At 33.3% G+C, this 144,179-nt stretch overlaps 2 protein-coding genes across 4 annotated transcripts; one reads left to right on the plus strand and one right to left on the minus strand.

Annotated features, from left to right (window-relative positions):
* Positions 1-46,375: 46,375 nt before the first annotated feature.
* LOC130447914 (early growth response protein 1-B) lies at positions 46,376-98,951 on the plus strand. Of its 3 annotated transcripts, none has more exons than XM_056784970.1 (4): positions 46,376-46,778; positions 51,977-52,411; positions 85,723-86,870; positions 88,636-90,639. In XM_056784970.1, exons 2-4 carry the CDS (start codon positions 52,069-52,071, stop codon positions 88,840-88,842), a joined length of 1,698 nt encoding a protein of 565 aa, XP_056640948.1. In that variant the 5' UTR covers positions 46,376-46,778; positions 51,977-52,068; the 3' UTR covers positions 88,843-90,639. The 3 variants fall into 3 exon arrangements, 2 of the variants coding, with proteins under 2 accessions (XP_056640948.1, XP_056640949.1); XR_008910285.1 differs by lacking the exons at positions 46,376-46,778; positions 51,977-52,411 and adding an exon at positions 77,098-77,615 and having other exon boundaries at positions 88,636-89,633; positions 89,991-98,951; XM_056784971.1 differs by lacking the exons at positions 46,376-46,778; positions 51,977-52,411 and adding an exon at positions 77,098-77,615 and having other exon boundaries at positions 88,636-98,951.
* LOC130447915 (uncharacterized) lies at positions 95,514-96,914 on the minus strand. Its single transcript, XM_056784972.1, has one exon. The coding sequence runs from the start codon at positions 96,912-96,914 to the stop codon at positions 95,514-95,516; it is 1,401 nt and encodes a 466-aa protein (XP_056640950.1).
* Positions 98,952-144,179: the final 45,228 nt, after the last annotated feature.

Here is a 144,179-nt window from a genome sequence, read left to right on the forward strand (position 1 = left end):
CTTGTTGCATCTTTTAGACTCATATTTATCGACAGATCAATTGGTTTGAGTAAACTATCGACAATGCCAAATTTTCTGATGATACAAAGGCTTGAATATATATTTTGATTGACCAATATTGATGATCTGATGCTTTAGTATTGAAAGAAAACTTTAATCGGTAATTATAGTTAGTTTCAGCATCTTGTTGCATCTTTTAGACTCATATTTATCGACAAATCAATTGGTTTGAGTAAACTATCGACAATGTCAAATTTTCTGATGATACAAAGGCTTGAATATATATTTTGATTGACCAATATTGATGATCTAATACTTTAGTATTGAAAGAAAACTTTAATCGGTAATTATAGTTAGTTTCAGCATCTTGTTGCATCTTTTAGACTCATATTTATCGACAGATCAATTGATTTGAGTAAACTATCGACAATGCCAAATTTTCTGATGATACAAAGGCTTGAATATATATTTTGATTGACCAATATTGATGATCTAATACTTTAGTATTGAAAGAAATCTTTAATCGGTAATTATAGTTAGTTTCAGCATCTTGTTGCATCTTTTAGACTCATATTTATCGACAGATCAATTGGTTTGAGTAAACTATCGACAATGTCAAATTTTCTGATGATACGAAGGCTTGAATATATATTTTGATTGACCAATATTGATGATCTAATGCTTTAGTATTGAAAGAAAACTTTAATCGGTAATTATAGTTAGTTTCAGCATCTTGTTGCATCTTTTAGACTCATATTTATCGACAGATCAATTGATTTGAGTAAACTATCGACAATGCCAAATTTTCTGATGATACAAAGGCTTGAATATATATTTTGATTGACCAATATTGATGATCTGATGCTTTAGTATTGAAAGAAAACTTTAATCGGTAATTATAGTTAGTTTCAGCATCTTGTTGCATCTTTTAGACTCATATTTATCGACAGATCAATTGGTTTGAGTAAACTATCGACAATGTCAAATTTTCTGATGATACAAAGGCTTGAATATATATTTTGATTGACCAATATTGATGATCTAATACTTTAGTATTGAAAGAAATCTTTAATCGGTAATTATAGTTAGTTTCAGCATCTTGTTGCATCTTTTAGACTCATATTTATCGACAGATCAATTGATTTGAGTAAACTATCGACAATGCCAAATTTTCTGATGATACAAAGGCTTGAATATATATTTTGATTGACCAATATTGATGATCTAATGCTTTAGTATTGAAAGAAAACTTTAATCGGTAATTATAGTTAGTTTCAGCATCTTGTTGCATCTTTTAGACTCATATTTATCGACAGATCAATTGGTTTGAGTAAACTATCGACAATGTCAAATTTTCTGATAATACAAAGGCTTGAATATATATTTTGATTGACCAATATTGATGATCTATTGCTTTAGTATTGAAAGAAAACTTTAATCGGTAATTATAGTTAGTTTCAGCATCTTGTTGCATCTTTTAGACTCATATTTATCGACAGATCAATTGGTTTGAGTAAACTATCGACAATGTCAAATTTTCTGATGATACAAAGGCTTGAATATATATTTTGATTGACCAATATTGATGATCTAATGCTTTAGTATTGAAAGAAAACTTTAATCGGTAATTATAGTTAGTTTCAGCATCTTGTTGCATCTTTTAGACTCATATTTATCGACAGATCAATTGGTTTGAGTAAACTATCGACAATGCCAAATTTTCTGATGATACAAAGGCTTGAATATATATTTTGATTGACCAATATTGATGATCTGATGCTTTAGTATTGAAAGAAAACTTTAATCGGTAATTATAGTTAGTTTCAGCATCTTGTTGCATCTTTTAGACTCATATTTATCGACAAATCAATTGGTTTGAGTAAACTATCGACAATGTCAAATTTTCTGATGATACAAAGGCTTGAATATATATTTTGATTGACCAATATTGATGATCTAATACTTTAGTATTGAAAGAAAACTTTAATCGGTAATTATAGTTAGTTTCAGCATCTTGTTGCATCTTTTAGACTCATATTTATCGACAGATCAATTGATTTGAGTAAACTATCGACAATGCCAAATTTTCTGATGATACAAAGGCTTGAATATATATTTTGATTGACCAATATTGATGATCTAATACTTTAGTATTGAAAGAAATCTTTAATCGGTAATTATAGTTAGTTTCAGCATCTTGTTGCATCTTTTAGACTCATATTTATCGACAGATCAATTGGTTTGAGTAAACTATCGACAATGTCAAATTTTCTGATGATACAAAGGCTTGAATATATATTTTGATTGACCAATATTGATGATCTAATACTTTAGTATTGAAAGAAATCTTTAATCGGTAATTATAGTTAGTTTCAGCATCTTGTTGCATCTTTTAGACTCATATTTATCGACAGATCAATTGATTTGAGTAAACTATCGACAATGCCAAATTTTCTGATGATACAAAGGCTTGAATATATATTTTGATTGACCAATATTGATGATCTAATGCTTTAGTATTGAAAGAAAACTTTAATCGGTAATTATAGTTAGTTTCAGCATCTTGTTGCATCTTTTAGACTCATATTTATCGACAGATCAATTGGTTTGAGTAAACTATCGACAATGTCAAATTTTCTGATAATACAAAGGCTTGAATATATATTTTGATTGACCAATATTGATGATCTATTGCTTTAGTATTGAAAGAAAACTTTAATCGGTAATTATAGTTAGTTTCAGCATCTTGTTGCATCTTTTAGACTCATATTTATCGACAGATCAATTGGTTTGAGTAAACTATCGACAATGTCAAATTTTCTGATGATACAAAGGCTTGAATATATATTTTGATTGACCAATATTGATGATCTAATGCTTTAGTATTGAAAGAAAACTTTAATCGGTAATTATAGTTAGTTTCAGCATCTTGTTGCATCTTTTAGACTCATATTTATCGACAGATCAATTGGTTTGAGTAAACTATCGACAATGCCAAATTTTCTGATGATACAAAGGCTTGAATATATATTTTGATTGACCAATATTGATGATCTAATGCTTTAGTATTGAAAGAAAACTTTAATCGGTAATTATAGTTAGTTTCAGCATCTTGTTGCATCTTTTAGACTCATATTTATCGACAGATCAATTGGTTTGAGTAAACTATCGACAATGTCAAATTTTCTGATAATACAAAGGCTTGAATATATATTTTGATTGACCAATATTGATGATCTATTGCTTTAGTATTGAAAGAAAACTTTAATCGGTAATTATAGTTAGTTTCAGCATCTTGTTGCATCTTTTAGACTCATATTTATCGACAGATCAATTGGTTTGAGTAAACTATCGACAATGTCAAATTTTCTGATGATACAAAGGCTTGAATATATATTTTGATTGACCAATATTGATGATCTAATACTTTAGTATTGAAAGAAAACTTTAATCGGTAATTATAGTTAGTTTCAGCATCTTGTTGCATCTTTTAGACTCATATTTATCGACAGATCAATTGATTTGAGTAAACTATCGACAATGCCAAATTTTCTGATGATACAAAGGCTTGAATATATATTTTGATTGACCAATATTGATGATCTAATACTTTAGTATTGAAAGAAATCTTTAATCGGTAATTATAGTTAGTTTCAGCATCTTGTTGCATCTTTTAGACTCTTATCTATCGACCGATTGATTGGTTTGAGTAAACTATCGACAATGCCAAATTTTCTGATGATACAAAGGCTTGAATATATATTTTGATTGACCAATATTGATGATCTAATGCTTTAGTATTGAAAGAAAACTTTAATCGGTAATTATAGTTAGTTTCAGCATCTTGTTGCATCTTTTAGACTCATATTTATCGACAGATCAATTGGTTTGAGTAAACTATCGACAATGTCAAATTTTCTGATGATACAAAGGCTTGAATATATATTTTGATTGACCAATATTGATGATCTAATACTTTAGTATTGAAAGAAATCTTTAATCGGTAATTATAGTTAGTTTCAGCATCTTGTTGCATCTTTTAGACTCATATTTATCGACAGATCAATTGATTTGAGTAAACTATCGACAATGCCAAATTTTCTGATGATACAAAGGCTTGAATATATATTTTGATTGACCAATATTGATGATCTAATGCTTTAGTATTGGAAGAAAACTTTAATCGGTAATTATAGTTAGTTTCAGCACCTTGTTGCATCTTTTAGACTCTTATCTATCGACCGATTGATTGGTTTGAGTAAACTATCGACAATGTCAAATTTTCTGATGATACAAAGGCTTGAATATATATTTTGATTGACCAATATTGATGATCTAATGCTTTAGTATTGGAAGAAAACTTTAATCGGTAATTATAGTTAGTTTCAGCATCTTGTTGCATCTTTTAGACTCTTATCTATCGACCGATTGATTGGTTTGAGTAAACTATCGACAATGTCAAATTTTCTGATGATACAAAGGCTTGAATATATATTTTGATTGACCAATATTGATGATCTGATGCTTTAGTATTAAAAGAAAACTTTAATCGGTAATTATAGTTAGTTTCAGCATCTTGTTGCATCTTTTAGACTCATATTTATCGACAGATCAATTGATTTGAGTAAACTATCGACAATGCCAAATTTTCTGATGATACAAAGGCTTGAATATATATTTTGATTGACCAATATTGATGATCTAATACTTTAGTATTGAAAGAAATCTTTAATCGGTAATTATAGTTAGTTTCAGCATCTTGTTGCATCTTTTAGACTCATATTTATCGACAGATCAATTGATTTGAGTAAACTATCGACAATGCCAAATTTTCTGATGATACAAAGGCTTGAATATATATTTTGATTGACCAATATTGATGATCTGATGCTTTAGTATTAAAAGAAAACTTTAATCGGTAATTATAGTTAGTTTCAGCATCTTGTTGCATCTTTTAGACTCATATTTATCGACAGATCAATTGATTTGAGTAAACTATCGACAATGCCAAATTTTCTGATGATACAAAGGCTTGAATATATATTTTGATTGACCAATATTGATGATCTAATACTTTAGTATTGAAAGAAATCTTTAATCGGTAATTATAGTTAGTTTCAGCATCTTGTTGCATCTTTTAGACTCATATTTATCGACAGATCAATTGGTTTGAGTAAACTATCGACAATGTCAAATTTTCTGATGATACAAAGGCTTGAATATATATTTTGATTGACCAATATTGATGATCTAATACTTTAGTATTGAAAGAAATCTTTAATCGGTAATTATAGTTAGTTTCAGCATCTTGTTGCATCTTTTAGACTCTTATCTATCGACCGATTGATTGGTTTGAGTAAACTATCGACAATGTCAAATTTTCTGATGATACGAAGGCTTGAATATATATTTTGATTGACCAATATTGATGATCTAATGCTTTAGTATTGAAAGAAAACTTTAATCGGTAATTATAGTTAGTTTCAGCATCTTGTTGCATCTTTTAGACTCATATTTATCGACAGATCAATTGATTTGAGTAAACTATCGACAATGCCAAATTTTCTGATGATACAAAGGCTTGAATATATATTTTGATTGACCAATATTGATGATCTGATGCTTTAGTATTGAAAGAAAACTTTAATCGGTAATTATAGTTAGTTTCAGCATCTTGTTGCATCTTTTAGACTCATATTTATCGACAGATCAATTGGTTTGAGTAAACTATCGACAATGTCAAATTTTCTGATGATACAAAGGCTTGAATATATATTTTGATTGACCAATATTGATGATCTAATACTTTAGTATTGAAAGAAATCTTTAATCGGTAATTATAGTTAGTTTCAGCATCTTGTTGCATCTTTTAGACTCATATTTATCGACAGATCAATTGATTTGAGTAAACTATCGACAATGCCAAATTTTCTGATGATACAAAGGCTTGAATATATATTTTGATTGACCAATATTGATGATCTAATGCTTTAGTATTGAAAGAAAACTTTAATCGGTAATTATAGTTAGTTTCAGCATCTTGTTGCATCTTTTAGACTCATATTTATCGACAGATCAATTGGTTTGAGTAAACTATCGACAATGTCAAATTTTCTGATAATACAAAGGCTTGAATATATATTTTGATTGACCAATATTGATGATCTATTGCTTTAGTATTGAAAGAAAACTTTAATCGGTAATTATAGTTAGTTTCAGCATCTTGTTGCATCTTTTAGACTCATATTTATCGACAGATCAATTGGTTTGAGTAAACTATCGACAATGTCAAATTTTCTGATGATACAAAGGCTTGAATATATATTTTGATTGACCAATATTGATGATCTAATGCTTTAGTATTGAAAGAAAACTTTAATCGGTAATTATAGTTAGTTTCAGCATCTTGTTGCATCTTTTAGACTCATATTTATCGACAGATCAATTGGTTTGAGTAAACTATCGACAATGCCAAATTTTCTGATGATACAAAGGCTTGAATATATATTTTGATTGACCAATATTGATGATCTATTGCTTTAGTATTGAAAGAAAACTTTAATCGGTAATTATAGTTAGTTCCAGCATCTTGTAACGTTTTTCATACAAAAATTTATTGGAAGATCTATTTTTTTTTAATAAGCTGTCGACAATGTCACATTTATTGTTGTTTATGTATATTATGTTTTCCACAAAAGATGCTTTAATGCTTCACAATTAAGATACAGCTTTGCTTGATAATTGAATGCTTGATAGTGTAGCATTGACAATGTTAAATTTCATATTGTATATTTTACTTGTTCAAAGTTCCTACTTTAATGCTTCAGAATATTGAACAAAAGATTTGCTTAGCAATTCGAGTTAGTTTCAGCATATTTAAGACTCGTATCTACTAGCATACTCATTTTTTCGTGACTCTCGACAATGTCGAGTTTTTTGATGATTTAAATAGATAAATTTTCACATTTTTATTGTCGAAAATTGATAATCTGATGCTATAGAATTAGAAGAAAGCTTTGCTTGTTGATTATAGTCAGTTTGAACATCTTCTAATTATTCTTTGGTAGATTTTTTGGGTATACTGTAATCAATGTCAAGTTTTGTGTTATCAGAGGCCTGAATTTATATTTTAAGATCCCCAGCATGCAAAATTATGTCAAATTTCACATTAAATAAGTCAGTTTTAACATGTATTCATTACTTGATACGATAGGTACAAAATTTCCGGAAATTTTTCGGGATTAGTCCTCTTCTATCGCGATCCGAAGCAACTGGACTATTGTAGATTTTTTTCCACCGGCTTTCACTGCGAGGCAACTAGAAATACGCTTCATTAAATTTGAAACAAGTATTTTAATGATATTTATTTACGAAAACTGGTTCTTATAAATACAATAGTTTATCTGATTCATAATATACGGTATTGGAAAGTTTAAGTACCCTATTAATTAGAATCTAAATCGAACAAAATTAAAACAAGAGCGGAGAGATGTGAAAATAAATATCTAGATATCAGTATGGACCACAATTAAATTAAAACTATTACAAACAGGACCTATAATAATATAATAAGTTGTCACATCAATAGCGGAATAATTTTCTGAAAAAACTACACCCAATTATGATAAAATAAGTACCTAGTTTTAACACTCATGATACATATACTTAACACCTGAGCTAAATTGCAGGTACTGTAGACCACAAAACATGAGTTTAAATAAAAAAAATGACACGTTAAGAATATCTGAAGACCCTTAGATGGATAAATGTGTATCCATGTTAATGATAATGGGTTCATGTTGAGATATGTTCGCTTCGGGCATGGTATTATTTAAACCAAACGTGATATTAGAGAAAATCATCTCGATAATTTGAAACTAGATAATGTTTTGTACTCGGGGGGAAGCTGAGAAACATATTGTCGTTTGTAATTTATATTTAATCATAATATATATGTTTTGTTAAGTGTATATGCACAAAATACAATAATGAGTGCGAATTGTCTTCAAAGAAGCAAACAATTTTCCAACAACTATCGTTTTTTCTTAGTCATGAGTATATGAATACGTTGATCCACCACGTCAAATTTTTTAACGTCCCTCTGTATAACAAAACTATAAATCCCTAGCCTTATATTATAATATTGAATATTCCGACTTGCCCCCAACGATCGAGTACGCATACAATTTTTTTGAATGTTATTGAAAAGATTCTGTCAAACAAACAGATGATGTCGGTAAAATAGGTACCTACAAGTGTTGATAGATGAGATCGGTAAAATAGGTGTTGATATAATTATGTTCTTATGTTATATGAGGCAATAAATAATTTTTTTCATATGTGTTATTATTGTTAATTGGATTTTTTTAACAATAGAGAATCGCTGAAGATAAACTGTAAATATTGTAATCGCTTCAAGCACATCTTCTTCTGTATCATTACTATTAATGTCTTTGTTAGACTGAAATTTCAGTCCAATGCGTTATGTACTAACGTCTTTTTAACTATTATATTGTAAATGTACATGTTTTGAAAGAAAATGCTAATTTTTTTGTTGTTTCACACTTCCTCAGCAATTTGCTGGGAAACATTCACCACCTCTGCGGAGTCCTGCTTTGCAGAGAGGCTCGGACGGTTGGAGTGTCCTTCTAGTCGTCTACGGCCCCTTTTGTCACTTATGGCATCGTTCCTGGAACATACTTCATGAGCGACGGGCTATCAGTGGTTTCCTTTTACCCTACGTCTCCCTTCCCCTCTCGGGATTAGGAGTTCGGGTTCCTTTCTCTCTGCTGTCTTTGTCTTTCATCTTTTTCCTTGTTGCTGAGAATACTCTTAGCCATGTTCTGCACCGATTTCCAGTTCTCTGAGCTGTCAAGCATCTTCTCTACAATGTTGTCTGGAGTGAGCTCGCATTCCAGCTGTCTGCAAGTCCTGTCTCTGACCTCTCTCCACTTGTAGCATACGAAGATGTCTTTTCTGAACCTTTTGGCATAACATCGAAAGACGCCATGTCCTGTTAGGACCTGTGTCAGGTAGTAGTCAACTTGGCGGTGCTCGCACTTAACCCACGGCTTGATGTCTGGTATTAACCTTTTGGTCCATTGGGCCTTTACTGTCTCACATTCCCATCTAGTTTGCCATGTTGTGAGGGAACTTTCTCTAGCGATTCTGTAGCGATTTTTACTTGGATGTTCTTTCCTGGGCTAAGAGATCAATGGGCACCGTAGCCGTAATTACTTGGAGTGCTACCCCAGACACAGTTCGGAAGGCGGAGGCTACACGCAACAGCATGTCTCTTTGTGCTCTATTGACCGTAGTATAGTGTTTTTTTTCTCATAAGCGCTTTTTGCCATATTGGAGCTCCATATAGGACAATATTTTGCATAGCACTACACAACACTGCTCTTTAGATTTGCCTAGGACCTCCTACGTTTGGCATAATCCGAGCAAGTTTGGACACCCTTTCTATTGCTTTCTTTGTTACTGTTTCTACATGTTTGCCAAAATTTCTACTTTCGTCAATGGTTATACCTAGGTATCTCAGGTTCTTTGCTGGCTTTATATTGACTCCGTCTATGCTGAAGCTTATTTGCTCCCTCTTTTGTTTACCCTTTAGTAGGAGTGCCTCAGTTTTGTGGGGGGCAAGAGCAAGCTTGTTGTCTCTCATCCAGGTATTTATTTTTTCCAGGCACATGTTGGTGTTAGTAACCAATGTCTGTTGGCTTTCTGCTCCGACTATCAGCGCCAGATCGTCCCCCTGAGGGAATTTTTCGATTTATTAATGGTCGAAATAATAAACAAAATCAAGAATATCAAAGAAGAATATTTATTCCCATGGCAGAGATCGTTGACTCTTTACAACGACTCTAATACACAAATCAAGTAAGCATGGAAATGACAAGCCAATAAAGCTAGTTTTATATGAAGTGCACTTGGCGACACCTCTTGGAACAAACCCTGTACAAGAGCTGACAACTAAACGACGAGCAACATCCTTCTATCAACCAAAATGAGATTGCTCAGAAACATCTCGAGATGCAATTTAGAAAAAAGAACGAAAACAGAAGGCGCGAAAGTAAGTTGACAGATGGAGAGGTCAACATGTACAAAAGCGATAAACATTTAGATGGATTAGGTGAAGAGAGAATAACCTCTAAATCTCTAAAACGGTGGATTGATTAACACCCTCATAGAGCTAACTATTTAAGTAAACAAGTCAAGTATGAAGTTAAAAGGAAAGCCAGACGAATATCATGGACATGGAGATACTGGAATAACAAAGCAACAACAAAGCAACCCAAGATGAGTTGCAATTCGAAGACAGAAGGAAAGAATGCGACCAGAAAGCACGAAAGTAATCAGAAATAGAAGTAAACATGGAAGAGCAATAACCATGTGGTCAGGATTGCTGGCTCTAAAACAGTGGAGAGTATCATGGAACTCAATATCCTCAGAGAACTTGAAAAATTCAGAATGAACCTCTGCAGAGTCTTCCAAAAGATTCGGGAGTGAGTAAATGGCATGAAAATAATGTTAATTTTGAATGATTATGTATATCCATGTAGTTTTTTTGGCGTAATAAATAGTTCTACAATACTATCTGAAGGCCAGGGGCGGTTCATGTTCTATAGTTCACAATCCGTAACTTTTTAGGGACAACCTGTACAATCGAAAGATAGAAAAAGTGAATTTTTCAATCGATTTCTCAACAAAACTTTGCTTAATTCGATAATATGTATGGTTCAATGGTTCGCCATAAAGAGACATTCTGGAGAAAATTATCATAAATTGTAATTATCCATTGAAATCTTATATATTAAAAAAATTGATAATTTCCATTCCGAGTTCGTTCAGGCGTTCTACCCAACCGATTTGCTTAATTTCTTTTTTTTTTTTTAATGAAAGGTATTGATTCACGGATCAGCCATCAACCATCGGATTTCATCTAATTTTCACCATTCTCAAGTTATACTCAAATGCTATTTCCCCCTGTACATTACTTATGGGAGTTTTTCACATACACACGTTCTATCCTCAATATATCAGGTTATATTCAAGATAGAGACTTCGTTTTGGTTTAAGAACACTCGCTAAAATACTTTCTTTCTTTTGAGTTTTTGAACACTTAAATCGGTTGAGATGGAGATGATCTAAGCGCGGACATTCAATGTGGAGTTATGGATTTTTGTAGGTTTTTGGCAAGTTTTCTATATTCAAAGATTAATATCTCAGGTTCTAATATAGCTACAGAGTTCGTTTTGATTTAAGAACACTCGTTGAAATACCTTCTTTCTTTTGAGTTTTTGAACACTTAAATCGGTTGAGTTGGAGAGGAGCTAAGCGCGGACATTCAATGTGGAGTTATGGATTTTTGTAGGTTTTTGGCAATTTTTCATTATTCAAAGATTAATATCTCAGGTTCTAATATAGCTACAGAGTTCGTTTTGATTTAAGAGCACTCGTTGAAATACCTTCTTTCTTTTGAGTTTTTGAACACTTAAATCGGTTGAGATGGAGATGATCTAAGCGCGGACATTCAATGTGGAGTTATGGATTTTTGTAGGTTTTTGGCAATTTTTCTATATTCAAAGATTAATATCTCAGGTTCTAATATAGCTACAGAGTTCGTTTTGGTTTAAGAACACTCGTTGAAATACCTTATTTCTTTTGAGTTTTTGAACACTTAAATCGGTTGAGATGGAGATGATCTAAGCGCGGACATTCAATGTGGAGTTATGGATTTTTGTAGGTTTTTGGCAATTTTTCTATATTCAAAGATTAATATCTCAGGTTCTAATATAGCTACAGAGTTAGTTTTGATTTAAGAGCACTCGTTGAAATACCTTATTTCTTTTGAGTTTTTGAACACTTAAATCGGTTGAGATGGAGATGATCTAAGCGCGGACATTCAATGTGGAGTTATGGATTTTTGTAGGTTTTTGGCAATTTTTCTATATTCAAAGATCTATATCTCAGGGTCTAATATAGCTACAGAGTTCGTTTTGATTTAAGAGCACTCGTTGAAATACCTTCTTTCTTTTAAGTTTTTGAACACTTAAATCGGTTGAGATGGAGATGATCTAAGCGCGGACATTCAATGTGGAGTTATGGATTTTTGTAGGTTTTTGGCAATTTTTCTATATTCAAAGATCTATATCTCAGGTTCTAATATAGCTACAGAGTTCGTTTTGGTTTAAGAACACTCGTTGAAATACTTTCTTTTGAGTTTTTGAACACTTAAATCGGTTGAGTTGGAGAGGAGCTAAGCGCGGACATTCAATGTGGAGTTATGGATTTTTGTAGGTTTTTGGCAATTTTTCTACATTCAAAGATCTATATCTCAGGTTCTAATATAGCTACAGAGCTCGTTCTTTTCTATTATCATGATTTCTGATACTTATTTAATGGATTCGTAAAAGCTAGTACATATTAAAACACTTCTTGGAGAACTGATGAATAAATAAATAAATATTTTTGCTATATACTATCGAATATCTTAATACTGACATAAGAAAGAGATTTATAATTAAAATATAAACAATTAGATATTTCCTAATAGGTGGATTGGTCGTTGAGGTTCATTTGCATGGCCACCACGTTCCCCTGAATGAAATACAATGTTTTCAATTTTTTGGGGTTATCTTAAAAGCTTGCAACATCGATCAACGAAACGAATGAAATGCTCGATAGAATAAACTTCCATTGTGAAGCTAAAAAGCAAAATCTTGGGATGTGGAAGTAACTGGCATCGACATACCTGTTTATACCTGGTAACCCGGTAGTTCGTCCAGATAAATAACTACGTCTGCACATTCTACATGTTTTATAATACCAGCCAGCAAGTTTGGAATGTCTATTTCTACTAAGTTTATGGTCGCTTTGTATTTTTTTGCTTTTCTTTAAAATTAGCCTTCGCAGTCTTATACTTCTATAAGTAATAATCGTTTGGATGCCAAATTCATTACATCCTTTTGGTTCGAAAGCTAGAAAATAAATAAATAAAACGACGCTTAACCAATTTGAACAGGACAACGCGCGCGACGACATCGCAAAAGCGGCGTCGCTCGACGCTCATCGCTTGAGCGTCGCCAGTGTGAACGCACACTTAGTGCAGTATAAAATTTTCCTATTATCTTGATGAGTAAAAAATATTCTGTTCAGGATTTTTTAAGACAACCCGTTTTTAATATATGTTCTAATATAATAAATTTGTCATAAAATAATTTTTATTGTATTATTTAATTTTTGCACAATTCTATTATTCAGAAGGATTCTGTATATTTAGTTTTGTTGTTGAGGTAATAAATATTTCATTATTATTATTGTGATTATCTTAAATGTTTTCAAAAAACAGAATCTCACTTCCCGGAACTGAAACTTCCACTTTTATCCACTCGTTTCTACTGATACAGAAAGATAAAATTTAATCTCCTTATTAAATGGATGTTAAGTTTGATAATAGAAACAAATCCAAACGTTTTTTTCTTTCAGTTACACAGTCGTTTGAAATATAAAAATCGGTTTATCCAAATCAACTAATTTGACTCATTACGTAAAACTTACAAACCAAAAATTTATCAGAAATTATGTGTATGGTAGGTTAGGTCAGTGGTCGGCAAAGTGCGGCTCGTGAGCCGCATGCGAATCTTTGGTTAGGTTAAGTGTGGTTCTGGCACAAATATCTACGTAAGGTGCAATAATATTTTCACTCAAAAAAACTTGATAAGAACAAAATTACATCTTATTTTGATAAATTAAAATTCCTCTATAAATCGAGAATATACGTAATATTTTCTTCAAATTAAAAGGTAGGTAGGGAAAGGAACCTTAATTTTTTCGATACATTCAAGAAGAAATTATCCATTTTGCTCATTGCATCATTTCACTCTCCGACCATGCTGAAAAATCCCCAAGAAAAGGGGAAGCATTTCCCAGTAAGTTTCAGGAATTTGAAAACAGCAAAGCAACTTCAGTATTTGTCAAAAATACTCTAAATGCTACAATAACCGAGTCAAAATTTTCTTATTTCGAAATTGACAGGTGGATTTTCAAAATAAGGAAATATGGCACTCTAAATACGAATGTCTTTGTGGTGAAGTGGAAACATTGGAGAAGGAAAAATGTTATATTAGTTCACAACACAAGTGATTTGCTTTGAATGACCTGAAAAAGGAGGACATGATTACTTTCAACGCTTGGAATAGTATTCCTAATAGTTACGATAAGCTGAAAAAGCTCGCGTTTTCTATACTCTCCCTTTTTGGTTTTAGATAGACTAGGATAGACTAGGATAGACTAGGATAGACTAGGATAGACTAGGATAGACTAGGATAGACTAGGATAGACTAGGATAGAGACTAGGATAGACTAGGATAGAGACTAGGATAGACTAGGATAGACTAGGATAGACTAGGATAGACTAGGATAGAGACTAGGATAGACTAGGATAGAGACTAGGATAGACTAGGATAGAGACTAGGATAGACTAGGATAGACTAGGATAGACTAGGATAGACTAGGATAGACTAGGATAGACTAGGATAGACTAGGATAGACTAGGATAGACTAGGATAGACTAGGATAGACTAGGATAGAGACTAGGATAGACTAGGATAGAGACTAGGATAGACTAGGATAGACTAGGATAGACTAGGATAGACTAGGATAGACTAGGATAGACTAGGATAGACTAGGATAGACTAGGATAGACTAGGATAGACTAGGATAGACTAGGATAGAGACTAGGATAGACTAGGATAGAGACTAGGATAGACTAGGATAGAGACTAGGATAGACTAGGATAGACTAGGATAGACTAGGATAGACTAGGATAGACTAGGATAGACTAGGATAGACTAGGATAGACTAGGATAGACTAGGATAGAGACTAGGATAGACTAGGATAGAGACTAGGATAGACTAGGATAGAGACTAGGATAGACTAGGATAGACTAGGATAGACTAGGATAGACTAGGATAGACTAGGATAGACTAGGATAGAGACTAGGATAGACTAGGATAGAGACTAGGATAGACTAGGATAGAGACTAGGATAGACTAGGATAGACTAGGATAAACTAGGATAGACTAGGATAGACTAGGATAGACTAGGATAGACTAGGATAGACTAGGATAGACTAGGATAGACTAGGATAGACTAGGATAGACTAGGATAGACTAGGATAGACTAGGATAGACTAGGATAGAGACTAGGATAGACTAGGATAGAGACTAGGATAGACTAGGATAGACTAGGATAAACTAGGATAGACTAGGATAGACTAGGATAGACTAGGATAGACTAGGATAGACTAGGATAGACTAGGATAGACTAGGATAGACTAGGATAGACTAGGATAGACTAGGATAGACTAGGATAGACTAGGATAGACTAGGATAGACTAGGATAGACTAGGATAGACTAGGATAGACTAGGATAGACTAGGATAGACTAGGATACACTAGGATAGACTAGGATAGACTAGGATAGACTAGGATAGACTAGGATAGACTAGGATAGAGACTAGGATAGACTAGGATAGAGACTAGGATAGACTAGGATAGACTAGGATAGACTAGGATAGACTAGGATAGACTAGGATAGACTAGGATAGACTATAGTTTTCCCAAGCTTTTGAAAGTGTTTAGCTCTGGGCCAATACACCCTTATTCCAGTTTTTTCTGTTCGCTATATTAAACCCATCTTTATATCATTCGATGGCATTTTTAATGTGATACACAAATCTCAGTTTGTTCTTGACGACTCCTTCTCTAAACATTCTGAGTGAAATTTTCTCTACTAGGCAATTCTCTCATGACTAGTCTTTGGAGCTTCCAGCCATCGATTCTCGTGGTGTTCAGATCATTTCTAGTACACAAGTCAGTAATAATATAACGATAGCATATTTTGACCATTCTGACTTGACATTCGACCATTTGATTTTAATTAATGAGGGTATATAAAAACCGGTTTGTAAGAAGCAACTGGGTAAGCTCAGATTAAAATGGTTGGACATTAATATTCTCTATTAAGAGTTTTCAAAATACATTTTTCACATAACCTCAATCAGCTTATTTCTCATTCGTTGTAATCTATCGTTTCCTAAACGATTTTCCGAATTATAAAAATTTATCGATTTTATATGTAATGAAAATAAAAGTCAACATATACATGATAAAAAAATTTAAACGTTTCATTCGACATTTGAGCTTCTCTTCATTAAACAGTCGATCTTTCCAAAGATAGACGTTGAAATTGATTATGGCTGTCAAAAATAAGCATCGGTGGTATAGGCTACCCGTTAGGTGTACCTGTTGGTACCCGATGCTCCCGACAATGATAAACTATTAACATAACTCGATTCGTAACAGTGTTCTATAGATATCTGGTAGCAATTAAATATCATTTTGATTGGGATAATCGATGAGGGAATATTTTTATTTAATTGGATTAGGGGCGATTATCGTGTTTCGTAATCGACCCATAATCGATTTTAATTAACTCAGTTATCAAGATATATATAAGTTATGGCAACGCTGTATTATCGAACGTGTAGTCTCCGCATTATGTGAGATTAAAAAAGAAGAAGAATTCTCTATCATCCATAATCTATTTAGAATGCAGATTTACCCTTGAAGAATTTCTTAATACTAAAACTTCTACTAGTTTCGAGGTGTGGTATTTTCTTCAAAATAATTCGATTTTTTTTTTGCGTGAAATCAATAAAATCGTTTCAATTCTCAAGAATGTAAATAGTATACTTATATGTACGAGTCTGTGTACGCAACATGCAACCATAACCATTGAAATGGGTAAATGACGATATTACCGACGTTCTTCTACAATAATGGCAGCCATAAATTCCAGGGTTATTCCAATTTGAATGCGAAATCACGTAAGATAGTGATCAGTTAAAACAAGACTGTTAAAGGACCTCCGGGCTATCCTGAGACTATCTTATTAATCAGAATTTTATTGAAATTAGTGAATTTTTGTTAAAACTTTTTTTTGAATTTATACTGATAGGGAAAAATCTAATGGGAAACTATTAAGAGAAGAAAAGTTGCAGTTGGAAACGATGTCTCATAGTCCATTCGTTTAGCTGCCAAAACAAATTAGTTAACAGTTAAAAGTCTACGGTTAAAGTCAGTATATAAAGCAATAACAAGAATATAGAGAATAATTTATTTGAGCATCACGTTCCTTAAAAACCTGAAAATTCTCATAGACATAAAAATGGACTTACGTGAAGAACTCTTCCAACCCCATCTGTTTCTCTGTTGATTTATATACTTATAAAAAATCTATACCTCGAATCCTTTCGACATTAATACAATTTATACAAGTCACAGTGAATAGAAAACGTGTTCAAACAAGCTCTATGGAAAATATTGGAAGTGCTACAATGTAATAATAATAATAATACTAAGAACCAACCATCTGTTACCTCTCTAGTAGTTATGGATTGTTTTATAATTTCTGAAAATAACTTCACCACATTATTCCCTTCCAGTTTCCATCCAAATCATAAATGTTCTGGCAAGTCGATTGGTCAAAAATAAAGAACTACTGATGAGCGAAGCTGGTATTGGTTTTGTGGACGTCTTCATCTTTCATTTTTTGCGAGACCAAAACCAGCAAAAGGCTTACAAGATCAAGACTAAGGCCTGCAAGACTCTTGCTTTTTTCATTTATTCCACATCCCGTACGGACGTCATTATTGCAGAGAATATATTCTGGTTCTTATATTTTGATATATTTTAAACTGCTTTTATGAGATAGATTTGTATAATTACAATAACAATAACTTTAGGTTCGTTTATGAAATGCAAGACCGGCAAGGTTCTTGCAGCAAGATCAAGACCAAGACCAAGACCAAGGCCAAGGCCAAGACCAAGACCAAGACCAAGACCAAGACCAAGACCAAGACCAAGACCAAGACCAAGACCAAGACCAAGACCAAGACCAAGACCAAGACCAAGACCAAGACCAAGACCAAGACCAAGACCAAGACCAAGACCAAGACCAAGACCAAGACCAAGACCAAGACCAAGACCAAGACCAACACCAAGACCAAGGCGAATTTGTTCTTGGTCTTGAATTTGCTTATCAATATGAACAACAGAATTGGCCATCTCGATCGGCGTCTCAACGTCTCGAGAATCAAGAATATATTAAGGCAATCGCAAAGTAATATCGTTTATGATTGACCACTACTGCCAATCCGGGTTTATACTCTAAAAAAAAAGCGTGTTTGGTGATATTAACGGAATTGCTTAAGTGCTGAAACCTGTACCATCTTATTCCTCGTATTTCCTCTGTCATCTTTATTTCATCCATCCATCCTTCCTTCCTCCGCGGCCTTCTTTTCTGCTTTTTTAAAATTGATGCATCATATATCTGGTATATAAATCTCATTCTCATTACGTGCCCAACTCATCTTAGTTTTTCTTCTTTGGTGTTGTTTTGAATTGGTTTCAAATTCGTAAATTGTTTTATTCTTTGTTTCTCTTAGAAATCCTATTCGTATACTTTGTATTATGTTCTTTTGATGTTATCCATATTTATAATCCGTATGTCAATATCAGTACGACTACTTTCTTTATATATTTCTATTTTTCTTTATTTCGGTAATTCCTTTTCGACTAAAAATTGTGTCTCAAGTACGTTGAATAATCTACTCTCTACTACAGTCCTCTAGCTTTTGTTTTATTCATGTCTTTCATCTTATTTTAGTGTCATGACAAGGTATTTCGACCTTTCGATCTGCTTATTTTCGATTCTTCTAATTTTTTTATGCATCTTCTTCTTTAGGCTTATTATCATCGTCTTAATCTTCTGCTAGTTCATTTTCATCTTCATTATTATTATGTTTAAGTTTAGATTGTCTCATTTTCTACATGGTAATAACGCAGATTTCTATAGTGAGCAATAGGATCGAGAGAACCAATCTTTAATCGAAAATTATTCGGCAATTGGATGATAACAAAAATGCCATATCGAGATATTCCACTCAAAAACCTCACAAGAAGCTGCTTACAGCAAGTGCATAGAAACAAAAATAAGTGTCAGATATGGAATGGAGAAAGGAATAAACTAAGAAACTTACTGCTCCAATTTTCTCTTCGACTTCATTATATCTTCCAACTGGATTCAAGATGCTCAAGACCTAGCAAAATGGTCTAGGTTAAGAGAGGCTCATGTCCAGCAGTGGACGAAACAGGCTGCTAAATTATGATGATGCAGATGAAAAAATAGATACAATAAAGTGGAAATAGTCTTATGTCTATTCCGTCAATTCGTCATCATTGTAATACTCGAGGAATGCCTACCAAGTGCCACTAAAATACGTCTACTGGGTATAAAATCAAACCTGAAAGACATGCTGAGCTGTACAGATCGTAATAACTGAGTTTTATGTTTCTTTAAATGTAATAAAGTTAAATGGTTGTGATCTGAGAAGAAATAGTATGAACATGGTATGGGTATTTCAAATTTCAAAAAAAATAATTCAATAACTGTGGAAGAACGTATAAACCAAACAAAAATTAAGTTGAAAGGATGGAAGCACGAATATTGTATCAAGAAACCAACAAAATATACACAATTACATTTAATTAAATGAGCTTATTCTCTTAAAACAAGTCTTTAACTGCTTAACTGTTTGTATCTGTAACGTTATCCACCTTGTCTGTGACTTAGTCACCTTGAACGACCCCTGGGTGTGAAACATAAACTCTTAACCTATCCGACAACAAGCTTGGTGATGTTGGGTTGGTTAGATACAGTTCACTAGGGCTAAATAGACGATGTCCTTTTCAAATTAACACCTTTTTCCAGTGTGAAATGGAACAAATAAACTTCCATCCAGATACGCTTCTTTTATTCGCTTTTTCTATTATTGTATCGATACTATTATAATCATTAAAACAAAGCCCGCTGCATTTTTTTGAACACACATAGTCCGCGAAGAACATTACATAGAAAGTACGGGTTGGTCCATTAGAAGATAGAACCTTTATAACAATACAATAGGCAAACATATTAAAAATCTTCGTAAGATATTCATCTTAAAACGGATTTAGTTACTGTTCTGCTTTATTACCATATTGTATAGTGAAGTAGAAGTTACACAGGACAGGAATAAGTTTATATATAAACGTATTCAACTCAATAATAAAACAAAATTATTCAAATTGAATTGAAGTATCGATGGAATATGAATTTCTGTATTTTCGTCTTTACATCTTCTTTCTATTATTGTTACTAAAGTTGTCGTTATCTAAAATGATTCTATATCTAGTTGACCAATCGGCTGCTACCCCATAAATCTAAAAACTGGAGCTCAGCTTTCACACACAACTCTACCCGTTAAAAATCTGGTAATTATACACTTTCTCGGTCACCTGGTTTTTTGGCTCTAGAAAATCGAAAAATGGATGGATTTTAATGATCTTGGTCTCAAAATGTTCCATTTTACGGCGGATTTATAAAAAAAATTAGTAGAAATAGCTGGAATAAAAATTTCTCATAGTTTTACTGTTTTAAATCGTAAAAAAAACGGTTTTGCAAAATAATCCTTTACAAAAAATTATGGTAATTATACACTTTCGCGGTCACCTGGTTTTTTTGGCTCTAGAAAATCGAAAAATGGATGGATTTTAATGATCTTGGTCTCAAAATGTTCCATTTTACGGCGGGTTTATAAAAAAAAATACGAAAATTAAAAAAAATAAATATTTTTTACAGTTTCATGACTTTAAATGCCAAAAAAATGACTTTCTACATATAATCCTTCGTAACTGTTTCTGACGTCGTGGAATCAAGTTCGTATATTTTTTTTTCGCAATTTACATAAAAAAATGAATATTTTAAAAAAAAAGTTTTTCTACTATTTAAGGTTTAAAACTATTAAAAACCGCAAATTCAGCCACTACCCCCGTGTTTTTCATAAATTCGTCGTAAAATGGAACATTTTGAGACCAAAATTATAAAATTTATCTATTTTTCGATTTTTAATGGTCCAAAAACTATTAACATTGAATAATATAGTACGAAACTATTCACGAAAATTGATTGTTTTTCATCGATTTCATTTTAAGCTATAAAAACTGAAAAAATCATTCTTTTTGGATTTTTTTTAAATTGTTTATTAAATAAAAAAAATATAAGAACTTTATCTGATAATGAGATAATTTTTTGTAAAGGATTATTTTGCAAAACCGTTTCTTTTTTACGATTTAAAACATTAAAACTATGAGATATTTTCATTCCAGCTATTTCTACTAATTTTTTTTATAAATCCGCCGTAAAATGGAACATTTTGAGACCAAGATCATTAAAATCCATCCATTTTTCTATTTTCTAGAGCCAAAAAACCAGGTGACCGTGAAAGTGTATACTTAATTACCAAAAATCTATCTGGGTTACCACGTCCTGATTTTTTTTATCCAATTTTAACTACGTAATTTGAAGATTCGTAATTTCCAGATCATTTTACGTAAGTTCTTCTAGCACATTGTGTGAAATAACTCGTAGGAGTGAATACAAAAATGTAGTTGTTTAACAATCAACAAATCTTGATAAAATTCCAACTGTATAGTATTCCGACTTATAACTATTTCTATTTGCCATTGCAACTAAAGTTTAGCAGTCATGTGGTGTAAAACTGTATCAAATTTCTTGATGGTGGGCTCACAATTCAGGAAAGATCATTGAGAGATTTGATCTCTCCTTTTTTTACATGTTATACCACAAAATTTCAATTGGCTACTGATCTGGATTACTAAATGCATATCGTGACAACCAGTCTTCAAGTTCTTTAGCCGTAAGACAAAACATCTTGTTTAGAAATAAATTTAAGATTAATCGAAAGCGTGTCTTCAGCTTCTCACTCCACTAGGTGGACTTACTCTCAAACATATCTTGTTTCATTCGTACTATCTTCAACGGATCACTCCAAACAATGGATTTCCTTTGAATGTAGTTCATAATATGTGTAGTTTCCTACGTGTAAGTCTAATTTACATCTGAATTATTCTTTGTAAATTAGAACTTCATAAATAGAGTTCCATAGATTCTGAGATCATAATTTTTAATGTTTACTTCACGTTATTTTAATTTCTTTCGAAATTTTTGTCCAAAAAATACTTATTCAAAAGAAGAATTAAAAGAAAACAATAAACTCAAGTTAGTTCTAAAATCTAGCTTTTTATCCGCTCTATTTACTCATTTATCATTCCGATTTTGCTCAATTATCCTTTTTGCCGATTTGATTTTGAAATAACGCGACTTGTTTCTGGGCCACCGATTTGACTGTGTTATATAATTTAACATTGAGTCGAACGGTATATTTTGACTTATTAACACCTACTGCAATTTGATAAGTAATTTCACCTTTCAAATCAGAAGCAGTTTTACCACGAAACATTTTTAAAACGAGTTATAAACATCAATACATCTAAAAGAAAATAATTCATTTCAAGCAACCAGAAACTCATATTGCTAATAAAATTTTTGGTAATTGGGCCAAGGAACATGGATCAAGCTTGCTTTATATTTTGCTGGTTTGATTTCATTTTCAAGTACTGCGAGTCACTGGGCAGATTCTTCTGTATGGGTCATTTGAAATAGAGATATCTGTAGAGCTTGTAGCCTTAGAACTATTCAAAAATGTCATTTTTTAACTTTAGAGATCTTTTAAAAGAGGTATCACTCAATCCATCTTGCAATTCAAATATCTAATCGCCTTACCAGTTATTTAGAGTTGATACTTTTCATTGGGACAACGTGTATAAGCAAAACTAAGATTAGCTTGATAATCAAAGATGAAATTCTTGACACGCTACCAAAAAGAAACAGATCAATGATTAGATTTTGTAATATGCCGTTCGGCTTGTTACGGTTTTCTTTTGAATATTCTTTTGTTCACGTATTATGGCACAGTAGCCACTTTCGGATTTATTTAGCATTCCATATTTTGAAGAAATTAATTTGTTATCGACCTTCCAAACCTCGAAACTAATCTACAGATCGAATCAAAGTTAATTTGTGGTAATTTCATTTTCTATATTCTGTTCTACAGATGCCAAGTTGCATGTTTGAACCACGAAGTATCCAACCACCAGACTACAAATTCACCTCTTCCAGTATCTGGGAAACCAGTTGAAGGCTGCAACGGTGCCAGATTTCCATAGATAAGTCCTTGCTTTATCTAAAATATATAAATAAATCTGAGTTGTTTATAATTTAAAACTAATTTTGTTCGTTGCGAGAATTTATTATTTTTTATTTGGATAATCGTATCCGAGGATTGTTTTAGATTGTTTAATTTTTATTTTTAATTTAATTCATAAGGTGTTTCCTCCTTTTTTATCAATTGTTAACGTCGTTAAAAAGCTCCAATATTTAACTGAGACCGCTTCCTGAGGAAGAGTCTCCTGCCGTGGAATTTAAGGATAAATCCATTCAAAATTAAAGAGACTTTCTCTCCAAATCCATCCCTGTATATCCGAGTGTAGATCTTATAAAGTAAAAGCAAACTTGAGTAAAAATTTAACTAATTTATTACTGTTTCGTAGGGAAGGTGAACAATGGTACCATAGTACGACAAGTATAGAGAATATTCGTTTATCCTTAATAGGGTACTATTCTTGTACTATTGTATCCTCGATGGTGTGACCAAACAATGTGTCTTTCTTGATATTCTTCTTCTTTGCGTATACCCGATCTTTTACAACGTACACAACAGAGCAACAATGAGTTTTGTTTTATGGTAGTGTGATATTAATAACGAGAAATAATATTGTACAGTTATTTTAAACAAAATAATGAACCAATTATTTAAATATTATATTTTTAGTAGATTTTTAGTGGTGAACATAAACCATCAGTAAAATATATTTAATCCTTTGAATCTTTATGTACGTTTTTAAAAATATACAAACAAAAAATTCTTTTTAAAAATTAGTGATTGTAATTAACGCGTTCTTATTAATTTCCTCTGTATGTTTATATATTTGTAAGTGATTTTTTGGCCTCGATTGTCCTTTACTTTGAAATATCAAATTCAATTTAAATTTGGTACATTTGTCGAAAACGGACGATGTTTAGATTCGCGAAAATTTCTAATTTTGGTTCGTGCCTTTTGAATGAGAGTAAGAAAGATAGAGCTAGCGGTCGCGCAGTCCCAGATTTACAAAATGCAACCATCAACACATCTGTACATTTCAAAGACGGGTTCAAAATAGCAAATTTAAATAAAAAACATAAAATACAAATCTAAAACATTGAGAAACAGACTCTTAGACATCCGTACATAAGTCTCTCAACCTAGACCATTTTCCTCGGTCTTTGGTATCTTGGATGAAGTTGGGAGATATCGTTTTCAAATCCGGTCGTCCCCTGCTTCATCTCTTTTTGCGACATGGCCATCCCAGTTCCATATTAAATGCGTGACTCTTCCAATTGCATCCGGGGAGCTGGCTACATAAAACAGCATCGATAAGGTACACGACGTTTGAGCTTGGAAACGTGGAGCCCGTAAGGGCCGGGAAAACTCATATGGTACACGAGTGAAAACTCTTGGATCGTGGAGTCCGAACCTCAAATAAGAAAACTGTAATAACGCCAGAAGTTCTGGAGGTCGGAAAGGCCTCGCCAGAAGTGACCGAAAGTGCCGGAAAATTCATCCGAAAAACCTCACGTGGTACAACTTTTTTGCAACATAAGAACTGAACTAGATTCTACTCTGGGTACTTCTTCGTTATGAAAAGTTAAATATTGGATAGCAGAGTTTGAACGAGGCCGTATAACCTGCTAGAACCTGCGTCGCAGAGGTCGACCAAATGAGGTGACTGCTCCAGAAATGTTGAAGAAAATCCGTGAAGTGGTACTGGATAATCGTCGACCGAAAGTGCGCGAGCTAGCAGATATAGTAGGCATTTCAATAACTGTGATACATCGCATATAAACTATGAATTTGAACATGAGAAAGCTGTGCCGCGTTTGTTCACAAATTAACAAAAACAACGTCGTGAAGAAGATTCCATCGAGGATTTGACAATGTTTAAACTTAAAGGATGAACTGGCTGAATAGGATAGCGTGTAACCTGCGAGGACCAGCATGGCAGTGGTCGACCAAATGAGGTGAAGACTCCGGAAATGTTGAAGAAACTCCACCCGATAATCGTCGACTGAAAGTGTGCAGGTTAGTAGACATAGTAGTCATTTCAAAAAGGTGCCGCGTTTGCTCACCAAGTAAAAAACAGCCGCATTTTATGAAAATAACTTTTACATTTAATTTGACGTAACGCCTTATTGAAATAACGATCATTCTTCTTATAAATGTTAGTCTTGACAAATAATCCACCTGGTATAAAACTCCTGACGACTATGTTACGCTCTGAAGCCCAGTAGATGACAATTAGGTAGCTTCTTGCAGAATTGACACCAAAGAATCGCCGTTTATCCTTCATCAGCCTCACACCCTGTCTCCGTCTCTGTTATACTATCCGCGTAAGACGAAAACATCCATATAGCGAAGAGAATTGATAGAATGTGATAAGGTGACGTAAGGTATGCAGTGTGTCCAGTATACGTTATAGTTAATTAACTAGTGATCCGTAAGAAGTAAGAAGAATCAAGTAGTCGTGGCTGGTATTTTATTCTGCTTGTCCTTGTGTGTGTACCTACAAACAATCGAATAAAAATATCATCGGGTGGAGGGTACTGAGATAACATGTAAATAAATGGAGTGGAAATTCGTATCGGGTGGCTGGAGAATTGTTTCTAGTTTATTATTTCTTTTTTTTTTTGTATAATAATTAGATCGTTAAATAATTGGAAACCTGTCTTACACAAGTTATCCGAGAGGAAAGAACATTGATAGTTTGAACAAATTACTTTATTTGCTCCTATTGAATTATATATTAATAACTAGCTGACCCGATTCGTTCTGATTGTCTCTGTTGATTATTATTTGACTTACCTTTCACAATAATAAAACGCGTACACGTTTCTGTTTTGATTTAAAACTATTTTCAAAAAAATGTCAAGTACAATATGTACAGGTACGATAATGACCGTTGTTAGGAGCTCACAACACGTGTTTATTTACATGACAGTGAAAACTAACTTATCAGTTAATAATAAATAATTATTGCACTTGAATTTAATGATAAATTTACGATGATAGTTGCACAGAAAAATCAAAATGATACGTATAACAGTCTACAATCAATATAAAAAGGCAATTGAAATTGTAAATAAGAATTTATCGTACTACAATTATTATATTCGATCGTCATCTTGCAATCCTTTCGCGGATCTGGGGATAAAAGTCATGACAAAAAACCAATAAAAATCTGACCAAAAAAATTAAAGTTTATAACTAACAAATAAAAAATATGGGTTGTATGTATTTTAAATGCTGTATCTTAAAAAAATGGAAACAAAAAATTTCTGGTCCTTCGAGCAGGGAAAACTATTACTACATCAGACTAATATACACTTTATGGGTCCATAGGCCGCTGGTTTATACCTATCTTGAAGGGCTATACAGTAGTAGTTACTATGGTTTTCTTAGATACCTGACTATATTTTATATCATTCGATGTACTTTATGGTATTCATTTTAGGGATTGATTCAAGCCCAGAATTCTACAGATACGAGCAGTGATTTTCCTGGTGGACCTCCAGGCGGACCTCTGGTTGGACCACCCGGTGGATAAGGTCCTCCCGGACGTGATTCTTCGCTTGGTGCGGATGGTCCACCGGGACGTGGTCCACCGCCCGGATCACCTCCAACAGAATCATCAAAATAGATACAAGCAAATAGATAAAATGAACAAAATTTGTTTTATTATAATTTGAAATGACAGGACTGATGGTAACTAGATAACCTCAAATAAAGAGTCGACGAGTTTTTATTATTTGACGTATCCAATGATTATTTCATTTTTATCTTTATTTGGTGTTAAATGTTACTGTTGAAACCAATTTTTCGTCTCCAAAACCTTCTCATTTTTTTATTAGAAAATTTGATAACATTCTAAATATCCGTATTGTGAAATCGTATAGACAAAGACCGTCTTATAGGGGAAAGAAGAATAAACTAACCTAACTAACAAATATGAGTTGTATGTATTTTTAAATGCTGTAACATAAAAAAATGAGAACAAAAAATTAATCAACATTTTTGGGGATGAAAAATAGATATTTTTCGATTCTCAGACCTACCCGATATGCACACAAAATTTCATGAGGATAGGTCAAACCGTTCAATTACAAACACAGCGACACCAGAATTTTATATATTAGATTTTACTACTTTTGAAGCAGTACAAGTTAAGTTACTCACTATAATAACTCAGAAGGTATGAAATTTAGATTCATTAATTCAGATGCCACCACCTCTACATTTGTTTGGGGACTTTAGCCTCCTCCTGACTAACCCTAACGTGAATTTTTATACTTAACAACTTGATGCAAAAAATTCGTGAAAATAATGCCGTGACAACTCGCCTTTCTCGTACAACCCTTACCACAATACACATCTTGCTACTACTTTTATTGTCGCTTATAGTATTTTAGAATTAGCTTCGCCATATCAATTGTACTGCTGTTTAAAGTTGTTTGGAGGGTGATTATCAACGTTGTTACCCCGCATATTCAGGAGAGCGATCCAAAGCATACATAGCAACGCTCCAGATTCTCCATCCCTTCTAAAACATACGTGACGGCGATGATCTCTTCATTCTACACAAATTAATGCCTTTGAAGTTTGGAACCAAAAAGAAGTTGACCGTGGCGAAGGCGAAACAACTTTTACGTCCCCATGTTTTTTTCAATTTGATGTCAATTCTGCATAATAATTGGTATTTTCCTGTACTTGCTCTACCCTTAGTCATCGATATAGATTGCACCTTTTTTAGAATACCAGAAATTGGTTTTAGTCTTCTTCGGAATATGTCGAGGGAAATCCATCGTTTCGACTATTCTTTGGTATCCGGTGTCCGTCCGTCTGTCATGAAACAACGAAGAAACTCCCTTTAGGACAATGAACACTGCTCTGGAGTTATCTCACGATTACGATTGTTGTCAAGACACCCACCGCACCAAAATTCCATTCAGAAAATGATCAATGCGATTTTTTGACAAGCCTACTACTACCCTACCTTCAATCCCGTGGAATCTTGTTTCGTAATCCTTCGTATTTGCCGTTTTCAAGGCTCCAACCGACGTGCATCCCTATTGAAACCATGACCAGAAAAAGATTAGCAAAGATCGCACGAGAGGGTAAACCAGGGTGACGACGACCTTTAGGAATACCTCCAAAAAGATGGATGGATTCGTGGACATCAGCATCTCAAGGAGGACAAGTTGGAAACTACAGACCTAATGTCTACAATACGTTGGAAAGAAGAAGCTATCGAAGGACGTAGGGTCACCTTAGATAAAACGCAAACGCTCCTTGATTTCTCTGTGCGAATTCTCTTCCTAGCACAAGAATCAAAATTTTTATAAATACTGTCAAAACAAAACTATTAGTTCCACAGTTGCCGTCTATGAACAAGCTCTTGCGATACTGGTGCTATCGAAGGCTGAAGCAAAATACTTATCGGATGTACCACCCGGTGATATGGATCTGTAAGTAGGAGAGTTGGACTTTTGGACTGTACAACTTATCCCAAAGTATGCTGGAAACCAGATTTAAGTCAGTAAGATGCCAAATTAGCTTTGAATTTAAAAAAAGACCGGGAACGAATAGAGATTAACTCACCCCAGATGTTACCTAGTTCACCAAAACACTGGAGACTTTTGTTCAACACAGCTTCGTTAACCAGTAATAGTCTATCTAACGCGAAAACCGTCGAAAACCGGAGGAAATTGATACTGGGTTTGAATAAGGCTAAAAAATTACCAACCTAACAATTCTATTTTGAAATTTCTCACGAACCGATTGCAGATATATTGCTTTGGTTGTCTACCTCATAGAAAAATGAATAAATGTTATAATTTAAATAGAAATCCAACATCAGATTACCCGAAACAATATGTACTATTCCAAAAAAATAAAGAAAAACTAGTTATATCACCCACTGTATTCAAAATACGAGAAAAAATAAACTCGAAGAATCACATATATTTGTCACCGGGTGACAGGTTGCACCTCTTTTGTCAATTGTCCTGGAATAAACCTTTAAATCAACATATATACGTTAATTGTACATTCAAATTTATTCACATTTGCAATCACAAAACGCGACCGTTCCGTTGTTTTCATTTTTATTTATTTTTCCACCATTATTCAAACCGAGCACTAACAATGAACATAATTGAATCAGGACGTACCCGAAACGTCGTTCCAGTGACAGATCACCAACGGAATATGGAAAACATGAACGTCAAGAAAGGGGGAAAGGTAAAGATATATTCTACATGGCGCGGGTAAATTATTAAACAAATTAATTATTTTTTAAACAATTTACTTTTTACTTTACTCAGTAGGCCCATTTTAAATGCCGGATTTTAAATCTTTTATAAACCTCTTGATTATAAAAAGATATCGAGTTTCTTAGAAAAATATTTTTTACCCCAGTTATCGGCCAATTAAGATAACCTAACCTAAACTAAAGTAAACCAAAGATAATCTAAGCTACATTAAACCTAACCAGTTCATAAGTTCAAAGTAGATAAAAGTTTAATTAACAAGAACATGAATTTAAACGCACGGCGATTCTTACTTACACTAAACCCTACACTAAACACTAAATTATTCGCCAACATTTATTAGTAGACGCTTATTAACTGATAAACAATCGACAATTTATACATAACGGTTTTCTCGATAATTCGAATTCTAGAATATATACAAACAGGACCAATTTTACGTTCCATTCGTTTAATAGGCATGTTTGTGGACAGAAAATAATCCGAAAGGACTAAATCTAGCTAAAAATATGCGGGACGTAGATTTCTATAAGTAGCGCCTTATAAGGGGGTCCAAATTATTGTTGTATTATAAATATTTACAGGAACAGTTATATATTGAATCCGGATGGAAAATCTTGCACGGATATCGACGAATGTAAGGAAAATTCTAGGATTTGCAACGGGGGGAGATGTACGAATACTATAGGCAGTTATATTTGTCATTGTATCGATATTATCCTGGTATCCATTTTAATCTTCAACTAATTTTTATAAAGTTTATCAGAAAACTAGGTTAAATTCAGGACAATTGACAGCTGATGTTTGACGGATGACACAATACGAAATATTGGAGGGAATGAGGTGGACAATTGACAGCTGATGTTTGAAAGATTACACAAAATGAAATGTTGGAGACAATAAGTTAGAAAATTGACATCTATAGTTTAGAAGATGGCACAACACAAACGATTGGAGGAAATGAAGTGGAAATTTCCAATTTTGTTAATTATAAAATCAAGTTACTTTTTATTTTCCTTTGTGGAACCATATATATTTTAAATAATACTTCCCAGTAGTTCTTTTGATATCCTTTTTAAATATATACGGTACGCTCATACAAAAAACAAAATAAAACAGATATTTTCACCAATAAATTGTTTAAAACAAATAAGTCTGTCGTGGTACGCGTCTCAAACCGAAAAATAAGTGTTTGAGGTTTATTAAAAAAAAGGAAAAGAATACTGTGGTCAACTCGTCCGCGAACAAAGCCATTCATGGACTTTTTCTGAAATTTCTTGTATTCTTGAGTCTCTAATTGACTTATCTTGTCCGGTACTTCTTATATGAGAACCACCGTTCGCTTGACAATTAAAAAAATAAACAGAAACATCCGTGACAGGTGAATCTTTAAAACTTTTTATATTGTTTTTGTTGCATACAAACTTTACATTGTACCACTTTGAATTTTTTTCTTCGGGTAAATATTTAGAAGCATTTTTTTATTTAACACATACGGTTCCACTCATTTTGAAAAGAACAATTTTCTAATAATTTGAATTTTGATGTGATTAAACGTAGAATTATTTGGTGTTGACGGTTGCATTTGTAATTTAATAGATTAATAAAAACTGAACATAATTACACCCTGTATACTTATACAGGTAGCCCCAATTATACGACCAAAACCTACCACAAACTGACAGCGTAAAATACCTAGGTATCCATCTAAAGATCTAGACAAAGGACTAATTTACCAAACATTACTGGTTACTAGAATGTCAATCAAAAGATATGGTAAAATAAACTTTCAAAGTCTCTTTCATTTTGAAGTATATCAGTTGATATATACTTCAAAATGGCGGCCGTGGGGTAAATAATAGATGTATTTTGTATTGATAAATTCTAGATCTGCTTCAGTGTAATTAATATAGCTGGAACTGATTATTTATATTATTTTATATATTATTATATAGTTTTTTTATTAAGCTGTAAAGCAATCTACAAAATTTAGAAACACTTGTATTTATTTTATGCATAAATCATGAGATTTTTCAGAACATTAACCTAGTGGCAGCTGAATGTTACAAGGAAAAATTTAAAGCTTTGGATGCATTTAAGCCCTATAGCTGAAAAGAGCTGCAGTCAAAATTCTGCCCATTTTCCATACTGCTTAGTCGAAAAAAATCAACACGCTACGTTTCCGATAGGAAATTTCGGACTTTCAGATGAAACAACTCATTAAGAAGCCCTTTTGCAATAAAACTGGAAATAATAAGGTCTAAAATCCAATAAATAACATAAACTTACGTGAAAGTATTTGTTTACCCCACGGCGGCCATTTTAAAATAAGCATTAGCTGATTTTGACTGATTTTGGATTGAAAATATTGACATTTGATGGCAGCTCTCGTGTCTTATGTTAAAAGTCACGTACAAACTAAATCATAACGCAATATTTTGCAAAAAGTAGGTTGTGGGAGAATGTATTTGGCTTTACAAACATTAATCGTTACATTTTGTGTATTTTGTCAATTTTTATCTTAAATTTTGTTTGTTTTGCGTACACGATGAATACTACAACAGTACAAGACGCATGAACACTTCGGATTAGAGAGCAGTCCGGAAAGTGATTTAGTACGGTACGAGATAGATGTTTATGGACGAGGCGACGAAGGAGCCGAGTCAAGAATATCTAATCGAGTACCAAAATCATTAAGGTAACATTGTAAACAAAGGCAGACATATTGAATTGGAATTTAAGAGTATTGTAAAGTACAAGGATGCCGTAAAGTTCCATTTTCCGGACTCAAATTAATACTGTGAAGTCTACTTTACAGTAAAGTATGAAAAAAGTTTTCTATAACATAATCAACGTGATAAGGATAACCAAAACTTATCAAAATACAAAAATTTCGAAAGAACTAAGTCCAGTTAACTTTTCAGTTTGAGTTAACTGTTTTAAATTAATAATAATTTTCTATTTCATATTTTTATCGGCAGTCCTTTCACAGAATTCTTAGATTCGTATTATTTAAGTAGCAAACAAATTATAAATCTTTATAATGACATGTGCAGTGCATCCCCCACTAACCAGATTTTCTTTCAGATTGTGTAAATAAAACATTGTTGGTTCCACAGTTTCCCAGTTTCCACTAATCATGAGTTTAATGGAAACCTGCTGCACTAACGAGTTACATTCCATTGAAATTAAAGATATAGAAGATGGCAATAAAAGAATCAGATCACCGTGGATATCGATAGGCTCTAGATTCAGCAGAAAATGTTATTTTTACTGTTTAAATCTAATTTTCCAATTTTCCATATTTTAGTTTGTAGTAGATAATTAGTTCAAAGGATAAGAATAAAAAATACTATATTAAAGTAATAAAGTTTTTAGATATTTTATCTCCGTCCATTTTGAATTTAAAACTTGACAAAGCACATATTTTTTGGTTGCTCTTTCTTTCAGAAATCAAATGCAAAGTCTTTGTTTACGATGCCTATAGTTTTGAAATATTCATATAAAGCTAACTCACAAAGTTACATCAAATAGAATGGTTATTTCGAGACTGAATATCCTGTCATATATCATAAACAAATCATGTCTAGAGACCAATTTGGCTCTAGAAATATCGAGGTTTTACTAAACAGTAAATTTAGAGCAGTTCACTTCCAATTTTGGTTGGTTATCCTAGTTTATGACTAGAGGAGTTTGTGACTTTAAAAGTTACGTTTAAATACATTTTTCCTAAATAAAAAAAACCAATTATTGATCGTGATGATTTATTCCACCCAATAAATGAGGCTAATACATTAGTCAAGTTCAAAAACAATTTTTAAATTTAGGTACGGAAATAGATACAATTTTCTAAAATTAGAACCGGAATTGTTGAGCGTACAACACAATTACACAGTTGGATCAAACTAAAATTAGATATTATTGGTTTTAAAACAATTTCGTGTGTATTTTGGAATACTTTTAAACCAGTTCATCGACTAAGAATTGTAGTTTCGTCAATCGATGACGAACGTATGAAATTTATTGTTCTGAAATTACGAACAAAGTAAAAGATTGTGTAGGATTCAACTAATGAGGAAAATCAATTTTTTTTATGCAAAAAGCAAGCACCAGAGTGTAAACCATTTTACACTCAAGTAATTCGTGTGGTGTCTACGATGTAGAAATGCCTGTGGGTATTGATTTTGAACTTCTATAGGTTGTAGTGTTCGGGAAAGACGTGCCTTCGTAGCTAATTCCAGAGACTTGAGCTTCTCCACAGAAATCAGTTGCGATAAACTGAAGTTCAGGTTGTCTGCGGGAGAAATCGATGTTCACGAGCCACGTCTACCTGCTGATTAGGTCTTGTAAAAACTGCTCTAGGTGACATTATGTTGATCAGTTCGAAAGAGCATTTACAGTGGTCAGAGTCAAGACAGTGACCTTTCTTCTACACTCTAAACTTTCCAAGCTTCTGAGTCGAGCATCTTCAGGCATCCAAGCTTCAAATGAGCGGGCAATATTTCAAATATCGACGAATCTGGGCCTTGTAGAGGATTACAAACTGTTGCGGAGTAATAGCTTTTTGGTCTTAAAGAAGGCTCCAAGTTTTTGTGAAGCTGCCTTGACTAAATCGGCCAAGTGACTATGCCAGGATATATTGCTTTCAACCTCAACACCCAAAGAGAGTATGTGACAAGATGCTTCCCTGTGGAATACCAGCGTTGACCTCAAACTTTCCTGAGGTGTGTCCATCGAAAGCGGCTTGGATAAATCGGTCTTTGAGCAAAATACTAAGCAGTTGAATTATGTTCCCTGAGTAAGGAGTTATTTCGTACAGCACTGCACAATCTGATCAAAATTCTCTTCGACTGATAAAATTTACATAAAAAACTGCATGAATCTACCAGAAAACAACTACAGTTGTACACAGTTGTACAGGTATTCCAAAATGAGTCCAATCTATCAAGAGAAGAAGCAAATGGTCGCTTTTGCTAGTTATATAGTGACATTTAGGCAACGAAAAGCGATCAACTGTTTGCTAAAAAAAACATGTAAGTGAAGACGGATCCTTTTTAAGCATGCATCATTGCTAAAGCAATTGAACCAGCAGGTCGAGCTATTCCTCTGTTCCTGATTTAAGGCTAGTGACGTTTTTTGTTTTTAATTATCAAAAATATGTTGCGTAGGTAACAAATTTCAAAAGAGAAGTAGACGTTTTTGGGATAGAAACGAAAATTTTGAATCTAACTTGATAGGATTGGAACAGATGCTTGAAAATAGGTTTAAACATATAAATATTTTGTTTTGCTTCAATAAAGTTAATTGATTATTCACCCATTTTCAATTTAATAAAAATTTACGTACATGTAATAATAACCACTTACGCTTTCATCCATTTGATGTGTTTATTGGATAAATATATATGATTTTTCCACGAAATCACAGTATTTTGTAACAAGATCTGAATCGTAACGCCTTTTAAGTTTTTATAATCGAACAATAGATGGCCTTAATGAGTTGTGGCACTTCTGTATTATGATTTGTCATTGCAAAGTCAGTGACAATTTAGATATTGGTCAAGTGAACGTTTAAAAAAGCAAGTTTGTGCAAAAATCAGCTCGTATTGGATGATTTTCTATTATTTTAAAAAAAGACTTACACAGAATAGCTTCGTGGTACTTTTGGTAATGAAGCACCGTTTTAGAAAACTATTTACGGTTGGTTTGAAGGATTGAAAACGTTCAAAACCATGTTTCTACGATTTCAGCTTCAGAGTGGAAAACATTTTTCCATAATTAGTTTGAACATATGCAAAAATATATAAACCTCAACGGCGAATATTTCGAAAAGCAACAAAACACTTTGTTTGGAACTGTTTTATTTATTGTGAAAACTTAAAAGACAATTCTCATGTTATATTCATCTAAAAATGAACTGTGAATCAATGTATATAAATAATATTCAATTACAATACAGTCTCTTTAAATACAAAAAGAAACACTGAAAAAGAACTAACTCAAACCAAGATAATATGTAAGCTTTGCAGAACTACAAAGCCCCAAAAATATGATTTCCACGATGACCATGTTATAGTCTAGAGAATTAGGTTATTTAACTGGATAAATCGGCAGCATTCAGGCCAAAGCAATAATACGAAGGGTAGAAACTCGACTTTTCGAACTATCTAGCTCCTTAGGACAGTTTAAATTGATTAACAACATACTATAATAGAGAGCGCGATTTCGTGCAGTATGGAAGTTGTTTGAAGCCAAGATATTCTGTGAATATTTATACAAAAAATTATAGAATTGCGAAATATTTCATGAAAATATTTAACAAATAAATGAAAGTTGCCTTTATAAAGAAATAAAAAAAGCCGTGAGCATCAGAGCTCCATCACGAAAGTCGAATTTTTCGTCGAACTAAGAATTTAACTAATACACAAACAAATCTTTCCATAAAATGAATTTCTTGGAAATGATATCAATTCTCAATCTTATTTCTTTAGTAAAAAAAATCACCCTAGCAACGATCATACTCGTATTATTCATTAAATAGGAGGCGGTCCAGTTCAACAATTACAACGATCAAAATGATTTCGGGCGTTTTGTGCTAGAACAACTGAAGAAGAAAACTTTGAACTTGGGAAAGACAATTCTTCAACATCACCCCTACTTGCATGCGAAGTTCGAACCCTCTACTACTTTCCTGGCTAATACCAAGAAGAATAATAAATTACATCTCCTCCGACAATCCACCGAAATTGGCTTCTCTAATTGCTCGCAATTACGAGGAGAGGGTCGTAACCACTGACTAGTTTCGACGTTGTTGCTTCTCTTCAGAATGGCGTAACGACCTGTCGTCCGGAGTCTCTAGTCCGAACTGAGAACACAGTCAGCCGGCGCATCTACTTGATTTATGTATTTAAACATTCCTCAGGAGACGTCTTCTGGCGACATCTTCACGTCCAAAAGCGATCCATTAGTCAAGTAGATTTCTGCCGAAAACGGTGATATGTGCATTAAAAACATAATATCTATTTACACCCATTATTTTGAATTTCTAAGAATTTAACTAATACACAAACAAATCTTTCCATAAAATGAATTTCTTGGAAATGATATCAATTCTCAATCTTATTTCTTTATATGGAAAATTTGCAATTCCTCAATAACTTTTCATTTCACAAGTTTCACAACTCTTTCTCTCAAATGAAAATTCATAATTTCAATAGACCCGGTGGGGTATCGAACCCTCTTGTTCAATTCCAATTGACAACAAAGAAAAAATTGTCTTAATGACAAGAAATTTCGAAAATGGGAATTAAAAAAAATCACCCTAGCAACGATTATATTCGTATTACTCATTAAATAGGAGGCGGTCCAGTTCAACAATTACAACGATCAAAATGATTTCGGGCGTTTTGTGCTAGAAGAACTGAAAAAGAAAACTTTGAACTTGAGAAAGACAATTCTTCAACATCACCCCTACTTGCATGCGAAGTTCGAACTCTCTAGTTAAACTTTTTCTGGCCAAAAAATAAGAAAATATAACAAAAATGAGCATAAAATTGAAAGGGGTGGAGATGGAAAGTTTCGACCTTAGACAGGAAATCATCTCGCAACTAATTGAACCTACATGTGAAATTTCATTTTTCAGTCGCTTTTCGTTTGACCTGCAGAGGTGAGCAAAGGTCAAAGACCACTTTTTTTGCACTGCGACCCCTCTAAATATTCATTTGTTTTCAACCAAATTCTAATTACAGCAATCCGCCGCCAAAAAAGCCATGTATGCTAATTTTGAGCCAAATCGGACCCATAGCAATAGCTCGAGAGACGAAAATAAGAATTGTAGCTTAAACAGATATATAGATATATATATAAACTACAGACATTCGAAAAACCCTCATAATAGTGTTCAGGAGGTCTCAAAACATGGGAAAAATGATGTGCCCCCCATTTTTCTTTTAGTCATGCCTACCGTAATAGCCTAATTTTTCCTTGAAAAATTCGACTAATAAATGGTTCTCCAAAAAAATCTGTCAAGAAGCTGTTTGTCACATCACTATAAAATTTGATTTATTAAGCGATCGTTGCAGCTTCATTTTCGTATTTGCGCTTGCGTATCAATCACCACCTTATACGAAAAAAATTTGACGTCACAAATTATACACTGATCTAAAAAAAAATGGATATATCCAATTTGAAGATTCTAATTTTAAAGATTTAAACACCGCTTACGAATCTTGGCAACTCGCTAAACAAACTTCTAATTCTATCCAAAAACATATGACCGAAATAGTGACATCACACCTGACTTACAGAACCGAAATTAGACTTTCGAGTTTTCTGTATTTCAACTGGCTCCCGACAAATGTTAGCAGCTGTTTCCCAATAGTAGAATTTGATATTCGTTACTAAAAAAGAGGTTAAATATATTCGTGTTTACTGATGTTAGGTTACGCGGGACGATCGATAATTACTACACAGAGTATTATAAATCAGATAAATAATAAATCGTTACAAATGTTCAAATAAATTGAGTACGTTTCTGGAAACTATCGAAACTCCAGATTTGGTCAACATCTAAGTGACGACACGGAAACGGTAGCGGAAGGGTAAAAAGTAAAATCGTACCAATTTCTCGCAGAAATTTTAATCATGGCGGCCATTTTAAATCTCACTTATACTGTCCTTCCCTTTTCTATAATTTAAATTGTCTCATTTAGGTCATACGTTGGACATATTGTCCCCCAAGAAGTCACTTTAAAAGATAAATAGACAACCCCATTCCCCAGGACTTACAAGTCCGATACGTGACTCGCACCATCGAATCCAACAAGTCTTTGGCCAAAGACACCCTTCTTACTCCTCGGCTACTTTTCTCAAAGTACAATACGAAAGTTTCCTTATCCCCCTTTCGGCTGTTAGAGACGGTCTACGAAGATTTCACCTAGACCATTCCCCCATCGCCATCATATGGAACCTTCCCTAAATTCCACCTCGTCGATGTTCAGTGTTGTAGATTTTCCGCGGTTTTCCCGTAACTTGGTCAACTTGTTCATCAAATGGACAACGAAAGGAAATAGGAAAGGAAATCTTCTCTTCTCCTTCCTTTTTAATTCTTCTCACTCTATTACAGTTCATTTCACTCTACCATCCTAAATTGAACGCTTTCCCAGCCTTGCAGAAGAGAGGATTTACTGTATCAGGTCCTAACCTATAAAGTTTGCCATCCCTTAGACAAAAAACCCAACGAACCTCTCTCCATGATACAAACTCCAGATAAAATGTCCTTGAATGTCCTAGATTATATATATAGTTCACATCTACCGATGTTCTCCATCCTTGACTTCAATCTTTTTAAATATTCCTCTTTCATCCGTCATCTTTATCCCACTTGACATCATGTAGACGCCCTCTTCTCTTGTTTTCTCTCAGTTTTTTGGTACTTCTCTCTATTCAATCTTTCCTACCTCATCTATATCTCGCTTGACTTCTTGTAGCCATTTTTTCTTTGGGGGGGCTCTTCTTCTTCTCTCCTTCAGCACCATTCTCGCAATTATCCGCTGTGGCAATCTGGCAATGTTGCTCTTTGTACTGGTACTATTCGATTCTTTTATATCGTTTTCTCCAGTTCATTCTCATGTCTTCAACCATGTTTTCAATGCATATAGAAACTCTGATTCTGATCTCTTTTTTTTTGTTCTGATACCTTTCAGAAATCTTTCTGTCTAAGTCCTAAATTATCAAATTTTTCAAAGATATATCCTTTTCTAGTTGTTATTCATTTCGCAGTTTCGCTTTCATCTGCTTCTGCAGTCAATGATCATTTTCTTGTCTATTTATCATATACAGCACCGATTTTCCTAAAAAATCTACATACCCTTTGAAAAATTGTGATTAATAATGAGTGCTTGAAACGATAAATTGATTCTGAGCAACTTTTGCTTTTGGAACTATTAGCGATTGAAATTGTAGATTTTTGGACTGTTTTCGCAAATAAGTAAGGAAATATGCATTTAATTGGAAAATCTGTAGGAAGCAAGATTATAGCTTATAAAAAATTTAAAAGAATGTGTAAAAATGACATTTGCAGACCCAGTACAAACGAAATTATTACTTGTTAGAAGATGATTGGTATTTTCTTACGCCAAAATTAGAAGTTTCTACGTACAATAACCAAAAACCAATGCATTTTTTGTGGAAAACTCATTCTACCTTTCTCAAAGTACATTTAAAACCCTTTATTTTTATGTTTTACAGGAATTCCTAACATCAAAACAAAGCGAGTTATGAAGAGATTAATGTCGATTCTTATTATTTCGTTGGAAATAATCTCACCCTCTCTTCCACCCTATTTGAAAAAAAATCGTTGTCACTTCACAATTCACTTACTATTTATTTCCTTGTAATATGTTATAAGATTTTTAAGGACTAATTTTTGAACAAAATCATTTTCGTAATTTAGCAGAAAATCACATTTTCTTCAAAACAACGCAAAACTATTAGTGATACGTATAATTTTCCAACATTTTAGGTTTTTCTTTTCTAAAAACTCTGGCGTTTTATTTTTTGTAGGCTAAAATTTGAGTGATATTTGGCCTATTAAAGTTTGCGACAGTTCGCGCATACCTTTTTTGAGCATAAATCTTTTTAAAAATAAGATATGAAAACAAAATTAATTCTAAATCTGATAGCATTAAAAAACCTACGAAATGCTTTTTATAAGAACTTGACAGCTTATAAACTAAGCAAGTTATAGGCGATTTTCAAGATTCGAAATGCTGGCTTGCTATTCTTCAAAGGAGAAAACAACTACTTTCCTGGCTAATACCAAGAAGAATAATAAATTACATCTCCTCCGACAATCCACCGAAATTGGCTTCCCTAATTGCTCGCAATTACGAGGAGAGGGTCGTAACCACTGACTAGTTTCGACGTTGTTGCTTCTCTTCAGAATGGCGTAACGACCTGTCGTCCGGAGTCTCTAGTCCGAACTGAGAACACAGTCAGCCGGCGCATCTACTTGATTTATGTATTTAAACATTCCTCAGGAGACGTCTTCTGGCGACATCTTCACGTCCAAAAGCGATCCATTAGTCAAGTAGATTTCTGCCGAAGACATTAAACCATTATATGAGGCATACTCAGTAATTAAAAAAAATAATATCTATTTACACCTATTATTTCGAATTTCTTTATTCGAAATGTTGGCTTGCTGTTCTTGAAAGGGGAAAACAACTACTTTCCTGGCTAATACCAAGAAGAATATTAAATTACATCTCCTCCGACAATCCACCGAAATTGGCTTCTCTAATTGCTCGCAATTACGAGGAGAGGGTCGTAACCACTGACTAGTTTCGACGTTGTTGCTTCTCTTCAGAATGGCGTAACGACCTGTCGTCCGGAGTCTCTAGTCCGAACTGAGAACACAGTCAGCCGGCGCATCTACTTGATTTATGTATTTAAACATTCCTCAGGAGACGTCTTCTGGCGACATCTTCACGTCCAAAAGCGATCCATTAGTCAAGTAGATTTCTGGCGAAGACATTAAACCATTATATGAGGCATACTCAGTAATTAAAAAAAATAATATCTATTTACACCTATTATTTCGAATTTCTTTATTCGAAATGTTGGCTTGCTGTTCTTGAAAGGGGAAAACAACTACTTTCCTGGCTAATACCAAGAAGAATATTAAATTACATCTCCTCCGACAATCCACCGAAATTGGTTTCCCTAATTGCTCGCAATTACGAGGAGAGGGTCGTAACCACTGACTAGTTTCGACGTTGTTGCTTCTCTTCAGAATGGCGTAACGACCTGTCGTCCGGAGTCTCTAGTCCGAACTGAGAACACAGTCAGCCGGCGCATCTACTTGATTTATGTATTTAAACATTCCTCAGGAGACGTCTTCTGGCGACATCTTCACGTCCAAAAGCGATCCATTAGTCAAGTAGATTTCTGCCGAAGACATTAAACCATTATATGAGGCATACTCAGTAATTAAAAAAAATAATATCTATTTACACCTATTATTTCGAATTTCTTTATTCGAAATGTTGGCTTGCTGTTCTTGAAAGGGGAAAACAACTACTTTCCTGGCTAATACCAAGAAGAATATTAAATTACATCTCCTCCGACAATCCACCTAAATTGTCGTCCCTAATAGGGAATAAACAGAATCAATATTTTTATCAAAAATCAGTTTTTATAAGAATTAACAAAATTTGTTATACATTTATACATATTTTCATATTGTACTTGAACATCATTTCAGTCCCAGACGATGAGTATATATAGTATTGGAAAGCTCGGAATAAATATCAAAGTTTGTCCACTTCGGTGTTTCATTGCCACATTCCCAATAAGAAAACGCTTATAGATCATAAATTATATTAAAAATTGTTATATAAATCGATTTACACTTTTTTACCGTCATTTACTGGACTAAGTGACATCTCTAAGTATTTTGTTTCGTCTTCATTGTTTTATTTGTAAACCATTGACTTAAAATCATTTCTCTCTTCGACTTTTCGACCTTGGAAGGAGGAATTATTGATTAATAATTTAAAATTAGTTTTACAAAAAAGTTTTTCACTCAAGCATATTTTTTAAACTCACTATATAAAGCGATTTTGCTCTAATTCTAAGTATTTTGAAATTTGTTTTCGAAAAGCGTTTTACGCAGCGTTTTATTATCAGGAAGGAAAGGTTTCTGCCATTATATATTCGGAAGAAATATATATTTATAAATACTCGATACACGCGAAAATAAAACCGAAAATCTCGAGTGGGTCGCGAAGTATCGGTATTAGAATTTTACGGAGGAGTCCAACTGACAATCTAGTTATCCAAGGTGGTTGCAAAGTGTTTTGTTTTGTTTTCTAAATATATTTCTATAGGAAGTTTCCGCGTGTAACGCCATAACGCCATAATCATTTCGTTATTAGTCATTTGTACAGTTAAAGTAAGTAGGATGTTAATTAAAAGAGTTTATAGATTCACTTTACGTTTATCATATGCGCGTTATATTATAAATTATTGAAGACTATTCCACCAATAATTTAAATACGAATGGAGTTAAAAATCTAATAGGTTTTTCAATAATTTTATTCTGAATTACTTTATGAATGACAATGTCGTTAAAATATTCATTGAATATGGAAATTTATATACTTCATTTATCCTTACTTGAAGGACCATAAAAAAAAGAGTTCCGGCAGCAAAACAAAAGTTTATGTATACTTAGTAGGTCATAGAAGTGTGGCCAACGTACTCCTCGATTCCATATTCTATATTGCATCAAATAAAATGTCAATGCTTCTAAATCTTCTTGATTTTAGGTCTCTTATATTACAAATCTACTCTTTTTTAATAATTTTTGAAAGATAATTGACGTTTCGACTTTTTCTTTAAGTATTTATCAAAATATGATATTGACACTGAAAATTTGCATATTTATATTAATCAATAGATCATCTACATCATGAACATCAAAATAAGAATAAAATCAAACTAGAACTTTATTCTAATAATAAAAATTAATTTTCCCTTTTCCTTACATCTCAAATATGTAGCAGTAATCAATTAAATTATTTGTAGTTTTATTAGAATTTACAAAATAGAACTACATATAAATTTTACTTAAATTATTTAGGTCGTTTTTTATCATTTATAGCTTTTTCCTTGTGAACCATTTCTAAAAATTCTCTTTGTCGTGTATTAGATTCCGTTTTATTTTTGTTTTTATCAGATTGATGACCTTTTAGTCTATTTTCTAAATACTAAGATGTTTGCCCTATGTAGACAGTGTCATGATATTATTTCTTTTGTTTTTTGATGTTTTAGATTTTAATTTATGCAAATATTTAGATAACGTGTTATGTCAATAAGCATATTGAAAAATTTCCTCTTTGTTTTTGTAAATTCGGCCATGAGTTAGGTTAGGTTTCTGTTCGTAAAATCGGTTGCTTGGTTTTAAGCTTTTTTAATAATTTGTTATGTACTTTACAATGTTTAGTTTTCAGTTAAAATTTCTTCACTATTTTCAAACTTTTTAAATTTTGTTGTATTAACCTGAATTTATACATTTTTGGAAACATAATTTACAAATATCTGACAGTCGTGTACTTGTACAATATTTTCATATCTAATTCAGTTTTTCTGTTTTTAAAGTAGCTCCCCAAAATCTTACCGAATTTATATGTACAAATATTCTATCCCAAATTAATCTTGTGGAAACTACCACACCAAAAAGAGAGTTTGTTGGAGTGGGCCCTGATATAGGAATTGCTCCTCTGCAGGACTGGAGTTGTTGTGGTTGTAAAAACGAAAAGAGAGCTTGCAAATAAAAACGGCACTTCTCGGTTTGGGTTTTTGTTGAATTTTTGAAAAATTTGTTTGTTTATTTGAAATTTAAAAGGGGGCGTTATTCACTATAGCTGAGAAACCGGTTCACCAGGTTGCAAGGAAACCGCAGAAAACCTGCAACACCGACGATTAACGAAGAGTGTGTGGGGTGAGTGTGGGGGATAGGGTTTATGGGAGAATTAGCAAAGAAGTTGAGGTAGATTTCAGAGAGGTCATCATTCGCTGTAGCTAGCAGCCGAAGGGGCGGATAAGGGACTTTCCCTTTGGATTTTGAGTCGAAGGGACGTATATTGTTGACCCAGAAGGGTTTCTTTGGTAGTGGAGTTATTTGATTCGATGGAACGAACTACTTAAGGGACTTAAACGTCATTTAGGCGGCTAGGGATGGTGGTTATGTTATTCTATGACCAAATCGAGTTGTAAGCAAATAAAATAACTTTTTTTTTCAAATTTGTTATATAGAATGCTAAATTTCTATTGGTGACAACTTTAATGAACAATTCGAGGCCCCTTTTCTTCCGTTCCAAAGATCTGAGTGGTGGGATATTATTAAAAAGCATATAGATTTGAGAAAAGATTCTGTTTTATAACTTGAGTGATTTAATTTATTACAAAAGTGATGTTTCTCGGCTATTTGCCTCTAATAAGGATTTATGATTAATTTTTTGTGCTAAATCTGCTAAACTAAATAGTCGAAACATCAGTTTTTACAAGATTTATCGATAAAAACATAAAAAAAGGTCTAAAAAGTGAAAAGTTGAAGTTAAAACAAATATTTCCGTTTCAATAACATATCTTGCAAAATATTATATGCTAGCAACGAATAAGAACATATTAATCATGATATTTTTTGCATAAAATGTAAAATTTGTCAATAAATATTTGGGAATTCATAATGTTGTGCCGCTTTTATTAATTAAGACATAGATTTCAATCTAAATGTTGTGACTGAAAAATATACTTTTTTCTATTATTTTCTACGCCCTTTCAAAATCAGCTTTCATCACTCACTAATGACTTCATCGAATTTTCAATTAAACCAAAAAATAAAATGCTTTGTCTTTAAATAATCTACTTCTAATTTTAACGCTGCTTTAGCAAAGAAAAAGTTGTTTAATTGGGAATCCGATGATCTGTGAGCCGAAAATAGGTTTGTCAAGGAAGATCATTGATATAAATGGATAAAAATTATCTCAACTAATGATTCTCGATTAGACTCCTTGTAATATCTTGATAAACAACTGCAAAAAATCGACTTATTCACGCTATTACAGTATTATTTTCTATCTGGTATACACGAAAGTGCTCTGCATACTCTTTCGATGACGTACGTTATAATCCTAAAACTGCCTAAAACAGTGTAGCGTGAGGTAACTAGGGAAGTTCGTTGCTTTCTGTCCAGCACAGTGGGCTAGGTCCCTCAGAAACAGCTTTTCTCTTTCGCGATTTTTGAACTGAATAACAATATACCATAATAGAGTTTTGATAGATATTTATACGAAGGGAAGATTTAAAAACCAAGAGTAGAGGTCATAACTAAGTATTATTATAGAAAAAACTGTTGTAAGTAAAAAAAAACAAGTAAACAAGGTTACATCTTTTTGTAAACAAAAACCGAAAGTTATTTTTTTATGAAGTACTCAAAACAATCATCTAAAACTAAATCTAATATCACAAAAAACGTAAAAATGGAATACTAGCAGGTTTTTTTCCGAACGAGATCTATGTTGCATTTAATTAGTCCAGACAAACTTGCATTCTACAGGCTCAATTTGGTCGAAACATTCCATCTCACAGTTACAATTATCGCCAAAGTTTTGCTTGGTACAACACCCTCAACTCTTTTTCCTTTTGGTATTGTCTTTTTCCATAACGAATTACGTGAAATTTGTTAATTTCCCCGATGCGGTGTAGCACTGGCTTCTAAATTGAGGTTATGTTCTGAATTTTCAAGTAAATAATCAGTCAACTGTACATGTTGTAAAAGATATACGCTTACCAGCTCAATGTAAGTTCCAGTTCTGTCTTATTCTAGTTTGCAAATTATATTTTTCTAATAGAGATTTGAAAAGCGAAGTGTAAACAGTTTTCGGCGCTCAACCAATGAAGCAACAAGTTGCCATATATAATATTTAGCACGATCACTCATGTTGAAGGGCCTTGATTAAAATATTATTTAAATATAATATTTGTCATGTTGTTTTATATTTACAATTTTTACGGTAAATTTCATTATTCGTTCCATCGTTTTATAAGGCATGAATATTTCGAAATTTTGCAAATGTCATTTCCTCCTATGCAGAATGTGAAGTAACGATGTTGAAATTTGATTTGCAATAATTATAAAAGAATAGAAGCTCCCCTCGTATTTTTGTACCTTTCATCATTGAATGACTAATACAAATGATTATTGGTCTAAATAATAACGTGACGCCTGGCCTAAAATATCGAGAGAGAGAGTTTTAACCATGACGACGCCGTGACGTTGAAAATCGCGAGGGCGGCCCAACGTGGGCTCAAGAAAATCCTACAGCCGACTCACATGTATGTCCGTCGCGAGGATTTCATTCATGTTTTGAACTCAACCGTCACAGTTCATGCCTAGGACGAACTCTCTAACGCGCGAGGTCAGCTGATTAGTTAATATATTTTTTTACCGAACAAAAGTCGCGAGTGGTGGTGGTGGAGTCCGAACCGCATCCCTTAAGACGCAAAAAGAAAGAGAGAGTGTCTCCGATTGCCGGGAGTAAGCGTGAACGTTTCGAAAGTTTTCAAGGACATAACCTAAAAGTTCGTTTATAGTGAAAAGTTCATTAAGTGGTGTGAAGTTGTGTGAAGGAACAACTCAAAAGGGAGTACGGACATGAAGTTTGCTGTAGTTTTAGGGGATATGTGTAAAGAAACGGTATGAAATAATATCGACGTAAATAATTTGTACTCGATGTTTTTTTTGATGTGTGAGTGTTAAGGTTAGTGTCAATTTTATTTTTGTAATGAATATTTCTATTTTAAATTAAAATAATCAATTATTAAATACTTTTATCGAAGTATATTACAGAAATCCAGCACGAAATAAATGACGTTAAACGTTTTTAAGGGAATAGTTCGATTTCCGTGGCGCAGCGGTTTAAAAGATTAAAGGATTTCGCTTAATTAGACCAAAATAAGTCGAAAATGAAGAATGAAATTTTTTGGTATCTCATTTCGTTTTCGAGATATCGATACTTAAAGTTATAATCAAACGTCAGTTCAAATTTCGCTTTATTGAACAGATGGCGTTAAATTTCAAATGAATATTTTATCATTTCAAATTCCAAATGAATCTTCTAATTCAATAAACAAAAGATTTTTTATATAATTCTTATATTATTTACCTCGATATTCCAAAATTATATTGAAAAAACAGATTTTTGATAACTTTCAACACTCTGTGATCAATATAACTTAACATACGATAAATAAATGAATAATTTGATGTTTTTTATAAAGAATTGTCGATTGTTTTTCATTGTTTATAAAATAAAAAGAAATATATAATGACAGTTTGAAGATTTCTTTCGAGCAAAAAGTACGTTCTGAATGCTTTAAAAAGTTATTTATTTTCGTTTATTTTATAATTGAAAAGCCAGACTACTGTAGTATTCCACAATTATCCTGAAGAAGTTCGGGCGAGAGGGCGAAGCCCCCTATAAGAAAAAATAATAATAATAAAACTAAAATAATCCTCACGCGAAGAAAAATTTTGTTTAGACAATTTTGGCTGTAAAAAATTCACGATTTTTATACTTTTTACACTCAAAGTGCACCACGAGAAGGTTAGGTTAGGTTAGGTTAGATTAGGTTAGGTTAGGTTAGGTTAATATATAAAAATATTAAATAAAAATAAATTTTTCCAACATCAAGTATCGATATCTCAAAAACGAAGCGAGATATCGAAAAATTTTATTCCTGATTTTCGACTTATTTTGGATCGATTTACAAAATAGCGCCACGGAAATCATACTCGTGCCCGTTTTTAAAGTAGATATTGAGAATACTAGTTTTTCCATTTCCAATTTCAGAGGCTTAAAAAATCAAACCAGATATAATTGATTTGATTGAATTATTAAAATATTTTAAATGACTACAAGTAAATATTATCCCACAACTTTTAGAAGTTTTATACCAGTAGAAACCTCAGTGATATCAGGAGATGTCAAAGTCAAAATTCGAATAAGAAGAAAAAGAAAAATTTTCGAAAAATTGTTTGCAATTGTAAATAACTATAAACCGAACACACAAACAACTAAATAAATACAAAAATAAAATGAAATCTAATTGTAATGTATAAGCACGAAAAACACAATAAATAACGATAAAATTTTCTGTCTTCAAATACTTGCGAAATGCGGATAAAGATTTGATTTCAATTGGCCAATGATTGTGCACTTTTCTCATATTGCACACTATTGAATCTTTAACTAATTCTGAACGTGGAGTAATTGATGTGCAATGACTAGTTCCAGCAATGATTCTTGCTGTTCAGTCTGAGTAAACAATTCTTTTTTGTAGTTTGAAGATTCCGCCAGATTGAGCACCCGATATATCGAAGATGCGACTCAAAAAAGGCGTAACAAATTGTTATAGAGGTTGATAAGTTCAATTCCTCGGGAAATGATCAGGGTATAAGATAATTTTGCATATAAAGCTTTGATATGTAGCCCCCATTCCAAATAATTGTCTTTTTAAGGCAATTTGGACAAGTGCCACTTTTGATACAAGCTCATCTGTACCAGTCAAGGATTTATGGGCATAAAAAAGAAACTGTCTTAATTCAGATTGGCTTCAGGTAGATATGAAAGCAGATCGTGAGTTTTAACCTAAACGGACAAAGTTATAGATCATAATTAGCGACAAAAATGATCTTGTTTTTTTTTCTAAGAATCATCATCCTTAAGATATCATCAATCAAAAAGTTAGAGGAGCTTCATTATTGTTGAGCTCACCAGAATGATGAACAAATAAACTTTATTTAAAAGTTAAACTTTACCGGGCACATAATTATTATCCTTGTTAAAGCCTTGAGGAACCTTGGTTTCGTAAGTAGTTCACCGAAGTTAAAATCATATCTGTACTACATCGCCTAAATACTTTGACCTATTGACCTATTGTATACTTGTTATTTCGAAATTATAGTACCCATTAAAAAGTATTGATATAGATTTAGCTTCGGTAAACTGCTAATAGTTCCTCAGTACGATCCCAAATGCTACACCATTTAGAATTTAGAGCAGCCGTGGCAGCAAAATAAAATATGTGAAACTGGGAAAGATGACACAGCGAACTGCACAGCTTTAGCTTAATTATTTTTATACTATACATCTGCCTTTTGAAAATCGTCACGTGAAATATTAAAGTTGTCAAAAACTCTATTTTAAAATCATTAGGTTAGATCTAGAAAAACGGATTAACCTAAACAATAACAAAGAAAATCAGTGGTTAGATAAGGGATAATCACCAGAACACGTCGGTGATTCAAGCGGAAAGTCTTGTTATATATCTGGAGGAATTATTAAAGTTTAGTGCATTTCGAAATCATTTCAGAAAGTCGAGCCATTAATGAAGAGGTATATAGTAGCTAGCTGATACGAATACACGTTTTATGAAATAAATATCCAGATTTATTTAATCGGAAGCGGAATCTCTTACAACAAGACAATACTCAACCACATACTACGGAATAATATGGAAGAACTTGGTGGTATTAAAATACTATCACATCCAGCTTTTAGTACGGATCTTGCACCGATAGATTACTACTTAGAGTTGACGATTTATTACCCGTTGATATTTCGCTCGACCAATACACTACGTTCAACCGCTTCAAACACTAAAGATTTCCGTCGAATATTTTGAATGTATACGTGGAGTATACAATTACTTCGCCACGTTTAATTTTGAAAATATATTTTTTTTCCTACTAATATCTACTTAGTCACGTCATACTGGATATAGAGAATTGATATTGATTTTTGACTTCGAATATCTTTAATTAATACGATTAATGTAAGAAAACTTAACATACAAATTGAAGCTATCCCAATATAGAATATCCAAAGTATCCTTTTCCTCCTAAGAATCTATCACTCTCAACCGTTGTGTTTGTTTATAGAAAATTCACCTCGAAACATTCATTTTTTTACGTCAACTACCACACACAATATCTGCTCTTCCATATGTCAAAAATACGTATGTTAAAACGTTTTTGTTCATCCTAATGAAAATAAAAGAAAACACCTACATTTACAAAAAAAAAAAACATTTTTATGTCTGCGAGTTATAGTTAAGCTCGAATGCTTGACATCTTCGACAACTGACAGCTGACACATAAATTGACAATTATTTGCTATAAAATGTTCTATAGAAGAAAACATAATTCGTAAAAATGAAAAGAGGTTAAAGAGGTTATGGTGTATAAGTAATTAAGACTACTTATTTAAAAAGGACCAAAATCTAAATAGTATATTACATAACCAGTTTGGGAAGTGATACATAGTTACTGTTTTTAAACGTAACGAGTATAAAATACACTTTTCAACGAGTAGTATACATCATTTTTCCTACGACCACGTAAAAAATTATTTAAATAGGAAATTCAATTAAACAAGTATTGAAAAGTATATAAATACGTGTGCTGAAAAGTAGTAACATACGAATAACATGTATGATTGGTTATTTTTTAGTATATGTGCGAAATAAGCTACTTTTTTTAGGTAAAAATGAGAAGTGGTCGTAGGAAAAAGTATATTCCAAATTTTTCCCTTCTAGAAATCGATGTTATCCAAGTACAGTCTAGACGGAATTGTAAATGAGAAAACCAGTAATTATGGATAATAAATTCTCTGAATGTACACTAGATTTTAGTTGGGCTACTCCTCAAAGTCTTGAATATTATAAACATTATAAAATGTAAATACGTAAACCCTTGGGGAGTAACTAATAATTTAATGGATCTGTAACGAAGAACACGAAGTTATTTTATGTAAGAATCTATGCAAAAAAATCTTTGTTCTCATTTCTGTTACTGGCAGTGGAAAATAAAATCATCAGATAATGTAGAAAAGCGAATCCAAAGCTTAATACCTTCAAGAAATGTTCTACGGATGTTATGAAATGTTCCACTTTCCCGATAAAAAAACGAAGCTACTTTCCAAAATTGTTCACGTATAACTGTTAACTACAATTTCAACTATAATATACAATATAAAATATGTATTAGGCATTATAGTTCTAAACCTCGTTTTAAAAACAGAAAAACTACGCATCTTTAGGTTCTTTGATAAATTTTCGACCTATCACAAAACTATTTTTCCATAATTATGCTTCAAAATAGTCTACTTCCAAATAATTCCTCTCTTGTAAGTAAAAATTTAGATTAGGAGACGGAGAAAAGTCCCGGGGGCCTAACTACGATCGGTCGTCAATCAATTCGTAAATTATAAATCAGTTTATGTGGTTTCCCCCTTCACCTTATCAAACGTAGTTTTAACTTTTTGAAAATAGCTGATGAACGCAATCCCATGACTATCCCAAAAATCATATTTACCACCGCTGAAACCGTTTTTCGGAGCAGGTTCCCCATTTGCAATCTACTGTTGGTCGATAAATAAACTTTCTGGCCTCAATCTGTGGATCGTCCAGTACTAACCTAACCAAAGTAACTGACATTTTCGTAAGAATATCTCAACGCATGCGTTAATATATTTTTCAGATAACCTACGTTGATTTACGGCTCGTGCTAACAAACTTCCACGCTCGAGACAAATATGTAATTTCTCTCAATAACAAAATTTAGTTCGTTAGCCCACAACTTATCAAAAAAAAAACTATAATAAAGTTCCATCGATCATTTATCGATTATTTTATCGAATTAAACACGGATTTTTTCTTGTTAAAAAAATCGATTGAATCGATTCATAATTTCGAAAATATACTTGAATATAAGTTCTCATTTCGCAACTTTGAAGGCCCACAACTCAGAAACAAGAGGTCGTATGAAAAATGAGGAACATCCTGTATAATGAACCATCCATTTATGAGACACTTCTTCACTTTATAAATTTAATTTTAACGATTTTGTGGAAGCAATTTGAATTCTAGTTATGATAAACAAATATTTTCATTCTAGGTGTTTAGAGTAGACGGAAAAGTGCAATCCATAACAACAAATTTCTCGAGGCATGGCAAACGATCGTTTCGTTTGCCTAGTACTTCGTCAAAATGTTAACCCTAACGATGCGAAGGGAAGATAGAACTAAAGTGCCAGTGACGTCACCAAGCGAAGAATTTGTGGATATATTACAAGTACAACAATTACTTTTAAATGAAACTCGTCGCGAACAACAACAACAACAAGCCGCAAGTCAGGCTTCAACGTCACAACCGTCCACGTCTCAAGCTTCGATGCTGGTACAACAACAACAACAACAACACGGTAGGATCGGGGAACTACATTCTGGATATTATTATGGAACGTACCAACCTACTACAGGACCTTCTACGTCGTCGTCGACAAGTGTAGATGAATTGGTGGCGATGTGGTTCTCAGGATCACAAGGCAGCGGTAAGTAAATAGTAGGATTTGATTGAATGATATCTGAATCAACGGAAATATGAAATCGATTCCAAGGAAATTAAATATGTACTCTAGCAACTTGAAATCAAATGACCTTCCTATATATATTAAAAATATTCACGAGACTTGCAGACTAGAAGAATCCAGACTGTCACAAATTACTGTGACAGCTACTCTGAATTGCATTTGAATTATTTTCCTATCTCATTTAATGTTATTATTCTTTTTTGAGAAGTCCAAAGTTCAAAGTTTACAAAATTCTTGAAATTACAATTGTCGCCATTTCATTTCGCTTGTTCGCTTAGGCGTGAACATATCAAAAAGTGTTTATCGCCTGCCAACTTAACTAAATTAAAAATTAACATCAACACGATTACCAACTTTGACTCTATATAAAACAAAATAGTTTGAGGTAAGGTCGGATCAGCTGTCAATTATTTAATTCTAAGCCAGATGCCAGATTATCGTGAGGTATATGACTATTTGATATCTTTCTATCTTGTATTTGGTCATATGTTATTCCCTTCTTTCACATGTTCAATCCATGTTTTTCTTAAGTCCAACTCATCTCAATTATACTTCACATGTTTTATCTCTAATAGGCTTGTTTCCACTAAGAATAAATGGTTTTGAGTTCCTATTGATTAACCATGATAATTAGTGAATGAAAAAACAACTTTTCTACAAAAATAATAGAAGATTAATAATATTTTTGGAAATTAATCATGTGACATTGAACGTCAATCAGAAAAGCGTGACGTCACACCTCGCGAAACACTAAGTTTGTAGCTGTCATTTTCGTATAGGTTATTTCGAGTTTTCAGCAATTATTGTTAAATTAATAAAGTTCGTTTTTGGTTTAATCTTTAAAGACAGGTGTAATTTTCCATGGAATCAGGATTTAACTAAGCAAACTGCAATAATTTGCCCAAAATTCATGCTGTTAAGCTTGACAAATTTTTTGCAATGAACACCTACTTTTGTTCATCGAAAGTCCGCGGTGTTATTATGTGAAAAACAAACAAAGTCTCATTTAATTAGCAGTTACTAGTCAGAGAGTCGCATTTACCCACTGTGGAATGAAAATTCTCAACTGATTTTGAGGTTAGGGTAATCAAAGTTTAAATAACTTCAACTTAATTAAGTCCTAACATTTTATATGGTATATGTGGTATATTATGGTAGATTTTGTACATTTATAAATAGATACATCAATTTTTGTTTAATACTTACATCAAAATAATCTTCATAGAAACACTTTCTTCGTATTTCTTTATTGTTTGGACCGTATATGAATAATTTGTCGTTTTTATCGTTGTACTTTCACATTGGGGCACTATACAGTATTTATAATAAGAGGAATTCATTATTTATTAAAAAACACGATTGACTGTCATAATCCAGTGGTTCCCAAACTGTGCGCCGCGAGCTAGTGCCAGGGACGCCGCCGTTGTCTACAAGCGCCGTGAACGTTGACCGGCGGCCTGTATTTCGGGTTGCTCTACCAAAATTTACTCCTAGGTATAATGAACTTATGAAAGACAAACAAGCGCAAACAAAAAATTATGGACTTTGTTCATTTCTGTATAATCTTTTTCAAGTTAGCACTTCATTTATATTTTAGATTTTTTTAGAAAATTAATTCTGTTTTCCTAATGTTTATTTCAAATTTAATTTTTATCAGTGAATCGTGTATTATTACAAATCTTGTAAATTAGTTAAATGACCTCTGTAAGAACAAGGTAAACTTTGTCAGAAACTGACGAATCTGTGAGAAATGTTAGAAATCTTGAATTGTGTGTTGTTATAAAAGTAGCAACAATTTTTTTTAATATGTTTGCTATGTAATAATATATTAACAATTAACTGTGAGGTAAATTAAAATTGTAATGTAATGCAATGCAGAATGGGTAAAATATACAAGGGCCATGCCATGTTTGTACTTAAAGGGAGCCATGGGTTAAGAAAGTTTGGGAACTTCTGGTCATAAACAAACACAGCTGTTTCGCGAGGTGTGACGTCATTCAAGACGCCATGACAGTCTTGACCTTTTTCGCGGTAAATTTCAAATTCATTTCTAAAAGCTCAAAATACTAACGTGAAAAACCCATTTTTCTTAAAATAATATATTTTTGTGGTGAAATAGATGCTAAGCTATAGTTTTAAGCTAATTTCCAAATTTCATCAACTAGCCTATCAGTTTTATCTGTTATTTTTCTCGTTATGTGTCATTTCTCTCTGTATCTTTTTTTGTTTTAAAACTTATTTTCTTAAATAATCTCCTGGATAAAAAGCAAGACAAAAAGAAATTCATAAACGTGTTTACGAACTCTGATTTACATCTCAACCTCAGAATAAGATTCACAAAATGCTACGTATGGTCCGTGCTACGGAAGGATGTACAATGAAAGTTAACACTATAAACAAATTGGAGGCATTTGTGAGATATGGATCTACCGAGATTTCGTGGACGACAAGAAAAACCAACGAGGACGAAGGGAATGGGAAAGAACGTGAATTGCTGTGCACGATAAAACGTAGGAAAACAGCATACTGGGGATTTGTGATACGAAGATAGATAGAAGGAAAGATAGAGGGAAGAAGATTGGACAGAAAGAGGAGGCTTCACAATGTCAAAAATTAGACAATAGAATTAATTCATATGATTATGAAATAAAATGATTAATCGATTCTAGAAGAAAAAGAAGGAATCCGATACATACGGACTATCTAGTTTTGATTCAATGCCATTTTTCCATCTGTACAGCATAGTAGGCCTGAAAATTTAATTTGTTTTTTAGTACTTTTCCCAATTCTTTTATTTTGCCTCAGACTGTCATTACATTGCATATAGATGTTTAGTGTTATGTTGTAGATCAGATCTTTTTCCGATTTCATTAATCATCGGCGAATATCAACATTTATGTTGGTTCCATCCTCCAAGTATTTTTGTTGTTTAGCACTTATCTTTGTGCTGAAATCCCCGATTCTTGGTTATTCATTCATTCATTCAATGATTTATGATTCTTCCACTTCAAAAACCACATTGTGAGTCCTTGAATGTTACGTATTCTTTCCTTCATTATTCTGGTCATTATTTTTGCTTGTTAATATTATACCTCGATAGTTTTTACTTCTATATGTAGGTAATATAATTCCCAGCCTGCAATCTAGTTTTCCTGCTGCATTATCGAGTTTAGTAATTCCGTTAGTTTATTCATTTCCTTTTCAACCGTATATTTCATCTTGTATTGTCTTCTCCTGGTGCTTTTCCCATCTTTAATCTTTTAATTGCTTCTACTGCTTCTTCTTTTCTTATCCTCACGAAATCTTTATTAATATTTATTTCCATCGTCTCTGGAGTAATTTTGATTATGAAATTATTAGATTTCAGAAATCGTTCCATTTGGAATACAACGATAGCGATGAATTTTTTATTAATAAACATTTCTGGAATCGTTATCGATATTTATACCGAATACACTGTTTAGAACTACCATTAACCCAAAATTCACACTTTACTGTGACTGACTATAACCAATTTATCGTCTTCGAACGAAGGTAAACTATTAATTTGTCTCCTCTTTCAAGCATTTTCTTTCAAGATAAGTCTTTCCTCGGTTAATTATCGCCAATTCGCAAGTTACGTTATTTTTATTAGGTCACAAATTAGAGCACTCAAGGATTTAGAGCTAGTGTCGTGATATGATTTTTGTAAATTCATACCCGGTGTTATTGGTTTCTGTTATATTGGAAAACAAACTGGTTATGTAAACGGTTTGTTCTTGTGAAAACTAAATCGAATAATAATAATATGACAGTGACAGAATGATTGATACAACAGTTTCATAATGTTGGAGCTACTTATCTCGTACTTGGTAAAATACAAGACAACAATTGACTCAATCAATCAAGCTGGAACCAAAGGTTTGTTCAGTTTATGGAAAATCAAAACACGGTGGCAAGTGTTGCAGATCCCAGTCTTTTCGTCAAGAACTACATCAGTGGCCGATTACTGATAGTTGCCATCTATGTTGATGATGGGATTCTAGTTGGTGATAGACCTGAGATAGACCAGTTTTGTCAAAATGGAGAACTGAATTCAGGATCACAATTGGCTCTTTGGATACGTTTCTTGGAATGCAAATATACGTCTAAACTGATGGTTCCATATTCCAAGAAGCTTACACCAAACGCAAAGGTTCAACATGATAGATTCAAATCCTGTAAAGTAAACTCGTAACAAGAATGGATCACCATTGGAGAAGAGTGTATAGTTTCAGAGGTGCTGGATCGTCCAAAGGATTCCGACTGGGAAGCCGTAAATAAGATCTTTAAATACATGAAGGAGACTTCACATTATGGTCTGTTGTACTGTGGAGGTATAGCCTTGGAGCTAAAGTGCTTCACTGATGCCAACGATCCTGAGACCCGACGGTCAAGATATGGATTTGTTAATACTTATGTTGAAGCTACTGTTACATGAATGAGTCTCGTAAGCAACCAATCGTGGCATTGAGCACAACTGAAGCTGAATATGTTGCCGCAAGTGAAGGAGCGAAGAAAGTCGTGTGGCTGAGTAGGTTGCTGAAGGAAATAACAAACCTAACGTTACTTGTTACAATATGAGTATTATAAGAATAATCTGGAACCCAGAGTTTCATCGTTGGACTAAGCGCATAGATATGCGCTTCCATTTCATACGGGAAAAAGTCATGAATAAGCAAATCAAGCTGGAACACGTTTCAAGTCATCATCAACAATCTATTGGAGTCTTGTGTTTGGGGGAAGGTGTTGGAGCGTACTTGGTCAAACACAAGACAACAACAATTGACGTTTTGATTTCTTTTATTTATTTTTTGAACATTGATTACATATGAGTAGTCGTTTTTCAATTACATTGTCCTTTTTGATTTGATTTTAACGCAAACTATTAACAAAAAACTGTAGAAAATGAATAAAATAAAACACTTGAATTTATCTCATGAAAAAAACTTTGGTCTAATTTCTTATCACGTACCAAGAATAATCTACTTCATCCTGTGTCGAGTTATACAAATTAACCGGATGCTGAATAAAAAAAAATCAAAGTATATGATTTATTTGAAAAAATATCCACATACAATTCAACTTATCGCAAATCATTCCACTTACGGTACGAAATGGAAATAAATAAAGTTTAATGTACATAAAATCGATTATTGTACGAGATATTTCCACTAAGATAATCTTTAAAGAAATATTTCTTTTCTTAATTTCTACGGGACAATAATCAAAAAATCACAGAAGACGCTGTTAAGGAAACAGATACACTAACACATATCCATGGTTTCGTCGAGAAGTTGAAGAAAATAAAAACAAAAACGAGAAGTGTAGAATATAACAAACCAGCAAACAAACCAAACCCATACAAATCATTAGCGGTATCAGACATTGAGATTCGCTTAGTCCCGTCTTATTCATCATAATAATGGATGAAATCATAAAAAATGTACGGCTGGGCTAATGTAATGAAGATGATCTTCAAAGGTTATTAAAGATCTTTAATCTCACAGGAAACCAGTACAATAATATGACTATCTCGACTGAAAAAATGATATAAGCACGAGCCCATTAGAACTAGAAGGTCAAATAATTCAAAAGAGAATGGAATACAATTGACACAACCGGTTATGGAGACGTAGAAGACGAGGATAAGTAGATAAACCAAAAGAAGTCGCGGGGCGTCTTCAGAACGTAGTATGACGGATGAAACACCTCGGACTCATAATGACCCGTACATCAGAAACAAGACCACAAACATCAAAAACGAAATCTCGGGAAAAACAGTATTAGACCGAGAAAGAAGCGAAAACATTAAAATAGCAAGAGATAAATCTCCAATTGGAACATGGAGAAGAAGTTGATCACGAAAGAGGTAGAGTGACAATTTAGAGCCAAGATGAAGAAAGATATCGAAGAAAAAACGAGCTTTAGATCTATTATGGAAGAAACAAGAAGAACCTTTTGAAAATTTGGTATTGGGAACATGCATTATATGCCACTTTCAATAGTACAAACCATCGATTCAATTATAAATAACATCAAAAAATGAATCGATGAAATTTTTAGATATTTCCTAAACATATTCATTTCTTTTTTAGACATTTAGAATTATTTTCATAAACTCTGTTATAAAGTTGAGACGAGTTTACAGTGCTATTTACATTGTTGACAGATTTTTATGTGGGGTATTTCCAGAAAAACTATCAAAACTTCGATATGCACATACCATTATAATATCTACGAGGTCTAGCGAATAAATAACGAGGTATAAGCGCTTTAGTGATGAGGGCCGATAGAGCAAATCAAAATTCAAGGCAATGTTGATCGTTTTTTTTTGACATTAACAGTATCGTGATGCCTGAATGGGTTCCAAAGGATCAGACTATCAACCAGACTTACTATTTGTTAGTTTTGGCTACACTGCGAGAACGAGTTCATAAAAAACGGCTAGATTTTGCACCAGGACAACGGACCTGCCCACAACGCGCTATCTGTGATGCAGTATTTAGCCAGTTAGCGCACTCTAGTGCTCCAACGTCCGCCGTATTCACCAGATTTGGCACCGTGCAACTTTTTTTTGTTTTCGAAGATAAAATCTGCTTTGAAAGGGACTCGATTTGAGTCGATGGAAGTGTTAAAGCAAAAAACGGCAGAGCTCCTTAATGCACTCACCAAAAAAGACTTCCAGGCACTGCTTCGATAAGTGGAATAAACGTGGAATAACTAGGGTGTAATTTAAATGGCTGAAATGAATTTATTGATCAACCTTTGGTCCGTTTTGGTAAACAAAGTGTTAGATAACATGAAATTATAACTCGGAACGGACTTTATTAAATCAAAATACCTACACGTTTATTTGTACGCGTTTTATGAATGGAAAATGACCGTCACAAAAATAAAACTACTGCCTACATTTTGACATTATTACAAGGTTGATTCACCTCTTTTTCATTATCAAAATCCGAGAGGTAAATAAGTTAAATTGAAATATTTATGAATGATATTACAAACCATATACTTTGATAATTGTGGGCGTACGAAATCGCAAAATTGTACGTGAATACGTGCCCTATCAACAAACTATCACTTCAATAAGAAAGTCGACAAAATTTTCGAATGAACTGACACGTGATCGTAGGAAATATCATCCGGGAAACAATAGAACTGGAATTAAGTGACAAAACAATAAATGGCAACAGTTGGAAAATGTATATTATCCATACTTAATCGGTGCACAAAATGAACGCGAACATGACATTTGTTAAACATAACCTTAAAGGTGCATCTATATAAAGAAATTTGAACAGTGATGAACGATTTTCAATTATTTATAATATAAACTTACTTCACTGTATGGAATATGCGACATTTGACAAGACATTGGTGGGTGAGACCCCTTAATTTGATTACAAATATCTGCAGTTACTAATACAACATATTTTAAATAGAACGAATTCTATGATCAACTTTTGAACTTATCGAGACTTAACAAAACATTTAATAAGAAAACCTGATTGTATATTCAACCTAATTTTAGTTTTCTGATATCCATCCGACTGTTTGTTATATGAATACTCATGAGTACAAATTCTATGAATCATAGAAATCAATGTTCGAGGTATTTGCAACTACAAACTACACTAGACAAGTGAGGTTATATTTTTGACATTCAGCGCGCTCTTTGTGTGCGTTATCACAGTTTCTCGACAAGTTGAACTATTTTTGACATTTATGAACGTCTAGAGCCCGCGTTCATTCTGTGTAACGCATTACTGGGTAATATTGAAATAGTTTAACATAAATTTTATCTTCCATTAAAGTCTTAAATTAGCGATTCATTCCTGTCAACCCTTTCATTCGAAATTCCCTTACACGTCATGCGGAATAGGCATCATTAATTCGTCGGGGTGTACGAAATAAACCTGTAAGTGACGTATAGAAAAATAAGCGTGGGTAAGTTGTTGTGTGTAGGTTATGCTTCTAAATAAGATATATAAATATAAGATTATTATGTAAGTACCATATTCCAAAAAGGTGATATTAAGAATAGGTTATAATTATCGTTTGACAGGATTGGATTGAGGGGCAGGTTCACCATATAAGATGAAAATATTTCAATAAAATAGAGAAATAAGATCAATTTTGAAAACAATTCCGCAATAGTCAACGACGTAATATTGAAACTAATATTATTTTTCAAAATTAAATGTAAAATTGATTAAATTAAGAATAAGGGACAGAAAAGCTATTAACTATAACTCTTTTTTTATGTTTAATGGTCACAATAATAGTTTTAGACATAAATTGAAATGAAAAACTGTTTTCGTTTCATTTTATCAAAGTGCCAACCACTTTTTCATATTTGGTAGATAATAAATGAATTATACTAGTTATAAAAGCTGCTGTAAAGCATAACAACTCTATAAACACCTCAATTGATTTCTCAAACTATATTTTATAATCCCGAAAATAATTAATATAATAGTAATATGTACAAATGGGATTGTTGTGGGATTGCAGCAATAAAACACCAAAGTTTACTATTTTTAATATATAATATAAGCTTTCAAATCTACAATTGCGGTATAATCAATTTTTTATGAAATATTCACTCCATTTTAATGCAAGAAAAAACTTTATAATGAAAATAAATTTTGAGATTGTTGATTTTGGTTGCTCAGTCTCACCAGAAACATGTTCATAAACTAGTGGGTAAAAAGAAAATACCTATCCTGACAAAATTATAAAAAACATTATGAAAATACAGATTAAAGGATATAACAATCAATTAATAAACATTTGATTTGATTTGATTTTTTGGTTACCATATCTACGAGAATTTTCTAAACAACTGAAAAATTATTTTGATTAATGCTAATGTTAGAATAAGTCATAAAGGACAAACATATCAACAAAATATTTCACTGAACTGAAATTTATATGAAGATTCTTGTAATAAGCGTGATACGAATTCTGTTTATATAGGACAGACATCACGATATTTGGGAGATAGATTTAAAAGGCATAAATACTATAAAAAGAGAAAACTGCATTAACAAACATTAATATGCATTTATTTGTGTGATACGAATTCTGCTTATATAGGACAGACATCACGATATTTGGGAGATAGATTTAAAAGGCATAAATACTATAAAAAGAGAAAACTGCATTAACAAACATTAATATGCATTTAATTGTGTGATACGAATTCTGTTTATATAGGACAGACATCACGATATTTGGGAGATAGATTTAAAAGGCATAAATACTATAAAAAGAGAAAACTGCATTAACAAACATTAATATGCATTTATTTGTGTGATACGAATTCTGCTTATATAGGACAGACATCACGATATTTGGGAGATAGATTTAAAAGGCATAAATACTATAAAAAGAGAAAACTGCATTAACAAACATTAATATGCATTTAATTGTGTGATACGAATTCTGTTTATATAGGACAGACATCACGATATTTGGGAGATAGATTTAAAAGGCATAAATACTATAAAAAGAGAAAACTGCGTTAACAAACATTAATATGCATTTATTTGTGTGATACGAATTCTGTTTATATAGGACAGACATCACGATATTTGGGAGATAGATTTAAAAGGCATAAATACTATAAAAAGAGAAAACTGCATTAACAAACATTAATATGCATTTAATTGTGTGATACGAATTCTGTTTATATAGGACAGACATCACGATATTTGGGAGATAGATTTAAAAGGCATAAATACTATAAAAAGAGAAAACTGCGTTAACAAACATTAATATGCATTTATTTGTGTGATACGAATTCTGTTTATATAGGACAGACATCACGATATTTGGGAGATAGATTTAAAAGGCATAAATACTATAAAAAGAGAAAACTGCGTTAACAAACATTAATATGCATTTATTTGTGTGATACGAATTCTGTTTATATAGGACAGACATCACGATATTTGGGAGATAGATTTAAAAGGCATAAATACTATAAAAAGAGAAAACTGCATTAACAAACATTAATATACATTTTATTGTGTGATACGAATTCTGCTTATATAGGACAGACATCACGATATTTGGGAGATAGATTTAAAAGGCATAAATACTATAAAAAGAGAAAACTGCATTAACAAACATTAATATGCATTTATTTGTGTGATACGAATTCTGTTTATATAGGACAGACATCACGATATTTGGGAGATAGATTTAAAAGGCATAAATACTATAAAAAGAGAAAACTGCATTAACAAACATTAATATGCATTTAATTGTGTGATACGAATTCTGTTTATATAGGACAGACATCACGATATTTGGGAGATAGATTTAAAAGGCATAAATACTATAAAAAGAGAAAACTGCATTAACAAACATTAATATGCATTTAATTGTGTGATACGAATTCTGTTTATATAGGACAGACATCACGATATTTGGGAGATAGATTTAAAAGGCATAAATACTATAAAAAGAGAAAACTGCATTAACAAACATTAATATGCATTTAATTATAAAAAAAATTATGAAAATAAAAGTCTTTTCAGGAAACGACTCACCACTTATATTAATAAACTTTTCCAATGACTTCAAATTTTGGGACCAGTCATCTTTTAAAAGGCTTTAGAAATCAATGAATTTCTTTATATATCTCATCCTAGGTCCTTAAATTTTTTAGGTTACAAAATAACCAGTAGTCAAACCTTACCATGCGGCACTATAACGCTGAAAGGGGGTTCAATAATGGACAGCATTCTGTTCATTGACTTGGAGCACCATCTTGTAACTGTAACTGTATTCTCCATTAATCTCCCACTTTTACGACTTAAGATATTCTCCTAATGAACTTTCCGTCAAATTTTGATAATTGATATTTGTGTTTCAAGATTTGGATGTATGCAAAACTTGTTATGAAGTAATCTCCTAGTTCTAATTAATAATATAAAATTTATTGACGTAGTTCTAACGCGAGACGACATTTCGTGTACAAATCTAGATAATCATCATCATCATCATCAAGCCTTTGAATCCTTTGGATTATGGCAATCGCTTATAGCGCTTCAAAATCCTTTTTGTGAGGTGGATCACTCCTCGTTTTCTATTTTTGTTTTCTTTATAGTTTAATGTTTGTGTTGAATGCTTTGGTTATTACTTTCCATCCCTTTCGATTTCGGCATTATTCTTTCGACCATTTCAGTTGGTTTCTTTCTTACTATATGTCCTTGCCCAAATCTAGATAATAACAGAGTTAAATTATTCAGTTTTCTTTCATTTTATTCTCTTCTTTAAGATCTTAATTGATCAAATTTAAAAAAAAATGGAAACTCAATGGGAAAAATGTATTAAATCACAAATTTAAGCATTTAATTTATCATTTTTCTAAGCCGATTCTGTATTACTTTTATTTCGATATCTTGGATAAAGGTGATTGTGGGGGCGATTGGAAAAATCCAGGTGTTTTTTGTACTACTAATTAGTTCATTTACTATTCAAATCTGCAACAGGTACTTTAATTCTTTAACTAATACATAATTGAAAATTTCCATTTTAATCTGATCGATTCCTATAAATTCAAATTCAGTGCAGCGAGACTTTAGTACCTAAAAATATATCTGAACCTTTAGACCTTGAAGGGACAAGCTCATCACAAAATGATGCTGATTTTGAAGCTATTTCAAGATGCTTGAATGGGCTTGAAAAAACGCGTTCAAATCAACTGTGTCGCCTAAAATTTATTCTACTACATAACGAAGGGGAACCACACAACACACATTTTTTATGTCCACTCTATCGATCTTTTCTTGGAGGAAGTTGATTGCTTTCTAATGATCCTCCAAAACCAAATGTACGATGTGCCAATGTGATGTTTGTACCAAATATTAAGGATAAACTGTATCTGAAATTTAGCTCACACCCATGCTTACCCAAACTCCCAACGCCCAGTATGCAAGATGGTAGCAAACCAGCAAATCCTCGATTTAGAATCTAAATTTGAGTAAAGGAAAAGAAGTAGATTACAAAATGCTCACACAAACAGTGTTGCGAGCCCAAATCGACCCACGTGGGGACAGCTGGGGTCTGGATTGGCCTTGGGATGGGTTTAATACGCGGCGGGCCTAAAACTCCACTTCCTACATGGTCAACTGGACAGGTTTCCTGGATATGCATCAGGATTTGCGCGTCATGGAAAAGGACTACCTAGGATACGAATATAATGAATATAATTTTTTTAAGGACTCTTAAGACTTTTAAGACACATCCTAGAGGTGATAAAAATCTTTCAGCTTCTAGCTAACATAGATACTGTAAACGAATGATACGATATAAATTGAAATGTGTACGATGAATTAAATTCCGCGTTTGTTATAATTAAGATACAATTGAGTTTTGACGTAACTCATTGTTTTTTTTTTACTATTGATATAACTGACGTACCCGTGACGTCAGAGACAGAAAAGATAAAAATGCCGTAAATAAAAATAATCCCTCGAAATATGGGATTAGGAGGAAACAACGTTTTTTGTAGTGTTTAATTACTCATTAATGTCCGTAAATCAAATTTATCGCTGTAAGTGTGACGTTGAAAATAAAAGTTATCAGAAAATTTGTTAATGAAATATTCCTCTGTATATTTTATAGAAAAGTACTTTTGATAAATTAGGAAAAGTATTGGAGGGAAGTTCAGCCAACAAAATAGTAAACTGACACCTTGATTTAAGTTTTACAACAACAAACAGAAAAAAATCGCAAGAATTGAATAAAAATTATTACAATCCAATAAAAAATGCTTAATTTTCACAATGGGTGTGTCAAGTTACACACCTGAAATTTTTTTATAGTTTTTTTTAGATGGTTTCCCTCATAATTTACACACTTTTGCCATTTTTTTCGTAAAAATCTCTCTGTCTCTCTCTTTCGATAGAACAAATATATAATAGTCGCAAGACATAACAAATCTGGACTATAAGGGTGTTCCACTGTTTCCCAACCCAATTCGTTCAACGTTTCTGGCGTTGTCTTGCAGCTATATCGCACTACCGATGGGAATATCTCGTCTGTAGACAAGTTTCATCGTGTTTTTAAGAAGTTTGCTCCGGTAGGGTGCTAACCTGGTCTGGAGACTCCCTCGTCTTTTTTCCTAGCTTGGGGTCGGCAACAGAGTCTTTGAGCTACTCAATCCACCCAACAACCCTGCAGGCGGAGTTGAACTTTTAAAAAATTGTGGGAAAGCAATATTAAAATACAAAAAAGTACCTGAAGAATGGAAAGCGTTTCCATTGTAAGATCGTCTAGCGATATGGCGTTGTCTTGCAGCTATATCGCACTACCGATGGGAATATCTCGTCTGTAGACAAGTTCTATCGTGTTTTTAAGGAGTTCACTGTTCGTTTTTCAGTGAGAAAATCAACCGCCATCACTCATTTCATGTACCAGAACACGATACAAAACACCTTCCATGCTGACAGTGGAACCTTCGCTTTAACAAGCGTTCCTTCCTCTTGCTTTCTCCACTCCATAGTCGCGCGTTTACTCCCCGGAATATAGTTGTGTCCAATGTCTTCCTTGTGATGAATATCTAGTGCTATCAATTTTCTCCTTCCTCTTCATACAGCTGCAAGAGACGCTTGTGAATTTCTGCTCGAAATTCAGAAGTTTTGGCAACCATCTTGCTGGAAGTTTGAGGTAACCGTGTTCATGAATTAATTTTTAAATAGTACCTACGCTAATCCGAGGCACAACCTAGGTTCTATAAAAGGTAATGTATTTAAAGTCCTCCGGTAGGGTGCTAGCCTGGTCTGAAGACTCCCTCCTCCTTTTTCCTGGCTTGGGGTCGGCAACAGAGTCATTGAGTCAATCTACCCAACAACCCTGAAGAATGGAAAACAAGTATACCAATTCCACTGTCTAAAAAAAGGTTATAAGATGGGAAATAGAGAAATAAAAATTCTCTGCTATGCAGATGATGCTGTACTCATAACAAAAAGTGAAGACGACCTACAAAGAGTGATCCACAAGTTTAACATAGTAGCAAAGAACATGGTAATTTCCTCCCAAAAAACAAAAACACTGCTCATTGACGGTACCAGCACTGAACAGCTGATCAAGTTATGGAGATGCAGAATCAGAAGTAAAGAAACAAATACGGAAAGCCAATAGAGCAGCAGGATGCCTCTATAATACAATATGGAGAAACAAACATACAAGAAACTAAGACTAGTTATAAGACAAATAATAACATACACAGCAGAAACGCGGCCGGACACGTCCAAAACACAAAGAATGCTGGAATCAGCTGAGATGAGAATACTCCACATGTAATGTGGAGAAGATTAACGAGTGGTTATTGAATAAAAAAAAAGAATGGAAAAACCATAGAAGTGTCGGTCGACGTCGGAAAAGATGGAGCGATAATATAACTTGAACGCACAACAAAAGAAAAAAACAGGCAGTATTGCCTGTAGAAAAGATAGAAGAAGAAGAAAAACCTACACTAATGCCCAATTCTTCTTTTACAGTACTTCGTCGTACTGTTCTCTATGTTCCTTAGCTGACCAGTGCAGCCACAGTCTGTCGAAAGCACCCAAACATCGTCTAGAGAAGATATGAAATCGAGTTTCGGGTTTGTTTTGGAAACAAGTTTTTGGTTTTTGTTTTTGAAAACAAAACTAGTCGCAATCGAGTCCGTTTTGGTGGTAATCCGCCTTTAGATAACGCACAGGCTTCTTCATTACCGCGAAGTCTATATAAATTTGTAATCAAGTTTCTTTTGTTTTTCATTGAAAATGAACGTTGTACGTTTTATAAATTTTGTACATTTACCACAACTCTGTTTATATAAAGGTGACAAATGTCGTCACGACGCGACGACCTAATCTACTCTTAATTTACTAATAGGCCAGTCAAATTAGACCAAAAAATGAGAGTGAAGCTACATATATTCCCGTCAAGCTGAAAATCAGTAAAATTGTTTAAAATACAATTGAAAATGAAATTTGAATGTTCCCCATTATTTTCTAGTGTGGAAAAAATTTTATTCAAGGTCAAAGGTCGAAAAAATGAGTTTTTCGCGATTATCAGCAAAACGGTGAGTTTTATCATGAAAATAATTAAGACAAAAATTATAAATCATAAAATTATCTACAAAAAATGTATCAATACTTTTTTCCTTACTAGCCACCGTTTCTGAGATATAACGATTCAAAAATTGCAGAACAGCATCGTCGAAGTTTAGCAACATCTTCGTCAATTGATAATTTGCTTGATGAACTCACGACAGCTCCCACCAGTCAACAAAAATTTCTTATAAATATTCAGAAGAAGTCTCGGTTTATTTCATTGTTGTAAGAAAAATCTACTGGTGAAAATATATTGGTGATACGACTTTTACAACTTTTTGAATCGTTATATCTCAAAAACGGTGACTCGTAGGAAAAAAAGTATCGATACGTTTTTTGTAGATAATTTTATGATCTACAATTTTTGTCTAAGATATTTTTATGATAAAACTCACCTTTTTGCTGAAAATTGTGAAAGACTCATTTTTTTGACCTTTGACATTGAATAAATATTTTTCCATACCTGGAAATGATGGTGAACGTTCAAATTTTATTTTTAATTGTATTTTAAACAATTTTACTGATTTTCAGCTTAATGGGCATTTATGTAAATGTTTAAATTAACCGGATTATAACACTGGAAAAAGATAACGGTCCACAATATGCGAAAATTTCAAGTGAAAATACCTATTTGAGGTGTTAACAATATCGATTTCCACGTTTCCCACCTGGCCCTGACGTCACGTAAGCAAACCATTCATATCTTGTTCACATTGACGCGTTTGGAACAATGAATGAAATGATACAACCAATTTTCATTATATCGTAATATAACTTGGAAGATTTCGTCTTTATCGCATTTACGTAATATTAGGTAACTGTTGCGTAAAATAAATAAATAATTGCGTTTGCATTATATTAGGTTTGTTCCGACAAGTGTTATTGATTGTAATAGGTTCAGCGTGACGTAAAATTCGAATTAAACATGTAATCAAACCAATCGAAAGGTACAGAGTCTTGATAACATCGATACCAATACATTTTTCTAACGTTTTATTGACATAGAAGTCAGATCTAGTGTTTGAAAGACATTAGTTAGAGCCTGTGGAGGCTGGTGAGTTATAACTGTAAGCTTCAGCTTCCTTCAGTTACTCGGAAACAAGAGCAACGTCGAACCCATTCTTGGTATCGCCAAAAGTGTTGATACCACGTCTTTCAACAGTCTGCAGAAATGGACCATGATACCTAAAATGAGACAAACTAAGCCTCATATAAGTGGGCCTTCTAACTCTTTTACCAATCTCTGTACTTGAACATAAGTTAAATTCTGGTGACTGGTGTGTTTAAGACGCCATTTCCGCACTATGGGCATTATGGACGACCTGGAGTACTGCTCGTACATGGATGAAAAGGAATTTATACACCAGGTCATCTATGAGTGCCCGGCACTCATATAAGCTAAGCTCAAGCACTTGGGCACGCCTCCCACTTTGTCTAACAACATCAAAGTGTCTGATCGGTTTTTGAAAGAACGTCAACTTTTGCTCATTTTAAGTAACGATTCTTGGCTGCACACAATCAACTATGAAGTATGTGTGGATTCAATGGCGTCCAAAGATAAAGGAGAAAAAGTAGTTTTCTACCTTGTAAACGTGAAGCGGTTTCGTGGAAGCGCAATATCGTCTTGACACCTCCATACCTAGGGATGTAAACGATACATCGATGCTTCAGTGAAAAAACATCGATATTTTGTCATAAATATAAAACAAAATATGAATTATTTGTGAAGTATACAATTAGACAAAAACATTCTACGCGTAGGATCCTTAGGGAATAAATAAATCGTCATAATGGAGTTCAATGGAGCTAAAGAGCCATAAATTTCGTAAAACTGCAGCGGTACTAGGAAAGCGACCCCCGCACACTTTCTACGCCCCGCCGATGACGTCAATTCATTCATGGAAAACCTCCCCTATACGCTCTTCAAAGACGACGCACCCCGATCGATACACTACTGTCATCCCCTCCACAACGGTGGCGACCGTTCAATGTCGAGTTCATGGAAATCTTATCTTCGAAGCTTTTCCTAGAAAACGCTCGATCTAGGTCTCCATGATATTTATATAGGGATAATACGATAATTTTTTATATTAAAAATTATTAAATTTCCAAACGTTAAAGGCTTAAAACGAAATAGAATTATTCTTCTTCTTTTTCTCTACAACTTTCTCAAGCATTAGAGAATTGGAGCTTTAGTTTTATCTCTCTCCTTTCGTTCGTTTTTCCACTTTTTCGTATCCTTTGCTACTTCATTCATTTGTGTTATTGTTTTTTCCTGTCTTCGTCCTTCCAGTGTTTCTGCTTCTAAGTTTTCTTGGGTCTTTCCCTCTCTTGTTTGTGTTGTTGTTCTCTTTATGTGTCAAACATATTTTCCTTTCATCTCCGCTGCTCTTATTTAATCTTTGTCTTTTTCACCCTCATTTTTTTGTCTTCGCTTATTTAGATGTCAATTTATTCTTTTACTTTGTTTGCTATCTCTATATCTATATATCCATCTAAAACGGAAACTTTATCTATTCTTTATTACATCTTCCTCATGTTCTTTTCTTATACTTTTGATCTTCTGTTGTGTTTTTCATTGTGTCTACTCTTTCTTCCGTTATTTTAAATGTATCTGTTATTATTACTACATCATTTGCATTTACTAATTCGTATATTTTCTCTAATTTTAAGATTCTGTAGCCAATTATTGTCTTCAGTTTACGGTTCTTCTTTTTTATTGTTTTTATCATCTGATCCATAACTAGTATAAGTCATTGATGACTGAAACTGTCTCTTTGCTCTTCCTTCGCCTTGTTCTATCTATCTGGACATTCCTTCTTGCGTTTTTAAACATTCCTTTTGTAATCACTGTTATTTTCCTCACACTCTCATATACAATTTTGAGTCTATTGAGTCGAATACTGTTTTTAAATCGATAAATGTAATGTGTAATTCTAACTACCAAATGGTAAAAGTTTAAATGAGCCGTGACATCAAAGAAAATGTATTAGTCTTAGTTTATGAGCACACAGATTTGACGCTTAAAAATCATTCGTGGAAAAGCCTCGATCCGTAGCAGTGATTGCCGGTCACTGCACAGTAGGCTCTAGACTCAGGAAAATGGGTATCAGAGCCGACGATCTCTGTGCAGAATGCAGTGAAGAGGAAGAGACAATAGAACACCTAATGTATCACTGCACAGCATTAGCGTCGAAACGACTACAATGCATGGGGAGTGAAACATTAGAAGAAGCAGCGGAGCTGGTTGTTAAGGACCTGAATCACTTCATTGCAAACTGGAAAAGCTTGGGAAGGGACATGGCAACGGAAGAGATAGGGAAGGGGAATGAAATGGTGCTGACTGAAAAGTCAGCAAGGGTATTATAATGGGCTTAAGGCTTCCGAGTGGATCTCGGTTGAAAAGTGGAGTTAACCTAATCTAACCTAATCATTCGTGGTCAGGAGGGTATTGAGGTTTCAGAGGAAGCAGTAAAAAACCAACCTACTACCAGCACTTCCGTGGATCTTCTAAAGATACCATACATCGTTATTTAAAATAATTATCCAATAGCGCTAAAGCAATTAACCGAGATTAAAACGAAACGACGTAGAGGTCCATGTCCTGGTCCAGGTTTAGTTAACCGAACATGATAATACTTCGAAAATAATTCCAGAAGCACCTGCTCCAACAAAGGAAACGCAAAAATTCTTAACTTATTCGGTTGGAAACGTGTATGGAGCTAACACGTTTCCAAGCGATGCTCGATAAGTTCTATTTTTTAATAAGAATCGTGAAGCTCCTCAAAATAGCGTTAATTGACGACATCATCTTTTTATTGTTGGGTATTTTTTGACCACCGAGTTATTTTTCGAAGTCTGAGAACAGAAAATAATCCGAGGCGCTAAATCTGGCGAAATTGCATGAGGTATTAATTTGAACTGTAATTCATTAGTTTTGGCTATTGCAATAATGGATGTGTGAGCTGAGGCATTATTTTGATGAAACAACACTTTATCTTTAGCCAAATGCAGCCGTTTTTGCTCAAACGTTCCCATAAGTTCGTCCATCGTACATCCCAAAAAACCGACGCCATGACCTATCCTGCAGATGGAATGATTCGCCCTTTTCAGTCCATTGATTGTTTTATTGTTTTGGATGTGAAGTGATGGACCCACATTTCATCCATTGCCAAATACTCGATGGAAACATCTTCACAACGTTGTTTTTGCTCCTTGTGAGCAAACACGGCACCCATCTTGGGCACAGCTTCCTCATGTCCTAATTTTTTGTTAATTTGCGATGTATCGCACTTTTTGAAATGTCTGCTAGGTCGTGCATTTTCAATCGACGACCATCCATTACCACTTTATGGATTTTCTTCAACATTTCTGGAATCGTCACCTCATTTGGTCGACCACTGGTAGATGCTGATCTTCGCAGGTCGTACGGCCTCGTTTACTTTCTGCTACACAATATTTTAATGTTAAAAACGAAGGAGCAGTCTCGCCTAGAGTAGAATCTAGCTTAGCTGTTGTATTGATTGAGCTAAGGCTTTACAAATAAGTATTGTATCACAAAACGATGACCAATTTTTTCCATGTTCACAAATTTAATGGAAACGTTCATTATTGATGGCTGTCAAACAAATACAAAACTAATACAATGATATTTTTCAAGCAACAGCCTCTGTCTCTAGGTCAGGCCAAGTACTTCTGCATTCTACATCAAACATTTAGTCCTGACATTACAAATTACTATTCGTTCGGATCCACGGCGAAATTCTTGCATAGAAAAATAATTTGGATCTAAAAGATAGCGACAATTTTCATATCTAATACCAAGGTCTCAAAGAGCTTGCTAACCGTTGGCTTTCTTTTTGTATAATCAAATATTATCTATATATATTAATCGGGTTAAAACGTTCTTCGTCGTCTTCCGATTCCCAGTTTCCATTTTTCTCGATCTTCCCAAAGATCTTCTTTCAATCCTCTCTCTCGAATATCCTTCTCGATACCTTCTCTCCAACTTAATCTTGGTCTTCCTCTGTTTCTTCTTCCTTTTGGTGCCCAATTTAAGATTGTTTGGGTATGCGGTCTTCAGGCATTCTTTGGACATGTCCGTACCATCTTAACTGATTCACCCTAATGTCTTCCGTAATCGTGTGTTGCACCTTCATGATCTCCCTGATTCTGTCGTTTCTTATTTTTTCCAGTCTTGATATTCCTGCCGCGCGTCTCCAATAGTCTCCATTTCTGTGGCTTCAAACATTTTGACTGTTCTTTCTTTTAGATGCCAGACTTCGCTACTATATGTTGTTATACATTTTATTATGCTATTGTATATTCGATGTTTGTTTTCCTTGGATATTTGTTTGTCCCACAATACACTATTTAGTTGTCTTATTGCTTGTCTTCCTTGGTTATTTCTTTGTGCTATTGCTTCATCTAATCTTCCATCATTAGTGATGATCATGCCTAGGTATTTGTATTTTGTACAATGACTTATTTTTTGTTGTGTTTCTTCAAGTATTAAATTTTGTTGTTCTCCTCCAATACACATATATTCCGTTTTACTAAAATTTACTTCTAGACCCCATTTCCTGTATTCCTCTACTAGCTTTCTTGTCATATATTCTAAGTCCTCGTAGTCCTGTGCCAAGATTATTTGGTCATCTGCAAAACACAGGGTATATAGTGTGGAATCGATTAGTGGAATGCCCGTGTTCTTACATTTCCTTTTCCAGTGTGCTAATGCGTGTTCCAGGTATATCTTGAAGAGTGTGGGCGACAGACAGCATCCTTGTTTTAACCCCTTATTGCTGGAGAATCCTTTTGAGACCTTGTTTCAAATATTATCTTACTGCGATAATTTCATCCATGATCTTTACCAAAGAATTTTCTGTTTGTGTATTTAACACATAAATATTTTTCGAATTTAGCAAATCTATTGATAGTTTCCTCGACCTATTAGAAACAAATGATGTATCCCGAAGGAATTTCAACAATCCAAATTTATATTATTCGGAGTCTGACTCGACGGCTTATTTTTGGAATTATATAACTTGTGTCAGTTTCTCGACGTCATTTCTGACTCAGATATAACCGTAGAATCTTTGCCAGCTGATCGACGATATTTTTATTTTGGTACATGATGTTGTTATTTTTATAATTGTGTTAACAGATGTTTAAGCATATCGAAACTAAAATTGATTCTCGTTCAATTGCGTAGGTAACTAATTTTACGAAAAAATAAACGACGTTTCAATAATAAGATATCATATTGTTGTTGATTTTCCTTTGAAAACTTCATCGCTAATATAAAACTTTGTAAAGAATCTAATTATATTGATTATGTTGATAAACAACGCTATGAATATCTACATCGATTTAAACGGCTTAAGGCCGGGTCACACTTGTCACAACATCGCACCGGCCCGGCTAATAGCTCCAGCTCTATACATTCGCCACTCTCGCCAGTCTCGATTCAATTGAAATCGCGAAAGTTTCTGTGCGAAAAATGTTCAAAAATTTCGGCCATTGTCGTACTTGGTCTAAAAGAGGAAGATAGAGAAAACCGCAAAAAGAGAATGCAGAGTTATTTTTATTTTTAGCTTTGTTTTAGAGAAAACATTATTTTTCGTGAAACAAAAATAAGAAACGATTTGAAAAGCGCGATTTTTAGCAAGTTTTGTTTAAAATTTTCAAATGTTTGTATTATAAATTCCAAACGACACGCGTTCTGCAGCCGTTAAAGGAATGCACAATCGGATGCATCATCGAACACGTGTCGGAAAGATGTGAACTACGCTTTAGTATCATTTTCCTCTCAGACACTCGTCCGACTGTATGATCGTGGTCGGATCGGAAGGATACATGATAGGTGTATACCGGCCTTTATACGTTCATTACCAAAAACCTGTTGATACATGTATAAGGACGACGACTTTTCAATAAAAGATTTATTTTACTGTTTTTTACCTATTTACCCAAGAAAGAAAACAGTTTTCTTCATAAACGGTGAGCCAATTGAATGAATATTTTAATTTTTTTTATAAACATCAATCACAGCTACGATTTAAAATTATTTCTTATCATACAGGATGTTGTAAAACTACTTAAACACATTATTGATCGATGTTTGATGTACTTTGGTTGTACCGTTTATAAGATATCATATTTTTGTTGGCGTAGAAGTTAAATCCTGACGAATCCATTTAATTTAGATACATGAAGTTTGCAACAGTGATATAAGATATCAAATATTGACCAAATTCAATTGACAAGTACTTCATAACTTCAAATACAACAACCAGTATATTGAATACCATTTCCAACTTCCTCTCGTAGGTAGGACGTGGAAAGATCCTTGATGAAGTGAAAATATCTTGGCCCCATCGTGAGAGGTCCGAAATATGAGTATTGGAAAGCAGATGTCTTGGAAAAGGAACCTGCCAGAGCCATAGTTTCTAAAGTCAACATAACCAAACTCCGGATTAGAGTTGGTACAAGAAGAAAAAGAAGAAGATACCTTTGACTGACATGAAGAAGACGATGGTGGTTGTCGTCGATGGAGACAATTGATTCTTGGTGTTAGGTTCAGTAGTACACACCTACTAGAAAAATTTGCCAGACATACAGGTATGAATTCGCTTCTAGGATTCTTAGAAATCACTTTCACCAACGAATACATTTTTGCTTTTGGTTCCTTCGAAAACATCACCGTTTATACAATAGAAATCATATAAATACATGTACCTCACTCTTTATAATTATTCATCGATGGTTTGTGATGCACGTTTGAGTAGGTACAGATATGGAAAATGATAATAAAGAAAGTTATTAAATCGTGAAAAATCCTTGAAGAAATTGACAAAAAAACTGAAAAACTTGGTCACGAAAAACAAAATTACGTGCTTAAATTACGTAGATGTAGATTAAAACGTGTTAAAACTCTGGAGAAACCCAGATATCGATTCCCATAGTCCGAAAAATGGACAAAAAACTCACAAAATGGTTATATCATTATGTTGAATCACCCTGTAGGAGAAAAAGTCTACAAAAATTAATATATCTGCTATTGTTCCAGCAATTGATTATATTTTTATTGTTTTTTCGTGTTATTATTTGGTATTGTATTAAATATATTTTTTAAATTCGATCCACGTAAATAAAATCATAAAATTATTATATGCAGATGATAAGAATCAATTTTTATCCTTAAATTTAGTACTTACTACCCGTTCAACACCTACAAACCGCCGGTTTCACCGTTTTTACAACTATTTAGTAAGTTGAGAAACGAATCTATCATTTTCATTTAATTTATTTCCACCATAAATTTAAAAATTTAGACATTTATATATAACAGTGCAAAATAACTGGTGATTTACTCGTTTATACCCACTCAAATCTACAAATACGTATAAATAACTGTCAATATAATTTTATCATTTTGTCTATGAGCGTCAGGTAGTACTAGACATATGTTTGTATGTCTGTTGATTTTTTTTATAAACAATTATTATTAATAAACAGTTGCGAATATTGTTGAACATAAAATAAGTTGAAGAGAAGAATTTAACGTATCCAAGCATCAAATACTAACACTAAATATCAATATTGTTTCATATTTGGCAACGTTGTTAAACCTGAATAAAATAAATCTTTATTGAGAAATATACTGCGACATGGGGCATAAGCAAATTACATTTAAAAATTTTTAAATAATAATATATTTTATCTACCAAAAATCATAACCTCAAAGCACAGAACTTATTATAGCAGAAGATTTGTTAATGCAAGTCATAGAGTTGGACGTGTTATTTTATTCAGTTAATTTCAGCAGATTGATATAGGTGACATCTATTTGAAATAGTTCATACGAATTTAGACATAAATTTTTGCGAGAAAAGCAGCCGTTTACGCACTTAACCTTGTATGGTTTTTGAATGAGGAGGGGTTGAAAATATATTGGGCGAGTTGAGCTCGCTACGCCACTGCACATTGGAGATATGAAATATTTCTCTTAATATCTCAATTTTTAGAGTAAATAAATTCAATGACGTATTGGGTAAGTCGCGTATTCCATTAGAATTTTTTTTGAATAAAATCAACATTTCCTTAATTTATTTGAAATTTAATCGTCATTTGGATGCGGCGTTCGGTTATTACAGATAGTAAATTTCAATTAAGAAAATGTCGTCCGTACAATAATACGTATCCATCTGTTCCGAAAAATTGAAATAACATCAAAGCAACATCACCCACGGGAATTTCACTTAGTGTAATGAACCCTTCGCACAAAAATACAACCTGTGGCAGTTCGTCCAGCTGTTCGAACTATTAAAAAACCACCTTAAAACCCCCAATTAGTTACATGCTCCCTGTAGCACTTCTAAGCGCCACTATTACGTCACGTCGACGTCACAAAGTGGGGAGGTGGCCGTTGGAGGGGCGAGCACACTGCCTCTCTCTGTTATTGGCCAGCCCCTTACTGACGACTTCCTAATATGGAACAGTGACTTCATTCATAAAACTAAACTCGTCGCGGTCGCCGATCAGTTCCCGAGATCAGTTCGGTGCGAGTAGGTGCGCGATTCGTAACTAAAACGAAAACAGATAATAGCGTTAATTTGAAAAACGGTTAAGTGCGCGGTTAAACGAGCTTTTCGATTCCGAGTGCCCGGGTGGCGTAAAAAACCAACCAAAAAGTGGCAAAATGATCATGGACACATTAGATACGCTGCCTAATCAGCACCACCACCACCATCATCACCATTCTTCGGCGTTTTTATTGACGGAAAGTGCCGTCGCGGCAGCCGGACATCACTTCAACGTACTTAGCTTCGATACATGTTTATATAAAACCGGAAGTAGTAGTAACAGCGGAGGTAGCCCTATTCCAGCTTCTATTTGCTCACCTTCGGACGATCCTTCTCCTTCGGAAGCCCAACCTGGCGATCTTAATACTCCAGTAACAACGTCCAGCGACGCTCCGACTTTCTTCGGTCCTAGCACCGTCGTCGAACCGCCGCCTATTACAGGTTAGTTTCAAAAGAAAAATTCGTAACCAAAAAAAAAAACTGAGAAGAAAGTAACAGGTGCAAATTATATTTCGCTCTGAGCTAAATATACTGCGGACGCGCGGCCGTGGCTGACAAAAATAACTCTGCCAGTTTCATGTTATGTCTGCGAATAAACCGTGTGTCGGACTCACGATCCGATATTGTATTACGGAATTTCAAAGTTTGACATAATATTCGATTTTGTCGCTATAAATTAAAGGATATCATCTACCCAACAACTGGCGATGTTGCATAAAACAACTAGATATCGATGGACCAAATTCCGCGACGTTTTATTATTATTATTATTATCATTTTGGTCTTTATTTTCTTTTTTCTATATTCAATAATATATTTGTTGGAGGTAATCCAATTAGAAAAATACCTTTTAACCTCCCTATTTCGCCTCTTATCTTTTCGTTTTGATTCAGAATCATAATTGTAGAACCAAGTTGCATCTGTAGTTGTAGAATAATGCAAAAAACGTTTTTTTCTTTGTCGTATATCAAATGTTGTAGAGAAATTCGCTTTTATATGTTTTTGCTTACGTTTCACACATAACTTTAGCTAAAATATTATCCATGCTGCCTGATAAGATGCTTACAACTTTTTTTTTTTGGTTAATTTACGATCTCGCATCGTCGCAATCTTTATTTTTGTCGTTTTCTAACGTTAAACCATTTTTTTGAATACAGAGGTCGTTATGGAACAACAAAACTATTTATCACCAATTATAACTATACAAAGATGGTAGATACTTAAGAAATCTATCTAATCTGTACCTTTTTAACCAATTTCTTATAAAAACGTTGCAGTCTTTTCAATCTTACGCTTTTGGTTTGAACCATGACCTTTCATTGTTTCAACATTTTTCCTAGCGTGTGTCGTCCCATGTTGATGTTGTTCTTTTCCTAGTTACCACCGAGACATTCCCTGGGAATTGTTTTTTACATTTTTATTTTTGTTTGGAGATTGTTTTTTTGTTTATCAGCCCCTCGCTTAATGCATTTTTCGTTCGTTACCTCTATTACATTTCTCAATTCCTCCAGTTTTTTCCAACGTGATCTGCAAGCTACTAGTTGTATAAGTCCCTCGTTAACCTTGATTTGAATTTTTTTCTTTCTTTCTGTTCATTTTCATTCTATTTTCTGTCAATATTTGGTTCCAGTTGTTTGAATTTTTTGTACATATATACAAAATATGTTAAATAAAAACTCGACGTTATAAATCAAAATAATTTGACGGTTATCTTTAGTAAACAGTTGATTTTGTTCTAAAGGAACTTTTTCATAGGTTAGTTTCTTTAAAACACGTCAATTCCATGGGTCTTTATCAATTAAATTATTAGAAAAATTACATTTCTCCATTATTATTAACTAAAAAATATGTTATCAAAATTGCTGTGAGTTGATTCTATCTTTGGATTCAAATCTCCTTCCACTTGGAAACTTGGAAACAAGAAATAATTACCGAGGGTTGAGTCTGGATAATAAGATGGACCAGAATATAAGAATCATCATCAAATCCACCACATTAAGTTAATTAGTTATCCTAAAAATCCGATAGTTCGATATCTTGGTGTATAGTGGTGGATTGACGTTTAGTTCAGATTACAGATTTATTGATCGCCCCTCGTATTATAATGAACTAGTAAAATTGTTCAATGGTTCAATTTAACTCTAGACTAAACACTTTGGTGTTTGTTTTAACAACAAATGATATTTTTTTATACAATTGGAATGAAAAAAAATATATTTCCTCGTCAAATATGGATAGAAATGATTATTTTGAGTTCCAGTGGTACAGAAAATGGTCTTTTTAAATTTAATCTTCTAAATCTAACTTCTCCTAGTCTAATGTGAACAACAAAATTATTCTGAAGTTAGTTCTGTCGAAAAACTCGTGTCCTTGTGTCACTTTTTTGAAAATGTAAATTCCATATGAATGTTTAACAAAAAAATTGGTCATCTAAGTTAAATATCGTCGAAAAATTGAATTAATTTCATTTTTGATCGACCCCTTTACTACATATGCTATTCAATGATGTTTTTGAAACCTTTTTACCCTAAATATTTCTCTGTTTTTCGATTTATTGTGGTGATTTGACGTTTACTTGAAATTGGAGATACTTGTTGATAAAAACGAAGCATGAAATTTTGAAAAACGCAGATTTGTGGCTTGTATTACGCCCAATAGTTCGTTACCTTTTTTTGTATCATATTTCGAAATAATAAGCCCAATTTTCTCTCAATTTATATAAAAAATAATTTTTTTTAATTGAACTTTTCGAAGTTTTATCGTTTTTTTTATTTGAGCAATATTTTTTTCTAAATAATTCAAAAATTCCATTTAAATCAACTACAAAATAAATAAATTTCCAAACATTTTTACATACGTTATCTTTTCATTTGATTTGTCGTAGAAAATCTATGAAAAATGTTGATAAAATTAAAATATTTGAAATTAGAAATAGGCACAACAATATAATTTTCCTAATACGTCTCTGTTAATCAAAACTTGTATTTGCTGATTTTTAATCTTCAGAAGAACTCACGATAAGTGAGGAAGTTCATTAATAAAATTGATTGTTTTTAAAATCGATACAATTTTATAACTTTTCCTTATAATAGCAAAATTTTTCATACTAATAAATATAATAACCGACAAAATACGTCGTAAAATTTATATTTAACGCGTTTCCTTATCGATTATATGTGACAATGAAAATTCATCCGCCATTTCTGTGTTACATCATAGTAAAATTTTGTTGAATGAAAACCTCAGCGCCTCAATTCTCTGAATGGATCGGTTTTGCCGCAGTATTGATTGTCCTCGAAAGCGATGCGCTGCAGTCTCAGAGACCGTCCGTCGCTTAAAAATCCAATAACATTGTGGTTAGGCTAGATCCGCTCGAGCATATGGTAACACTTGTTGCGATATAAATGTTCTTTTCGACTTTAGAATAATCGATATACATAATAAATCGATTATAATATTAATCGGTTCATTTGGAAAACGGTCTTTTACTAGTTAATTATCCAACCAACGAACTAAATCATAATGCAGGTTAGATATCTTCTAATAAATGGCCTTTCACAATTACATTATTTAACCAACCAAATGATTGCAAGTTGATATCATAGGTGAAACTTAAATTGACAAAAGAAGAATTGTTTTTCAATAATTCCTATGGAATTTATGATATCTCAGATCTATAATTAAAATAATAAAAACTCCAATGTTTGGAATTACTTGTTTTGATCACAAATGCAGTCGGGTCAAAAAACGACTTTTTTAATTAGACTGATGACAGAAAAAATGCTTTCTAAATTTAATGTGGACAAAAAATGGCTTCTCTTTAATTAATTTGATGAAATTATGCCAAAAAATGGTTTTTGCACTTTTAATTTGGACAAAATTGGCTTTTTGATGTTTACTGTAGTAAAAAAATGAATTTTCTTAATTGAATTTATTTAAAAAAAATAATTTCTCAAATTTAATTTGGACAAAAAATGGCTCCTCTGGAGTTACTTTCGTCACTAAAGGACTTTTCTTGCTCAATTTTAATAGAAAAAAGTAATTTCCAAGCAACAACAACGGGTTTTCTGCTTTCCAGTTTTTCAAAAAATAGTTTTTTACCAGTTAAACTATTAAAAAAAATTTCCTTCGATCTAATGTGGACAAAAAATGGCTTCTCTGGAATTAATTTGAACAAATTAAGCCGAAAAATGGTTTTCTCAAATTTAATTTGGACAAAAAATGGCTCCTCTGGAGTTACTTTCGTCACGGAAGTTTAATGAAAAAAATTATACCTTCCAAGCAACAACAACGGGTTTTCTGCTTTCCAGTTTTTCAAAAAATAGTTTTTTACCAGTTAAACTATTAAAAAAAATTTCCTTCGATCTAATGTGGACAAAAAATGGCTTCTCTGGAATTAATTTGAACAAATTAAGCCGAAAAATGGTTTTCTCAAATTTAATTTGGACAAAAAATGGCTCCTCTGGAGTTACTTTCGTCACGGAAGTTTAATGAAAAAAATTATACCTTCCAAGCAACAACAACGGGTTTTCTGCTTTCCAGTTTTTCAAAAAATAGTTTTTTACCAGTTAAACTATTAAAAAAAATTTCCTTCGATCTAATGTGGACAAAAAATGGCTTCTCTGGAATTAATTTGATCAAATTAAGCCGAAAAATGGTTTTCGCAATTTTAATTTGGTCAAAATTGGCTTTTTCATATTTATTGTAATGAAAAAATGAATTTTCTGAATTAAATTTATTTAAAAAAATTTCTCAAATTTAATTTGGACAAAAAATGGCTCCTCTGGAGTTACTTTCGTCACGGAAGTTTAATGAAAAAAATTATAACTTCCAAGCAACAACAACCGGTTTTCTGGTTTCCAGTTTTTCAAAAAATAGTTCTTTTCCAGTTAAATTATGGAAAAAATTTCCTTCCATCTAATATGGACAAAAAATGGCTTCTCTGGAATTAATTTGACCAAATTAAGCCGGACAATGGTTTTCGCAATTTTAATTTGGTCGAAATTGACTTTTGGATATTTATTATAGTGAAATAATGAATTTTCTGAATTAAATTTATATAAAAGAAATAATTTCTAAAATTTAATTTGGACAAAAAGTGCCACCTGTAAAATAAATTTTGTCAAAAAAAGCCTTTCTTGTTCAAATTTAGCCAAAAAGTTTGTTGTTAATTCAAAATTTTGTAATATACATGGACAAAAAATGTCTCCTCTAATATAATTTTCTCCAAAAGGGCTTTTTTGTCAAATTTAGGGGCAAAATGATTTTTTCACATTTAATTTTAACTCAATTTATTCCAAAAATTTTGTCATTTTAAACATTTCTCGATTTAATTTAATCAAAATATGATTTTTCTAAATCAAATATGAACAAATAATCGGTTGTATGCGTTTAAATTCAAAAAATGACTTCTGCAAGTTTATTTTATAGAAAAATGGCTTTTGTAATATCAATTTTGTCAGCAAATGGCTTCTCTCAATATAATGTGAACAAAAAATGTATTCTTTGAGCTTCCTCTGTCAAAAAATGATCCAAATGGATTTTCTAAATTTATTGTTAACAAATCACGTCTTCTTTAAGTAAAAAATGGTTTTTATTCTCAAAAATTGTTTTCCTTGGTTCAGTTTGGTCCAAAAATAGCAAATAATAAATATAAAAAAACATTTAACTTTTTTTCCCTTTCAATTTATCCAATTCAATTCAGTTAGAGCACATCTGAGCTAAGTTAAGGTCTAACGAATGGTAAAATTAAGAAAAAACTTGATCTTCTTCTTTCTAAGTTCCATGATGTGGCCTTTTACTAACAAACAACCATTTGAACGTTTTACAAAATCATTAAAATCTAACAACATAAACAATGTTGTGTATTTTGTTTTCTTACATTTATCATTACGCAATTTATTTTTATGTGCATAATTTTCTACGTCCCCTTTAAATAGTCGTAAAAACGTATGTAATAAATCAAACATTTTTTTTTAATACAAAATTACCCGGTGCATTTCGTTAAACAGGATGTCCAGCACCGATATACCCTAAAAATATTATATCCTTATCGGATTTTGAAAAAACGACGGAAATATCCAATCAATCTAAAATAAAAAACTGCATTCGAACTTAAACATAACCTCACTTTTCTTATGTTTACAAACAAGATAAAAAATATAACAGATTCCAATAGAAAAACTTTTTTCAAACGATTTTATAAAGAATACAATCATAGTAATATTCATAACTTGAAAAAATCTTGAGTTTGTGATGGAAGATATTCGATAAAAAGGATTCAATACACAAAGGACAATAATAAATTACAAAGTATATCTTCATCCGGCAATGGTTTTTAATAACCATGAAGTTCAACGTCTTTTCATTATTAAATTTATCACTGGTATTAAAACATCAATAAACAAAAATATCTTGTTGTTTTTTTTTGTATTTTTGAATCAGAACTGGCGTACCTTACATTTACAATGTTACCAAAAAAATGAGAACGGTAAACCCTTTTTTGACACTTTCCGAACAAAGTAGCAATCCTTTTAAGCGGTAAAAATCGTCCTCCAGGATGGATTCTGCTCTACACCACCTTCAAACCGACACGCGAAGGCTTCAAAAAATAAAATAATACGAAAAAACTAATAGCACACATAATTTTTTATTAATATTCCCAACGGAGCTAAAACTATATTCATAATGAAGACTAAAACATATAAATAATAATTGACGGTATTCCTGGAACACAACATCAGCCAAATGGCCGCCACGACTGCCCTTACAGGACCATATCCTTTTCTTGAAATTTTCCGTAACCAAATTGCAAAGCGGCTGCCCTATGTCCTCGATAGCCTCACGAATTCCATCTTTGAGGTCTTGAATCGATGCTGGACTGTTGGCGTAGACCTTATCTTTCACGTGGCCCCAAAGGAAAAAGTCGCAAGGTGTTAAATCACAAGATCTCGGTGGCCAATTGTGATCACCTCTTCGAGAGAAATTTTTCCCGTAAAAGATCGATGGTTTCGTTGCTTGTGTGGCACGTAGCACCGTGTAATTGAAAGTAAACGTTGTCCAAATCAATACCATCCAATTCCGGCCATAAAAAATCATTAATCATCTCTCGATAGCGCAATCCATTCACCGTAACTGTTGCTCCAGCCTCATTTTCGAAAAAGTAAGGTCCAATGACACCTCCAGACCATAAACCGCACCAAATAGTCACGCGTTGAGGATGGAGAGGATTTTCAACAAAAACTCTTGGGTTTTCCGAGCCCCAGATTCGACAATTTTGTTTATTGATGTAGTCACCAAGGTGGAAATGGGCCTCATCAGTTAAGATGATTTTCCGATGAAATTCCGGATCATTTTCATGCATTTCAAGGACCCAATCAGCAAAGACACGACGTTGTTGATGATCGGCCGGCTTGAGTTCTTGTGTTAACTGAACTTTATAGGCCTTAAGACCCAAGTCTTTATGCAAAATACGGTGTAATGACGTTTGTGGAATGGCTAATTCCAAAGAACGACGAGGAATGGACAAACCTGGATTTTCTTCAACACTTTCGGCTACAGCAGCAATATTCTCAGTTGTTCTTGAGCGACGTGCACGGGTTTTATTCTTCACATCACTAACTTGTCCCAACAGCTCAAATTTTTCCACCAATTTCTGTATTGCGGTCCGAAAAGGTGCTTCACGTCTAAATGTTTTAGTTTTACGAACCGTCTCTGCCAAACTTTCACCATTTTTATAGTGAATTTTAATAATTTCAATGCGTTGTTGAAGCGTGTATCGGTCCGTTTTCATTAATGGCGTAGTTTCTACTTGTCAAATGTCAAAAAACGACAGCTTCGAAAGTGACATTTACCGAAATAGCGGGCTGTTCAAAATAACACCTCTTATTGGAAAACCTTTTATATTCTTTCCTAAATGCAAAGTACTTTTGATCAACGATTTAAAATAGTTGGAATTTCCACGGATTTCGCGCTTTCAATAGTCGGTTCACGAAAAGGTTTTATCTGATTCCCGAAGGAAAGAACAACAGCTATGAATGTGCAAGAATGTGTGTTGGTGAATACCATTAATTTCATTAGTTCCCGCGGTGTCTACTGTCACCCGCTTGAAATATTTTCTTATAAATTCTCTTCCTAACACGATATTGTTGATTATTACACAAATGAGATGTGAAAACCCAGAAAAAACCATCCTATCGATTCGTAGTTTTTGATATATTTTTGTGAAACTTCGGATCTACCCTCGTATTAATTATTTTGACTATTCGAATATAACACGTGCCCAATTATATTGTCCAATATATTGTAAATCTACACTTATCAATATACCAATGAATTTGATTATATATACATCTTATAAATATTCAAAGATGATGCGGTTAAAATCTTCATTCTAGCAAACGAGAATAAAAATTCTTTATCTGCTAAAGTATCAAATTTACTATAAAAATCCATTCACAAAAACAAGATATGAATGAAATTCCTTAATCAGCAGCCTGTCTTGAATTACCCAAGTCGCTATATTAAATTATAAAATGATTCGTTTCAGGTTCCTTGGATCCTGAAGAACTGTCTATCGAACAACACGCCAGCCCGCACCATTCGCCCAGCAGTCATATCACAGAAAGAGCCACCCCTCAAGATACCGCTCTTTCGCCTAGTTTAAGAGAAGAAGAAAATACAAATCAGAGCACGTTAAGTATGTACCCTCATTCCAGTAACAACAACATGGCGAAAATACAGCACAGATCGGTTTATACATCAGCCGGCAGTCCGAATTTATCCGGAAGCATACAGATGCAAAGCGGAAGTCCGATCGGTATGTCAACCCAAAACATGCCACATTCACCTTCCGCCGTAAATCAATGGTTGCTATCTTCTGGAGATAAACCAATATATCCAGCTATGTTCGGTTTGCTTCAAGGCTCTTCCCAAAGTCCTCAACAACAATACACATCAGCTACACCAAGTCCGGCAGGTACCCAATACGACGACAGATCTCAAACTGAACAACTAATGCTCACGATGGAATGTAATACTAATTTAGCTCTAAAACAACCGCCTTCCTATCCGAATTGTTCAGGTACAAGTACAAACCTCCAATTAGACATGCAACAAGACATGGTATATTCGCGAGTCGGACAACCGATGGGTACGCCTAAATACCAATGGGATACCAATCAAGATTACGGTTCACCGAACTCTAGTGCTTTAGTGATACCGGGACCGTCTTCTCTAATACCCAAACAAGAACCGTTTAGTGGATCATGTAGTGATCTCGGTCAGAGCTCGAGTTCGGGTTATAACGTACAATTAGCCGAATATAACCCTTCAACCAGCAAAGGACACGAAATACTCAGTCAGGTTTACCAACAAAGTCCGATTCCGTTGAAACTCGTACCGGTTAAACCCCGAAAATACCCGAATAGGCCGAGTAAAACGCCGGTTCACGAACGTCCTTACGCGTGTCCCGTGGAAAATTGTGATCGAAGATTTTCAAGGTCGGACGAACTTACGAGGCATATACGAATTCATACCGGACAAAAACCGTTCCAGTGCAGGATATGCATGAGAAGTTTTTCGCGATCTGATCACCTTACGACGCATATTAGGACGCATACCGGTGAAAAGCCGTTTTCGTGTGATATTTGCGGAAGGAAGTTTGCCAGGAGCGACGAGAAGAAGAGACACGCCAAGGTAAGTTCTCTTATTATCACTTTATACCTTGACATTAACAGCTCAATCATCTGAGACCTTTATAAGCCCACTCGAGTTTATTCTCTTTACAAAGGGTTCTGGTAATTGTCCTTTATCTAATCACTGATTTTCCAGGTTAGGATTATTTAGAAAAATCAATTTTTCATCGCAATTATGAGACACCATCTGTAGGACTACCACCCTAGTATTGATTGTTTTTGATATTGGGAGTTTTTATGTATTCTTCGCTCGGTAATTTTTGTTTCAACCCTTGCACTATGCATTTGGGTGCAGTTTTCGTTTTTCCACGAACTTCTTTATGTCTTCCTTGACATACGATAGACCTGCATCCTAGTGAATGGCTTCATTGGTTATAAACCAAGGGACCAAAACCAACTTTTCCTTTTGGACTGACCGTCTCTGTAAAATTTCAATCTTTATATTTGCATCGTTCCCTATAATTCTTGTCCATAGGTCCAGACTGCTTTCAATATGGTTTGGTAATAAAATTTTTCACCTAGTAGCAAGTACATGGAAAGTTTTTTCCAGTTTAACTTCCTTTCCAGATGCATATCCAGATATTTCACTTCGTCACTTTGAAGGATTTCTTTGGAACTCAGTTTCATAAGCGGACATTTCAAATATTTTATCCTCCATTTTGTCATATATTGTTGTATTTTGGCTAGGCTATTTAGCAGAGTTTCAGACGTTATTTCGGAATTTCTGTCATATGTAATGATGTTATCGTCATCAGCGAATGTGGTCGTGGTAAATAATACGCTTCTTTGTAGTACTTTGAAGGTCTTCGTTGAATGTTTAAACGTAATACAAATCAATTTTTTCGTCGATATTTCATACTATATAAAACATTACTAGAAACAAAAATACAAACGTGTATTTTGCACTATATATAATATTGCGAGTGGGACAAACATCTTAATATTTAGAAAATAGATTTCAGGGACATTAATATGATAAATAGGTTTATCTAGAACAAAATAAGAAATTTGAACATAATATATAATACTGTTCTATAGATTTCACACTATAATTTGATACGAGGGTAGATCAATAAGTTTCTATCCTAAGAAACTTTTACTGTGATAGCTATCTCTTCAGGTTTTTGGATTTAACGGCTCTTTACGATTGAAATTGACAATTACCTTTATTGATCTTAAAAGTAAACGCGATTGTACACATAACACTTTGACAACGTCCATAAAGCTTCTGAAAATTGTCAGATAATACCTCTTTCGGAATTGATTGAGGAACGGATGTCAAATGTCCTTGGAGGTCCAGCACATCCGCAAAACTTGCCCATTTCAGGACTTTCGTCATGTAGAACAACAGAAAGAAGTCCGCAGGTGCTAGGTCAAGTTAGTGTGGTGGCGCACGTGGTGAAACACGATGAATTCGTCTAAAAAATTTCTCGGTAAAATGCTGGATTCACGGATTCATCAATAGGAATGAATACTTGATTAGTGCTATCGGAGTACACCATCAATATTGTATTTGCTTCATCGCATGGTTCACAAAAAGGATGCATCCTGGTCACACATGGTAATTAAATCTTAGGCAACTTGTATCCGTTTTGCTTTCTGATAAATCTCCCTCGTACCCAAATAATCGCGAACGGAACATCACGCAGATCGAGTGGGACGCGTTGATCGCAATATTACTTTCATAGAAAAATTGATTGGTCCAATCAGAAGTAATCAGAACATTTCTGATTGAATGGTTTATAATTAATTATATCTTGTTACAGGTTCATCTGAAACAAAGGATGAAGAAAGAAAATAAATTAGGTAATACGTCTCAATCATCCTCGTCGATCCAACAGCAAACGTCTTCTTCGCAGCAATCCCACCACCATCACCTCCACCCGCACCAACAGTCGCACATGCACCAAAGCCATACGGTGACAAGTGACGAAGCGATGAATCTACCACCGGTCGTCACAACTACTCTTTGAGAACCCGATACCGGGCTAGAGCCCGGTGAGTGTCTGCTACTCATCCAAGACTACTGTGATTTAGATTCCGAACAAGCCAGGATCATTATCGTTCAAATAGATTAGGATCCGGGCTCTGAGATTCATAGAGATCTTCGTGCAAATACGCGTCAAGACTATTGACTAGATACCTGATTATTTTGATCTCTAGTGGCCTATTATATAGGGCCGAAATACGTCTGTGCCATTCTCTCTCGTGAATTAGCTACAGGGTGTTTAGAGGAGTGGGTCTAAAGTGGCCTTAGGAAACGGAGAAATTAGTAATTCTACTAAGAATAGTAAGAAGAGGGGGTTTTTTATTTGATGATGATCATGAAGAATGATGAAGAATTTTTTACAAATTGACTGATAGGAAGTAGCTTTTTACAACATTATCAAAAATTTAAAAAACTTTTTTTTATTTGGGATATTCAGTTTTATGAATATTTTATTAAGAAAGGTCATGTATTAATAGAAATTATGGTTTATCTTTTGGTTTACGGTCTTTTTTATTCTTCGGTTCATTGCCTTTGGTATTATTGAAATTAATAATAATAGTTTTAAACGGTTTTTAAATGCCAGTTAAATATTGTTTCTGTTTGTTTTATCACGTTTGATCTTAATCATTTATTACTTACGAATCTTGAATAATTTAATAGGAACAATAACAAAATAATTTAAAATGACAAATTTTGACATTCTTTTTATAGTTTTTGTGTAAGTTTCTCTTATTATAGACAGAAACCCCCCCATATCTATATAACTTTCTTCAAGTGACGTCGCTAAAACGTCCTCTATCTACATTCTACAATTGAAGTGTAAAGTGAAACTAAATTTAGTAAAATCTTTATATTCACTGGTAAGTTTTTCTAATATATTTTTAACTTTATTTTCGTGCACACAATTCCAATTATCTAAAAATATAACATATTCCCGAAACAAATAGAAAATCCGAATTTAGCCAACTTGAAATGGAAATGTTGATGATTTGAATTTTGTGAACACTATTTATAAAAAGCAAAGTTAAAAATATATTAGAAAAAACTTATATATAATCAATATAAAAAATATCACCACAAATTTCACTAAATTTACTTTGATTTCACACTTCAATTCTAGAATATAGATAGAGGACGTTTTACTAACGACACTTGGGTCTTATTGGACATCAAAATCAAAGCGTCTGCTTTAATGTGTAGTATTTCATTTTTGTCTTATTATTAATTATTTATCGAATGGTTTTTACCTGCTTTTTAGCAAACATAATACATCGTGATTAATTTTGAATTTATATAATGATTGAGTCATAACCAAGGATATTTAGAAGATTAATTTAATGTTGAGATAAAACAGCATCTGTTGTATTAGAAATTTTTAAAGAAATAAATAGTCTGTCTTTGTTCTTGCTCGAACAGAAAATATTTTTCGAAACTTTCAAAACATACCTTAGTTCATTTTGAGCTTTTTTGTTTAAAATATTGTCTTTTAATAATTTTTTGCCGTGAAAATAATCAAGGAAATTACATGAAACCTTACTTCTCGATTGAAAAAACTGAAATTTTATAAACAAAAATGTAATTCAAATAATTGTATTGAGTAGGTATCGAATTTTAGACTGAATATGGATATTTACGAGCTAGGGTACAGTTTTTCCACTTCAGTTTTGCTCAGAAATAAATTTGAAAATCGTATGAAACTCGATTTTAATAACACAAAACAAAATTTCAATTTCCACAAGGATTATAAAGATAAATTTTAAAAAAAAAGGCAAAAAACAAATAGTAAAAATAGTTTGTATTACTTTAAAGATATACGTGATGATATACAGAGTGTTATATTAAAATTAAACGAAAAAAAGTTTAAAATTATCTCACACATGACCTTTCTTAAGAAACTACGAAAATTTTTAGTCGTAGTATGTTAAAATTTCATATTTTAAAAACTTATTTTTGTAATTTCTAATTAAAAAAAAAGTGGTTATTGATATTTTATTTTCATCGGTGTTCTAAACACATTTTTTTAACAAATATAGTAACAAAAGAGCTTTAATTAATAATATAGGTTAAAAATTCACATTTAAAAAAATATATTTGCCAATAACAATTGGAATACATTCCGTAAATATTTTTTATCTTTTTCTTTTTGTTCGTGTTTGTAGAAGGTATTTTATTTATTGTTTTCGTTAGATCTTAAGAGATTAAAAAGTCAATAGAATAAAGCAGTAAGAAAATGTATTTTTCACGCGCAGATTATACAAGCGTACATCAAAAAATTCAACGTTAAATCGATCGTGAAAGATAATTTCAGATATACCTCGTATAATGAAGCGGCAAATGTGAAAATATCAAAATTGCCTTAAGAAGTGTCTTTAATAAAGTAAATTGAAGCAGATCTATTCCTATCACACGTAGTTACCATTAACCAATTACCGCTAAAGTCACTTTCGAACATATTATGATTTTTTCTGTTAATTAATGCAATAATTACTCACTATTGCTTTTTTTAAATAATATACCGGTTTCCTACTAGTCTAAAAATCCATACAAAAGTTAAGGATATTTTGGAGTTGTTTTTTGGGAATCGTTTTATTTGATTTGAAGATCCAAAATACCATTTATGATCGTCACCTAGAACTAACTCGATAAAATCCTCAAAATACCTAACCTAACCTGGGAAGAAGACTTTTCACTGCTAGAGTTCAACAATAAAGAGAAAAATCTGTTATGCAGACGTCTTCTACTGGAAAGTACCATTAACATCTTTCGAAAAGGTGCAATTATAGTCGTATTGTATAGATAAAAGGACACGGGTTTACATGGATCAAGTGGTGGTGTTCATCTGAATCCTGTAGATTCAACAACTTGATTATAATCTTGCCAAAAACGCTTATAATGGACGGGGGAAAACTATTTCAAGTACTAATCCATAAAGCACGAATTGCTTTATACAACTGCTGCAGAATAGTCGGAGGAACCTGATGCTCCAGACCCAAAATGATGAACTGGATGTACAAATCCGTTGTGCGATTTATCAGCTATTATATAGTAACCATTTTAGATTTACTCTCTTTAAAGACCTTTAGAAAAAGTGAAGCAATAAAGTGGGCAATGAAAGGCATACAAGGAACAGAATATGAAGTACGGCGAGCTGGTTGGGTATCTCAGCATGTGTGCTTTATCAACAAGTTGGCAGTCATGGACAAATGCAGAGATTGTATCCCCACGAGGATCATCGGTATCCTACACTGATAGATCGAAAATGGACAAATAGAAGTCCTTGACTCTTATTAAATTGAGTCAAAGGGCCCAGGGGAAGAAAAGCGGGACGAATCCTTTCATACGGCCACAACATTTTATAGGTTTCCGAAAAATCCATCAAGTAATGATCATAAAGAATTGGGAAATAGAGAAACTTCCGTTTCTGCAGGGATCCACCAAACGCCTCATCTGTGAGTGCAAGGCTATTACATAAAGGCTATGGTATTTAAATTCAAGTAATTTAAAGCCAGATAGGTCAAAGTGTTATCGAGGTAGATTCACGAACTTTATACTTTAGCTCTAATCTAATCTAAATGCAAAGATGTGCAAATGGATTTACAAAAAAATATCAGGTGTTGTTTAAACATTTTTTATTACTAAATTTCTTGATAAATTCTGTTATTTTATTATTTTATATTGTTTTTAATTTAATTTTCAATATTGTATGATAATTTTTAATTCGTTATGGCATTCAACAGTTAAAAAAGAATTCGATAGAAATCCTTAACTTTTGAACAACTAATTATTTAAATATTATTAACAACCAGTTACGACAATCAGTTATTTAAGACAAAATTTTTATTCTATTATTTAAACCGAGTGACTTTAGTTGATTGGTGTATTCGTACTTTGAAATATACGTAAGATAAGACATAAGTTTGAAGAGTTCCTCTAAAACTCAATCTTATCATCTGGCATTTTCGAAAAAAATCATTTTGAATACCGTGGTGGGGTCCACTTTAAAAAAACCGAGTTTTCGTTCATATTTTGTATATTTGTAAATAGGAAATTAATTTAAAAAAATAAATTAACAATATTAAGTTTGTATATATTTGAAAAATTATAATTATATTGAACGTTGAGAATCGGCTGTTGTAAAAACTTGTTAAAAAAAGCTCATCGATATCCAGGGAAAACCATTGACCTAATTTTCTATTTGTTGCCAAGTTTTAAACTAAGATATAAAAGAAAGTTTACGCGTATATGTACAATTGTCAATGGCAAACCCTGTATATTGTCCTCTCCCTCTAATTTGCACATAACTTTTTAACACGTAAATCTATTTTTATAAACAAATTATTTAAATTTTCGGCAGAAATGTACAGCTGTGAACATTATCATTACCTAATGTTTGAATAGTTCCTACTAAATGTTTTAAAGTACCAGAAGAATATTATAACGTTTCGTGAGAAAATTCGGTCTGTTATCTACTGTCAATTAATAGTTTATCGTTCTATGTTCAACTGTCAATCACAAAACTAGTAGTTTTACCACGGAATGCATTCTAACCAACTTATTTCCATTCTACTGTAAACTGATTTCCACTGCGCGTATCGATTAAAATCGATTAATTTAAAAACAAGGAAGTGTATGAAAAAAATATTTTTCCTTAAAATCACATTTTTAAACATTCTTTTCTTCCAATATGTATAAACAAAATTACTGTTCAAGGAATGAATTTCTTATCGAAACTAATAATGTGATTACATACAACTTATTTGCGCATTTTATTTAAAAATAGTTGCCTTCAAGGGCAACGGAATAATTATAGCGGTCATACCATTTTTAAAGTAGGATTTGGCGACAAATTTTTGTCCACAAGCACTCTTCTGAGGTCTAAAAAGTCGCTGGGAATTAGATCCAGAAATACTGTGGACACTGAAACAAATCATCAAATTTTTCATCATCTGTATCAATTTGTAGACACGGTGCATTAACTTGATGAAATAGCACAGCTCCAGCTTCCTTCTAACCATACTTTGATCTCAATTCTCAAATCAGTCTCGCCATATTTGGGACACGCATAACTTCTAAAGCCTCATACATCTTTGAGCGCTCTATCGTATCGTAAGTTTGATTATAATCTATGAACAGTTTATGTAGTTCTAGTTTATACTCTTGGTTTTTCCTCTGTATTGTTTCTGTGAGGTTAAAAAGTAGAATGGATAAATAATAGACCCGCTCAGGCGATATTTTTCCTTGAAAACTTCCCGATAACCTACCTTCCAACAATACTTTGATCTTAGTTCTATCCAAAGTCAGCCTCATCAATCTTTTTTTGAAACACGTATAACTTATGAAACCTCATACAACTTTTGTCCTCTTTATAGTAGTTCTAGATTTTGGTTTTTACTCTGTGTTGTTTGTAAAGTAAAAATCTGGTCCATCGTACTTTTCTCTTCCCTAAAACCTCCTTGTATCTATCTACTTCTTGGTTATTGATTGTTTTTTTTTCTTATTACCCTGGCCAAAACTTTGGAGGTTCTTAATCGCGGTTTAGCCTCCTCTACGTCACCATAATGAGTTATAAGAACTGAAAATAAGTTACAGGGGTCTTTGGTGTGAATTTGAAAGATAGTTAATGCTAGGAAAAGATGTGTACGCCAACTCAATCATTATTTTATTAATGAATGTTAAATGATTCATTTCATTTTATTATTTATTGGTAGTAATATTATTTTTTTAAGAATATATGACCATTTCTATTTCCATTATACGAGTATTGGGTCAACTTTCGCATAAAATATATGAAAAAATGTCACGTCATATACCTGTGGGTGTAGGTCAACAATTGACCTTTTGCAATTTTATGCTCTCGGCTGCTAATAGACCATCTTAACGATCTAATAGAAAGCCAAATCATACCTAGAGGTACTTTATATAACGAAGATGATCTACTTCACACAAATAACAAACATATAAAATCCATTGAATATATACAGAGCGGCTCCTCTAAATTGGAAACGCATACTAAAATTTTAAACATTACTCAAGACAAATTTGAGGTTATTATCCACATTTTTAATAGGGAAATAAATGGATAACACTCTTAAACTTTCGAAAATACTTCATCATTCAATAAAAATAAAATCAGGCTCCCCGATAAAGATAAAGAATAAATTTACTTGTTGGAGTCCAACTAAAAACCTCATTTAACCTCAACATAAAAGACAAAGCGTATAATTTGGGAATTGGGATGGAAAACATAAGAATTAAGAATGTCTATGAACCAATAGTTTCTTTCCAACGAAAATTCAACTCTCTGGTTTGGTGCGATGGTTGATATCGGTCTAAACTGTTTGGGCAAAAGCTGTAAAAATTTAGATCTCTACTAGACGTTGCGCTTGATTGGAAAAAGTCGAACCTCTTTTCGACGATCTCGGCAACGTCAGTTTTCAATGACATCGTTCCTAAAATTAGATATATCGTCCTTCATAGTCGAAATCTTCTCATCCATATCGGCAGAATTGGATGAGATCAAGGTGTGAAACTCGTCTTTGAATAGATCAGTTTCTGGATCGGATCCTTCACTTACCAATCTTTCTACTAATTCAATCTTCTTACCGAATGTTTCCAACTCGCGATTTTTCAATTCTGCTTTTAGTCCCGTCACTTCTATACGCTCAGGCGCGTCGAAATCTTTTCGTCCATATCGGCAGAATTGGATGAGATCAAGGTGTGAAACTCGTCTTTGAATAGATCAGTTTCTGGATCGGATCCTTCACTTACCAGTCGCTCTACTAATTCAATCTTCTTACCGAATGTTTCCAACTCGCGATTTTTCAATTCTGCTTTTAGTCCCGTCACTTTTAGGTCGCTCAGGCGCGTCGAAATTTTCTCATCCATATCGGCAGAATTGGATGAGATCAAGGTGTGAAACTCGTCTTTGAATAGATCAGTTTCTGGATCGGATCCTTCACTTACCAGTCTTTCTACTAATTCAATCTTCTTACCGAATGTTTCCAACTCGCGATTTTTCAATTCTGCTTTTAGTCCCGTCACTTTTAGGTCGCTCAGGCGCGTCGAAATTTTCTCATCCATATCGGCAGAATTGGATGAGATCAAGGTGTGAAACTCGTCTTTGAATAGATCAGTTTCTGGATCGGATCCTTCACTTACCAGTCTTTCTAATAATTCAATCTTCTTACCGAATGTTTCCAACTCGCGATTTTTCAATTCTGCTTTTAGTCCCGTCACTTTTAGGTCGCTCAGGCGCGTCGAAATTTTCTCATCCATATCGGCAGAATTGGATGAGATCAAGGTGTGAAACTCGTCTTTGAATAGATCAGTTTCTGGATCGGATCCTTCACTTACCAGTCTTTCTAATAATTCAATCTTCTTACCGAATGTTTCCAACTCGCGATTTTTCAATTCTGCTTTTAGTCCCGTCACTTTTAGGTCGCTCAGGCGCGTCGAAATTTTCTCATCCATATCGGCAGAATTGGATGAGATCAAGGTGTGAAACTCGTCTTTGAATAGATCAGTTTCTGGATCGGATCCTTCACTTACCAGTCTTTCTACTAATTCAATCTTCTTACCGAATGTTTCCAACTCGCGATTTTTCAATTCTGCTTTTAGTCCCGTCACTTTTAGGTCGCTCAGGCGCGTCGAAATTTTCTCATCCATATCGGCAGAATTGGATGAGATCAAGGTGTGAAACTCGTCTTTGAATAGATCAGTTTCTGGATCGGATCCTTCACTTACCAGTCTTTCTAATAATTCAATCTTCTTACCGAATGTTTCCAACTCGCGATTTTTCAATTCTGCTTTTAGTCCCGTCACTTTTAGGTCGCTCAGGCGCGTCGAAATTTTCTCATCCATATCGGCAGAATTGGATGAGATCAAGGTGTGAAACTCGTCTTTGAATAGATCAGTTTCTGGATCGGATCCTTCACTTACCAGTCGCTCTACTAATTCAATCTTCTTACCGAATGTTTCCAACTCGCGATTTTTCAATTCTGCTTTTAGTCCCGTCACTTTTAGGTCGCTCAGGCGCGTCGAAATTTTCTCATCCATATCGGCAGAATTGGATGAGATCAAGGTGTGAAACTCGTCTTTGAATAGATCAGTTTCTAGATCGGATCCTTCACTTACCAATCTTTCTACTAATTCAATCTTCTTACCGAATGTTTCCAACTCGCATTTTTCAATTCTGCTTTTAGTCCCGTCACTTTTAGGTCGCTCAGGCTCGTCGAAATTTTCTCATCCATATCGGCAGAATTGGATGAGATCAAGGTGTGAAACTCGTCTTTGAATAGATCAGTTTCTGGATCGGATCCTTCACTTACCAGTCTTTCTACTAATTCAATCTTCTTACCGAATGTTTCCAACTCGCGTTTTTCAATTCTGCTTTTAGTCCCGTCACTTCTAGGTCGCTCAGGCGCGTCGAAATCTTTTCGTCCATATCGGCAGAATTGGAGGAGATCAAAGTGGGAAACTCGTCTTTGAATAGATCAGTTTCTGGATCGGATCCTTCACTTACCAGTCTTTCTAATAATTCAATCTTCTTACCGAATGTTTCCAACTCGCGATTTTTCAATTCTGCTTTTAGTCCCGTCACTTTTAGGTCGCTCAGGCGCGTCGAAATTTTCTCATCCATATCGGCAGAATTGGATGAGATCAAGGTGTGAAACTCGTCTTTGAATAGATCAGTTTCTGGATCGGATCCTTCACTTACCAATCTTTCTACTAATTCAATCTTCTTACCGAATGTTTCCAACTCGCGATTTTTCAATTCTGCTTTTAGTCCCGTCACTTTTAGGTCGCTCAGGCTCGTCGAAATTTTCTCATCCATATCGGCAGAATTGGATGAGATCAAGGTGTGAAACTCGTCTTTGAATAGATCAGTTTCTAGATCGGATCCTTCACTTACCAATCTTTCTACTAAATCAATCTTCTTACCGAATGTTTCCAACTCGCGTTTTTCAATTCTGCTTTTAGTCCCGTGACTTTTAGGTCGCTCAGGCTGATAGTCATGTTTCTGTCACTATTTATTTACAATACCCCACACCAGATACCAATGTTAAGAATAATTAGTACGATGAAGAAAAAATAATGAATTTAACTATGGCACTGCAAGGACACGCTGTACTCCAGACGACACCTCTCGAAGAAACTGATGACTTCGAGTTGAAGAACATGCGGTATGGTCATGAACATCTAGAATACTTGTACCGAACCGAAGACAGAAGTGTGACGAAACTTTTTACCAGAGAATGTTGGGGCATCCATTTTATATAATAGAAAATATGGCGAATAGTTTATTACAAAAAATTTAAATCTTTAAATTCGGAATGCTGCTTACAAATATGTCAATAGAAAAAGAATAATTCAAATGAGTAAATCTTTGAGTATAAACTGTTTTTTTCTAAGGTGTTATAAACAGAAATAATCACGCGAGAATATTTACAGGTTATACCAACATGTTTGTATGTAAACATTGTGGTGGAATAGTTTATAGAATAATCCCTAATTAACTATGAAAATTCTTTATACCCAAAATAGAAAAATATTCTTCTGGTACATCGTTGAATGCGAAACTTACGTGATATTTTAACAAAAAAGATATTGCGTACTAAAATTTGAATAACTGTTTTTTCACTGTTTGTTCCCTTTTTCGCACTGCTAAATATTTTTGGATTTTCATCAATCAAGGAGGCTGTTGTTTCATTATTAATGTGATATTTGACTACATATTACGATATTAAACTACTGTTGTCCCCCCAATGGAGAAAAAACCCTATTCTAGAGTGACATTAAGGTCCGTCAAAAATTTAATTACGTAAAATTTTATTCCACCGAAAAAAAAATGTAGTTCTTCGTGGATTTCGCTTCTATTCCACCAAAAAAAAACTATCAATGTCGTTAAAGTTGATACAAAGTTATTTTTGATGGATTTTGTCTATTGTCACTCGGAAAATGTATATGTTAATTGTTATAATATATTAAAAAATTTACTAAAATCATAAAAAATGACATTGATGTAATACATGGTTGTGTCAGCTGTTATCGATCTTACAGAATCAAGAAAAATAAAAACTGCTGATTTAAATATTCCCGAGTTTTATTTAAAATTCCCTATACGTAGTTTATAATTAGATGGACGTGAAGAAATAATGTAACTTGAGTAAGCTAAGGCTCGACTATCGAAAATTCTGGTATCATCAAAAGTTTTTTCAAACCTCAACCGTATTTCAAATGATGACAATCTAATCTCGTAAATACTGAAACGTCGGTATACTAAAAAAAGCAAAGTGGGCCGTTAAATTCATAAATAAAAAAGAAATATCCAAAGACACCGAACTAAAAATATTCGCAAAATTGTATAGACCAATTCTAACATCGGATGTCAATCTTGGGAATTGACATATAACGACAAAAAATTAAAATTCTGGCGATAGAGATGATATATTTAATAATAGTGGAAAGAGTCTTCTTCTTCTTCTTCTTCTTCTTCTTCTTACGTTAGGACTAGGTCTAACTAGCATCATAACTACTCCTGAGGACCACCTTTCATACTACCTTATAGGGGGTCGTCCAGGAGGTCGAGCTGTATCTGGTTTTTTTTCGTTTGCAATTTTTGCTAACCGTTCATTTGGCATTCTGTCAACATGGTCTCTCCATTCTCTTCTGCGGCTCCTCGCCCAGTGGAAAGAGTGAGAAATAGAGGAAAGACAATTCTAGGGACACTTACAATAGATGAGAGCAGGTTTTTCTGGAACCAATATCTTCGAAGTCAAAGTTATTTGAATACTTTGTAAGAAAAATTTAGATTTCAAGCTATAGATAATTCCATGGTTATTCCGCAGAGCAGCTATCTCGAATTATGCCAAGCAGCGTTTACCTTTGAAGTTTGCTCTTCAATAAATCACACTCATAATATTCCAAACCTTGTTAGTTCTGAACAATATAACAATGGATAAAGTACATACGACGAAATTCAGTATTTGCGCATCTTCTTCCTAGTTGGTGCTTGCAATATCATGTCTAACCATTTTATAACGACATAAAGGTTGGTCCAACCAAAAGGCACGATGTTAATTGTAAATAAAACAAAAAGTTTTCAGAGAATTAAGTTAATAATTTTTATAATGATAGAAGGATCTCTCTGACAATAATGGTCGAAACAAAATATCGGCCAAATGTTCGCCACTGCTTCGGTGGCATACCTCTACACGATGGTCCATATTTTCAGTGACCCTGAGACATAATTGAGGTTCAATATCGTTAATGTGCCGAATTATCTCTCATCCTTTAGCTCTTGAATTGTTATTGGCTTATTGACGTACACTTTTTCTTTCAAATATTCCCAAAGAAAGAAGTCCAACGGTGTCAAATCACATGATCTTGGCGGTCAATTAACATAGCCACGTCGTGAGATAACACGACCATTGAATTTCTCGCGCAAAAGAGCCTTTGTTTCGTTGGCTGTGTGGCAAGTGGCACCATCCTGTTGGAACCACATATCGTTCAGGTCCATATCCTCAGTTTCTGGCCACAAGAAGTCCGTTATTATCTCGCGATAGCGAACACCATTCACGGTAACTGCTTGGCCGATCTCATTCTCGAAGAAGTACGCCTCCAGCCCATGAACCGCACCAAAGAGTCACTCTTTGTGGAAGCATCGACTTTTCAACAATCACTCGTGGATTCTCATTTGCCCAAATGCGACAATTCTGCTTGTTATCGAATCCACTGAGGTGAAAGTGTGCCTCGTCGCTGAAGATGATTTTCTTTGTAAAGTCACCATTCATTTCTGTCTGTTCCATTCGGCGTTTTGACGACGCTTGAAATGGTCAGTAGGCTTCAGCTCTTGAGTCAATTGAACCTTGTAAACGTGTTAATTCAAATCTTTGTCCAAAATTGTTGAGCACGACGACGAATCGAGGTTGACGACTCTTCTGCCACACTATCGCGAACATCAGCAATGTTATCCGCAGCACGAACGGGGCGAGCATGTACAACTGTTTTCACATTTCCTATAGACCCGATTTGCTGAAATTTGCGCATAATACTCCTGATTGTGGACACATTTGGTCGATTATGCTGACCAAAAAAATCACGAAGTCGCCCATTTTGTTAAAAGACTTTAACAATCCTAACGCGCTGCTCAATTGTGTACCTCTCCATGCTTGAATTTGTCAAACACTGAAACAAAGAAATTGGGCAAAAAACTTGACGTTAAGGTGCGACTCATCATCAACATCGTGCATTATAATTGGACCACCTTTATTAATGACACATTAATGTGAAGTTAGTACCGAAACAGACAAAGAAAGCTGGCCCTGCGGCTCAAGATTTCGTCTTATCTGGACATAAAATATCACCACCATTGAGCTTAGAACCAATATGTCCTGGCATAGTCACGTGGCCGAATTAGCTAAGGCAACTTCACAAAAACTTGGAGCCTTCTTTAAGACCAAAAATCGCCATAGCTTCAAGTCCTCCACAAAGCCCAGCATCGTCCATCTTTGAAGTATTGTTCGCACCAAACACAACCTAAGGATGCCCGACTTAATACAGAAGAGAGTAATTTGACTTATAGGCGATCCAGAGTTGACCAGAAGCTTAAACAATTTGAAGCATAGCAGAAAGTTCGCCGATTTGACTATAATTTCTGATACTACCACGTCAGGTGCTCTTCCGAGCTCTCCAACGTGATCCTACCTAGAGCAGTATCTGCAAGACCTACTTGACAGACAAGTTTCAGTTCAGAACCACAACTTATCGGGACCCTTGCACGTCTCAAGGATTTCAATATCCACAGGTTCTGCTTACATAAAAAAATAAAGTTAAATAATGTGTAACAAGCTCTTTGTAAGCTAATAGTTTGTGGTGAATCACAAATCCTTTGATTTTCAGTCATTTTATCAAAATCTTAGCGCCCCTTTTTTCGATTAGTAACATCCACGGTGAAGTTGGTTGTTAACGCATAAGCTCTAACGCCAATTTTAAATGGTCTGTCATTTGTCTTTCTGTCTGTCATCGTATTCAAATATTTTATAATAAATATCGAAACCTAATAAAAAAGAAGAAGACAAACGCTCGCATACATCACGTCTGTTGGTGTTTAGTTGTCGTTGTTTTTTTTCCGTTCCTAAATTTAAAAATTATCACACGTTGGACGTTTATTAACCTTTTTATGTAAAGGGCAAAGCACGACGGTCATCTGTTATATACAAGTAACAATTCTTTAGGCAACAAAGAGGCCATATATATTCCACGCCCGCCATCCCATACAAAAGAATGAACTAGTGCAGTTCACTTCAGGTGACACAAACACACTCATACACTAAAGTCAAAATCACGAGAGGTAGAGGGAGAGGATCAGACACATCAAGACCATTGACAAACCACAAATACAGAGGCGGGCTGCGGTAATGAGAGAATAGAGAAATTTAAAAATCAGAGGTGGATTTTTTAATTCTTTTGTAATTTATTCAACTAGTTCTTTGCAACGTGTAAATTGTGACACGGAATTAATTTGGTTTTCATTACATTTGTCATAGTTGTCTGCCATTGTTTTATAAAGGATACCTTTGTGATGAATTTCTTAATTACTTTTATCAAATCGCAAATGGATCTGGTAAATATCAAATGAACCGGTCCTGATTCTAATAGGGAGAGATCATCCCACGTACCCCAATACAAAATGACTTGTTTTCTCTGTTCACAGTGTACGACCGTTTAGGAAACTTGTCTTTTCTTCAACACGAAGTCTCCTCTTGCTCGATTATTAAAGGCTTGGTTAAGGAGGGGCGCGTGCTACGAATATTGTGTGTGACGTCACGCGCGTGGCGCACTTAGATCTCAGTGCCCACCTAATAAGTTGATCCTGCGCCGACTGCGACCGTTGTTAACTTGGGGTTAGTTCGAAATGAAATTAGGACAATAGCCAATTCGACATAACTTTTATTAAAACTATTATAATATTTATATATAGTTGATTTATTAACTAGGAGAAGTACGTGATTAGATGAAATAGCACATATGAACGAAAAAAATAAACCATGGACCACCTAAGGTTGTCTCTAACTTTGGAAATGCAAGGCTTCAAATTTGTTAAAATATTGAAAAACTTATGCTCAATTAAAAAATCACTCAAGTTGAAATAATGGATATATTGATCTCTAATTTTGAAGAGCTGTTCTTAAAGGGTCTTTACATAGGGGAAAAAATCTGGACCATGCTTAGGGTCATGGTTTTGGAAATACAAGGTTTCAAATTTGTTAAAATATCTAAAAACTTATGCTCAATTAAAAAATCACTCAGGCTGAAATAATGGATATATTGATCTCTAATTTTGAGGAGGTATTCTCAAAGGGTCTTTACAAGGAGAAAAAAATCTGGATGATGCTTAGGGTCATGGTTTTGGAAATACAAGGCTTCTAATTTGTTAAAATATTGAAAAACATATGCTCAATTAAAAAATCACTCAGGCTGAAATAATGGATATATTGATCTCTAATTTTGAAGAGGTATTCTCAAAGGGCCTTTACATAGGGGAAAAAATCTGGACGACGCTTAGGGTCATGGTTTTGGAAATACAAGGCTTCTAATTTGTTAAAATATTGAAAAACTTATGCTCAATTGAAAAATCACTCAAGTTGAAATAATGGATATATTGATCTCTAATTTTGAAGAGCTGTTCTTAAAGGGTCTTTACATAGGGGAAAAAATCTGGACCATGCTTAGGGTCATGGTTTTGGAAATACAAGGTTTCAAATTTGTTAAAATATCTAAAAACTTATGCTCAATTAAAAAATCACTCAGGCTGAAATAATGGATATATTGATCTCTAATTTTGAAGAGGTATTCTCTAAGGGTCTTTACAAGGAGGAAAAAATCTGGATGATGCTTAGGGTCATGGTTTTGGAAATACAAGGCTTCTAATTTGTTAAAATATTGAAAAACATATGCTCAATTAAAAAATTACTCAGGCTGAAATAATGGATATATTGATCTCTAATTTTGAAGAGCTGTTCTTAAAGGGTTTTTACATAGGGAAAAAAATCTGGACCATGCTTAGGGTCATGGTTTTGGAAATACAAGGTTTCAAATTTGTTAAAATATCTAAAAACTTATGCTCAATTAAAAAATCACTCAGGCTGAAATAATGGATATATTGATCTCTAATTTTGAAGAGGTATTCTCTAAGGGTCTTTACAAGGAGGAAAAAATCTGGATGATGCTTAGGGTCATGGTTTTGGAAATACAAGGCTTCTAATTTGTTAAAATATTGAAAAACATATGCTCAATTAAAAAATTACTCAGGCTGAAATAATGGATATATTGATCTCTAATTTTGAAGAGCTGTTCTTAAAGGGTTTTTACATAGGGGAAAAAATCTGGACCATGCTTAGGGTCATGGTTTTGGAAATACAAGGTTTCAAATTTGTTAAAATATCTAAAAACTTATGCTCAATTAAAAAATCACTCAGGCTGAAATAATGGATATATTGATCTCTAATTTTGAAGAGGTATTCTCTAAGGGTCTTTACAAGGAGGAAAAAATCTGGATGATGCTTAGGGTCATGGTTTTGGAAATACAAGGCTTCTAATTTGTTAAAATATTGAAAAACATATGCTCAATTAAAAAATCACTCAAGTTGAAATAATGGATATATTGATCTCTAATTTTGAAGAGCTGTTCTTAAAGGGTCTTTACATAGGGGAAAAAATCTGGACCATGCTTAGGGTCATGGTTTTGGAAATACAAGGTTTCAAATTTGTTAAAATATCTAAAAACTTATGCTCAATTAAAAAATCACTCAGGCTGAAATAATGGATATATTAATCTCTAATTTTGAAGAGGTATTCTCTAAGGGTCTTTACAAGGAGGAAAAAATCTGGATGATGCTTAGGGTTATGGTTTTGGAAATACAAGGCTTCTAATTTGTTAAAATATTGAAAAACATATGCTCAATTAAAAAATCACTCAAGTTGAAATAATGGATATATTGATCTCTAATTTTGAAGAGCTGTTCTCAAAGGGTCTTTACATAGGGGAAAAAATCTGGACGATGCTTAGGGTTATGGTTTTGGAAATACAAGGCTTCTAATTTGTTAAAATATTGAAAAACATATGCTCAATTAAAAAATCACTCAAGTTGAAATAATGGATATATTGATCTCTAATTTTGAAGAGCTGTTCTCAAAGGGTCTTTACATAGGGGAAAAAATCTGGACGTTGCTTAAGGTTATGGTTTTGGAAATACAAGGCTTCTAATTTGTTAAAATATTGAAAAACATATGCTCAATTAAAAAATCACTCAAGTTGAAATAATGGATATATTGATCTCTAATTTTGAAGAGCTGTTCTCAAAGGGTCTTTACATAGGGGAAAAAATCTGGACGTTGCTTAAGGTTATGGTTTTGGAAATACAAGGCTTCTAATTTGTTAAAATATTGAAAAACATATGCTCAATTAAAAAATCACTCAAGTTGAAATAATAGATATATTGATCTCTAATTTTGAAGAGCTGTTCTTAAAGGGTCTTTACATAGGGGAAAAAATCTGGACCATGCTTAGGGTCATGGTTTTGGAAATACAAGGTTTCAAATTTGTTAAAATATCTAAAAACTTATGCTCAATTAAAAAATCACTCAGGCTGAAATAATGGATATATTAATCTCTAATTTTGAAGAGGTATTCTCTAAGGGTCTTTACAAGGAGGAAAAAATCTGGATGATGCTTAGGGTCATGGTTTTGGAAATACAAGGCTTCTAATTTGTTAAAATATTGAAAAACATATGCTCAATTGAAAAATCACTCAGGCTGAAATAATGGATATATTGATCTCTAATTTTGAAGAGGTATTCTCAAAGGGCCTTTACATAGGGGAAAAAATCTGGACCATGCTTAGGGTCATGGTTTTGGAAATACAAGGTTTCAAATTTGTTAAAATATCTAAAAACTTATGCTCAATTAAAAAATCACTCAGGCTGAAATAATGGATATATTAATCTCTAATTTTGAAGAGGTATTCTCTAAGGGTCTTTACAAGGAGGAAAAAATCTGGATGATGCTTAGGGTCATGGTTTTGGAAATACAAGGCTTCTAATTTGTTAAAATATTGAAAAACATATGCTCAATTGAAAAATCACTCAGGCTGAAATAATGGATATATTGATCTCTAATTTTGAAGAGGTATTCTCAAAGGGCCTTTACATAGGGGAAAAAATCTGGACGACGCTTAGGGTCATGGTTTTGGAAATACAAGGCTTCTAATTTGTTAAAATATTGAAAAACATATGCTCAATTAAAAAATCACTCAAGTTGAAATAATGGATATATTGATCTCTAATTTTGAAGAGCTGTTCTTAAAGGGTCTTTACATAGGGGAAAAAATCTGGACCATGCTTAGGGTCATGGTTTTGGAAATACAAGGTTTCAAATTTGTTAAAATATCTAAAAACTTATGCTCAATTAAAAAATCACTCAGGCTGAAATAATGGATATATTGATCTCTAATTTTGAAGAGGTATTCTCTAAGGGTCTTTACAAGGAGGAAAAAATCTGGATGATGCTTAGGGTCATGGTTTTGGAAATACAAGGCTTCTAATTTGTTAAAATATTGAAAAACATATGCTCAATTAAAAAATCACTCAAGTTGAAATAATGGATATATTGATCTCTAATTTTGAAGAGCTGTTCTTAAAGGGTCTTTACATAGGGGAAAAAATCTGGACCATGCTTAGGGTCATGGTTTTGGAAATACAAGGTTTCAAATTTGTTAAAATATCTAAAAACTTATGCTCAATTAAAAAATCACTCAGGCTGAAATAATGGATATATTAATCTCTAATTTTGAAGAGGTATTCTCTAAGGGTCTTTACAAGGAGGAAAAAATCTGGATGATGCTTAGGGTCATGGTTTTGGAAATACAAGGCTTCTAATTTGTTAAAATATTGAAAAACATGTGCTCAATTGAAAAATCACTCAGGCTGAAATAATGGATATATTGATCTCTAATTTTGAAGAGGTATTCTCAAAGGGCCTTTACATAGGGGAAAAAATCTGGACGACGCTTAGGGTCATGTTTTTGGAAATACAAGGCTTCTAATTTGTTAAAATATTGAAAAACATATGCTCAATTAAAAAATCACTCAAGTTGAAATAATGGATATATTGATCTCTAATTTTGAAGAGCTGTTCTTAAAGGGTCTTTACATAGGGGAAAAAATCTGGACCATGCTTAGGGTCATGGTTTTGGAAATACAAGGTTTCAAATTTGTTAAAATATCTAAAAACTTATGCTCAATTAAAAAATCACTCAGGCTGAAATAATGGATATATTGATCTCTAATTTTGAAGAGGTATTCTCTAAGGGTCTTTACAAGGAGGAAAAAATCTGGATGATGCTTAGGGTCATGGTTTTGGAAATACAAGGCTTCTAATTTGTTAAAATATTGAAAAACATATGCTCAATTAAAAAATCACTCAGGCTGAAATAATGGATATATTGATCTCTAATTTTGAAGAGCTGTTCTTAAAGGGTCTTTACATAGGGGAAAAAATCTGGACGATGCTTAGGGTGATGGTTTTGGAAATACAAGGCTTCTAATTTGTTAAAATATTGAAAAACTTATGCTCAATTAAAAAATCACTCAGGCTGAAATAATGGATATATTAATCTCTAATTTTGAAGAGCTGTTCTTAAAGGGTCTTTACATAGGGGAAAAAATCTGGACGATGCTTAGGGTTATGGTTTTGGAAATACAAGGCTTCCAATTTGTTAAAATATTGAAAAACATATGCTCAATTAAAAAATCACTCAAGTTGAAATAATGGATATATTGATCTCTAATTTTGAAGAGCTGTTCTTAAAGGGTCTTTACATAGGGGAAAAAATCTGGACGATGCTTAGGGTTATGGTTTTGGAAATACAAGGCTTCCAATTTGTTAAAATATTGAAAAACATATGCTCAATTAAAAAATCACTCAAGTTGAAATAATGGATATATTGATCTCTAATTTTGAAGAGGTTTTCTCAAAGGGTCTTTACATAGGGGAAAAAATCTGGACGATGCTTAAGGTTATGGTTTTGGAAATACAAGGCTTCTAATTTGTTAAAATATTGAAAAACATATGCTCAATTGAAAAATCACTCAGGCTGAAATAATGGATATATTGATCTCTAATTTTGAAGAGCTGTTCTTAAAGGGTCTTTACATAGGGGAAAAAATCTGGACGACGCTTAGGGTCATGGTTTTGGAAATACAAGGCTTCTAATTTGTTAAAATATTGAAAAACATATGCTCAATTGAAAAATCACTCAGGCTGAAATAATGGATATATTGATCTCTAATTTTGAAGAGCTGTTCTTAAAGGGTCTTTACATAGGGGAAAAAATCTGGACGACGCTTAGGGTCATGGTTTTGGAAATACAAGGCTTCTAATTTGTTAAAATATTGAAAAACATATGCTCAATTAAAAAATCACTCAAGTTGAAATAATGGATATATTAATCTCTAATTTTGAAGAGGTATTCTCTAAGGGTCTTTACAAGGAGGAAAAAATCTGGATGATGCTTAGGGTCATGGTTTTGGAAATACAAGGCTTCTAATTTGTTAAAATATTGAAAAACATATGCTCAATTAAAAAATCACTCAGGCTGAAATAATGGATATATTGATCTCTAATTTTGAAGAGCTGTTCTTAAAGGGTCTTTACATAGGGGAAAAAATCTGGACCATGCTTAGGGTCATGGTTTTGGAAATACAAGGTTTCAAATTTGTTAAAATATCTAAAAACTTATGCTCAATTAAAAAATCACTCAGGCTGAAATAATGGATATATTGATCTCTAATTTTGAAGAGGTATTCTCTAAGGGTCTTTACAAGGAGGAAAAAATCTGGATGATGCTTAGGGTCATGGTTTTGGAAATACAAGGCTTCTAATTTGTTAAAATATTGAAAAACATATGCTCAATTAAAAAATCACTCAAGTTGAAATAATGGATATATTGATCTCTAATTTTGAAGAGCTGTTCTTAAAGGGTCTTTACATAGGGGAAAAAATCTGGACCATGCTTAGGGTCATGGTTTTGGAAATACAAGGTTTCAAATTTGTTAAAATATCTAAAAACTTATGCTCAATTAAAAAATCACTCAGGCTGAAATAATGGATATATTGATCTCTAATTTTGAAGAGGTATTCTCTAAGGGTCTTTACAAGGAGGAAAAAATCTGGATGATGCTTAGGGTCATGGTTTTGGAAATACAAGGCTTCTAATTTGTTAAAATATTGAAAAACATATGCTCAATTAAAAAATCACTCAGGCTGAAATAATGGATATATTGATCTCTAATTTTGAAGAGCTGTTCTTAAAGGGTTTTTACATAGGGGAAAAAATCTGGACGATGCTTACGGTTATGGTTTTGGAAATACAAGGTTTCAAATTTGTTAGAATATTAAAAAACTTATGCTTAATTAAAAAATCACTCAGGCTGAAATAATGGGTATATTGAGCTCTAATTTTGAAGAGGTATTCTCAATGGGTCTTTATATGGGAGAAAAAATCTGGACGATGTTTAGGATCATGGTTTTGGGAATACAAGGCTTCAAATTTGTTAAAATATTGAAAAACTTATGCTCAATTGAAAAATCACTCAGGCTGAAATAAGAGAAATATGAAATATCGAATTTCAAAAAAAGATTCTAACATATGCGTTGTATGAGAAAAAAAATCAACAAGTTGCTTATGGTAACGGTTTTTGAACGGCGAGGCTTCAAAGTTGTTAAAATATTAGTAAAAAACATATGCTCGTTTAAAAAATTACTCAGGCTGAAATAATGGAAATATTGAGTTTAAATTTTAAACGATTGTTCTCTTAGGGACATTGCATGAGAAAAAAATCAGTATGCTAGTCAGTTATTTTATATTAGCGATAAACTCATGCTTGTTTAAAAAATCGCTCAACGATTATACTGTTAGGCGGAATTGATCGACGTCCGTCAACGGTCCAAGATCTTGATTCTTGAATCTCGTTTCGTACTCGAACATTGACTCAGCAGCATTCTTTTCCTTTCAAACACCTCAAGTGGTGAAGTGAATCTTTTCTACTATTTTGACTAAATCATTCAATATTTCTATCGACAACACAATGACGAATGCATATTGGATGGACAGCCCTTTTGTATTGGTCGTATTTAATTTTGTTTCCATAATAGAAAGGTTAGGTATCTACCTCTAGTGAATACAATTCATTAACTTTGGAAACATATGGTTTTTCACTTATATGAATATTATTTAAATGGTGGATTTTATATTGACACGCGTGGTCGAGTCGCTTCGGAAATTTCCGATGTGCTTTCGGAAATATCGAACGAAATTTTGATCACGAGTGAAATTTCGAGCGCTAGTATTTGTTAGATAACCAATAATTTTTATTGTTTTATTTTTATCGCTTTCACCGCAGTAGAATTATTTACTTTTCTATTTATTTCATCGAAAGTAGTAGTTTTAATATCGTGAACGTTTTTTTATACACAAAAAAAAATATCAACAGATGTTTTAGAAACTTTAAATAACCTCAAAAAATCTCCTGTCAACGAATGATATACAGGTTGGTTTCGAAGTTAATTTACGTTGAAATTTGATTGGAAAATAAATAAACTTAATAATGAAATTGAGAAAACCATTTTAATTGTTACTTATTTGACTTATCAATCCGTTATTAATCTATCAAAACGTTTCCAACAAGCTTTCTATTTATGATAAACTATCCATTTGCATACATGTAATCTTTCAATAAAAGCCACACAATACTCATTAGATATTCATTTAAACATAATAGATGTAATTGAAAAAGTATTTTTTTCAAATCGACTGAATTTAATTCAATTATATCAGTAAGCAAACATCGGTTGATTGAATTTATAACCTGAGGGTTTCTTCTAATCCAACAATATTTGTTATACTGAGACGATAAAATATACGAGGGGTAATCAAGAATATGTTTTTATTAACTTACTTATTTCAATGTTGAAACAATATCAGAAATGTCAGGAATGTTGTCTCGTGATACTGAATGTTCAATACACAGAAAGAGGTAAGCAACAGCGACTTGCTATTGCCGTCGATTCAGTCTCTTGACTTGACTTGACAGGGGTGAGTTTCAATTTCTTCTTCTCTTGCCGTCTTCTCATTGAAGGTTAGCGAACAAATTTTTAAATGCGTCTCAGAGATTTCTTCTTCTTTCTTAATAATTGTCAATAGCTTTCTTTTGTGACCAATGCGTCTTAGACTAGGTAAGTCGTTGGTGGTTCTGTCAGTCCAGGGTATCTTCTGTATTCCTGCCACTATCTTGGACACAACTTTTCATCAACAGTTTTGGTAAAAACAATCGTATTTTCATGAGGATCATACTTCAATTACAGTTACTTAGATAATTCATACGGGTTGAGACTGACAAACAAACCACTGGGAAATTATAACCTGATTTGTTACGAAATTAACCGAGTATTAATTATTTTTCCTAACCAATTTGTCTTATTATTGGGTAAAAAAATTAATAGGTGTCATTAATTAAAAAAAAATATTTATATATTATTTATATCTTTTGGCAACAAAAATTTTCAAATTTGGAGAACATAGACATCGTAAACAGTTTTAACATTCATCAATGTTTCTTTAATTGTGCAAGAAATCGACTGTATAAATGAAGTAATCTGACAGTTTCGGCAATTCGCCCACCTTGCCAGAAACGAATAAGGAAAAACGAGAGTTAAAAACAGCGTCTTAGTAATTATAGCTGTTAAATAAACGAAGAGAGATCATTTATGTTTATATAATGTAGAATATCACTAAACTAAAATAGTTGGATAAATGTATTTTGTGGTAAATATATTTCATTATAATAGAATAAGATTTTGATAATATTTATTCAATTGGATAAAATGACGTATGACAATTGACACGGAACGTTAAAATTAAGATTTGTTATTAATCCAGTGAAAAAACGTCAAAAATATGGTATCACATCCATTAAGGCGCATGAATTTGCGTGAAATTTTTGTCAAAATTCAATAAAATAAAAGTAAGAGCATTTAGAAAGTCGAAAAAAAGATTTGTACGATTAAAATAAAGATCGCGTGATGTTTTAGGATACTTTTTATGTTTTTTAAACCCTTAACCAATGTATTTGAACCCATATTATATCTATGTATATATAGAAAGTTTCCTTCCACCAAAGCAGATGTTGTGTGCCATATCGGTTTTTTTAACAGAGTACTTTATCAAGATGGTACTGTAAGTTTTGTACTAGGTACTACAACAGAGGGTTTCCCGCAAATACTGCTGTGAATACTGTGCTGTTTCCGTTCACGTGTGACGTTTGACGTTTGACATTCGTCCCTATTCATAAACTTGACGTTGCTGCCGTTAACCTAAAATTGTTTTGACGTGTTTACTGTTTTTTGTTTTCATGATATTTCTGTGCTTTTGTTTGTAATCCGGTATTTATAGACGACGTTATGGAGAACAACGAAAAGAAAACAAGCTAAGCCAAAAGACGAAGAAGAAGATAAACAAACAAACAGAAAGGGAAATAAAGGCTATTTTCTATTGATACGAACGTCGATGTTGAAAGTCACCAATCAACAGACCGATTGGTGCATTTCAATGTTTTTAATTTTGTAACAACAAATGTTTCATTTTCTGCTGGATTTTCTTTATCTAATGTATAAGTGACATCTAGAAATAATGTATAATAGAATTAGGAGCTAATACCGTTTTTAAAATACTGATAATTCAACCTGATGGTCTTCTATTTTTCGTTTTATTTTTTAATATTACTAGCGATTATTATATTGGTTATGGTGGTTCGCCAGGTGTGATTACATACTAATCCAATATATATGAATAGAGATATTCATCAAGCAATTTTATTTCTAATTTCTTTACTATGATATTTTATTTATCTTGATCTTCTAGAACACTCTAGCTAATTGTGAGATGTTAACAAATATTTAGGAAGTTATTATCAATTTTAAAGTCCAGTTAATCACACAGACGATGCCGCTTGTCTCATGTGCAGACTCGAATCTGAAGAATCTCTGTTAAATCCATTTGGATCTAATTATATAACATAGAATGTGTGTGGAGTCGTCGACCTGATTTTACAATTATATGGGTTAAGTATTAATAGAGATAACTAGCATGGGCGTACAAAAACATAAAGAAAATTGGGTTAGATCGGCGCATTTCGCTCTATTTTGAATGTTATTCATACTGTTGTTCAGTAACTTTTTCTACAAAACTTTATGTTTAAAATGATCCATGAGGCGGATAGTAACCGTTCCAGGGCGTATATCAATGAGGCTGGTTCAGTCCTAAGTAACATCACAACTGATACAACTTACGCTGGAACTTAAACGAAGGGGCCAACAATTTTACAACTTTGTTGTGAGTTCCAATTTGTAATATTCATAAACAAAGGTAATAACATATACAATAAACATTCAAGTGGAAATTAGATTGATAAAAAAGTTATTTTGACTTCAAGTGGAAAAGGCAATCCCTAGAATGTGCCACCAGATTATAACTGTAATGGTAATGAAAGTTGCGGCAACGTTTGAGTCAGTAACTTAATTTAAATCATTCGTTAGTGGCAGATACTGGTGGTCCCAGGAGTGATATTCATGACTGATATAAAATTGAATTCACCAAATTGTTATCATCTTTAAAATTTACTTGAAGTTACAATGTATGGACTTGGAAGTGGCCCAAATGCGGACATTCGCCACTTTGAAGTGGCTTATCATCTGATTGGTTGTCCGTTTTATTTTCACGGCCACTTATTCAATAAAAATCACTTTGCATTTGAAATTTTTACCACCGTAGCACCACTTTACTTAAGTTTTGATCACATCATTTACGCTGACATTAGTGAAAACGACTTTAAAGCTAAAATATCTTCTGCTTTGGGTGCCCTCTTCTAACGAAGGTTGGCGATAACCCCAGCAAAGTTATTTTTGTCTCTGGCCCTTCTTATCAGCGTCTAAACCGATCCGCTCGCGAATATTCTTCAACCTTGAAGCCTGTCGTTTGCCAGGACCACGTTTTCTCTCGATTTTCCCTTCGATCAGAAGTTGCAAAAGTCTGTATCTATATCTTTTGCTATCAAACATCCCAGATATTTGAATTTCTCTACATTTTCGATGATGCCACCATTTACTTTGATAGACATGGGAGGATAGTTGGATGTTTAGGAGACAATCATGGTTTTGGTCTTTTTTATGTTGATGTTAAGGCCATAATGGAGATCCTGTTCACTGTCTGTTATTAAATCAGCGTTCCTTATATTATCAAGAATTTTTCCTTCGATTTTAACACCTTCTCTTGCTTCATCTAACGCTCTGGCAAAGACTTCTTTTGAATATATGATGTTCTCACCATTGTAGTGCTGAATCAGCCGAGATGTGGCCACACTGTCTCTATCAAACCGCCTGTAAGTGGCTTCAACTAGTTGCCACCTTTTGTCACGACTCAGCCACGTTTCTAAAACGCGATTGAAACATGGTGGCTACCCAATAAATGTTCTGTGGTAGCTAGTGGCTATTACTTGGGGGTTCGGCTTGTCCTGTCCAATTGAACAAGCTCAACGAGGTCTCCTTTAGGAGATTCGTGAAGATTCCACTTCACAGTGCAAGATTTTATCAAGCAGAATCGATCTTTCGCAGTAACTTTACTGTGTATAGAAGTATAAGCTTATTTTTCCTCTTATTTATGTATAAATTTATTCAATTATATATACAGTTTGTTGTATTTAACGTGACACCTTGATTCTTTAATTTTTTTTTAATAAAAAGAAAACAATTTTATATTTCTAGACATCATGTGTGCTACGTTGTGTATTTAGATCAAAATGATTAAAACAAAATAAATAATATCATGAAAGTAGACATATGAGATTAGAATAACATTCTAAACAACGTTTTCTTCGATATCTGTAATGTGATCACACTTTATAAGTGTTCAGAAATTTAAATGTAATATTCAAATAAGACGGGACACACTGTATACTTCAAATGAAATTTAATATTTATTTGCGTGATAGTTTCATAAAAAAAACTGTAGATACGTTAATGATTTAATAAAAATATTGTCCTGCAGTGAAATGTGAATGTTTATACTATCTTGACAAGTTATAATTTTATAAAGAAAATAAATATCACGCGTATTTATCAGCATCTTTAATAACATCATTAGGTAAATCGAAAGATCTTTTAATTATATATTGTAGGTCGGTAATTATCGATGTTTTTTCTTCTCTGTAATTTTATTTTTGTTTCCTATTAAAAACTATCTGTAATCCGTAATTTCTCCGTTAGTAATATGACTAGCATATTTCGCACACTTTTAATCGTTTCAAAAAATAAAGTAAGAAAACAATACGCAGAATCTCGTTGGTATATATGAAAACTAACTACAGTCAAACGTTAACATAACCTCTAATCACTGCCAACTTCAAGTCGTTCAAGTAACGATCTCAAATGGAACGCAAATGAGATACAATTGAATAGAGTAAGTTTTAGAAGTCAGACTTGGTTATATGATGAAAGCCCATCGTGTGTGGTTCTTGATACCCTTTACTACCAACAAGTTCGTTCGTCGGACTTCAAATACTCGATATCGTCGAGGTGTTTGATAAAACGACGGAAAACTTTTGCACCAGCGGTTAAAATTTTTCTACAATACAAGGAATTAATTGAAAATGTGTTAGAAACATGAAACAAATATGTTATTATGATAAAAAATCCAGTTTAACCCCACGTTTGACGAATACACAAGAGAACGTCAAATCGCAACTAAATTAATAAATGTCCACCATCTTAACTTCCTAAATATAACAATTTGAAATTTATTTTTGATTAAAAAATTATCAAAATATGCTTTAAATTACATAAAATAAAAATTCGATTGAAAAATTCATTTTTCCTATCTTTAGAATGTACAGGTTGTCCCTGTAAAAGTTACGGATTGTTAACCATTTAGAATAATTTATTCCGTAAAACACGGACATACCTAATATATATATATATATGACATTACTTTTTTATACGGCTGGAAAAAAATAGTTTCAACCCATTTTATGATGAGTGCAAATCGTCAGGTTTCGTAGTTTTCTTCATATAATACCTATGGGTGTTATTATCTAATGACCCTTACAATGGCCTGATATGAATCGCTTAGACGATTTGTTATCTGCCCAATATACGATTTTTGTTATGATATATCTTTACGACTTCTTGAATTATTGTAGATTGAAAAATTAGTAGATATGGTATAGACCGCTGGTGGGATGTACTTCCGTCTTAAATTAGTGTAAATTCATTCTATTTTATTCCCTTTTTCTTCTTCTTTTTCTTCCGAGTGTATCGGAAAGATTGTTACAGCACGACTAACACCTCGAACATTAGTGTGTCAGCGCTTTATGACTTCTTCTTTATCACCCGTTTTTTCTAAGCAAATGTTATTTTCATATTTCTAATTTCTATTATTTGAAATTAACATTATTTGCTAATTTATATTTCTTATACATATTCTTATTTCCAAATATATTAGAATTTCATAAAATCCCATCTCTACAGGTGAGAAAAGAGATTAGGAACAGGTTATAGACAGAAACGAAATGACCACTCCTACTACTACACAATGTGTGGCTTTTTTTTTATTTCGGAGACATCAAGACACAAAAAATTACATTCGATGTTTCGATACTATTTTCTAGGGGTTTTTCGAAACGTGCAGACAGCTGGGTGTGGTTGGTCGTATTTAAAATAACATTAAGTAAATTGAAATATACGAGAAAGGTGAATTTCGATAAGATAATAACGTTAATGTAACTTATATAACTTATGGGGCCTTCCTGGTTTAAATAAATAGTTGTATAGATACTTGATTATAATATACACTACCGGTCAAAAGTTTTGCCCACCCTATAATACATTCTTGAATTTCAAAATAACGAATTTTTCTTTTTGTCAAACGAAGGTCAAAATGGCGTCTCACAAACCAAAAATAATACTGACCGTTATTTGTTTACTTCATAAGAACCATGTTTATATCTTCTCGGTGAGAGCGACAAGTTTGAACTTGCAAGTACCGGTTAATTTGTTTAACTTTAACCGTGAATTATTTCTTCGGTGTTTATGATTGTAGTTTAGTCCCAGTCGACATTGTGAGACGCTGCAATTTATACTTTGTAGATAGAGACTCAGATCAATGAATCTAGGAATCTGACCTCTATTATGAGGTTGCAGTAAGCTGAAGAACATAAAAATTGGACGCATGAAGGGTGGGAGAGAGTTTATTAAGTGATAAGTCAAAGTTTGAGGTTATTGAGTCAAAGAGAAGAGGTCAAAAGAAGAACAGATGTTAGATCAATGTATTAAACACGGCGGAGGGTATTTTCTTATTCTTTATTAAATCTAATCTTCTTTTTTATGTACGTTTTCTTATTGCATTTCAAATAACACATTTTAGATCACGTCCAAACAACGTTGCCAAATTATAAAAGTGATATTTGAAATGATAAACCTTGTTGCCATCAATTTTACTAAATTTTTTATTTCTTAGAACTTTTTTTTTATAAAAATTCAATTTTTTTCAACAAAAATGAAGATAGGATCCAAATAAAAGGTGTGATTATAAATGAAATTAAGATGAGTTTTTTTTACCCCGTATATGTATTTTTTTTAAATACTCTGTTTATAAAATACGCCTCTGCTTAATGTCATGCCTGTTTATAAAATACGGGTCCACAATAATTTCTGTCCAATATCCTAAATGACACACTTCTTCTAACCGTCATAAACCATCCGCTCTTCTTCTTTTTTTGCGCGTTCGTCGTCTCATTTCCATCGAGTTCGCATAAACAAGTAACTGGCGATATCTAGATTTAAGTCACTTTCAATAACCTGTCAAATAAATTGAGAACGTTTCGTGATATATTATTATTGAACGCGTTGCTTCGGAAAGCAATTAAAATTACTATAACGTTGTCAATCAAATATTATCTATTCGAGATCCCGTGGATTTATTATTACGTAATTAACGCTGATTTCATTTCTATTGTTCAGTGATCTAATTCAGAAACATGAGGTACACGTTGACGTTCCTAAAATAACCTCAAATGTCTTGTTTTATCTATGCGCTAGCCTCAATAAGCAAATGCATTCTTTCGATGATACGTGAAATTCATTGCATCAGTCATATTAATAATAAATTGAATAATTAATTTAGACAAATTGTTTTGTGCAATCAAAATATATTACTTATCAAAAAACAAGCTTTAAATTTAAAGCAACAAATCTTGAAGCCCACACTTGATTCAGTTGGTATAAAAAAGTAAACAGGTGCCAGTAGTATTGGTACTGACCTTATTGGTTTCTCTCGGTGGCGCCACAAACATCCACGTGCTTAACCGAATTTTTACAAACGAGCGTATTAATATTAAAACATTTTCAAAAAGAAACTTTTTTCTTTTTTTTTTACAAATAAAATATGCTGTTTCGCATTTTTAGAATCTACTATATATTTTATGCGGAACAACATAATACGAGGGTCGCCTAAATAGTTTCCAATCAACCATTTTGGACACATACTTTCCGTTTGAGATTCGTATAAGTGAGTAGTTCTTAAGATTTTTCTGAAAATAGAGAAAACTGTGCTGCAATTTCTTTTGATTTTAGACGACGTTTTTCCACAATTTTCTGTAAAATTCCAATTATCTGGAATATTCTACAATGATCTGAAATGCTCTACATACATCTGGATTGATCAAAAATGATCTGTAAAACTCCACATTAATCTTGAGTCTTTCTCAATGATATGTAATGTTCCAAATCTTCCACAATGTTTAAAAACTTCTGCAAAGCTTCAGAATGCTCCACAACGATTTGGAATATTTCACAATAATCTATAGAGTTTCACAATGATCTGGAATATTCCAAAATGATCTGTAAAGTTCCACAATGATCTGGAATATTCCAAAATGATCTGTAAAGTTCCACAATGATCTGGAATGTTCTACAATGATCTGAAATGTCCTACAATGATCTGGAATGTTCTACAATGATCTAAAATATTCTACAATGATCTGGAATGTTCTACAATGATGTGGATTGATCGAAAATGATCTGTAAAACTCCACATTGATCTTGAATCTTTCTCAATGATCTGTAATGTTCCAAATCTTAATGTTTAAAATGTTTAAAAACTTTTACAATGCTTCAGAATGTTCCACAACGACCTGGAATCACCAAAAATGTTCTGAGAAACTTTACAATGATCAAAAATACTTCACAGCAATTTGGAATATTTCACAATAATCTATACAGCTTCACAATGACCTCGAATCTTCTATAATGATCTAAAATCTTCTACAATCTTTTAGAATGCTCTACAATGATCTCGAATGGCCAAAAATGATCTGGAATATTCTACAATGATTTGAAATACTTCATAATGATCTAAAATATTCTACAATGATCTATAGAGTTTTACAATGATCTGTAGAGTTTTACAATGATCAGGAATGTTCTACAATTATCTGGAATCTTTTGCAATGGTTTGGAATGTTCTACAATGATCTGGAATGCTCTGCAATGAGTTAGAATGTTTCACAATGATCTAGAATGTTATACAATGACCTGGGACCTTTCGCAATGATCTATCTGTAAACTTAGAAATTCCAGTGCCAGTGTCACGTTATGTAGATAAATGTTATATTTAAGTTTGTATATTATATCCATTCGTATAGATTCATTTTTAAATTCCTATAATGTGATGAATAATTTGTAATATACAGTAAACGCGAAAGTGTTTTTATATTTTTTGAAATCTATAAAGTTTCGCCATGATCTGGAATATTCCAAAATGATCTGTAAAGCTTTACAATGATTTGAAATCTTTCACGGAGATCTATAAAGTCTCACAATGATTTGACATATTTCCTAATTATCTGGAATATTCCACAATGACCTCGAATCTTTTATAATGATCTAAAATCTTCTACAATCTTTTAGAATGCTCCACAATGACCTCGAATGGCCAAAAATGATCTAGAATATTCTACAAATATCTTTAGAGTTTTACAATGATCTGGAATTTTCCAAAATGATCTGGAATGTTCTACAATTATCTGAAATATTTTGCAATGGTTTGGAATGTTCTACAATGATCTGGAATGCTCTGCAATGAGTAAGAATGTTCTACAATGATCTGGAATGTTCTGCAATGATCTGGAATGTTCTACAATGATCTGGAATGTTCTACAATGATCTGGAATGTTCTACAATGATCTGGAATGTTCTGCAATGATCTGGAATGTTCTACAATGATCTGGAATGGTCTACAATGGTTTGGAATGTTCTACAATGATCTGGAATGCTCTGCAATGAGTTAGAATGTTTCACAATGATCTAGAATGTTCTACAATGACCTGGGACCTTTCTCAATGATCTATCTGTAAACTTAGAAATTCCAGTGCCGGTGTCACGTTATGTAGATAAATATTTTATTTAAGTTTGTAAATTATATCCATTCGTATAGATTCATTTTTAAATTCATGTAATGTGATGAATAATTTGTAATATACAGTAAACGCCAAAGTGTTTTTATATTTTTTGAAATCCGCGGAAAGAAAAAACATTTGTGTCAAATTTACCTCTTTCCAAATAATTTATCGATAAATAATTTCGACTGGCGCCAAATAAATATGCTTAAATATTTAATTTATTCTATTCTAATCTAAAAAGAAAAAACCTCACAAATAGTGAGTTTTAAAATGCGTTTTAATCGCGTAACCAAATATGGGCAGCAGCCATTACGTTTGTATAACTTTCATAATGAATAATAATGAATAAAATAATAGTCAATCGATTAAAAACTAGTTTTCGAATATTTGATTTATGAATATGAAATACAGAAGTCTCGGTTATAAACCATTGGATATATCAGGGTCATATATATATTTTTTTATTAGGTTCTTTTTGTTTTTAACACGAACAAGAAATAAAACTGCATTTAGTTCTATAAATATCATTTGAATCAGATGAAACAACTATTTCACTATAAACATAACTTCAATTCAATCAATTATATAATAATAATCGATTATTATTTATTAGATTGTGATGGATTTTCTTCTTCTTCTTTTTCTTCTCTATTGGCCTTTTGTCTAACGGCATACAGCCAAGATCTGTGTTAATATGTTAGTAACTCGTTTGAGGAGTGTACTGCGAGGTACGTCTGACTGACAAATATATACTCTTCACGTCCTGCGGTGTATCCAGGACATAACACAGAAGGATGCACCAGAAAAGTTTTCTGTTAATGAAAAAGTCAACTAGAATGTATCTCCTATGAAAATAAAAATATTTGACTAAAAACTCCACTGATTTCAACCCTGGATCTAATCGGGCAACCAAGAAACTTGTGGTTCAAGCAGACTCCAAATTGTCCCTAGTCACAGTTGGAATCTTCCTTAGCATTTATTTTATATACAATTAACTTTCTTGCTGCTACTATCGGTCTTGTAGCCACTCCCATAGTAATTACTCCAACAATGATATGTTGATATAGATGTCGCTGTCTATCCCTATTACCGTAACTATACAGGGATGAATGCATCCCAGTCTATTTCTTACTGCGTGTTCTATAAAGTCAGAGCTGAACTACTAAGGACTTAGTTGGTAACAAAAACTCTGTGATAGATGTGGATTAAAACTTCAAATTTTAAACGCTTTTTCGTATCTTAAAAAAGAAGAATTTCCCATAATAGAAATCGGACAATTTCTAATTGAATTTATATTGATTCACACGGCTAATAATAAGATTTATGAAAAGAATTGTACATGTTATACCTCATATAGGTTACTACTGTAAAAGCACATACGTAAGATTTGTTTACACAGCCATAATTGGATTTAAGAATTTGTCTGCCGTGTGAATTGTAAATAAATCTTAGTGGACGTTGACATGGACAAAAAAACTGAATGAACAGAAGTACTAAGCAAATATTGTGAGAACATATCACAAGTCAGCAGAAATTACATACTTTTACTACCGATACGATAGTTGAAATTACGGAAAATTTCGTTATTGCAACTGCAATATAAAATACGAGAGAGTATAAAAAGTTTTATGCAGATTTTTCTATATATGTGAAAGAAAGTCTCCTCTGCAGGGCTCGGGTTCTGATTATATCTTAAAACCATTCGCAATCATTTGAAATATATCACATTAATCTAGAATATTCGACAATTATCTGCAAAATTCCAATGATATGGATTCTTCTACAATGATCTGGAATATTCTACAATGATCTGGAATATTCTACTATGATCTGTATTGATCAAAAATGAGCTGTAAAACTCAATAAATGATCTGGAATGTTCTACAGTGAACTGGAATGTTTTGCAATTAGTTGGAATGTTCTACAATGATATGGAATGTTCTACAATGAACTGTAATGCTCTACAACGATCTGGAATGTTCTACAATGATCTGTAATATTCTACAATGATCTGGAATATTTTAAAATGAACTGTTATATTCTACAATGAACTTTAATTTTCTATACAATGATATGGAATATTCTACAATGATCTGGAATATTCTACTATGATCTGTATTGATCAAAAATGAGCTGTAAAACTCAATAAATGATCTGGAATGTTCTACAGTGAACTGGAATGTTTTGCAATTAGTTGGAATGTTCTACAATGATATGGAATGTTCTACAATGAACTGTAATGCTCTACAACGATCTGGAATGTTCTACAATGATCTGTAATATTCTACAATGATCTGGAATATTTTAAAATGAACTGTTATATTCTACAATGAACTTTAATTTTCTATACAATGATATGGAATATTCTACAATGATCTGGAATATTCTACAATGATCTGTATTGATCAAAAATGATCTGTAAAACTCAATAAATGATCTGGAATGTTCTACAGTGAACTGGAATGTTTTGCAATTAGTTGGAATGTTCTACAATGATATGGAATCTTCTACAATGATCTGGAATATTCTACAATGATCTGTATTGATCAAAAATGATCTGTAAAACTCAATAAATGATCTGGAATGTTCTACAGTGAACTGGAATGTTTTGCAATTAGTTGGAATGTTCTACAATGATATGGAATCTTCTACAATGATCTGGAATATTCTACAATGAACTGTAATGCTCTACAACGATCTGGAATGTTCTACAATGATCTGTAATATTCTACAATGACCTGGAATATTCTAAAATGATCTGTTATATTCTACAATGAACTTTAATTTTCTATACAATGATATGGAATCTTCTACAATGATCTGGAATATTCTACAATGAACTGTAATGCTCTACAACGATCTGGAATGTTCTACAATGATCTGGAATGTTCTAAAATGAACTGTAATGCTCTACAACGATCTGGAATGTTCTACAATGATCTGGAATGTTCTAAAATGAACTGGAATATTCTTCAATGAACTGTTATATTCTACAATGAACTTTAATTTTCTATACAATGATATGGAATCTTCTACAATGAACTGGAATATTCTACAATGAACTGTAATGCTCTACAATGAACTTTAATTTTCTATACAATGATATGGAATCTTCTACAATGATCTAGAATATCCTACAATGAAGTGTAATGCTCTACAACGATCTGGAATGTTCTACAATGATCTGGAATGTTCTAAAATGATCTGTAATATTCTACAATGATCTGGAATATTCTACAATGATCTGTATTGATCAAAAATGATCTGTAAAACTCTATAAATGATCTGGAATGTTCTACAGTGAACTGGAATGTTGTGTAATGAGTTGGAATGTTCTACAACGATCTAGAATGTTCTACAATGAACTGTAATATTCTACAATGAACTGGAATATTCTTCAATGAACTGTTATATTCTACAATGAACTTTAATTTTCTATACAATGATATGGAATCTTCTACAATGAACTGGAATATTCTACAATGAACTGTAATGCTCTACAACGATATGGAATGTTCTACAATGATCTGGAATGTTCTAAAATGATCTGGAATGTTCTACAATGATCTGGAATGGTCTACAATGATCTGGAATATTCTACAATGATCTGGAATATTCTACAATGATCTGCAATGAACTGTTATATTCTACAATGAACTGCAAAGCTCTATACATCGATCTGGAATGCTCTACAATGATGTAGAATGTTCTATAATGATTTGGAATGTTCTATACAATGATTTGGAATGTTTTGCATTGAGGACGGTTGAACCTATTTGGCTGGAAATTGGTTGGGAGGTAACTTGGAACTATGAGAACGATTTAGGATACTTTTTATCTCGTGTGATGTGACATAAAATGTGGTATAAAAACATGCAACAAATATAAAAAAACATCAGTCTAGCCGATCATTTGTTGAAAATGGTATAACGAAACGCAACTGGCAAGGAATACGAAAACATAAACGAAAACTGTACAACGAAACGCATTTGGTTATAAGTAAATTGATAAACAATGCGAATGACGCGAAGGAAAATTCGAAGGTGATGAAATCCTTAATCTTAGAATCCTGATTCCAACTGATTTGCCATTTGATTTTAAATGACTTCAATTTCCGATCTGTCATTTCAATTCGCATTGACCATCAACAAAGCACAAGGCCAATCTTTGAAACTTTGTAGTCCGAATCTAGAAAATCCATGTTTTTACATGGTCAATTATATGTGGCATGCTCATGGGTCCGAAGACCATCGCATTATTATTAGTCACTGGAAAGTGCAACCTATGCACCAAAACATCTGGTCAAAAAAGAATCATCAAACTACTTAATTTTTTCTATTTATATTTATTATCCTAAAGGTCGCTTGTCTCTTGTCATTGCATCATTGCTGCCAACTACCTAACCTAAAATTTGATTCATTATTTTGTGACCGATTTAACAATGATGATAATAAAATTAAGTAAGTAAGTAACGAAGTGAAAAAGTGGTCAGTGGATGGATCACTGTCAATAATTATATCAACTGCAGCATTGGTTTTGGAGCCTGATGGATAGGTTGGTTGTTAAACCGAAAGTAACAAGAATTCTCACTAGAATTGCAGCTTGCACGCAATAAAAATAACACCGAACCGATTATGTTGCAAGTGCGAGATCTTACATGAAACAATCAGCTGAACTTCATGTGCAAATGCTTTTTATCAAGAAATATTGCGTCTTGCAGTGCATTGCACGTTGTATTGCATCATGTCAAGCGGCCTTAATAAAAATTGCACTTAATAAAATCCAAAATCAGCTTATTTATTGGTTCTAAGCAGGTTCCACACCATGCCGGGGTAGGTCGGGCGGGCTCTTACCCGGGCGTTGATGTAGACGCCCCGGGCGGCTTTGTCGGGTTAGAAAATGCCGGCCCGGGCCGTGCCGATCCCAACCCGCGTAAAGTAGGTACAGATCAAAGGAAGCCGAGCCGAGCCGAACAAAAATATAGAGTGGGGACGTGCCGAGCGGCCCCGATTGGCTTCAGTTACAATTAAACTAATGTAGGTAGAAATAACCCGGTCGGCTTCGTTTTCGGTGTGGACGTCGTGCCGGACCGAACGTAGTGTGGACCCTGCTTAAGGGCGAACAAAGTTCGCCGGGTTAGCAAGTAAAAAATAAAGAAACACCAAAGTTTAATATTACATACGGCGTTGTCAGATTTATTGTCTTTCAAATTAAAAGTATAAAATTATATTATTATCATCATATAACGTAGCTACTATAGACAAACGTAAACTATTATTCTTCTTTAAAAGTATTGATTCTTCTTATTGAGATAAGTAAACAAGCAGAAACGGAAAAACAAAAAGCATGTTTTTGTGAGTTCGAAAAATAGTTATGAGACAAAACCAACAAGATTTCTTACACTGGCACTACAAATATTGAAATAAGTTTCGTTTGTATATTAAAGACAACGCTTTTTTCGTATTTTTTAAAGTAACAATCAATTTTTAAAAACGACATCCCATTCAAATCAAAATCTTTAGATAACTTTTTGGTGTGATATGTGTAAGTAACAAGATGGTCCCAGAAGTACCTCTCCTGACATAGAGATGGCGGTAGTTGGTTGGAAAATTCCACTGTAGTAAAAACTAGACAATCTATACAGCGTATGATTAAAGTTTGAACACGCCATGTCGTATAGTATTTGTTTGGTAGCAATACGCAGATCAGCATCGCAGTGGCCGACCAAATGAGTTGTTGATGACTCCAGAAATCTTGAAGAAACTCCACAAAGCGGTAGTGGATGATCGTCGACTGAAAGTGCGCGAACTAGCAGACATATTTTGACTGTTCAAAAACGTTTTTGTTTGAACTGATGCGAGAGCCCGCTTTGTAAAAAATCATTCGTCTTCTTCGATTGTTTTCCATGATTTTTTCCAACACTTCTAGCGAAAAATTGTAGTGTATCATTCAGAATTGACCGCTTGCCTCAATCTCACTGTATGTCACATGACGCACTGCTGTTGGTTTAATCCACGTCGAAACTTATAGAAAATCGTCGCATGAGAAGATTTTCACGATTTAATTTCATTTTTTAACCAAGATGAATGTTCCACGTAAATGTGAACAACTCAAACAGCACTCGTATGATAACACGCTGTTGCCTTATCTAAAAACTTCAGTAGCAACCCTCGTATGTAAGGAGTTTAAACTTGCATGAGATTCCTACCTAAAGAATGTTCAAGGAAATGTTAAACTTGGAAATAAAACGATATTTACTTAATATTAACACATCGGACATCGACAATCTCTGATTATTTACATAATTAGGTAATTTTTTTGCTACCGGTGAGTCACACAAATACCGGAACATCTGTGAACTGAAGTAATTACATCACTTTCCATCAATCATAATTGTGTAGTTTTTTTATTAATAGAAATATAATTTTTGCGGAAAAGGTTGCAGACATTTAACATTTTTAATAATAATACCAGTGACGTTCTATGACTCGAGGTAACAAGGTCTAATTACATCTACCGTATGACAAATCGACTGTCCATGTACTTTCTTATTAATCAACTATTGCTCTCTATTTCTTCGAATGTTTTTTCGTTTCTTGCAATTCACATCTCTTTTCAAAAGATCAATAAAGTTGGCATAAATAATTTGCTGTTAAGAACTCGTTCACTGACATAGACCGTGAAGCCGGTTCTGTTGTATTATACTAACAGCATCTAAATTTTGGCGGACGTGCCGGATACATTTCCAGGAATCTGTTTTTTCTTATACAGCGACAATTCTTTGTATTGTTTTTATAACCTGTTCACAGTACGTTGTGGCCGTTTTTATAGAGAGCTTTTTCATTTGTTTACGGTAAATTATCATTAAAATGTATATAAACGAGTCTCTGGCAACCGTAGCCGTCAATAAATAATCTAATGTCGTAGTGAACACGTTAGGTTAGTAGAAACGGTGTATTTAAATAAATTAGTATGTTACGGATTAGATAAGTGTTTAGTGCATAGTTTAGTCGTTAATGAATAGTATAGTGCATCAGCTATTGCTCTCTATTTCTTCGAATGTTTTTTCGTTTCTTGCAATTCACATCTCTTTTTATAATATGAATAAAGTTGGCATAAATAATTTGCTGTTAAGAACTCGTTCACTGACATAGACCATGAAGCCGGTTTTGGCGGACGTGCCGGATACATTTCCAGGAATGTGTTTTTTCCTATACGGCGACAATTCTTTGTATTGTTTTTATAACCTGTTCACAGTATGTTGTGGCCGTTTATATAGAGGGCTTTTTCATTTGTTTACGGTAAATTATCATTAAAATGTATATAAACGAGTCTCTAGCAACCGTAGCAGTCAGTAAATAATCTAATGTCATAGTGAACACGTTAGATTAGTAGAACCGGTGTATTCAAATAAATTAGTATGTTACGGATTAGATAAGTGTTTAGTGCATAGTTTAGTCGATAATGAATAGTTTAGTGTATTTAGTGTTTATTGCATCAGCTATTGCTCTCTATTTCTTCGAATGTTTTTTCGTTTCTTGCAATTCACATCTCTTTTCAAAAGATCAATAAAGTTGGCATAAATAATTTGCTGTTAAGAACTCGTTCACTGACATAGACCGTGAAGCCGGTTTTTGGCGGACGTGCCGGATACATTTTCAGGAATGTGTTTTTTCTTATACAGCGACAATTCTTTGTATTGTTTTTATAACCTGTTCACAGTACGTTGTGGCCGTTTTTTAGAGAGCTTTTTCATTTGTTTACGGTAAATTATCATTAAAATGTATATAAACGAGTCTCTGGCAACCGTAGCAGTCAATAAATAATCTAATGTCGTAGTGAACACGTTAGATTAGTAGAAACGGTGTATTTAAATAAATTAGTATGTTACGGATTAGATAAGTGTTTAGTGCATAGTTTAGTCGTTAATGAATAGTTTAGTGCATCAGCTATTGCTCTCTATTTCTTCGAATGTTTTTTCGTTTCTTGCAATTCACATCTCTTTTTATAATATGAATAAAGTTGGCATAAATAATTCGCTGTTAAGAACTCGTTCACTGACATAGACCGTGAAGCCGGTTTTTGGCGGACGTGCCGGATACATTTCCAGGAATGTGTTTTTTCCTATACGCCGACAATTCTTTGTATTGTTTTTATAACCTGTTCACAGTATGCTGTGGCCGTTTTTATAGAAAGCTTTTTCATTTGTTTACGGTAAATTATCATTAAAATGTATATAAACGAGTCTCTGGCAACCGTAGCAGTCAATAAATAATCTAATGTCATAGTGAACACGTTAGATTAGTAGAAACGGTGTATTTAAATAAATTAGTATGTTACGGATTAGATAAGTGTTTAGTGCATAGTTTAGTCGATAATGAATAGTTTAGTGTATTTAGTGTTTAGTGCATCAGCTATTGCTCTCTATTTCTTCGAATGTTTTTTCGTTTCTTGCAATTCACATCTCTTTTCAAAAGGTCAATAAAGTTGGCATAAATAATTTGCTGTTAAGAACTCGTTCACTGACATAGACCGTGAAGCCGGTTCTGTTGTATTATACTAACAGCATCTAAATTTCGGCGGACGTGCCGGATACATTTCCAGGAATCTGTTTTTTCCTATACAGCGACAATTCTTTGTATTGTTTTTATAACCTGTTCACAGTACGTTGTGGCCGTTTTTATAGAGAGCTTTTTCATTTGTTTACGGTAAATTATCATTAAAATGTATATAAACGAGTCTCTAGCAACCGTAGCAGTCAGTAAATAATCTAATGTCATAGTGAACACGTTAGATTAGTAGAACCGGTGTATTCAAATAAATTAGTATGTTACGGATTAGATAAGTGTTTAGTGCATAGTTTAGTCGATAATGAATAGTTTAGGGTATTTAGTGTTTAGTGCATCAGCTTTAATAGTAAAAAAAGTAGCTCAATTAGATAAAATTTCCTCGCGCAATGATAATCTTCAAGCAGTGGAGAGGAAGGAGTCTACGCGCGAAACTGCCACGCGAATGAGGATGAGGACCTGTCGAAAAGACAGGGGGTTGGTGGAATATCTCAGATATTTCTCATCGGGAGCTTTGTTTATGAAATTATTGAGCTGTTAAGGCGTGAAGACATTTGCCTTTCTAGTTCAAGTGCAATATTTTCAATAATCAGATATTAGCTTTCCCTATTTATTATAACTCATTTTGATTGCTTACAGATACTAGCGATTGCTCAAAGTTAAATAAAGAAGTAAATAAAAGCTTTTATCACATGTCGAAGCACGCGCCACTGTCTGCAATTGTTTTACATACCGATCGAGTGATGCAAGTAATTATTTTTTGTGATTTTTTATGAATAATGGATTCACTTCCCAAATAAAACGATGATTTAAATAATTATACAGGATTTAATCGAAAACTTAACGGCATTAACGTTGATGGGGTTTAGTATGCAAAGATATTGCTTGAAATCATAGAGTTAGAACAAACCTAACCTTACTTAACCTAACCTAATTGTTTTTCATTTACAATGTCACAATTTAAACAAGTCTACAATTTCATTCAACAAGTCTTAAAGCTTACGTACAACAAACGTCACCATTGGTACTCAACTACATGGTCGGAATATGTCTCTCATCAACGATGCTTCAATTCTTTGAGTGTTTACTCCTTTCCGAAACGTCGTAAAGACGCCACTCATCTGTGTGCATCTTCTTCCACATGTTTTAGGTTCTCGAGACAAACTTCTAATCCGAAATCTTCTGAGTCATTCCCAATTGTTGAAACTGTACATATTCCTTAGAGTTAGTCTTTGCAACTCCAATTAGGAATCTGACGCTGCACTAAGCTCAACTTTTGTGGGATCTAAGTGTTCCCGTTTATCTTCTATTTACGTCGAACGCCATAGACTTGCAATTGGACAATAATTTGGCATTTTGTCGGTCACAAACGAAGCTTTCCATCAGTTTAGCTCCAACCCATAAAGTATGAACTAAGAACGATTACCAGTCAATGCTGAATAATTGTAGATTCGATTTCAGAAAAACAGGGTACGCAATGTCAAGCAAAAGCTCAATAATATTTTAATGTTTCGGCTTTTGAGTGCTCAAAGCCGAAAGCAAAGCAAGTATTTACGAGTTTTTTAAGCCCAGAGTACATTAGAGTGGTCTCAATAAATCCTTTGTATGATGATCTTTTAAACGTTCGTTTGTAAAAATTTGTTAGTGACTCTTCCACAAGTTATAGACCGAACTTCTATCTAAACACCCATGATGCTCAATTATTAGAAATGAGAAAACTTCGAGACTATTCGGCATGAAGATAATTGAGCATGGAGAATCTTCTTTCCAAATGGAAACGGAAGTAACAAAGAATTGATGATTCGGAAAGCAGTTTGGAGCTGTTTAGGTAAAATCAAAGGATTTTCATGTTTGTTTTTAGCTTATCAAACTGTAAAAACTTCATTTTGGAATCAGCCTATCAACATCAGTCAGATCTATGAAGTAGTTTCGAAATTCCCATCAAAACTATCCAATATCTAATTATATAATCACACGTGACATCATATATTTTTGTTAAGTTTCTCTTGTATCATCAACGTGTATAAATGATAAATTTTCAGTTTATTTCAGGTTCATGTAAAATAGTACTTTGTTATTTCAATAATGGGCCTGGCTGCGTAACTAAATTAGTAGTTCCCAATACAACTTACAAGCTTTTAAATTGAAATTACTAGTAAATAAACTTGTACAGCTTTCGAACTGACCTAAGACGTTCAGTTAATGCGCAGTTCGCCTGACACAGCAGTTAATTGTGAATTCATGTTCATTTTAACATTTAATGACGTCGTTACATACATTTTCTTCTTATTACTAAAACATATTATTTTAGATATTACATAATATTGTCGTTTCTTAAAGAAATTCCAATATACCCTGTATATTGTTTACACATTGTTTTTCCTTTGTTAATTTAGTAAAAGTCATATTTTAAATATTCATTTTAATCCTTTTTAACTTTTTAAATCCATCCAGAATAAATTAAACTCATCTTCATCGATTTGAGCTACTTAAAACATCGATTATATTTATTAATTTGCTGAAAAATTATATTTTACGAATGCATTTTATTGATTCTATAAATTTTTGCAAGTACCCCGTATAAATTAAACTTTCTTCTTTATTATAACATTCAGTTTTCCAAAATTTTCTTCTACATCGAATTACTTTTACATTTTACATACCCATTTTAATGATTTTTAACTTTTCAAAAACATCCAGTATAAATAAAACTCCAGTTCACTCAAATTATCGATTATATTTATTAATTTGTCGAAAAACTACATTTAACAGATGCATTCTTAGTTTTGCAAGTACCCCGTATATATTAACCTTTCTTCATCATTATTTGATTCAATTTTTGGTCATTTGGTCAAAAATTTATCTATATTTATCTATATATTTATTTGCTTAAAAATTATATCTTACAGACATCAACTATTTTTAAATAACCCCCCGTATATATCTGAATAATCTTTTTCGTTTCGTGATTCAACTTTTCGTATCCCCGACTTTACTCATTTACGTAATCAAAATTAGAATTTTTTGTATAGATTATAAATTTTTTTAATAATTTTCAAAATACTCCGTATAATTCTAGTGTTGGAGTAATATTTTTTAAGACGGTTGTGACTGGACAACAGTCTCGTGTCCACTATAAATTACAAAACCTCCAACCATAAAGAATTATTAGCAGCATATTTTTTCTTACTATTCTAATCTCATCTCGGAATCAGAGTTGATGATCGCTCATCTGAGGTTGCTCAGACTCGGATTTTATCAACAAATGTTTCATTCTAAGTATTTTTTTTATTGTTGAAGTACGCCACGTTTGTTGTTTCTCTTATCTTCAAACATCTGTGTCTAAAATCCCGGCACGGAAAGAACATTCGTTTAGTTGGCTGTGTGAAACAGTGGCGTTCGGATGACAAGTGGCAAGTCATGCTATGCGTGGCTGTCCGCGATCTTGATCTGAAAGCATTCAGTCCCATTCGACCAATCAACGCTGTTTATTTCTATTATTTTTACGTAAAAGGTGTTTTTTTTTTTTAGTTTTCACACCTACACACTCGAAAGTTTCTTACTGGGTTGTTAAATAAATTAATAATTCTTCTTATTTTTAAATATCAATAATTTTATTAAAAAAGAAGAAATGTACATAGAGTACTCGTACGTAAATGAAGTTTTTTGAATTCCATGAATGACAATATATATATATATATGCAGAATATAACCACGACACTGTGGGAAATCTACATGCCACGTAAACTTGACTTGTTTTGAAGAGTGAGGGCAACAATTGTTGAGAAATTTTTACTCTTAAGCACATTTTAAAATTATCATCCATTAACACTAACAAAATAATAGACGTGTGACAATAAATAAACAGAAATATCACAGGTAAGAATATACAGAAAGCAAAAATATTAATATCGTTATTAATTTTTGATTAAAAATGTAGAAATAGATCTCTTGCTTAGAAAATATCCTGCACACGACTATGAACAAATTATTATATTAAAAACAGATTGCGGATAAACAAAAACCAGGAACTGTATTTAAATTGGGTCATACACATAAACACACACATCCAACAACTGGAGATTAAATTTTCGATGCTTTTTGCATCAAGGCTTTTTGTGAATGAAACACTGTCTTAATGAGAATAACTAGTCAGTCGAGTTGAGTATCTTTCAAGCTTTATTACCAGAACAATGCGCGTTAAAATAAACCATAACGTAATTATAAAAAACGATGCTTAGCAACTACGTCGAAGAATCGGAGAGAGAGAGTATCGGTGGGTCATTGAATACTTAAATTTTTTTGTAGCTCGTCGTAACCTCGTCCCGATATGCAGTTATGCCTTTAAATTTTATTTTATCCTCTTTTTATTATTGTAGTTAATCAATTTCACTTCAATGTATCAATTTGTTATGAACAAATATCCATTACACGTATTTGGAAAAATACATAATTTCGTGGTGTGGTATCAAGAAAGTAAATTGAGTTTTTTGATAAAAGCAATGAAAAATATTCATAAAATATGGTAAATTACACTAGTATGCACACTGTTTTTGTCACACGAAGGCTCAGAGAGAAAATTGCTGCTAATAATATCCAAGAGACAGATGACATCGAAACAGCATGGACAAAACTAATATACTACAAGCAGCAGAAGAAGCCTGTGGAAGAAGTACTATAAAAAAAAGGGGGAAGAACAAATACAAAACCGTGGTTTAGACGAGAAGTCAAGATCATAGCCGAAGAGAAAAGAAAATCGTACGTGCAATACAGATCCAATGCAACAACGTATAATGACCATAAAACTGTAAGAAATAGAGTCAACGAAAATATTCGAAAAATTAAAAGAGATCACTGGGAGAAGTTTTCGAATGATATGGAACATGACTTGTATGGGGGACAGAAAAAATGTGGAATCTTCTGAGGGATAGGAGAAAGACATTTTGAAAAACTTTATAGTTCAACACAAGCTAACGTATCAGCAAAGGAATTACCCTGCGAAGATGGAAAACATCAATGGAATACAAAATAGGATTTTTTCCCTGCATAAAATACAACAAATGATAGCCAAGATAAAGAACAGAAAAGCCCCAAATAATAAAGGAAATGATCAAATATGGAGGCGACAAACTGTATGATGAACTACAATCCCTCTTCAATAAAATACCAGAGGTCAAAAACGTACCATCTGAATGGAAGGAAAGTATTCTAATACCGATTTCCAAAAAGGGAGAAAAAACCGATCCCCAAAACTATCGAGGCATTAGTCTGATGAGTACGGTTCTGAAACTATTCACTAAAATCTTAGCAGAAGAATATAATATCTACCGGGATATGCAAGGTTTCAGAAACAACAGATCTGCTATAGATGCCATATTTATAACGCGCCAAATAACTGAAAAAGCCATAGAGTTTAATAAGGCAGCCTTTATATGCTTCATTGATCTCACCCAAGCGTTTGAAAGGATACGCTTAACTGATGTTATAACTCTACTAAAAAAAAGGAACGTTCGCCCCAATATAATAAGAGTTAACGAAAAACTTAACACCGATAATTATACCTTTGTGAGAACGGCAAACAAATTAGGCAATAAAATACCTGTGGCAACTGGTATCAGACAAGGGGATAGTCTAAGCCCAATCCTGTTCAATATCATAATGGACGAAATCATCAACGAAGTAAAGCAAGCCGGGAGAGGATACCGAATGGGAGACAGAGAGATAAAAATAATATGTTATGTTGATGACGCAGTAATCATCTCGGAAGACGAAGATAACCTACAGAAGCTCCTATATAAATTCCAACAAATAGCGAACACGTACAACATGCAAATATCCACAAAAAAAAACAAGATGTAAACTAGCGATCAGAGTGTAGAACAAGTGATGTCCTTCAAATATCTAGGGACAAACATAACAAGCGATAGAAATCTAAAGAAAGAAGTAAAAGCACAAACAACGAAGGCAGCATTAATATCAGGATACCTTAGAGCAGGGGTGCTCAAACGGTCGATCGCGAGTGTTTTTTGAGTAGATCTCGAGAAGAAAAAATTTTTTAATAAGTAGGTAGGTAACTAAACTACAAAAATGTATTACGTAATAAAATAACACTGCTTGCGGCAAAAGGCGGCTTTATCAAAAGAACGCGCGGCATTTGTCAAAGAAAAGCCGCGTTGTTTCTAGACTAGACTGTACTGTCTAGTTTCGGGCGGCGCGTTTGACGGGAACATTCGAGACTTTTTTTCACGCCGATATAAATGTTGCGCCTGCATGAATTGAAGTCATTCTGAATTGTAACTTGATAGCGATACTACGTCGATACAAAGTTTATTATTAAATAGTGGAAAATGAGTGCAGTGAAGAAATCTAAAACGTATCATTTTAATAAGGATTGGGAGGAAGAATTTTTCTTTTGTATGGTGAAGGATGAGTGCATTTGTGTTATTTGTCGTGCAATACCTAAGCGTGGTAACTTAGAGAGGCATCATAAAACGGTTCATAAAAACTGTCAAAAGGATTTTCCGCAACAGAGTGAATTAAGAAAACGAAAAGTAAGTGATTTTATATCTTGTTTGAAAAAAGAACAAACCATGTTCACAAGACCAGCCAAACAATCAAAAGCTGCTACGATCGCGTCATTTAAAATATCTCATATATTGGCGAAACACAAGAAACCATTCGAAGATGGATCGGTGGTGAAGGAAGCATTTATTGAAGCGGGTGAGACTTTATTTGGAGATTTTAAAAATAAAACAGAAATCATGTCTGCTATTAAAGAATTTCAGTTATCTCGTCCGACTGTCACAAGGCGTATTGAAGTCATGAGTCAAGACATCGCAGATAAACTAAAACATCATGGAATGTACATACTTTTCTTTACAGTTCGACTATTCCACCGATATGACAGACACTGCCCAGCTGTGTATTTTTATTCGGATTCGGATTCAATGACATGTCGGCTAAGGAAGAATTTTTGACAATCATTCCTCTGAAGGGGAAAACCCGTGGCGAAGATATATATGAAGTTTTCTTTAATTTTGTAAAAAACTACGAGCTACCAACATATAAATTAGTGTGCATTACAACCGATGGAGCACCAGCAATGACTGGAAACAAAAACGGTTTTGTGGCATTGTGTCGAGCTAATGAAGAATTCCCTTAATTTTTTTCATTCCATTGCATTATACATCAACAAGTTTTGTGTTCCAAAGTTTTAAACACGGAGGAAATTATGGGCATTGCAACAAAAATTGTGAATTTCATCCGTGCACGTAGCTTGCAACGGCGACTCTTTCAGTTGCAGTTGGAAGATAGGGAGTCAACTGAACACACTGATTTAGTTCTTCACACAGACGTCAGGTGGTTGAGTCGCGGAAAGTTCCTACAAAGGTTTCAAGAATTATTGCCCGAAATAACAGCTTTTCTAGACGAAAGAGATGATGACACTCATATTTTGAAAAACGAAAAATGGCTGACTGATTTGGCATTTTTGACTGACATCACAATGCACTTAAACATCGTTAACTTGGAGCTTCAAGGTAAAGGAAAAACTCTTATTGAGATGATTAGCGCAGTAAACGCATTCAAAAGTAAATTGCAACTTATGATAGATCAACTGAAAAGAAAGGATCTGAAACATTTTCCGTCTTTGAAAGCAAGGATTCCTCAGTTTAATTATGATACGTATGAGGCTGAATTATCAAATATTTTGGGACAATTCGAAATGCGTTTTTATGATTGCAGTAAATTGGAAAATATAGCATCATTTATGAGTTATCCTTTTTCATGTAAAAACATTGAAGAATTAGCTACTGAAATAGCAAGTCAGTTTAATATGAACTCATGTTCTGTTGAAAATGAGTTGGTGCAGATTAAATCAGATATACATCTCAAAGCTACAGAATCTGATACAAATTTCTGGTGTCTTATATCTGAAGATAAATATCCGAATCTAATGCAAATCGCCCTTCAACTGACGGCATTGTTTGGGTCAACTTACTTGTGCATTTTCTGAAATGAAGATAATTAAGTCAAAATATCGCAATCGACTAACTGAAGATCATATGTAATCATGCTTGCGATTAGCACTCAGTGGTTACGTACCATCTTATGAAAAGTATGCTGAGGACATGCAGTGCCACACTTCAACATCCAAAGCCACTCTTTAGTTAGGTTTAACACCATATGTAACTCTTTTGTTTTGTAACAACCAATAAACTCGCAATTTTGAATAACTATGAGTTTTTTCATTGATATTGCAGAGAAGAACCTAACTAAACCTAACCCAAACCTTGACTAAAATATGGGTACACCCTACCTAGGTAGGTAGGGTGTATCGTGTATGTACGACAAGCCTGCATCACACATACTTGCAGCCTCTCAGAGTTGATCGTAAGTAGTCTAAAAATATTGAGGTAGATCGCCAGCAGCTCAAGTTTGAGCACCCCTGCCTTAGAGATTTAATTTGGCGAAATAAATACATGAGCACAAAATGTAAAATTAGAATATATAAAACTTGCGTAAGAAATAGAAACTAGAGCGGAGAACACAACCACTAAACGGCTCCTAAGAACAACAGAAATGCGGACTCTGAGACCAATAACAGGACGTACGTTACTCGATCGGAAGAAAAACGAAGAAATAAGGGACATGTGCGATATTCAGGATGTAGTAAGATGTGCAAGGAGCCGCGGAAGAGAATGGAGAGACCATGTTGACAGAATGCCGAATGAACGGTTAGCAAAAATTGCAAAGGAAAAGAAACCAGGCACAACTCGACCTCCTGGACGACCACCTATAAGGTGGTATGAAAGCTGGTCCTCAGCATCCTAACTACTCCTGGCAAACCCTTGATGAAAATACAGGACCTAGTCCTAACGTAAGAAGAAGAAGAATCTGTGATTATTTTTATTTATTGCCATTGTAAAAAAAAATTGTGTGTGTGTGTCAGCTCCGACGCACGACTGGAGTTTACTCCTTAAGTTCGATAGTCTAACCAGACGCAAAAAGAGTTTATTTAACTTAAAAAAGATTTTTTGAATGCCAGAATATTTTGGGCTTCCTTCATTAATTTTTTTTTTAATCTGTAAGCTCGCTGTCTCTCGGCTGGAGCTTTTGGAGATTTAGATTGTTTCCTAGTCAAAAAGTATAAAAAAAAATTAGAAAATTTATAAATGCATAATTATAAAAATTTTAACCGACTTTAAGAAAATTGATAAAAAAAGGTTTTTATAAATATTTTTTTTAAATTATTATAATTAATTTTTTATTTAAAATATAATATTTTCTTAATAATTAACAAAAATGGTTATAAAAAGATAATTATGTCACTAAATCTTTTACATACAATAATAAATAGTACATGAAAATTATTTATATAAGCTAAAAAATAACTTTTCGAAAGAAAATTATATAAAAACATTATTATAATGAAAAAATATTGTCGATTTTTCTGATAATATTATCGAATTATTGACTACAGTTGTTAATATTTAAAAATTATTTATAAAATAAATCATAATAACGTGGAAGAATTTATAGACATCGGCAACAAAATTAATTTTTGGTTAGGTTAGAAATTTTCTATTTTATTTGGATGCGCTCGAAAATTCATATTGGGTTGATTATCTAATTTTATGTGTTGTTTTCTAATATATATTTATATGAACTACATCGATAATTATTAAAATATTTAATAAATACAAATTGCACATGCTCATACATATAATACGTGAATTATAACGTACCTTGCAACCACGTGTTTGTTAGTTGATCCGGCAATATCAACTACACCACTTTCTGCCATAGTTATTCGAAAATACTTTCAGTTCACTTTAGCGGAACACAATGATAATAAAACTTCACAATGACAGCAATATAAGTATATTGACACTGACAAATTAGAAAGTTGCGCATCATAGGATGCGCACCAAAAACGTAACGAGGTCATTCATCGATAGATTTTACTCCTCACATTTTTCTCATACCGGGCCCCTTATATATGCATAATCGATTCTTAAGGAGTAAACTCCAAAAATTGTTTCGACACGTCTAATTTGTATTCATTTCTGACCTCATATATGTGTCTTTTTGGAATATCTTCATATAGAAACCTAGTTAATTGGAATCTCAAGGGACTAAGACATTAAAATTATAGTTGTCTCTTTTACAGAGGCCCCCGCTTATTGTTGTGAACTGTGCAGTTGTCGACAAACATAATGATTTTTCGTTTTTGGGCCCTCATATCGACGTTCACTTTTTTTAATTAATCCAGTACTCTTCCGGGCTTTTTTATTGTTTTGCACATTGACAGGCAACGTTTTAATACCCTTGAAGCAACTTAGCAGTTTTTCAGTTCCAGATTTATTCGCACTTACAAGTACATGGTCCTTCACGACGATCTGAATCGATTTGTATATGGAAATGAACTGCGACTAGTGTTCTGAAAATTTACTTGCACGGGTTTCAGCTAAAATAATCTCAGAAAAACTTGTGGTTTTTTATTAAATTTTTGGAATCTACGCGAAATTTCAATATAACTTTATATAAGGCATGGTAAGCCTAAAGTTCAACGTTTTTTAATTATTTCACATTTTTGAAATTTTTGGACACACGCAACCATCCAGTAAAAAAATTATATTTCTAAGTTTAAGTGAGTCAGGTCTAATATTTTTGGGATTTGGACAAATAACACTAAGAGCTTTCAAAATCTATGAAAACCTTGACAAAAATTTATATAGGGTGTTCAGAAAATGGTACCGAATTTCGCTATCTAAAAACTTAATTTTTTCAAACGGCAACCACAATTTTTCTCTTTACCATTGGATTCTACGCTTTAAATTGGGGGGACTTGGTTAGAAAATTCATATATCTCGAGTTAACGTTGAAAAAACTATCTATCTAATTTATCTGTTGCCCTAAGTAGCAAATACTCCAATCTACTTCAATTTCAAACTAATTCAAATACATTGCGAAATGCCATATAAATATTCGAACTTTTTCACCGCAAGAAATTCGAAACGCCACTTAGCACGGGTTTTTAAAAAGAATCCATAAATTTTTGGAATTTGGGGGGCAACCATTTCGAACAATCACTTCAATTTAATTTTTGGTTCTGTTCTTCTCCTCTTAGTGTAATATTTTTAAATATTTTGACTAAAGTACTTTAATTTTTGACACGTTAACTTTTGTTATTCGTCGTTAGTCATCGGAAGGTGACAATTAAAAACCAAGAAAATTTCAGTTTTGTAATAAAGCTGGAAGGTTTTTAATCCACTCATTACATTCGTTATGGTTCTTACTTGCAAATTCTTGAGCTTTCTCTTTAATCTTTAATGTTATTATTCCGTATCTGCTTCATCCATGTACAGAGACACTTTTCAACTTCAGGATACTCTGCTAATCGTTTTCGTTTGAGTTTTCCTTTTCCATCAATACACTGAGACCGAATTTTCTCCACACCACAATCTCCACAATAATAGTGTGATAAAAGTTGTTATTTTGTGTTAAATATCGAAAAAATCTTAGAATTCAGATCTCATTTAACAAGGTTCGTAATTAACAGATGTAATTTATTGAAAAAGAACCTCATTGCAACTCTTAACAATAGAGGTCCCACTTAACCAGGTTTCACTGTATTTCTATGCACGAAGGAGTAGTAAAGTAAAGAATACCAAAGACCTAATACGAGTTTTTGGGCTTTCGTTCGTCTTCTCTATCCATAAACTGTACAGAACAATAAAAAATGGTTTTGACTGGTCAAAAACCCTGCGATCCGAAGGATCTATTTCATACGCTTCCAGGTGTAGCGCTCCGGAGTTCCGTAGTGCTCCACACTTCGAGAGAATGTGGTTAGAGGTTAATTTCTCTGTGCAACAAAATTTGCCCTCCAATTATCTAGGTTTAGCATCTTTAGGTGTCCTCTGAGACGACAGTACCCCGATAGGACTTCTGTTAATATTCGTTACTTAAGTTGGCACATCTAGCAGATCTTTTCTGGTTATAGTTTCCCAAGAAGAGTCTTTGCCTGTCTCAGACCTTGTAGCATGTCCCAATAATTGCTTTTGCTCCTATCTACCTTCTTTTCCAATTGCTCACAATCGAGTGGATACAAGAAGATTTAAGGAATTGGGAATTCAAAGAATATTGAGTTTTATCTCGCGTTTCCACGAGAAAAAAATTGTATTCTTTGTGTTAGATCTCCACCATATCTTCGCGAACTGAACCCAACTGAACTAGTACGGGCAATGATAAAAAAGAAGAAATTCTCTAAAAACGTTAAAAGTAGTTAAGTTAATGATTCGATTTCCTTGTTTACATTCGTTCGGGGCGGTCGGTATATAACAAATTTCGTGCTTTCAATCGATAATTTGTCAATGTCACAGGCGCTTGCCGCCGCTGACGGAAATTAAAAATAATCCCAATAAACTATAAGATCGCCCACGTTACATTTGTTAGGACTAATTTATTTCTGGTCACGACCGATGGCGATGCCTATGTTTTTTTACATATTTTATACACGAATATGCACATATCAGAAAGGTGCACAGGTATATAAGGCGATATCTTAATCATTTAATTCGCCGTTATGGGTTTTTAACTACCAGGGGTATATGAGAAGCTTCAAGAACGTAACCAATACATCTAATATCAAAATTTAAGACTCGGCGTCACTCATTACAAATTTTTAAAAGTTTCATTCCGATTCTTCGCTTCAGAGATGTTTCGCGAGGTGCAATGAAATAGATTTTTGAGACTTGCGTGAAGAATTTGAGTCAGAAGTAACTGGGACTCTTTAACTAAACAGGAAACACCGAGAACACACGAAATTAAATGCTCAATTCGCCTTTATGGGTTTTTAACTACCAGGGGTATATGAGAAGCTTCAAGAACGTAACCAATACATCTAATATCAAAATTTAAGACTCGGCGTCACTCATTCCAAATTTTTAAAAGTTTCATTCCGATTCTTCGCTTCAGAGATGTTTCGCGAGGTGCAATGAAATAGATTTTTGAGACTTGCGTGAAGAATTTGAGTCAAAAGTAACTGGGACTCTTTAACTAAACAGGAAACACCGAGAACACACGAAATTAAATGCTCAATTCGCCTTTATGGGTTTTTAACTACCAGGGGTATATGAGAAGCTTCAAGAACGTAACCAATACATCTAATATCAAAATTTAAGACTCGGCGTCACTCTTTACAAATTTTTAAAAGTTTCATTCCGATTCTTCACTTCAGAGATGTTTCGCGAGGTGCAATGAAATAGATTTTTGAGACTTGCGTGAAGAATTTGAGTCAAAAGTAACTGGGACTCTTTAACTAAACAGGAAACACCGAGAACACATGAAATTAAATGCTCAATTCGCCTTTATGGGTTTTTAACTACCAGGGGTATATGAGAAGCTTCAAGAACGTAACCAATACATCTAATATCAAAATTTAAGACTCGGCGTCACTCATTCCAAATTTTTAAAAGTTTCATTCCGATTCTTCGCTTCAGAGATGTTTCGCGAGGTGCAATGAAATAGATTTTTGAGACTTGCGTGAAGAATTAGAGTCAGAAGTAACTGGGACTCTTTAACTAAACAGGAAACACCGAGAACACACGAAATTAAATGCTCAATTCGCCTTTATGGGTTTTTAACTACCAGGGGTATATGAGAAGCTTCAAGAACGTAACCAATACATCTAATATCAAAATTTAAGACTCGGCGTCACTCATTCCAAATTTTTAAAAGTTTCATTCCGATTCTTCGCTTCAGAGATGTTTCGCGAGGTGCAATGAAATAGATTTTTGAGACTTGCGTGAAGAATTTGAGTCAAAAGTAACTGGGACTCTTTAACTAAACAGGAAACACCGAGAACACACGAAATTAAATGCTCAATTCGCCTTTATGGGTTTTTAACTACCAGGGGTATATGAGAAGCTTCAAGAACGTAACCAATACATCTAATATCAAAATTTAAGACTCGGCGTCACTCATTACAAATTTTTAAAAGTTTCATTCCGATTCTTCGCTTCAGAGATGTTTCGCGAGGTGCAATGAAATAGATTTTTGAGACTTGCGTGAAGAATTTGAGTCAAAAGTAACTGGGACTCTTTAACTAAACAGGAAACACCGAGAACACACGAAATTAAATGCTCAATTCGCCTTTATGGGTTTTTAACTACCAGGGGTATATGAGAAGCTTCAAGAACGTAACCAATACATCTAATATCAAAATTTAAGACTCGGCGTCACTCATTACAAATTTTTAAAAGTTTCATTCCGATTCTTCACTTCAGAGATGTTTCGCGAGGTGCAATGAAATAGATTTTTGAGACTTGCGTGAAGAATTAGAGTCAGAAGTAACTGAGACTCTTTAACTAAACAGGAAACACCGAGAACACACGAAATTAAATGCTCAAGATTAGGTTAGGACAAGTCTTTGGTTATGTACGTCATATCGAAGTATGACAGTTCAAAGAAGAGATTGTTGTGGGATGAAATATCTCCAAGAACTCACACAGAATTAATACCGTTAGGAAGAGGATTATTAATCGCTCAAACCAAACCAAAGAATTATGTTACATCTTGCTTCAGAGGGAAAAATTAGAGTTGTTTCATTACCCTACCTGCTGTAATTTAGATCTTATAAATGCCGATAGATGACGTTATCTAAATGTTAAACTTATATTTAGTACTAACAAAACATAAATAAACCAAGTAACAACTAAGATAACTAACTATGTAATTAGATGTTCAAAATGTCGTCGGCCATACAAATGAAATCACGCTGCCATTGCCTGTAGTACAGGGTTTGTCCGGAAAGTAATTTATTGAGCCAATCGTTACAATTCTTTAAAAACTTTCAAAATAGGCTCCTTCTGCGTCGATGCAGCGCTGCCAGCGCGATTTCCAAGCATTGAAGGCGTCACGGAAGGCATTTTCCGGAATATCCTTGAGAGCCGCGGTGCATGCTGCTTGGATCCCCTCTGTCGTCTCGAAACGCTTGCCTGTTATTGGCCTTTTCAGGCGAGGAAACAAAAAAAAGTCCGGGGGGGGCACATCTGGGCTGTAGGGCGGCTGCGGAAGCGTTGGAATGCCGGCCTTAGTCAGGTCGTCAGTGAGCACTTTTGGGACCATCTTCGCACACATCTTGCGCATGTTCAAATGCTCCGTCACAATGTCATGAACCACAGAT

Source organism: Diorhabda sublineata, chromosome 8, assembly GCF_026230105.1.
Source record: "Diorhabda sublineata isolate icDioSubl1.1 chromosome 8, icDioSubl1.1, whole genome shotgun sequence".
Taxonomy (NCBI): domain Eukaryota; kingdom Metazoa; phylum Arthropoda; class Insecta; order Coleoptera; family Chrysomelidae; genus Diorhabda; species Diorhabda sublineata.

Excerpts from the sequence above, each read along its gene's own strand:
- LOC130447914 (XM_056784970.1), top strand. The coding sequence starts at position 52,069 with ATGTTAACCCTAACGATGCGAAGGGAAGATAGAACTAAAGTGCCAGTG. Across the intron at positions 52,412-85,722 it reads CTCAGGATCACAAGGCAGCG|GTTCCTTGGATCCTGAAGAA; the intron begins GTAAGTAAATAG and ends GATTCGTTTCAG. Across the intron at positions 86,871-88,635 it reads AGAAGAAGAGACACGCCAAG|GTTCATCTGAAACAAAGGAT; the intron begins GTAAGTTCTCTT and ends ATCTTGTTACAG.
- LOC130447915 (XM_056784972.1), bottom strand. The coding sequence starts at position 96,914 with ATGGATGAGAAAATTTCGACGCGCCTGAGCGACCTAAAAGTGACGGGA.